The sequence below is a fragment of the Neomonachus schauinslandi genome, chromosome 5 (assembly GCF_002201575.2).
Source record: "Neomonachus schauinslandi chromosome 5, ASM220157v2, whole genome shotgun sequence".
Classification (NCBI taxonomy): Eukaryota; Metazoa; Chordata; class Mammalia; order Carnivora; family Phocidae; genus Neomonachus; species Neomonachus schauinslandi.
Genome location: NC_058407.1, coordinates 49,843,846 through 49,988,024, shown reverse-complemented (window position 1 = coordinate 49,988,024; position 144,179 = coordinate 49,843,846). Strand labels below are relative to the sequence as shown.

The window sequence follows — 144,179 nt, the reverse complement described above, 5'->3', positions numbered from 1 at the left end:
AAATATCCATGGTACAATATCTCTGGTTGTAGGGATGAAGATGGACTCAAAACAGAAGGATCTGTTGGAAGTCGGCACGTGAAATCATTAACTCTTCACCAGATCTCTCTGTCTGACTCCATGCAGTTGGTCAACTGCCTGTCTTGCACCCCAGCAGAAGACAGGGGGCTCAGTCTCTACAGACAGGGAAATGGAAAGTATTCAGACTGGGGGATACCAGGCTCAGCTGAAGACAAAGCTATCATGCTGAAAACATAATGATGAAGTGAGAAGTGGCATTCTTTATGTTGAGACCACTGAACCTTCTTCCCCATGGAGCTTCCAGAATCGTGATTGGAAGAGTCTTCCTCTAGGTCATGTGATTAGCCTAAGAGGAAGATCCTCAATCAAAATCCTCAATCAAACCCACCTGACCAGCTAACTCCAAGCCCCTCCCACAGGCACAAAGTCCCAGTCATCTTCTTCCAGCTCAAATATTAAATATGAGCAGACAATAAGGATCACCAAGCATCTGAAGAAATCTTATTTGAAAGAAAGGGGTCCAATCCAACAAAGAGCAAAAAACAATAGAGTAAATGACTCTGCTGCAGGAAAAAAAAAAAAAGTCAAAGATAGTTATTGATATCCCAAGAAAGATAAAGCATTCATGACACAAGAATAGGAATTTACTTTTTTAAAAAGAAGAACATAGAATATTCAGAGACTAAAAGATTTTGTGCATTAAAATATATAATAGCAGAAATAAATTCTAAATTGAAAGAATCAAATTATATTTTAAAAACTGTTTCAACATTATTAAGATCATATTAACTATTTGCCATGTCCGTTAGAATATGAAATACTTTGAAAATATTTATTAGTTGATTAGTAATTTTTAGATACTTGTTAGCAAGTAGGAGTGAATGGAAAAGCTCTAAATGTCAAATTACCACCAGTATGGAGGGCTTTAAGAAAACTTAAAAGTTCATTGAATTTTAGTACTTGGAAGCATGACTTCACATCACCAAATCTGTACCAAATACTTGCTAATTTGTAAACACCACTACTTCATAGCATCTGGCAGTTAATTGGAACACCTACTTGTGGCAGATTAGATTATTTTTCAGATTCCCTCTTCATCTCACTGATGTTGGGCTCGGGTATATGATTTGCCTCAGTCAGAGGAATGTGGTCTGAAGTGACAGGGCAACAATGCCTAGCAGAGGCCTTAAAAGTCATCGCTTGCATCCCCTGATCCCTCTGGGACCTTCTGACTTCTGCCATGGGAAGAACATGCCCCAGTTAGCTGCTGTTCCTCCTGCTTGGGTGCTAGAATAAGACATGAATTCCACCTACACCCTGGACAGCACATAGACCCATGCAAGAGTTACATGCTTATCACTGTCAGCTGCTGAAGTACTGTAGCTGGTTATTGCACAGTAGAATGATAGACTTACGGATTTTTTAAATACAGTGCTTCTCAATTCTATTAAGAAAAAACAAACCTAAAATTCCACACTGTTGAGAAGCTATAAACAGGAGAAGAATAAGGCTTCACAAACCCTTCTGCTACTGCAGATCACTTTTCATTTGTATTTAGCTTTCATTTTACAATCATTTTCTGAATTGAGCACATATTCATACCCATTTCAGAACCCCATTTCTTATAAACCAGAGCATTAGCAGTTCTCCAAACATAACAGGACTAAGTCTAAATGGCTTCCCACTGAAGAAAACTAAAAGAGCAGACGTATCTTCTTAAAATCATCAAAGAACTAATAAAGTAGAGAAGAATCGCTGGGCCAAAATCCAGGTGAAGACAAGACCCCCAGAGAGGTAAACCCAGGATTCAAAGCTGCTCTGCCCTTAGGGCATTTGCTGATGTGTAAGAAACAATCTTGAAACTTAGCTGTACTTTGAATGGGCTTCAAAGGAGCAAAAGGATGAAGGTAAAAGCCTAGAGTTTGCCAAAGGCAAAGACTCTGGTAAACTCCTTCTTAAGATCAGTAGAAGGATGAACTGAAAATAACCCAGTCTTCACATGGATTTACATCTCGCATCATCTGGCTTGTTCAGGAAACTTTAAGCCTTAAAAGGAGATTAAGATATTCCCAGATTGGTAGTGTTCCCAGGCTCCTGGTTGAAGCCAAATAATATGCTTTAGAAGAAGACAGGTTTTTAGGCCTCAGATTAGTCCTAAATGCAGTGTCCAACACACAGACAAAAATAATCAGGCACACAAGAAAGCAAGACACTTCAAGTGGCAACTGGAAGAAATAACAGATGGCGGACATGTAAACATCTGAGGGATTGAAATTATCAGATGAAGACTACGGAACAAATATATTTACATTTTACCAAGAAAAGTGAAGCCTGAAAATTTTATTGGAGGACTGGAAACTAGAAAAAGTGACAGAACAGACTGAAAGTGAAGCAAATAAAAATTTTACAAATTAGGAATACAATAGTAAAAGTAGACAAAATCAAGATATTAGACAAACCTAAGAAACTATGTGTATCAGATGTAGGACAGCTTATGGTACTACTTTTGCTCCAGATTAACAAACTTCTGCAGCAATAATTCTTGCAGTTAAGAGAATTCATCTAATTCTTCTAGCTATCACTAATAGTTGGTGCACAGCCAAGTCCATGAGAGAAGAATGGCCTACGTGCAAATATGGGGTGTATTCTGTTGAGTAGGAGCACTTTAGCTTACTTTAGTTTGCATTTCTCTTCCCCACCTCTCTCTCCCTCTCTCTCTCATTTAAAGACTGAATTATTTCTGTTGACTAGGGTAGAAAGCCAAGCCCACAACATTGATCTAACCTATGATTTGAGGTAGTGGCTGGCAAATGTAGAACCTCCAAATACATAGTCATTTTAAGAAGCAGGTCTATTGTAAGATGTTGGGCCAGAGTCCCCACTAATTATTTGTGTCTATAAGACATTTTATTTCAGAATGTAGCAGAAAGAGGTTCAGAAGAAAACTTAGAAAGAATAACAATGAAAACACCAGGGAAATCCAGTAATACATCTTTGTTTCTTTCTCTTTAAAATGACAGTAATAATCCTTTCCTTTCCCATGTTTTTGTGAAGGGAAGAATAAGCTCTCTCTTCAGAGGGCCTTGCAAAATAGCTCTTGCACATTGGCTTCTCAGTCTTTGGGGGAAACAGCTTCTCCCCCATGACACAAAGTCCTAAACCCGCATCGGGGGCATAAATAATCATGAAAAAAAAATTTTATTGAGCGTCTGTGTTTAGAATATAGTAGGCAGTCAGTAAATATTTATCAATGTGAATGATAATATTTCTATATTCGTTGTAACGTGTTTTCGTTTAGTCTTTGAAGTAGATAAGATTGTCTTAACTCAGAGAAGTTAAGAAACTTGCTGACAATCACACATTAGTACGTGTTGGAGCATCAACTCAAAACCAGATCTGATACGAAGACTAGAACTGTACAAACCGCACAATAATACTCTTTTGTTGAATGAACTGAATAAACTCCCAGACTTGCCAACATCACTAGCTCCGCTGTGAAGTAGAAAGCATCAGACTTAGCTTGTTTTAGCCATTTAGAAGCAATTAGGTATATTTGCTCTCAGTGCTCTCTCCCTTTGAAAGTCTGAAACATTCCTGTGGACACTAAAGCAATACTGCTCTTGTGATTACCTGTTTGCTGGAACAATGGCCCAGTCCCTTTTTGTGTGTTTCAGACAATTCCTTAATAGTCTTCATATTTACTTTTTATGGTTTGCCATTTGAAATATCTACTTGGAAGACTGAAAGTAAAACTGCTTTCCCCACAGACCAATCTCTGTTTCCATTTGGTAAACTCTAATGTTTTCTCTCCGCATGTTTCGAATTCAACTGAAGTCAACATGGCTTTGCTCTTGGCCTCCCTTTCACTATTTTCATCCTTGTGCATCAAGGTCAATGAGCTCATAAATGTACTTGCCTAGGGGAAGGGTGATATGAAGACCCTTAAAGCCAATTGCATTTTAATCTGCTCCCAAACGCCACAAGCATTTTTCCCCAATAGAGCAGCACTCCCGGGGACACGTAAGACTTTATGACCGCTAACATCAGGCCTTGGGCATGGGTGCCACTGACCAAGATTTCTTTCTTCCAGCGGTTCCTGTGCCCTCTTCTCCCACTCAACTTCCTGAGGGATTTCCTCAAACCAACTTGCAATCTAAATGATTGAAATTCCCACAGAAACCCAACACCAGCTCACCCTCTCTGGACATCCCCAAGATTCTAACTCCCCTTTGCTACTAGGTTACCTCAAGGAATAATTATTTTATTTTCTACAAGATATAATTCTGTGTCAAAGCTAGAAAATAAATAAACTAAGAATTAATGATAGAGGTCAATATTGGGATTAAAAAGAGATCAGTAAGTCTTTCAAATACTGCATACCAAAAAAAAAAAAAAAAAAAAAAAAGGAGTGCCGTTGAAAAGGGCAAAGAGGCATCCTTGAAGGCAGATCTTGCATCTTCAAATGGAATAAAATTATAACCAAACAATGTTCATCCCAGGAAGCTGACTTTGTATTCCTGCTTACAAGTGCTCGTCATCATGTGTGTACATTCTTCATCTGGAGTCTTGAATGTTCCCACAGTTTCTCCTTTTATATGTACCTCTGGGACTTTGGTGTCTTTCATCAACACCCTTCTGATAATTGTCCCCGACTTTGTTTCTATTCCAAATACACTTGTGGTGTAAGACTTAAGTCTTTCACCCTCCACTCTGCCTTATACTTTTTGCTTCGTCTCTACCAGGTCTTGTTTCACTGTTCACTCAGCAGGGAGAATGTTGGCAAAGAGATAGTTGAAGGTTTTGTTCAGACTTCCACCCAGGGCAATGGCTTGTTTAGTTAAGAGATAGCTTCTCTTCCACATGCTGTATCTACCCTGAATTCTTAGAGTCATTTCCTACTCTGAAATCTTCAGGTTTGGAAGTGGAGTGGAGTCTGAAATAAGGATGGCATCTTCTACAAACCATATCATTTATTTGTTAATCTTGATCAGGAGCTATTGTTTGTGTTACGCGTTTGTGTACATATCTCCAAATAGACGCATTCATTGGAATAAAGACATTTTTTTATGTTGTTCTTTAAAAACACACACACACAATGTGTTACACTGCATTTCTGCTTCTTCCGATAAGAATGAGTTTCTTTTACAGGGGTACTTAGATCATTAAAAATATTCTCCTGAGTTTTACTGGGCAATGGTATGACACATAACCACTAAACCTCATATTAGGAAAAAGTTAGCTTAAATAAGAAATTGAAAGATCAGCCTGCAAATAATACTGTAAAAGTTTACAGTCTATCTTAACCATCAAGGATACTTTCCATAACTTTAGGGTTTGATAGTAAAATATATACACACACATATGTATGCTTCTAATAACAAAGCACTAAAGTAAAATAAACCTGCTTATCCAAATACGGTTGCGTTTCAGTCAAAGTTTTGCTTAATATTTTGAGAAGAGCTTTGAGAAGATAAATGTTCTCAGCCTTGGATCTGATATCAGATGCTCATGGTGCCATCTACTGGCTGTTGGTTACATGACTCTTGATTGAGAGACTGGGATTCGGAAAGTTGTTTTCAGCACAAAGCAAACTCCATGTTACCATATAGCCACAGCTCCAGTGGTTGCCCAATTTTAAGATAATGTCACCTGTGTTGATTTTCTTTTTTATAAAAGGATATCCAAATTGTTGAGTGTTGTCAGAATTATAAGGCATCTCATTTTTGAACAGCAATGTGTCTGATAATAAAAAGCCTAAGCTACCTTGCGCAGTAGGAAACACAGACGGCCATCGAACTGCAGGGTGATGTCTTGCTCTGTCTAAGCATCAGAATGAGGACGGAGCACACCTTGCCAACTGTGCCTCTATGGAAATACCATCTTAGCAGCATAGAATGTTCCCAGGAGGGTGAAGCTGGGAAAGAAGGGAGGTATTGGGTCTTGGTGCTAAAGCGATCATTCCTCTGTAAAGACAGGAGTTGACAGACCTTGCCCCCCCACCCCCCAACTCCCCTGGAAGTCATGAGATTATGGCAGGCTGCAGGAGATGGCTTACCTTCACCAGCGACTTCCTGAGCAGGTTTTCTCTTGAAGGTCCATTCCTGGAGAGCAGATCCAATGTCTTCTTCCTTCGTTACCTCTCCATTGAATGCATGCTCTTTCTGTGGTATCTTTCGACTTCCATTTGCCTTTCAGAAGCTAAGCTTTTTCTCCTCTTTAATATTTTCTAGGTCTCAGGGCAAGAGGCCTTTATGGATGGTCTACACATCACTAATGAGCTCATTTATTCTCTTGTGAGACCTCCTGGGGAGATACTCTAAGTTTGGAGCTCCCATGGGCCTGGACGCTTTCAAATGTAAGCCCACATCAGCCACAGCAGGAGGCCTTCAGAGCCACCCCAGCTGTTGGTTAAGCCGGTTGACTGAACAGCCATGGTCCTCTTACACAAGAGGTCGTGCACAAATCAGGAAGTGGTCTGTAGGTCTCTGTGTGGAGACCACCTGATCAGACTTCTGAAATCTCCTTTTTATTAAAAAATCTACGAAGAAACTATTGACGAACCATGAGAGACGATGGACTCTGAAAAACAAACTGAGGGTTCTAGAGGGGAGGGGGGTGGGAGGATGGGTTAGCCTGGTGATGGGTATTAAAGAGGGCACGTTCTGCATGGAGCACTGGGTGTTATATGCAAACAATGAATCATGGAACCTACATCAAAAACTAATGATGTAATGTATGGGGATTAACATAAGAATAAAAAAAAAAAGAAAAAAATCTACGAAGAAACTATTTTCCAAGAATTAAATTAAATTCCAAACCTGATGTATATTTTGGGGCTAGAATCCAAGATTCTGAGAGGAGGGTAGGGTCCCTCCTGAACCAAATATCAATCTAGCCCCTTCAAAACACTATGATTATCTGAGGTCTCTAAGAAAAAATTAGGTGAAAAATTTCATAGAAATTAGGAATCAAAGACAATTCCTTCATCCCTTCATAGCAAACACAGGTCTATCTCCATGTCTTTAAAAATACTGGTATGACTTCTACAACAGTATTGGAGGCATATTGATGATTTTAGCAATTACCCTCTCCTCCTGAGAAATAAGAGTTGGAAACCTTGAAAGGATCTGAGTGTTTACAAGAGCAAACAGTATAAAGTCCCGGACCAACACAAATATTTTAAACAACATGTTTTATAAGCATGAGTGATTTTTAAAATAAAGGTTGTTCCTAAACATTGTTTTATTTTTAAAAAGCCTGTCTCAATTCAGTTGGCACAGAAAAGAGGCCTAGAAAAAAAATTGTTGTTTCCTGAAAGATCATGCAACTCTAAAGACATTGCTAAAATGCAACCGATGTCTGTCTGTCAATGAGGTTAATGGAGGATTCATTACAAGAAACAAAGCAGTTTTTCTACATAACATATCTGGGCTATATAAGAAGCCTTTTAGAAAATGATAAGTCCTTAATAATTTAAAAATGAAGGGATACAAAATAGATTTGTGAAGCACGGAGAAAGAATACAAGATAAAATATTGACATCACTGACTGCATCCACTCAGCTGATATAATTTATGAATTTTCCTTCTTTTTTTTAAGATTTTATTTATTTATTTGAGAGAGAGAGAGAGATCATGAGCAGGGGGAGTAGCAGAGGGAGACGGAGAAGCAACTCCCCACCGAGCAGGGAGCCTGATGTGTGGCTCGGTCCCAGGACTCTGGAATCAGGACCAGAGCTGAAGGCAGTCGCTCAACCAACTGAGCCACCCAGGCGCCCCTAATTTGTGAATTTTCAATCTGATATGCTAAAAGAGGTGTAAATTTCAATCTGGGTCTTTTGAGGATCATTCTTTTGTTTCAAGTTTTCTAAAGAAAACTACCAATTTGTAAGTACCATTTTTACTATAGGAAGGAACCCAGGTTATTCCAGAAAAGCACCAAAAATGCACAACTCCCAAGGAAAAAATGCTCCTGTTGAATTAAAACCTCAAACATATTTGCAATGACAATGATGAGATTATCAGCACAGAGAAACTAAGATAACATATATTTTTTTAAGATTTTATTTATTTATTTGAGAGAGAGAGAGCGAGATGAGGGGCAGAGGGAGAATCAGAATCCCTGCTCAGCAGGGAGCCCGATGTGGGATTGATCCCCGGGACTCTGGGATCAAGACCTGAGCCAAAGGCAGACACTTAACCGATTGAGCCACCCAGGTACCCAAAGATAACATATTTTTAGTGCCCAAACTTCTAACTATCCTAAGTGTACACTCCTCTTTTTTGAAAGAAATGTACCACCCATTCTGCATTTCCTTTGGTCAATCCTTCTGGTATTTTCCACTTGTATCTAAACAGTGCTGCAAAGGGAAAATAAGGTGGGTTGAAAGAAAGAAAAAGAAAAGTGTGAGGAAGAGCAAGAGAGAAGAGAATATTCAGAGAAAAGAGAGATACTAAAAAGAGAGAGGGAGGAGAGACCAAGAGACAAGAGGGGATGAGCAGGGACATAGCAAGAGAGTGAAAGGGGCAGAGAAAGGAAATCAAATGAGAGGGGAAGGAAAGAAGGGGTGGTGGGCAGGCAGGCACAAGAAAGCTGAGAAAGGGGGAAAAAACAGGAGAGAAAGAATAGAAGAAGAGAGAAAAAGGGAGACAAAATTACAAGGGGGATTAAAAAGCCAAAGAAGGGCTCTGGAGGGGATGGATTCCTGGAGAGGTTGAGCAAGAGAGGTAAGAAAGTAGTCACCCAGCCATGTAGAAACTCAGCCAGTCTGAGCTGGAGGGACTATTATGGAACATCTCCTCCAACCATCCAGAGTACAGATTCGGAAATAGAGGCCAGCAAGTTAAATAACTGGACATAAATCACAGAGCTAGATATCACTGTTGAAAATAAGTCACAGAAACAGGACAAAGGAGCGCTGGGCGTTTCTGCAACGAACTGTTTGCGCACAGCCTGGCGCCTTGGGCAGGTGGCGGGCGGGCTGGTCTGAGAAATGGGACCGGGCCCAGGACAGGGGGCGCAGGCGCGTCCAGAGAGGATTCGGTGTCGGCTGATGTCATTACTCAGCTCGAGGTGAATTCCCAGGGCAAGTGACAGCTCCACAGCCAAAGAGAAGTATCAAAAACAAAAGAGCAGTACTAACAAAACTCTAATCCCTCTGGTATTTAGAGGAGGATGCGAGCTTGAACCCCAGGGTCAGGCTGCCTCCGTGTGAATCCTCACCGAGCCACTGCCCCGTGACCTTGCAAAAGCATTTTCTTTACCTCGGTTTCCTAGTCTGTAACTTGAGATAAGAACAGTATTTACAGCCCAATACTGTGGTGCGAATGAAGTAAAATCTGTGTCCTGTGTGGACTGCAGTGCCCCGCACACCCAAGGAACACAAATGGTGTTTGGATTCCTTGTTGAGCCCTTCAACCGTCAGCGCCCCCCAGCTGTGTTTAAAGCATTGAACCGACTGCCTTTCATTTGGGTAAAATACTTGATTCTGAAATGCCTTTGGCATTTATTATGAATGAAGGAGGAAAGAGAGTACTAGGCTGTCTCTCAGAGGCAACCACTTGGTGAGGTGTTCCAAGCACTCCTGACCTATTTCCAAGGACCTAAATTTCCCATGTCCCCAGTCTTGGTTATGAAGGATAAACTTCATTTGGCATTTGACTTGATTGCCTGCAGACCTACTGAATGCTATTTGTTTTGAATGAAAACAGAAAATTTAAACTAAGGCAGGACGTATGAACGTGCAAGCATTAATGCTGATCTGTGGCTTTTCCTATTCAAAGAGCCTTCCTTGTATCCATCTCAGCCAAGGTGCTGAGCCCTCAGTGACTGCCTTGACGACTTTCTTGTCACTTCTGAGTGCTCTTTCATTACAGGAAGTGAAGTAAATCAGTGGGGAGGCTGATTAGAATCCCTGCTAGAGGCAAGTGGATAAAAATGAGATTAGGGAATGTGAGTGCATCTCTAAATCACTGCACTTGACCAAACCAATTACATGTAAGTATGCCTTCTCCTTCAATCCAGAGAAGTGAGCAGTGATGCAGGAAAAGAGAGACTCAGATTCAGAGAGCGGTAAGTGGTAGTCACTGGCTTGGCTTCTCTCTCTCTCTCTCTCTTTCACTCACAGACACACACACACGAGGGCATGCACAATTTTCCTCAGGTGAACTGGTATTTTCCTTTTCTAAAACTTCTCCAGATGTTCTTAAATCTGCTTTGCAATAACCACCCTTCTTATATATGGTGTGCATTCTAAGTACCTAGCACTGGGCTGGGAGTTTTCCGTAGGTAGCTTCACTTCATTTTCACAACAAATCTGGGATGTGGATAGCGTTGCCCTCTTAAAGATGAGGAAATGGAAGCTCAGAAAATAATAATATCCATCCTCATAGTTACATTTTTTAATACTTACACGTGCTAGATGGCTTTACATATGCTGCTTCATATCTTTTTAATAATTCTGTGAGATAGATTTTTGTCCCATTCCAGTTTTTAAAGGAGCGAAGAGTGTGGCTCATAATTATGTATAATTACCACCATGTACTACATACTAACTGTATACCAAACACTGTGTCACACCCCTTAATACAACCCATTATCTTCTGTAATTCTTACAACCTAGTAACCTAGTAACACAAATCTTATCATCTCCACTTTATGAATAAATAAATGAGGGCATGGCAAGGCCAGGAACTTGCCCAATATCATTCAACTAAGATGAGACTAGGCCAGGATTTTAACCAAGATTTTGGTGATTTCAAGCCTGACTCTTTAACCCATGCCATGCACCATTCCTACTTCATTTCTTTTCTAATTTTGCAGTTATTTTTTCCTCTATCTCTATTTAATGTAACATAAAGCATATAATGGAAGAAACTCCAGATCTAGAAGATATGGATTTGAAACCAATTTGAAGGGGCTCCCACTGTCCAAATCTGGGACAATTTGAGCATCAAAATAAATAATGACAGTAATAGATTTTAATCCACTTGGTAAGTAGTAATTCATGCACCTACACTGACAGCAGTGAGTGTATGAAAGAAAGAAGAAAGGGTGGAAGGAAGGAAATGAAGAGAAAGCTCTTCCTTAAAGCAGAAAGCAAGACAATAAATACAGAAAGAATGATGGAATTGGAAGATCACTATAGTGGCAATTACATAGTAATAATTAACTCTTGCAAGAAACATCAATGGATGCCAAAAGTAGTGGGTGAATGTGGAATAGGGAATGAGAGTTTGTAGTCTCAAAGTATCTCCCCACAAAACATTTGTTAATAACAAGGGAGAAAATAACTTTACAGTAGAGAGACAAAGGCAGACACCACAATCTTAATCAAGAGGTCAAAGTTAGTTAACACTACCAGTAACAGGACAGACACATGTCTCTCGATAAGATGCAACTAAAAAAGATCATGAAAAAGCATCAGGAAAAAACCACAAACTGAGGGACATTCTATAAATCACAGGTGTATAATCTTGACAAACGTCAAGGTCATGAAAAGACTGAGGATCTGTTCCAGGATAAAGAGACTGGAAATTCAACTGAGTGCAACATGTGTCCTTAGATTAGATTCTTTGCCGTAAAGGACATAACTGGGAGAATTGGCCAGTTTTAAATGGGGTGTCTGGGTGAAGAATATAGATTTCTTTGTGCAATTCTCGCAACTTTTCCTTAAGTCTGAAATTTATCAAATAAAGAATATTTTTGAAAGAATTCAGCCACTTTCTATGTGACCTTGGGCAAGTCATCAAATTTCCCTGAGTTTTTCCTGTAACAGTGGGGAAATAATTCAGTAGTTTTGATGGGACAATAAATGAGATGGTACATACAAAAACACTTGGCGTTTATTAGGGGTTCAGTAAATACTGGTTCCTTTTCCTGTTCAACCTGCTTACTAATACTTTGAACTTGATCTATGGGTGGGGAGAGGGGGTTGGAAGGAAAAACATGATTTATGCTTTGCTTCACAAGGTGAACATGTAACATCATAAGCAACATTTCATGGGCTCCAAGCTCACTGCTTTCCTTTGAGTGACCTTAACATCTGCTAAGAAATTACCATTCCATAGGGCTGTGATTCCAAAGTTGGGGTCCATAGATCTATTCTGGGAGGTCCAGAGAGTTTTCTGAAGCAAGTTTTGTGTGTTTTTATTTAAACTAAAAATTAGTATAATATTATCAGCATAATCATATTTTATTGAGTGACTTTAGTGTCCAAATTTGCAATTGTTTTTGCAATTTCAGAGCCCAAATTTACAAGGGTGTTTAAAATTGCCTAGAAACCAAATAGTTATACTTTTATTATCACGGGATAATGAGAAAAAGAAGTGGATCCTACAAGTAATTTATGAATTTGCACCAAGAGAAAGTTACTGCTAGCGAATACAGAACCCTTGTGTTAATACAAAAAAGATGTCCTGTCCTCAAGACATCTTACCTCCATCTGTCAGACAAATTATCCTACTATAAATAATAAGCATAACAAATTAATAAATGATATACTGTTAGAAGGTGATAAGTGTTTTGGAAAAAGAAAAAGTAGAGCACGTTAAGGGTAATCAGGAGTACTGAATCAGGATTGGGGAGAGGCATCAGGTTCAATATTAAATATATTGACCAGAGTTGGTTCCATGGAAAGGTAACATTTAAGCAAAGACTAAACGGAGGTAAGGGAGATGTCTGAGGTAGATGTCTGAGAAAAGCAGATATCTGGAGGAAGAGTATTTGAGAAAGAGAAAGCCAAGTCACTAAGGCAGGAGTATGCCTGGTGCTTTCAAGGAACAATAAGGAGGTCAGAATGGCTGGAGCAGAGTAAGTGAGGAAGGAATGATGGTAGGATATGAAATAAGGGTAGAGAACCGATGGTGTATTAGGTATTGCAGGGCATTGCAAGGATTTGGGGTTTTAGTTTGGGTGAAATGGGGTTTTGAGCAGAAGACTGACTTGATGTGAATTACATTTGGAAAGGATTATTCTGAATAAATTATAGGTGGCAAAAGTAGAAGCAGGGAGATGGGTCGGGAGGCTATCTTGGTAGTCCACGTGAGAAATGACTGGTTCAGACAGGATGGTCAGTGAGGGTGGTAAGAAATAAGATTCTGATTCCATTTTGAAGGTAGAAGCAATTGCATATGCCTAGAGATCAGATAACGGTGTGAGAGAAAGATCAGACTCAATGATGAATCCAAGGTTGTTGGGTTGGGTGACTGGGAGATGGATTGTCCAATCACTGAGAGAGAAGGCTGGAGGTAGAGCAGTGGGACATACATACTGAGTTTGAGATGTGTGTTAGGCATCCAAAAGAATATATTCTGGGCCTCAGAACTGGTGTAGATGGAACTGTGGATGTCCTCAGTATTTAAGGCCATGAGTCTACATTGTGATGAACAAGGGGATACAAGCAAAGAGAAAAGAATGCAGAAGAATGCGCCCTGGGAATCTCCAGTGTTGAATGCTTGGGAAGAAAAGGATCCACAAAAGAAACTTAGCAGGACTATCCAGAGGAGCAGGCAAAAAACCATGAGCACCATGTCTGGGAAGCCAGATGAAGATAGGACTCGTTGGTCCAGTTCTTCGCTTGCCTCTAATAGGACTATACATCCAAACCATCTGCATGTAACTCTGGAGCGCCCCCCCCCCCACTGTGGTGGGGATACTGTCCCACTTCCACTGTGCTTGGGCACATGAATAACTTTGGGGGGTGTGACTAGGGCAGAGGCTTGAAGTGGACTTGCATGGTTTGTCTGATCTCTTGCATTCCTGGTATTTTCCATGAGAAGAACATGTTCTGAGTCGCCGCTGGTTGAAGGCAAATGAAAGCCTCGTGGTGCACGCCTGAACCCAACCTGTAGCCTAAGCAGATCTGCCCCCTCTAACTCACAGCCCTGTGAGTGTAAGAAATAAAGGTATTGTTATGAGCCACTGAGCTTGTGATACATCATTGCGGCAATAGCCGACTATTATAATCACACAAAAGTCCCCACAAACATTTATACAACCCAAAGAGAAAGGGAGTCCCCCTTCCTTGGTCACAACTGCCTTCATCTGATCTGGATAAATGATGTGACGTTTCTTGCACCTGCATGATGTGGTGTAAATTCATTCCTGCCAGTGCGTTTGTGTGTGTGTGTGTGTGTGTGTGTGTGTGTGTGTGATATTTCTCAGCTGATGCCTATGACCAGCCTCAGAAACCACTAGACTAGATGACTTCTAAGGTTTCTTCCAAATATAAAACTTCACGATTCTACGTGTTCCAGCTCATTCCATTTTGTCACCACGTCACATGTAGCTCCTTCACTCTGGTAGCTTCTGCTTTAAGTCAAATGTTGGTCACTCTCCACTCCTGCTCTTTAGTACCGTTACTTCTGAGGTCCTTTGCAACCAGCAAATACACAGCCTGTAGATGAGGGAGGAGATGAGCGTGGAGATGGGGTAGGAGGCGGTGTGCTCCTGCATGGTGTGGAGGGGAGCCGTGCAGACGGTCAATCTCGAGAATACCAGCCTCCAGATCCCTGGACATCAAATGACTGCTTGCAATGGACTGGGAGGGGTCCTAGAAATAGGGCAAGATTCTTTTAATAGCACAAATGTGGAAATAAAAGTACCATACTAGAAATATTGGATCAATATTAACACTTAACAGATTCTTAGTAGATTTGCCATTTGAACAGAAAACCTAGGAGGAAAAATGAAACTATGTGGGATATTTGAAAGTCTCATCATCACAGGTGTTCCACTGATGTACTGGAAATTCCTAGAAAGGGCCTGACCTTAAATGTATGTGGATATTGGGGGGAAAAAACTGTTGTGTTTGCTCTCTCTCATTCTCTCTCTCTCTTTAAATAAGCTCCCCGTAACTTCTAGAGAGCATAAAAATTAATGGGAGATAAATTCCACCTTTTGGGGGAACTCTCAAGCACTTTTAAAGTTGTAATTCCTCTTAATAAGGTGTCAACATAGAAAGCAGACCAATATTTACATCAGCACCAAAAGAATTTTTTTCTATCCAAAGACATTGAAGTTTTACTGGATTAGAAAGGAATTTCCCTTTTTATCTTTAGAGATTTTAGAATTCCTTCTTTTGTTATTTCCTTCTCTTTCTTTTCTGGAGGGCTGATCTATTCCTACAGTTTTCTTACTGATCCATCTCCTCCTATCCCAAAGAAAGGGTTGAGGGTTAGACAGACCACAGACTACGTTTCATTGTTCAACTACTGTGAAAGAGGCTTAAGGATCCTACAGGCACTGAAAACTTTTCTTATACATCTTTAGTACTTTCTTCGGGAGTCTTTCATTCTACTTCCAGTGGTGTGTCTGGATGCGTGCATGTGTGTAAGCACACCTATTAGAAGTAATACTATATTTTTAAAATGCAAAAAAAACTTTCTTCGCAAATATACCTGCTGTTTTGTGACTCTGGGAGGCCATATGCTTATTGCAGTCTTGAGGCATTTGCTCCTCAAGAAGTTTTTAAAGGCTGACTACGCTAACAGGAGTATAGGCATTTGACAATATACGTTCCATTAGATTCATCAAACTGAATTAAATAAATCAGTTCAACTAAATAAAAATTATGGTGTGTACCTACAATGGGAAGTATTTCCCACTCTGCAGTTGTTAAAAATAATTATCTAGCTTACCTCCAGGATTCATTATTAAGTGGAAAAAAAAAAAAGATACAACAGTGGGCAGAGTGCTACATTTATAAAAGGGGAGGAAAGAATATATACATACGTGTGTCTAAAAGCTCAAAATATGTCTGAAAGAATACACAGGAAAAATTAACTGTGGTTGCCATGGTATTGGGAGGAGGCCAGAAGGACAGAGACTTCTTTGTGACTGTGTACTTGAATTTATCATGCATATATTTTACCTATTCAACAAAAAAACAAAATCACCGAAAGAAGTCGCCCTTGGTCCGATTTTTAGGAGTCATGTGTTAGACTGCTCTACTGACATGAGATTGGGCTTTGGGGTCAGACAGGTTAAGATCTGAATCCACCTGCTGACTGAGACTTCCTGCCAGTGGCTAAACTTGCCTGAAGTCCTTGTCTCTGCGAAATGGGGGAAATGGTAAGCACTGTAAAGGATTGCCTCTGGGATGAGCGAAAGCAATGAATGGAAGAACACAGTAGGCACTCAGAAACCTGGAGCCCCGATTTCCTCTCTGCGTGTAGGAAGGGGCCTGCTCTGGCTACACGATGTCCTTCTCAAGTCTTATTTTTTTAAAAAGATTTATTTATTTATTTATTTGAGACAGAGAGTGAGTGGGGAGGGGCAGAGAGAGAGAATCTTCAAGCAGACTCCCCATGGAGCCTGGAGCCCCAGGTGGGGGCTCGACCCCATGACCCATGGGATCACAACCTGAGCCAAAACCAAGAGTCGGTCACCCAACCAACTGAGCCACCCAGGCGACCCCTTCATAAGTTTTAAAGAGTTAATTGATTGCAGCCTGCTCTTTTCCATCTGTCACATCCAAAGGAACAAAACTTGAGTAAGGAGCGCCTGACTCTGCCACAGGGAGCAGTTCTCGGTGCCTCAAAACCAAGATCCCGTTGCCTTGAGGGGAAGGTGCGTTTGGAGGAAAAAGAGGGAAAGAAACTTTACTACTTGTCTTGGTACATGAAACTTCACCATTAAATGTCTCCCTTTTATATCTTGGTAGCTAGCAAATCCCTAGCAGCCTTAGTGTGGATGATATTTAAACTTCATCCGCTAACACTTTGCCGGGAATTAGTTTAAGCACTTAAAATCTTTCCCTTCTCCAAACATCACCACCCAAAGAAGAGGACCTGTGAAAGACGAGGCCCACCAGCCTCCAGTCTAGTCCAAACCAACTTGGCAAGATTTTAGAAGTAACCTTCTCCCCAAGACCTTTTACTGCCACCTGCTGGAGAACGGTAGGTACCAACTATACAGACAGCCCCGTGACTACGAGACCATGGCACCCCTTGGAGCTGTGCATCACAAAGCCTGCTCAACCAGGAACAATGTCCCCAAACAAGCTTCGCGGTTTTGCCAAGGGCTGGCCCTACCTGCTCCTGCAGCACAGACACCATTGATAAGCAGCTGTCACTTTCAGATGTGTGTCCGGCAGGAATTCTTGCCTGCAAGGACGCTCCTTGCCCATCCATGGTACTGAACTGCATTGCTCCTCCCTTTCCCCAGAACCTCTGGACTGGACTATCTGTAGGTCCCCTCCAGACCATTTCTAAAACCCTTTCGGGGGTCCATGACCTGCCCAGGTGAAAAAATTTTTAAGACGTGTGAATTCATCTTTCCATCATTGCTCGAGGCAGCACCATAAATTGTGGTAGCCAGGGGAGGTCGAATGGAGTGCAGCATCGCAGGCAGACTCTGCGGATGGGAAACAGATCTGACTAGGTGCCATCAAAACCAGGCAACTGGCCATTGGAAACTCTGCTGAGGTCTCGGGTGCTGGGGAGTGGGAGAGGGAGAAGATGGGGGGAGAAGTCCTGTGGGGCTCACACAGCCGGCCAGCTCCTCATCTCAAAGATACAAATGAGGTTTGGCTTCATGTCAGCCCACTGATTGCTTTATTTCAAATTACGCTAACTACTTAGCATGGTAAATTAAGTTGAAACCCCCAAAAGTTTGCAGAGGATGTCATCTAATCTGATTAAAAGGAATATTCCCGTCACAAGCGAGGAAGGAAATGGAAATTACTCTGAGCGCCCTGCTATTAAATAATTTGCATAGACTTGCATATGCTATACATCAGAAAAGCATATGCTGTTTAGATTTAATGAAATAATTTTCCCTCTCTAAAGACTGTTACAGTTTCTGTCCTTCCCTATCTGTCTTTTTCTTTTCCCATCTGTCTCTTTTTTAGTGTTAAAATTACTTCATAATAATGGGTACATAGCTATGCACAAATTACATGAAATATGCTAATAATCTTCCTGCTGGCAGGGCTGGGAGGTCCTGAAACTGCATGGCCAAACTTCCCATGTACCCTCCCCCACATCCCCTTCACATAATTGAAGGCCCCGTTTACAGCCCTTAAAAGGCCCAACTTGATTCATTTGGGGCTTCCATTGATGGGGGGGGGATGGGGCAGGGTGGTTAAAACCAATCCTTTGGCTCTACTTTCCAAGGGATGTTTTCCTAACCCTAAGGAATACCATCGAAATCAAAATGAAAATGAAAGGAAAAATCCCCATCAAGCTCATGTCATCCATATCTGTTGAGTCTTATGATGCTGCCCTTGTGGTTGCATGTGTACAATAATCATCCTTGAAAGATTTTTGTGCCTGCTCTGCTTCTCCATGTTCAAAACCCTTGACAAATGTTGGCCGCTGTTAAAGCAGCACCCCTGTTTTTATCAATGGAGACAAGGGAGCCCAGATAGATGAACATGATGCAGGGGGGTGGGGTAGGGGGTGAAATCTATCTATTTTTGTATTCTCTATGGATATTCACTAGTTTTTGGTAATATTTTAGCAGATCTCATGTTCAGTTGTAACGTAGCCAACAGAGGAATTCTAGTGAATTCCCCAACAAAATTACATTAGGATCAAATGTGATCGTTATAAACACTATCCAGATGTTGGGGATGGACTGGATATAACTCTTTAAGCCCCAAATTACAGTATAATAAATGCAAGCATGGGGATCTGCCAATACATCTGAACTTTGTGTCGGAAACCAGGTCTGACCCTAATTTAACTCTATAAGGAACTAAGAGTTTCCCCACTTGTATAGTTAGGGTGCATCCAAAGATCTCCAAGAGCTATACTGTCACAAGTTTTATCACTTACTTGAAGAATGACCATATCAGATTCTGGAGTCAAGCCAATCTTAATGCAAGCATTTTATTAACACATTTAGAAAGGAAACAGAATTGCAAATAGAAATAACTACTGAGGTTATGAAACAAACCTGTGAAATGAAATACAATATAATACTAAGATCACATTTGTCCTTGGTAAATCTCAGGGAATTAAGATACTATAATAAACATTAAAATATTTTACTACATAAACCAGGGATGCTAACTAAAACAGGCCCACAGACCAAGATAAAATTTAGCAAGGAAAAACTTCATCCTCTGCCCCTGAATTTTTTTTCCATTGGTAGGGCTGATACAAACTGATAACTTTGTATTACAGCTCAGGATCAGTACTGAATGTATCCTAATAAGAATGTCAGTGGTTATAAGGGAAGATGAATATTTCAAATATTCTAGTGTAAAATAAAAAGAAAAACAAGCTCTGAAAAGCTGGAATCAATAGACTAACCAATTTGTTAAGCAGTGCACTATCGCACGCCTACTAGCTGCATACTATTGTCTTGGATGTTGCTGGAAGAAACAAATTAAAAGGAAATGTTTTAAGGAGAGCCAAATATGCATCAAGTCATTTAAGAGATGTATGTTCTTTATCTGGATATGCCAAACTATAGAATGGTCTCCTCCCTGGAGAAACTTAAAACGTAGCGCCAAAGACATGAGATATACAACCCCCCAAATTCAGAAGTTAAATCACCAAACAAAATAATAAATGTCACAAGTATTAACTAAAGCACTGAGAGGCTCTGTGTATGTCCCACCACCAACTTTCTAAACAAACAAACAAACAAAAGCTATTTGTAGCAGTCAAAAAGATTGAAAAAAAAAAACCCACATAAAATCAGCTACCAAAAACATGAAACTTACAACATGATTATAATTGTTAACCACAAGCAATTTTTAAAATATTTTTTGTAAAAAGAAATAAAAATCTATCACTACTACATTTATGTAGTCTGTGAACTCTCCCTCTGCTCCTTCCTGATCTTCTTCCCCCATTATTTTCATCACTCAGTATATGACTTTGAGGCAAAGGCGTTCAGACAAAGGAGTTTCAAGAAGGGAAGTTTGTCTGAAAGTAGAGAACTTGGATCAGCCAGCACCATGTTGAGCCTCAAGATATTCTCAGTAGAATAACCCAAGTATCCACTGACGTTTTAAGGGGAAAAAAATATGTGGTATATCCATACAAGAGGATATTATTCAGCCATTAAAATGAATGAAATTCTGACACATGTCACACTATGGATGAACCTTGAAAACATTATGCCAAGTGAAAAAAGCCAGACACAGAAAGGCAAATATGGTATAATTCCCCTTGTATGAGGTATACTTAGAATAGGCAAATTCATAGAGACAAAACAGAATAATGGTTACTAGAGGCTGAAGGGAGAATGGAATGGGGAGTTATTGTTTAATGGGACAAAGTTTCTCTCTGAAATGGTGAAAATGTTCTGGAAACTGATAGTGGTGATGGTTGCACAACATTGTGAATGTACTTAATGCCACTGAATAGTACACTTAACAATGGCTAAAATGGTAAACTGTATGTTATGTATATTTTATCATAATAGAAAAAAAGGTTTTGGGGGGCGCCTGGGTGACTCAGTCGGCTCAGGTCATCATCCCAGGGACCAGGGATCGAGCCCCACGTCAGGCTCCCTGTTCAGAGGGAGTCTGCTTCTCCCTCTGCCCCTCACCCTGCTCGTGCTCTTGCTCTCTCTCTTGCTCGCTCTTCCCCTCTCCCAAATAAATAAATAAAAATTTTATTTAAAAAAATTAAAATTAAAATTAAAAAAAAATTTTAAATACATAGTCAGGAGAAAAGCCAGTGGAAACCAAGGGGCACTGACAGTGATAGGGCTGGAAGATTCAAGGGGAAGATTAGTGAGGATTAGCAGAGCAGGTTTGCTGCAGGTCGACTTCCTCCCAGGGTCAGTCAATTAACTGTGTAGAGAACAGTATGGAGTAAGGATTACTGTAAGAACTTAGAAGTGCCTGGGGGCACCTGGCTGGCTCAGTCCGTTAAGTGTCCCTCTCTTGGTTTCAGCTCAGGTCCTGATCTCACGGTCGTGAGACCAAGCCCTATATTGGGCTCCCCGCTCAGTGGGGAGTCTGCTTGGGATTCTCTCCCTCTCCCTCTGCACCTTCCCCCCTCTGCATGCTCTCTCACTTGCTTTTCCTCTCTCTCTAATAAATAAATAAAATCTTAAAAAAAAAAAAAACTTAGAGAAGTGACTCACCTAAAGGCAACAATTCAACTAAAAAAACAAGCAAACACTGAGCAAAGTATCTTTAGGGCAAGGGTACTAATTTTTCACTCTGGATATTAGACATCAATGTGATGTTAGACCTACAACAGATATTTGTTATAGGGCTTCTACTTCTAAGGACATCTTACCAGAAACCAGAGAGAGCACTTGAGGAGTGAAGGAGGGAGATAAGATACAACAAAAGAGCCACCGCATGTACAGTAAAACTGACTGTGTACTAGGTAAGCACTGGAAGTGTTTTACCTGTATTTTATTTAACCCACACAACCTCCTAGGAGGTAGGAACTATAATTATCCCCACGTGATAAATGCAGAAAAAGAGGCACAGAGAGGTTAAGTCTCTCCCAGGTGGATAAGTGGAAGAGCCAGCTGGTCATCTGGTTCCAGTCTAGAGTCCCAGCCCTCAAGACGTAAAAATGAAAGAGTAGACCAGTGATTCTCAAACTGGAAAACTCTTTCAAGCATGCAGTGTTAAAAGAGACATAATATTGAAAGCTGTGAACATAAATAAAGTTGGCTGGGGTAAGCATACACCAAAAGGAGATGATGAGGTCAGAAGCTCATCTTATATCCACATTTAAGTGGAAAATGAAGGAAGAGAATGCTTTGGAGACTGAGGATAGGTTAGAGATGGAGGAAAACACCAAGAGAATTAATGGCACCAAGACAAAAGAAAAGAGGGCTTCAAGAACCTCAGTGATACCAAATTTTACAGAGGAAGAAGGACCAAGCGTAGGCTCAGACCACCAGATTAGAGCGCAATCGCAAACAACCCCCACCCTCAGGCTTTAGAGAAGCCAAGTCTTAACTCTTGCTCAAGATACACGTCCATCACTGGTTGACTGGGGATTCCTCTCCACACTGATATTCTCTGTCCAGGAGCCGGGCTCACGGAGTGACCACCTCCAGAATTGCCCTTTGCCATGGGAGAGAGAATGGGAGGGCTGCTGTCTAAGGGCTAGCCCTTACGAGGTTTTGTCTGTATGTGCACTTGTCACTTCCATTCCTATTGTGTTGGCCAAAGTCAGTCACGTGGCCACATCTAAATTAAGGGGGGGCGGGGGAGAGTGAAATTCTACCATAAGCCTAAATGAAATCAGAAATATTTGGCGAACAGCACTAATGACTACCACATTACCCCCAAGAGTAGTCTCGATAACAATATACCCCTTAACATTTACAGATTAAAAACATTTCTTGCGTATATTATCTCATAGAAGCCCCACAAATCAAGGTCAGTTTTAATTATATCCATTTTAAAGCTGAGGAAAAGGACACGGAGAAATTAAGTTACTTGTCCAAGGTCACATACTATGAAGGGGCAGGGCTGGGGTCTGAACCCTAATTTCCTGACACGTTGTCCAGTCCAGGGCTGTTTCTTTGATGCCTCCAGGCAGACAGATGGGGGCACATGCCAGATCACAGTGGTTGAGAAATCAGTTGCAAGTGAAGAAATGGAAGAGTTTCACTAAGGAGTTTAGATTTGACCTTGCAGCCACGGGAAATTTCCTAGCTGGAGAGTGACATATTGAAAGGAATGTTTTAAAAGGCTTAATTTACAGCTCTTCACGTGTGTCTCAGACAGGTGGACACACACTCCTGGAAGAATTATTCATTGTTTCAGCCTGTTGGGAAAGTAGTTTGGCAATGTGGATTGGGAGTCTTATTAAGAAAATTCATCCTCAAAAAAAAAAAAAAAAGAAAAGTTTGTTTTCTTCTAGAACTCTCCTACAAGAATATAATCAGATAAGGATTAGTAAGACCATTAATATTACTGGGAAATATTTTTATCGAAAAAAAAATTTTTCTGAAAACCTTTAAGTACCCAAAAATAGGCAAACAAGAAAATTTACAGTTTACCCACAAGATAGACTATAAGGGAACTTTTCTTTCTTTTTTTTTAAAGATGATTTTTAATTTTTATTTATTTGACAGAGAGAGAGGGAACACAAGCAGGGGGAGCGGCAGAGGGAGAGGGAGAAGCAGGCTCCCCACAGAGCAGGGAGCCTGATGCAGGCTCAATCCCAGGACCCTGGGATCATGACCTGAGCCCAAGGCAGACGCTTAACAACAGAGCCACCCAGGCGCCCCTAAGGGAACTTCTCAAACAACACTTTTCAAGAATTTTCAGTGACATGGGAAAAGTCCTCCTGATATGAAGTTAAGAAAGCAGAATATAAAATTATACAGGGTTAGGACAATTATGAAAATATACACACATACATATATTCTCTGGGTGTTTGGATTACGAATGATTGTATTTCATTGAGACTTTCCTTGGTTTTCTAGTTTTCTACAACAGATACATGTTATTTTCATGTATATGAAAAAATTAATAAAAATTATAATAAACCATAGAAGTTATACAAAATAATAAAAGTCATAAAAAGAAAATAAAATTGACAACCACACAGGTTGAATTACAAGAGTAGAGACCAAAAAAAAAGATACAGCCTTTTCTGGGGGGCACCGGGGAAGAGGATGGTTTGTTGTTGTTCTGTTTCAACTAAAAGATGTGGCACCACGTGTGAGCAAAGAGACACGGCCACCAATGGGAAAGGCTTGGTTCTCAACCACAGCTGAAGTAGACCTGCAGAAAAGACCACCAGTCACACACCCTCACTTCATTTAGCGGCCCCTCTCTTTATTTTCTTATTTATTTGTCAGACAGAGAGAGAGCAAAAGCAGGGGGAGTGGCAGACAGAGGGGGAGGGAGAAGCAGACTCCCTGCTGAGGAAGGAGCCCAAAGTGGAGCTCGATCCTAGAACTCTGGGATCATGACCAGAACCGAAAGCAGACGCTTAACGACTGAGCCACCCAGTCAGTCGTGCCTTATTTATGTATGTATGTATGTATGTATGTATGTATGTATGTATGTATTTATTTTAGCGGCCCCTCTCTTTAGAGAAAGGAAAGGAACAGAATTAATCTTGACATTAGTCAGAATGTTACACTTGCACACTAGGTGTCACTGCATTATGGTTTAGAAAAAGCCTGGTCTGAGAATAAAGACTTGGGCTCCTGGACTCTGTGGTGAACTCCTAGTATCTTGGGAAAATCAGGACCTCAGTTTTCCTCATCTGTTGAAAAGCACAGGGTTAAAATAAATAAATTAAATAAATAAATAAATAAAATAATAAATAAATAAAACATTTTTCAACCTTAAATCCTATGGCTATTTTAATCTGAATTAATTTCACGTCAATGAAACCAACCTGTAAGTGTATTTGTGAACAAAATTCTCAAAGAGACCACCCACCAAATCAAACTAAAGTGGAATGCTTTTCTACGTGCCAGTAATCTAGGTGCCATGTTAAATTAAAACTGAGTCTTTTCTCTAGCATCTAACATTTCCAAAAACAGTTCGTAGACATAAAAGAAAAGTTAGCTGTTAGATTTTTTTTTTTTAATATTTACAATGGAAATTTTTTTCCCCGAAGACTAAAAAGAGTCCAGTCAGAGGTGGAAGGTAGGAAACACATCTCAACACTAACACACCACAAACAACAACCCTTTGGTGTTACCCACCTTGTTTGATAGTCAGGATGAGGTTTTCTTTATTTCTTTTGGATACCTTCAAGTAAGAAATTTAGGGGAACGTGCAATTATAAAAGGCGACTTAATTTCATTAAGTAGGGACGGGAGATCTAAAACTGATCCAAATCACCTGAATTTCCAAATAAAGAACAAAAATACAAAAATATTTTAACACAAAAATATTTTAAAGCAAGATTCAGCAAACTTCTTGAAAGGCTGGATAGTAAATATTTTAGGCTTTGCAGACCAGAAGAGGGTATCATTCATGACTACTCAACTCGGCCTCTGTAGCACAAATGTAATCATAGACAATATATGAACGAGTGAGTAGCTATGTTCCACTAAAACTTTATTTATAAAAACAAATGGCCAGCCCATTTGCCTGCCCCTTTTGTAAAGCGTATTTTCTAGTCACGCATCCAGTTAAGGTGAGGAGAGGAAGGTGAAAAGGAAGAGGAAAAGAACCATAAGGAGTAGAAAAACTGAGAGGAAAGGGGAGGAACCAAGCAGGGAGGGAGACAGAGGAGGCAAGAAGGGTGGTGATTTGAGCCTGAGGAGGAAATTAAATAATATCCACACAGAAGATTACAGTGGAGAAATAGGGGGGGAAAAAGGCGGGGGGGGGGGAACAGAGGAAGAGAGAAAGACAAAGTGATGGAGAAAAACAGCACAGAAGCAGGAAATCTATTTCTACTATGGTCACTGGGTCACAGAGAAAAACACCTGGCATCATTTATAAACAAGAAACACTTAAAACTAAACTTAGTAGAATTTTTCCCCCTAAGAGGTAAATAAAGAATGTTTGACTTACAGCTTTAAACTTTTGTTAAATAAAACAATTAAAAAAATAATTTGCAAGAAAAACAGACTGAAGGAGAAAGACTGAAAGCGAAGATATGCAAAGAAAAGGGAGGTGCCAAGGGAGTGTCAAGTGGGGGGAGGGGCAGGTGACAGCCAGCAGGGAAGAAAAAAGGTCAATTTTCCCTGACCTTAGTCTCCATTCTCTGGAATTCAAAGTGCCAAGTGAGATCTGAAACTCTGGTCTTGCTGGAGACTTCCTGGTAAAAAATATTCTGCTGGCACAGTGACATGGTAGCCGTAACGGCTCCCCAGGCCTCCCAACCCATCCCAAGCCCAGCAGTCTCAGCCTACCAACCACTTGTTTTTCCAGAAATCGCTCAGTGTCAAATTCCCCCCGGGGAACACTGTGAACTCAGTGTGTACACTGATCTTTAATGATAAGGGTGGAAAATTAACCATGGGTCCACTTCCTCATCCATTGGTCACACCTTAGCATTTCCTTCCAATTAAGAATTATACCAAAAGGACATCCAGACCTGGGGGTTCTCTGCCATTTTAGTTCTGACTGAAGTCTGTCTATTCTTCAGGTCTGACCTTCTCAGCCTCGTAACCTGAGATGTGAGTGTGAGAAAAGAGAATAAAGCCCTCATACCTATTGGGCAGAATTACATTTAAACCATCTTGATTAAGAAGGGGATCTCCTGCTCTTCGGCCCCCTTCCATTTCTTTCTCTAGCATGCTCTCTCTCCTCCAGGGACAATTCAACAGCCTCTTTTCGATCCATACTTGGCTTTAAATAACACTCACATTCAGGAAGTTCTTCTTTACATTTAACCCAAATCCCTTCTGCTACAGTTAAAACCCGTTCCGTCAGTGGAGATTTGGAACAGCTGGTTCCCATTCTCTTTATGGCAACTCTTCTTAAAGATTCATAGGCTTATGCAGGATGTCCCTACCAACTTCACCTAAGGCATATAGCTTCCTTTTCTTTAGCATTTTCCAAGAATATTTTCCTATAGTTACTGATAACCAGCTGCCTAGTTTGCGGAGAGCTGACTCATGGAGCAAATTTCTGTAGCTAAAGAAAGACAATAGCTCCTATCCAATTACTCAAGGGATTACCTGAATTATTAAATACCTCTGCTTTTGTGAAGACACTGTCAGTTTCAAGTTTGGGACAGAACAAAGACTAAAACTAGGGCAGAATGCTTTTGGCTGAGTAGGGAAGGAAGCATGTGGGAACGACCAATCTTTTGGCCAACTGCCTACAGCTCTGCTCAAGAATAGCGCCTCTTCATGTAAGGTGAGGCATTTTAGAATTTTGACAAATAGCACCCAACGTTGGTCTCTCGCTTAAATTTGTAACTCTGCCCCCCACCCCGCCATCACATATCTCAAACTATTTCTTCTCTATAGCATTAAAAAACAAAACAAACAAACAAACAAAAAAACCTTGGAGCAATACTAGAGATCTTCAGCGGGCTCTTAGGAGCAAACAACATATGTTCTTAAACATCTGTGCTTTTCCCAAGCTATTTTTTTCCATTATTGTCAAGAGAAAAGAAGTTTGGTGGAATGTTTCTCCACAGAGGCACAAGTCTATAATACTCCCTGTTGACTACATATAAAAGACACAAAATATTAGTTTATTAAAAGCAGCTTCAACCATTGCTGTACAAAGCAGTTCTCCGATGGAACAGATTTATGAAGTAACAGCTGAAAGGTATGCAGATCACAAGATACATGACAAATGTACTTTATTACACGGATCAGAAATACCATATGTACTAGCAGTTACTGTACAATGATACACAACACCCAACTAAGACTATTTAAAGGTTTTGCCGATATTGAAAACTATAAAGACACAACGTGAGAGTGAGAAAGTGTTTCATAAGATAGCATAATGCCAAGACAAGTCATCGCTTTAGGAAATTAAATACATTCTGTATGTTATAAACAATATATTATAAAACTATGCCATTCTTGAAATCGAAATGTGAAGAACTTTACCCCATTCATTGTTTAAAGCAGATGTTTATAAAAGTTTTTCCATACTTTAAAGTGTAACTTAGAGGAATAAATACCAGACTTAACAACATTAACAAATTTAAGATTTCAGATTTTGTTATTCCCACCAAAAAGATAGTTAAGTCTGTAATCGTGGAGCACCAATAGACTATAGAGTGAAATAAGCGCAACACACCTCAGACATGACAATTTCCTGCAAGGCATTTCTTAGCTAAAAGGACTTCCACAGCTTTCAACCCGATTTCCAAGTACCACGTTTGAATCCATTCTGCTACGTTCCAACCAAGTGGCTGTCCCCCATTAGTTTTGACAGTCTAGTGCCCGGAAGTTTGCCTGTTCCATTTTCAATTTCGGTTAGAAGGTTCTTCCTTAGATTGAATCAAAGTCTGTCTCTCTGAAGCCTCCCATCAGGGGCATTCATTCCACAGTCTAGGGCAGCCTTGCTCCCATCTTAATAGGTGCATAACTTTGGGCAGGTATACTTACCTCTTCAAAGCTGTTTCCTCTTCTGAAAATTGGGATAAGAGTATTGATCCCACAGCATCGTTTTAAGGATTAAATTAAATAATATAGGTAAATCGTTTAACACATTCCCTAAATGTTGGTTGTTATCATTACTATTATTCTGCCAAATGAGTCTAATTTGACATCACGTATTTTTCTCCTGCTCTAAAATAGGTGATGACCATTGGCATTCAACTACGTGAAATTTAGGGTTTTTGTAAGTAGACACAAATCTGGCCCTGGCTCTCCTGCTGCCTCACGGGGCCCCAGGAACAGCAGTGGCCTTTGACCTGGCATGAGTCCTTAACAGCTCTCCACGCACACCCCTCCCCACCCAACATTCCCTTGTAAGATTAGTATGTGTCTGCTGCAGTGGCATTTCAGGGAAAAAGGATCCTATCTTGTGGCTAGCACAAATTTCAATCACTCTGCCAGGTGGCATCAGAAGTTAGCTAGCAAGCTGCATCAACAGCCCAACATCTGCTTCTCGATTGCAGTATTTATAAACTTGCGAATTCCTTGCCATCTCTTTGGATTCCTCCCACTTATGTTGTGGCCACCGCTTCCCTGATCTAAACTATACACCCCAAACCCTCACAGTCACAAACAATCCATTTCAGGTATTTAAACCAAGGCATTTATAGCCAGTTATTTTGAATTCTCCAACTCCCAAAAATCGTATCCCAGATATAGAAATAGAGATTTTGAAAATACCCACATTTCCTAATGAGCAAATATGTTCCGCTGCATTTTTATTCTAGGCAGCATGTGACCTGGGGAGGAACAATCATATCTACATCAGTGTGACACTAGGGGGAAAAAAAAAAGAGGTGCTCAAAGCCGCTACTTAACTCTACCTGGAGCTTCGACTAAAGCTCACCTAACTCTGACTGGGGGCTCTGGCACCACTGACTCGGGCCACACCTTTAGAATTGGGTCAGCCCATTCTACAGGAGTACCCAGGGAGCCCCAGGGTGGGTTGGGCTGAGATTTGAGAAAAGGTCTCTAAATCCTGAGCCTGCACAATGGACTGAACCCAACACAGAATGTACTGCTAGGAGGACTAAGTGAGTTAACCCTTTGGGGAGTTTAGGATCAAATAATACAGACCAAGGCCTATTTAACAGGTAACAAATAAGTGAAAACCACTTTGAGTCCCCTACTTTTACATTTAATTTCTTAAAACACAAAAATGAAATGTTGTATTCAATTCCTACTGTGAGTTAGCCCACTCTTAATTCCAAAAATGATTTGGTGCTTAGCTTGAGCTCCCTCTGGTGGTTTTACAGCAATTCTCTGGAACAGATGAGCCACATAACTGACAAATTTTAAAAAGCTAAGCTAATCATGTAAAAGATGAAAGGACTTCGGTATACTTACTGTATGACTTTTAAGAATAAAGCAACAAAGAAGTGATTGTACCCCTTCACTCATTTTGGAATGTCAGTCCCAATTTCCTGCCAAGCTTTGGAGGTGGGAAGAATCTTGCTGGCCGTACAGTTCAGGGTGCTTTAGAGGCCCCAGTCACACCCTCGTGCAAGACAACTTCTCTTTCAGAGCCACCTTTTGAGAGGCCATAGGACATCTGAGCATGTTTCCCAAATAACTTTTTTAGCAGTGGTTTTGTTATTTTAGGTGAAATCCTGAATAGACACATTTCGTCACCAGACAAACTTCAGTGAACGTCCTCACATCAAGAGGCCCTGGATGAGAGCTCAAAGCTACCACTGGAGTCAAATTAGAAGTTATCAGCCACAGAACACATGAACATATCCCTGGCACTGGCCTCTGATCTCAACTTAAAGCAAACGCAGCTACAAAACACCAGACAACACTGCTAAATTTTAAGTAAACACCAAGTGTGTAACATCATTAATGCAGCCAATTCCTATGATGGCATAACAAGTAAATAACTTAGCTAGCATATTTAGGCTGATATTGCCAGTGGCTATAATGTTAGCAACTTTTTTATTTCATGATACACATGTATTTACTTTTTCCTCACAAAATATTTTTTGTTCGTAACTATACCAAAAGGCAAAAAAGGCCATGGATAACATTTATTTTTTCCAACCATTTTCTATTACCTTCTCTTGAGAAAATCTATTTTAAGTATTTAAAAATCATCCACCAACCTTTTGGTGAACTCATCACTGAGTAAATTGAGAAAAGTCTATTATATACAATAATTTTAAGGTTTTACTGGCATTAAATTTTATAGATTCAAATCTCCTCGAAGACTTAGGTCACGTCCTCCTATTTCTCTCTATATGGTGTCACAGCCTAGCGCATGCCTGGCATAAATCTGTGTCTTGATGACCAAGTGACTTTACTCTAATAGATTTCACTTTTTTTTTAATTTTATTATGTTATGTTAATCACCATACATCATTAGTTTTTGATGTAGCGTTCCATGATTCATTGTTTGCGTATAACACCCAGTGCTCCATGCAGAACGTGCCCTCTTTAATACCCATCACCAGGCTAACCCATCCCCCCACCCCCCTCCCCTCTAGAACCCTCAGTTTGTTTCTCAGAGTCCATTGTCTCTCACGGTTCGTCTCCCCCTCCGATATCCCCCCCTTCATTTTTCCCTTCCTGCTATCTTCTTCTTTTTTTTTAACATATAATGTATTATTTGTTTCAGAGGTACAGGTCTGTGATTCAACAGTCTTACACAACTCACAGCGTTCACCATAGCGCATGCCCTCCCCAGTGTCTATCACCCAGCCACCCCATCCCTCCCACCCCCAACCACTTCACTTTTAACTTGGTTTTCCTCTGAAGCTAACAGCCTCTTTTGAGTAGATGCTCACAAGGTCAAAACCTCCTCAGTCTCCTTCTTTGTGTCCCGAGCACCTGGAAAAGATCCTAGCACTTAGTAGGCACTCAATAAATGTTATTCCAGTGAACATATAAGGATGGTTAAAAGGACTACCGTGAAATTTCAGAGGGAATACAAAGTTTAAATTCCTTAACTAAAAATAAATTTAAACGAGAGTGAAATTAGTAAACTGTAGCAAGACAGACTTAACGAAAATCATCTCATTTACCAGCATTTCCGACAGTGTATTCTATTCTTCAGAACACTAGTTTGAAAGAGTTAAAGTTCAATAGTTTTCTTTACTGTTAGATCTCTAGAATACTATACTAATACTTTCTGTGCATCTTTCAAGTATGTAGCATTTCCCAAACTGATGTGACTATGAAATATATTTTTCACCATGCATTCAGAAAAACTGCTTCTGAGAAACATACTCTGCGGAATGCTTTGTTATATTAGGCTGCATAATATAAAAACCGAAGACCATTAAACTAGTTCCCAGGATGATCTATCTACTAAACAGATGGAGCATACTAATTTGTAGATGTTAATACTCTACCAAAAAAACTTAAGTTTTTTTTTAACAATTTAATTGAAGGTGGTCTTCTCTACTACTAGAAAACCTTAAGGATGTATTAAAGAAAAGCTCTTCAAGATCTTGACAAAATATCTTTTATTCTAAATTAAAATCAAAACTCCAAACAAGTAGTGCTTATAAGATCCACTGACATTCTATTTTAAATTATATAAAAGTTTTCTTTTAACCCGAATCACCTCAAATTTGTCAGTAGATCTTTTTTTTTTTTTTATCTTTACTAAGACCCAACAGTTACAACCACAGTAACTCTTGATAGAATTGCAATGTCTGAGAATCCCTGCACACTGGGAAGCATCCAATTAAAGTATCGGTGTAGCTTTCATTCATCAAAGATTTTATTCAAGCTCCCAAAACAAAGTTGAGGAGTTAAGTTGGGTTTGAATTGAAGAACAAGGCCAAGTGAAACCTGGAAACCAAGTTTTCATTTGGTGGAAGTTGAAATCCATGCACACATTCTAACCAAAGGCCTGTCCCATGTAGGAGTTTTCAAGTTTTTAAGAGTCTACCAGGCTAAACCCTTTGCTGCCTTTACTTTGCTTTTCCCCTTCCCTTTTTCTCGCTTTGCCTTCAGCCTTTTCCTCTGTCTCTGGTTCATCCATACGGGGTACTGTCCATGCTGGTCTAGAAGACTCTTCTTGTTTCTTTTAATTTCAGTCTCCATTTTCATGTCATCTGAATAAAAGACAGAAAACTATTCATGCTCAGAATGAAGAAACGATCTTGTGAAAAAGCATGTGAATGCAATAAGAACACGAGAACTGAAAGTGGTCTGAAACTGCAAAAGAAAAAAGTCCCTTTTTCTGTGGAATGCTCTTTGACTAACACTGAACACTCCTCACAGCACATTCAATGGACTCAGACATGCTCCCATGTATTCCTACAACCATGAAAGACATAAAAAGTATTTATAAGGAACTAGAGATGTCATTTAGTGACTAAGAAACTTTCTGAAGAATGTTGTCATGAGTGTCCATTTTTGGAACAGTAAAAGTTAAACAGGAAATATACATTTAGGATGTATGGGTTTGAGTCACTGCATGAAGGGTAAGTGTATGGCTGTGAGCATTTGTGAGTCAGAAGAACATTTCTCAGATTAAGTGTTTCTTGAGCTAAATAAGACAGCTGAGCCTACTAAGAGCAATGATGCTTTTAATGGACAGGCCTTAGAAGCAAATGAACTATTAGGAATGGCTGGCCACTTCCAAAGAAGTGTACTTGGAAGAAGTGGAGCAGTAAGCAACAAGCTTGTGATGACAGAGATGGGCAGATGACGAAGAAAAACCTGGATGGGGGGGCTTGGCTGGCTCAGTCTGAGGAGCATGCGACTCATCAGGATCCTGAGTTCAAGCCCCATGTTGAGTGTACAGATTACTTAAATAAAAACTTTAAGGAAAAAAAAAAAAAAAGAAAACCTGGATATAGGGGCGCCTGGCTGGCTCAGTCGGTAGAGCATGTGATTCTTCATCTTGGGGTCATGAGTCTGAGCCCCACATTGCGGGTAGAGTTTACTTAAAAATGAAACAAAACGAAATGAAAGAAAAGAAAAGAAGGGAAGGAAGGAAAGGAAAGAGAGGAAAGAAAGAAAAGAAAGGAAGGATATACACTGGGCTGCCACTCTTTCTTACCCAGGTGACACCCAGAGATCCAGCTCCACTCAACAGAAGACCTGGCAGGAAGTTCAGTGCAGCCATGCTGCGGTACATCTATCACCAACCTTATCTGCTGTGAATGTTTCCCGGAATGTCCCTCCCTGGGAACTTACCAGGGTATACGAGGTCTTCCATGATCTCTACTGCCTGACATTATATTAATTCATTTACCTGGTTTACTTTTAGTCTCCTCTGATATGTAAATCCCATCAGGATGGAGGCCATTTTGCCTATATTTATCATGTTTCCTCAGTGCCTAGAATAGTGCCTGCTATATATCAGCCATTCAATAACTAGTTGTTGAATGATTGTTAGGTACTGTTCTAGGTTCTGGGGATACAATGGTCCAAATGTGCTCCTTGCTGTCATGGAGCTTACGACGTTCTATTGAAGGGAGCATAACAAAGCAAACTGTAGCCTGTGTTAAGTGCATTTTTTAAAAAAAGCACCAGAACCAGATTAAGTAGGACCTGGTAAGCTCTGATGAGCACATGGAAAGACAATGAGATGTTTTAAGCAAGGGAATGCCATCACTTGCCTTACATTCCAAAAATATTATACTGGTTGATATGTCAAAAATGAATCGAAAGGGAGCGAGAGCTGAAGAGAGAAGTAAAAAAGCTATTATCTTCGTTCAGGCGAGGGATAATGGTCATCTTAAAGTGCAAACATGAAAGGAGGAGGAAAATGGACAGATTCCTGCTGTATTTTGGAGGTATTAAAGATGTGCTAATGGTTTAGAGGTGGGAGATAAAGGGAAAAGAGATCAAGGTAACTACTAGGTTTGTGGCTTACGAAACTCATTGAGAAAATGAAATAAGGGGAAACGCGAACCTGAGGGCAGAGATGAGCAACCATATTGAAAACAGGTGGATTACTAAATGGAGAGACTCCCTCACCCTTAGTTCAATCCCTATTGAAATAGTTCCTGAAAAACTCCAAGAAGGAGGGTAGCCAGACATGGACATGGGCAGGAAATGAGAGAATTCCTCTCTGAGGATGATGACAGAAGAGAAGAGATCTAGTTTCTGATATAGATCCTCCACAACAAAACCACCTAGGTTCAGTCCAATCATTCTGCAAGTCTAACAGCTGATAAGCCCTCCCCCACACCTTGTCCCCTCCCTGGAAGGCTTCCATTCATCATCTCAGTGCTTTACTTTTAAATATAAACAACCACTGATCACCAGATACTGGAGAAAGCCTCCAACATGAAAGAGAAAGACAAAAATAATGGAATGGAAGGTGGGCACTCGGGGAAGAACTCAAGAGAATAGACAATGCATAGAGTAGATCGAAATTTCTCAAACTTTTATAATTAATACCCTTAATGAGATCAGAGAAGATATATCCATTAAGAACCTCAGGCTATAACAAAGAAAGAAGAAAAAAATGAACTTTCAGAAATTAAAAATACCATAGCAAAACTAAACAAATCAATATAACAAATAGATAACAAAGCCATAAAAATCAGAAAGTGTAACAAGAGAAAACAGAAAGCAGGAGAGAAAACTAGAGAATAAATCTAAGACTCAAAAGTGAATAGGCATCTAGCATCCAGAATATATAAGGAACTCCCACTAGAACTCAACAAAAAGACAAACAATCCAATTTAAAAATGGGCAAAGGACTTGAAAAGATCTTTCTGCAAAGATGATATACAAATGGCCAACAAGCATACGAAAACATGTTCAACAGCATTAGTCACTGAGGAAATGCAAATCAAAACCACAAGTACTACTTCACACCCTGTAGGATGAGGCAATTACCCAAAAAAAGAAAGGAGAAACAAACAAACAAACAAACAAACAAGTATGGCGAGGATGTGAAGAACCCTCATTCACTGCTGGTGGGAATGTAAAATGGCATGCCTGATCTAAAAACCAGTGAACAGAATTATCAAATGACCTAGCCAATTCCATTCACAAGGACAAACCCAAAAGAACTGAAAACATGTCTTCAAACAAGAGTAAGTACACAAACGTCCCCAGCAGCACTACTGACAACAGCCAGAAGGTGGAAGCAACCCAAACAGCCATCCACCAAAGGATGGATAAACAAAATGTGGTGTGTACCTCAACTGGAGTATTACTCAGCCCTAGGAAGGAAGTACTGATACATGCTCCAACATGGATGGACCTCAAAAACATTACGGTAGATGAACGAAGTCAGACACAAAAGGCCACATGTTATGATTTCATTTATATGAAATATCCAGAATAGGTAAATCCATAGATACAGAAAACACATTAGTGGTTGGTTGCCAGAGACGGTGGGAAGGAAGGGAGAGAGAGACTGTTTTATGTGTAAGGTTTCCTTTTAAGGTGATGAAAATGTTTTGGAAACAGGTGATAGTCGGACAACATCATCAATGTACTAAAGACTACTAACTGTATACATTAAAATGATTAATTTTATGTTGTGACTTTTACCTCAATGACCAAAAAAAAGAGCAAATGGGCAGAGGCAGTGTACATATGAGGAAACAGAGACACAAGTGTTAAGAAGTTTCAAGGAGAGCTGAAATAAAGCAACAGACTGAGAAATGTGAGATCAAGGGAAGGATTTTTCTTTCTTTCTTTTTTTGAGAAGGGACATTCCGGAACACATTCATGCCGTTTGAATGACCCAGTGTGAAAAGAGATTGATAAGTAGGATGCATGAGTACAGCCCTTGAGAATGGAGAGAATTCAGAACACAAATGGAGAAACTGGCCTTTGAGAGAGTATCAGCCAAGAGGGAAAACTTCTCCGATTGGAAGGCTGAGGGTCGCTGCTCTCTTCCTTGGACCCCACATAAATATACTTCTATTTTAAGAGCCTGATTATTATGCGCACTTATTTCAGTTTGCTGCCAAACTGTTATAGGATGTGAAACCCAAGGAGCCTTTTCCCGTGCTGAAACTAGTACTACACACAGCCTCCAATTGCAGACTATGATTAAGACAGAGGTATCTAGAATCTGTCAAAATCGAATACAGGGAAACTCTGAATTTTCAGGAAAATAATGTAATGGCATATGAGGATTTTCTGAATGGGAACTAGATGTTGCAAAGGATAAAATGAAGAAAGATCTCCTATCTTGCCTAGTCCCTGACTGAATAGTGTATCCTTCCAATGAGGCTGCATCTACGTTTGTCTACTGCTGTTGTACTATGCACTTCTGAGACACTCAGGCTCTTGTATAAGCACCAAAGGCACACCCTGAATAATCCAAAACATGCCTACTCACGTGAACTGGCTTTAAAATAGTTTAGCATAGAATCACGTGCAGGAAAGATCGGAGGACAGTCAAAGAGGGAAAAAAGAGTCACAAAAGGAAACTGATAGAATTATTATTTTTAAAATGAAGCACATAAACTCACCTTTTTCATCTTGTACCACACATTGAGTTTTCTCTTGACAATGTCTGGGTACCACCACGGTTGCTATCTCTTGAACATCTTTCATTAAAACATCACTATCTACTTTAAGAATACTTTTAAGTCTGCTGAGTTCCTTCGGGGCATTCTTTTTTCTCTTTTCTGCACGCATCTTCCTTTTCCACTTACTCCGTAAGCTTTTAGCCATATTTTACCTGAAAAGCTAACAGAAATACATATACAAAGGCAAAAATTTACTATTAAAAAAAAAGGGCAAATCCTTGGAAAACCAGGTCAAAAGGTATCTCTACAAAACATGAACAAACGGAAAGTAAAACTCTTCACTCTGTTCATGATTTATGATGGCATAATGGACAAATTATGTGAGGGTCAACATGGCATATACAGCCATTAAATAACAAGAGCACCCAATCAAACTCCCTATGGTCGCTGGCAAACAATAAGTCAGGCCAATTCTGAAAGCTCCTGGAGTTTCCACACAAGATGCAGAAATTTAATTTCCCCCCAAATGCAAAGAGCATTACCACTTCATATTTATGCAACAACTTCAAATTACAAAATGGTTGGCTTTTGTTTTTTCATGGGGTTCTTTTTGTATTTTTTAAGTAGGCTCCACGTGGGCTTGAACTCAGGACCCTGAGATCAAGACCTGAGCTAAGATCAAGAGTCTGACTTAAATGAGTGAGCCACCCATGCCCCCCAAATGTTTTTACACTTGATTTCCTCGAAGCCTATAGGACATGCCACCTGTCTTCCTCATTATCCTCCCCTTAATTCAATGTAGCTATTTTAAACTTACCTATTTCCACTCCTGCTGTTCTTCACCCCTTAGCCTCAGCCCTGAATACTCCATATGGCAGTCAGTATGAGCTTTTAATTTTTTTTTTTTTAAGGGAGAGACTGAGAGTGCCAGCAGGGGGTGGGGGGAGAGGGAGAGAGAGAGAGAATCTTAACAGACTCCATGCTCACAACCCTGAGATCATGACCTGAGCTGAAATCAAGAGTTGGATGCTTAACCAACTGAGCCACCCAGGTGGCCGTAGTGTAAGCTTTTAAAAACTTAGAACTTTTCATCCTTTCATGGAATTCTTTAATGATATCCCACCTCATATTCATGATCTACAAGATTATTTGTGACCTAGCCCTGCCTCCTTCAACTGTCACACCTCATGCTCCAAGCTCCATCCCATCCCCAAGTACCAATTACATCTGAAAAAAGTTCAATCAGTGACAACCTAGGGACATTACGGGATGTGAGAAGGAATGGGAAGGAATTGCAGGTATTATAAAGGGTTGGGAGGAAGGCTCTTGGGAGTGATTTATGACACTATCTTGATCATGCTGATGGATGTTTGTATACAAATATCAAAAATTACATTACACACTTTAAACATGTGCAATTTATTATACACAATCAAGCAGTTAAATAAAACATTAAGACATGATTTTGGAAAAAAAGAAAGAAAAATTTTAAAGTCCAAACTACGGCCACTTTAGCACCTTTCCAATTTGCTGCTTCTATGCCTGGGAATGATCTTCCTAACGCTTGCTCCTTCGCTTAAGTACCTCAGAGAGGGCTTCTCTGACCCCCACCCCTATAGACTCCCCTCCTTTATTCTCCACCATATCATCCTTTTCTTTCCTTTTAAATAGGAATCTGAAGTTACTTACTTTATTTTCTGTCATCCCCGGTGGACTGTGGGCTCCACGAAGGCAGCGACTAACTAAATACACCTTGTTCACCGTTGGTTGCCCCAATGCAGTGTGCTTTTGTTGAATGGATAACTAGTGGAGTTAGTTTTTGGACGCCCATCACAACTCACTCTGTTCCCCTGTCTACAACAACCCAAAACTTCGAGGGGCAAGGATAGAAGGGCTGAGGTAAACAACAATCTTGAGGGCCCAGGTTAACCTGAGCGAGACTACCGAAGAAGGAGGGCTCCACCACGCACAGAGCACAGGGAAGCCCGGGGGCCACCACCAAGACCACGGGAGACCCTCGTCCCTGAAGCAGGTGTGCGTCTCCGCCGGGCTCAATCTTACCCAGAGAGCGACCAGGCTTGAGACAAGATTCTCTACGGACGGCGGGATCGAGCGCCAAGTTCCATTCCCCAGAAGACCGGGAATCAGAGAACTCACCGGGAAACTCAGACGCCGCACTCAGAACCACGCTGACCGGAAGCCTCCGCACTTCCGCCTTCCGGGCAGCCCCTTCCACAAACTCCTGGGAGTCCCGGGCGGGCGCACTGCACGCCGGGAGCCAAGATGCCCCGGAAAGCCTTGAGAGGCGGGGCCTTCTGGAGTCTGGCGCTGACGTACTTCCTTTGATGGCAGCGCGACTTTGGAGCTTGACTCCTCCCCTATGGGTTTCCAAGGGGGATTTGGACAATGAGGAAAATAGCGGGGGGGCGTTGTGCGTGAGCCGGTTAGCTCCGACGCTCTAACCCCAAGAGCGATCCTGGCCAGGTGACCCTGCCTGCCAAGTAGTGAGCTCAGAGTTGACCTTTACATCTCAGGTCCTGCATCACGGTTCACACGGTACTCATGGATTTCCTAAGACGGAATCATCCCAGATCCCGTGTTCCTGGAGAATCGGAACTGAAATCATCTTTACTTGAAGCCCTTAAATTTTCCTATCTGGGGTGATGATCTCATGAATGTACGCATTTGTCAAAACTGATGAGGAGGCGAAAGGCAGGCTGAGGACAAAGCATAAGCTGACACCCTGCAACCTCCCCCCACCCCCCACTCCTGGGTGGGACATGTGTGATATTCTTCCAGGAATCTCCTGGCTTAATGTTAATACCTTGCTAGAGGGGAAAAGAACCTTAACTTGACAATGGCAAGACCTCTGGTATCTTATAGGTATCTTGGAGGTCCATCCTCTTTAGCATATCAAAGTTCTTTTGAAACCTCCCTTTAAAAAAAAAAAAAAAAGAAACCTCCCTTTTCCTTACTAACCACAACTCCAGAGTATATAATCACCACTCCTCAAGACCCAGGTGCAGCAGCTCTTTCTGCCCACAGGTCCTGTCCCCATCCTTCAATAAAACCACCATTTTGCACCAAAGATGTCTCAAGAATTCTTTCTTGGTCTTTCTTGCACTCTGTGATAGGCTCTAATGTTGGGTATACAAAGATGACTGAAACTAAATTACCGGCTTCAGGAAACTTTAGCCCCTGATGGAGGGACCAGGCTTAAAAGTCACACGGAACATTGCTTCAGCTCCCTCACCGAACTGGAAGAAGCCCCTGGGACAGGAGGCACAGTGGGTAGCACTGAATACCTGACTAGAAGTGCACTGGTTCCCCACCTTAAAGGCATGCTACACAACAAGCACCAGCCAGTAGGGCCTCTGCAGTCAGGGCTCTCCCATGGAACGCCCAACCTGAATAATCAACGAGAACTACAAAGGCTTCTGGGATTCAGACGGTGACCCCATGTTGTCCAGGCTCTAGGTGGTGAGGACTTCAAGGCAAAGCTCTACAAAGATGAACAAGCAAAATTCCCAGCTAGTTCCAAGGCCCACAGCTGGCTGCTGCCACCACTAATTCCCCAAAGTGCATCAAGTGGATCAAAGCCTGGTGTGAGGAGGCCTGCAGAAAAAAAAAATGTACGCAGGCAGACAGAGCCCACTGCACCTTTCCCAAAATTACACTCCGTAAAAACAATTCTCAGATACTGCTCTTTCTCTGTTTTCCTCCTACCTCTGGCTATACTTTGTACCTTGCATATGGAGTTGCCGATCGCTCTGAGTCCTGCTAATTCCACTTCTTAATATATTTCTGGAGTCCGCATATTTTCACCTTTACTTGTTATAAGAAATTGAAGTTGTATGTACCCTTTTATCCAGCAATTCTGCTTCTAGGTATATTCCCCTATCTAGGCAAACTCCTATCTCTGCACACTGGGACACATACAGGGACAAACAGAGCAGCACTGATTTTGCCAGTAAAAAAGAAGGAACCATATAAAATTCTTCGACAGGAAAAGGTATGAATAATTATGGTTCATTGATAAAATATAATAGTCTGCATCAGTGGTTTTCAAACTTCTTGGTCTTGTGATCGCTTTACAATCTTAGAAATTACAACATTTGTCATATCAGAAATTAAAACAATTTTTAAAATTTTATTTAAGTCCTTTAAAAAAGATAAATGAATTACATGTCTACATTACTTTTATTAAAAAACTATTTTCCAAACCAAAAACTAATTTACTGAAAAGAATGGCATTGTTTTACATTTTTTAAATGTCACATCTGTTTTTGCTTATATCTTTAGTCACAATTCAGCGCCTTCTGCCTTTGGACTGCCAACAAGAATTAATAGTAGCTGACATTAACTAAGCACTTAGTTTAAATGACATATCCATCTCATTTAATCCTTATAATAGTCCAATAAGGTAGGTATTACGATTCCTATTATAAAGATGAGGCAAAAGACCTAAGAAAGGATAAATAACTTGCCAAAAGTCACATCATCAGTTGGTTGCACAGCAAGGATTCCAATTTAATGCTCTCACCCACTATACTATGTTAAACTTGAGTTGAGCATCATGCAACTAAGTATTCAACAATTAATTGATAAGGATGGAGTCAAATTTACATCTAAAACTCACCAAAGGCTAAATCTATATTATTAATTTATTTCAACTTAATAGCTAGGGAATGATGCTTAGTGGGTGTTATGGGCCGAGTTGTGCCCCCCGAGATTCATATGATGAAGTCTGTCTTAGTCTATTTGGGCTGCCATAACAAAATACTAGAGCCTGGGTAGTTATAAACAACAGAAATTTATTTCTCAGTTCTGGAGGTTAGGAAGTCCAAGATCAAGGTGCTGGCAGATTCAGTGTCTAAAGGCCCTTTTCCTCGTTTGAAGATTGTATCTTTTTACTGTTACCTCACGTGACAGAAAGGGTGAGGGATCTCTGTGGGGTCACTTTTGTAAGAGCACTAATCCCCTTCATGAAAGCTCCATCCTCATGACCTAAGCATGACCCAGAAGCCCCACCTCCTCATACCAGCACACTGGTCATTAAGTTTCAACATGTTTTGGGAATGGGGGTGGGAGACAACAAACATTCAGACTATTACAAGGTCCTAAGCCCTAGTATCTCAGAATGTGACCATATTTGGAGACAGGGTGTTTACAGAGGTAATTAGGGTAAAATGAGGTCATTAGGGTAGGCCCTAATCCAATATGACTTGTGTCCTTGTAAGAAGAGGAAATTTGGACACGGGACAAGTACAGAGAGAAAACCATGTAAAAACGGGGAGAAGATGACCATCTACCAGCCAAGAGAGCGATCTCAGAAGAAACCATACTATGATCTCAGACTTCTAGCCTCCAGAACTGTGAGGAAATAAATTTCTGTTTAAGCCACCCAGTCTGTGGTACTTTGTTATGGCACCCTAGCAAACTAATACAGTGAAGGCATTTGCAAAAGTTTGCTTGGCCACTGCTATAATTTTTATATGGAACCTGTACTTAAAAAAAACTAATAATGTCATGTTTTATGTCAAAATATCTGACTTTCAAGAAGACATCTCATTTTTAATTCATCATTGTATAATGAAATATTATTAACATTTTAATATAATGCTGAATAATTCGATGGAATTTACCTTTTACACTTTTTCCTTTCTAAATGATAAATAAGATCAAAATCTTCTAGTAGAAGGAAATTTATACTTTATAATGATAAGGACACAAGTACTTTAAAGGAAAAATTTAGATAAAATCACTAGTCACAGATAAACTGACCGTCTAATCTACTCATGAAATTATTTTTGAATTGCAGATGAACAATCTACACATGGCAAATTGAGGATTGAAAAAACTGAAAAACAGAATTTTGATAACTCCTGAGATTCTAAATCAAGGATTTAGAAATGAGATACCATAAAGAATAGTAAGATTTATATTATTAGTATATAATCTAGTTAATTATATCACATATTTAATATAATATATATTACATATAATCAGAATTATTATTATAATCACTTTTATACAATAGTAATACAGATATTACTAGTATACTATATAATAGCTCAGAAGTACATACCATACGAAGAAAGTCACAAAAGTATTTAATAGTTAATTATATCTCAAACTTTATTACTTAATCAATCAGTTTTCATATACTGCTTTCAATCACTTTTTATTAACTGCTTCCAAAAAGTGCAACAGGTGCAGGAATAGGTTGATGACATCCAAGTAGAGGCTGATGGCAGCTAATACATACTCTTCAGGTGACAGCTTATGCATCAATGAGTGTGTGTCATAGATGATGAATCCACAGAAAAGCAGGGCTCCCACAGCAGCCAAGATCAACTCCATTGTTTGACTATAGAAAAATAACTATAGGCAAGAAATTAATCAGTTTATATTTAAGAACTGTATTAAGCATACTTAAGTTACTTGCTCTTGAGTTATATATGCTATATACATATTTAATGCTTTACAACTTGGAATGCAAATGTTAAAATTAGAAAAAGGCAAGGCAGGACCATCCTCATTTCTGTTGGATGAAAGGATGAATGGATGAATCAATGGATATCCTCCTTTCTATTAAATTACCCACAACTTCGAACAGTAGCATTCCAAACATAAATTATTTTAAAAAAATATTTCTTTTTCAGAATTATATGTGCCACTGGGAGGTTAGCAGTTCCAAGTGAGGGCCTCTTTCTCTGTAATTTAAGTCATATGTTCATCTTCCTTTTAACCGATAATATTAACATAAGACCTTGATTTTTTTTAAGATAATTTTTTAATCATTCTATATACAAATGTTCCAGATAATTATAACTAAGTGTCCTATCATAAGAGTACCTCTTACAGCTTTTTGAGATTATTTATACTGACATGGCCAGAATTATATTTCAAGTTACTATTTTAAAAACAATTTACCTTCAGGATTCCTGACAAGCACAAAATCCACAAAACAGCAAACAGCCTATAAAAACAAAACATTAGTAATTTAGAATAGTGTTCCTTTACCAACTATGTAAGCTGATGCAACATTTTCTGAAGAAATAAATCCATCCTGATAATTGCCAAAGAATAAGTAAAATATAAGAGTTCATAAACATACAATGAATACTGTAGAATACTCAGAAATTGAAAAAACAGCCATCTACTCAACATTTGTTTTTATAGTGAACAAAACTAATTGGAAGTACCATCTTTAAAGTTTTCAACCAGAACACAAAGAAAATATTGATATAAGCAGAAATATCACTAGAAGCATTTTAAGACAGAGACCTGTAAGACTTTTAGAAAATATATACATGAACAAATGAAACATAACTGCAGTTTTAAACCAAATAACAGTATCAAATTAGTCTGTGAACATGCATATCTATTAAAGCTCCCAATGTACTCCCTATTTTATTCTAATGTATTATAGAAATTAATATATGCAAATAAGAAATTTGCCACTGCTATAATTTCATGAGTTACCATTCATACATATTATATATAATGTATAGTTATGTATTATAACATAAAGTATAAATATATGACAAAGGACATCTAAGCAGTCAGTCCTTTGTTATCAAATATGAGACTTACAAGCCTGAACACACATCTGTCGCTTCAGGCCACAAGGAAGTACTGGGGTCAAATTTACCCTCTCTCCTTAAATAAAAACCACACAAAACATATGACTGAAGAGCAAGCAGCACAGCACAGTAACTCCTGAGATAAGGGAAGCGAAGGAGGTAAGCTCTGTAACTGACCCAGCTTGAAAGTGTTTCCAGACCAAAGTGTGGCAACAAGAACCCATATGAAGCCCCCTGGCCTCCCTGAGTTGAAGTGGTAAGAATTCTGAGGTCAGAGGGGCCATGGTGGCTAGGATTTGTGGAGGAAAGTTCCAGAAAGGAGGGATCTATAAAGAGAGCTAGCTAGCTCTGGTGATACGCGGAGAATTCCCTTCCAGTCTTTAGCTGAGCACAGATCAATGCATACATATGAAGAAGTGACAAAGGCTGGGGGAAGAAACACCATGGAGAAGCAGGCAGAACAATCCTCAAAGCCCACACAGGGCCAGGAATAGTTCACATTCACCCCAGCCAAAGTGGAAAGACCTCCTAAGACATGGGGCTTTGAATAATTCTTAGAAAGGTACTATCTCAATAGTATGGCCAAATTAGCCCTAACCTAAATGCTGTTCTGGACCCACCTAACAAGGGCTTAAAAGCAAGCGTCAAAAAGTTCAGACAGTTTTGGGCGCCTGGGTGGCTCAGATGGTTAAGCGTCTGCCTTCGGCTCAGGTCATGATCCCAGAGTCCTGGGATCGAGCCCCGCATCCGGCTCCCTGCTCCGCGGGAAGCCTGCTTCTCCCTCTGCCTCTCTCTCTCTCTCTCTCTCTGTCTCTCATGAATAAATAAAAAAAAAAAAAAAAAAAAAGGTTCAGACAGTTTCCAAGGAACTTAACAGCTTGCTAGAAGAATAAAACCAAAATATTTAAAGGAAAACAAAAAAAATTCACCACCCAACAATTTAAAATTTACAATGACCAGCACTGAATAAAAAATTATAAAGGCATGCAAAAGAATCAGGAAATATGACCTATTACAATGAGAAAAATTAATCAACAGAAACAAATTCAGAAGTGACACAGTGATAGAATTAGTAAACAATGACATTAAAAAAATATATTCCGTATGTTCAAGAAGGTAGAGGAAAGCATCACTATGAAAAGAGAAATGGAAGACATATATTTTTAAAAGACACAAATTAAACTAATTTTCCACAAATGAAAAATATATTATGTCAAATGAAAAATACTCTGGTTGAGGGCGCCTGGGTGGCTCAGTTGGTTAAGCGACTGCCTTCGGCTCAGGTCATGATCCTGGAGTCCCTGGAGTCCCACATCAGGCTCCCTGCTCGGCAGGGAGTCTGCTTCTCCCTCTGACCCTCCCCCCTCTCATGTGCTCTCTCTCATTCTCTCTCTCTCAAATAAATAAATAAAATCTTTAAAAAAAGAAAAAAGAAAAATACTCTGGTTGAAATTAACAGCAGATTATAACACTGAAGAAGAAAAGATTATCAAACTGAAAATAGCAACAGAAACTAACCAAAATGAATCACTGAGAGAAAATTGGGGGGAAAAAAATAAACTGAGCATCCATGAAAGGTAGGACAACATCAAGAAGCCTAACATGTATGTTGAAGTCTCAAAAGAGAAGAGAAAGGGGATACATAAAAATGTTTGAAGAAACAATTCCTGAAAATGTTCCAAATGTGATGAAAACTTTTTCAAACTGATAAATCCAAGGAGCAGAAGAAATATGAAAAAACCACCAAGGAATATCACAATCAAATTACTAAAAATGTTAATCAATTACTGACAATTACTGAGAAAATATGAAAAGTAGCTGGAGGATAAAAGACATTATGTACAGAGAACAAAGATAAAGACAAAAGACTTCTTGTCAAAAATACATAAACCAGAATACTAAAATACTGAAAACAGAAAAAGAAAAAAAAAATCTAGAATCCTACACTCAGCAAAAATAACATTCAAAAACAAAGGTGAAATAAAGATTTTTTTCAGACATGCAAAAGCTGAGAATAAGACACCAGCACTATAAGAAATATTAAAAGGGGACACCTGGGTGGCTCAGTTGGTAAGCGTCTGACTCTTGGTTTTGGCTGACTTTGGTTTTCATCTCAGGGTCACGAGATTGAGCTTCTTGTCAGGGTCCTCACTAAGCAGATTCACTCTCTCCCTCTTCCTCTGCCCCTCCACCCCCGCTTGTGTGCACGTGCGCTCCACTCCCTCTCTCTCTCTCTAAATAAATAAAATCTTTTAAAAATAAAATAATAGTAAAAGGAAATCACTCAGGCGGAAGGGAAACATAAGATGGAAATTTGGATTGACACAAAGAAACGGAGAACAGAAATGACAAAGATGTGGGTGAACATAAGACTTCGTTTATTTTTAAATCTCTTTAAAGGATAATTCAATGTTTGGAACAAAAATAATAATATATTATGAGGTATATAACTTATGTGGAACTAAAAGTTTATAGCAACAACAGCATAAAGCTGGGGAAAGGAGATGTAACTATGCTCTACAGGAAATGGTTTATTATTTAGAGGTAGACTATGATGATTTAAAGATGTATACTGTAAGGGCACCTGGCTGGCTCAGTCCTTGGAGCATGCAACTCTTGATCTCAGGGTCATAGGCTCGAGCCCCATGTTGTAGAGATTATTTAAATAAATAATTAAACTTAAAAAAAATCTGGAGTAAGAAGAAGGAAGGAAGGAAGGGCAGTATACTGTAAAACCTAGTGTAACCCCTATTTAAAAGAGCTATAGCTAATAACTAATAAAGGAGATAAATCAAGTCAAATAATCCAAAGGGAGGAAAAGAGGTACAAAGAACAGATGAGATAAACAGAAAGAAAACAAATGGCAACATAGTAGGCTTAAACCCAACCAGATCAATAATCACATTAAATGTCAATGATCTAAAAACTCTAATTAAAGCAGAGATGGTCAGATTGGATTCAAAAAAAAAAAGCAAGAGCCACCATATGTTTCCTATAAGAAAACTGTTTTAACTATAAAGCCACAAAGAAGCTAAAAATAAAAGGATGGAAAATGATATACCATGTTACCACAATCAAAAGAAAGCTGGGGTAGCTAGATTAATAAAGTAGGTTTTAAGGCAAAAATATTACCAGAGATAACTACTAACATAGAATGCACAAACATTCTAGTGCACAAAGAACATTTACTAAGTATCATAAAATGAATCTCACTAAATACTATGGGACTGAAATCATGCAAAATATGTTATTTAACAACAAAAAAATAAAATCAGAAATTAAGTATACATAGTATTATAATCCAGTGTGGTAAACTGAGGGCATGGTGACATTCCAGCTCTCAGTTCTCATGCTAGAATGGCCACAAAATTTCTCTGGATACATTTGGAATACCTAAATTAGAATGCAGTATCATGCCACCACATAGTATAGATCCTTCAGGATTAAAATGGACTCAGGACTTTCTCATACTTAAACCTTAGGAAAACTCCAAAGCTTTTGCACCAAGGAGTGTGGGAAGGTGGTATTAAGAACTGTAACTCAACTGAGGTTTTACCCTACTCACAGGCTAATAAGTTAGCCTGGCATAGTTTCATGGAGACATGAAGACATGAGACCCCTAAGTCTGAGATGAGGAAGTTTATCACAGCAACAGGAGTTGTTAAAGAACCAGCATAACAGATTGGTGTTGTGGGTGCAAAGAAATGAGAGAGCGAGTAGAAGGCTTAAGAAAGAAAGTCGGGGGGCGCCTGGGTGGCTCAGTCGTTAAGCGTCTGCCTTCCGCTCAGGTCATGGTCCCAGGGTCCTGGGATTGAGCCCCACATCGGGCTCCCTGCTCAGCAGGAAGCCTGCTTCTCCCTCTCCCACTCCCCCTGCTTGTGTCCCCTCTCTGGCTGTGTCTCTCTCTGTCAAATATATAAATAAAATTTAAAAAAAAAAAAAGAAAAGTCGGACATTGGCATTTAAGATTTCTTCAGTGGAACAATCTCTAGTGGCAACAAGGTCCACAGTGTAGCCATGGCAGGGAAATGAAAAGTTGCTGAAGAAGAGGTCCAGACACATTGAGAAGCTAAGGTGAGATGGGCCTAACATGTGGTTCGATGCTAAAGTCTTTATAGAATGAGGAAGGTTGGGGGCACCCAGCTGGCTCAGTCAGTAGAGCATGCAACTCTTGATCTTGGGTTGTGAGTTTGAGCCCCACACTGGGTGCAGAGGTTACTTAAAATTCAAAAAAAAAAAAAATTGAGGGAAGCTTGAACAAAGGGAATCAGTGGCAGTAATGAGGAAGACTGGGAAATGTATACCCAGATATTCAAATGTTACAACATAAACCTTACAGCAATGAATTTCCAGCACTCTTAGGAAATAATGAAAGTAGCACCAGGGGTTTTCAATACTAATCCAGCAGTTTCAATACTAATCCCCCACCCGAAACTATATGGGGTATGGGAGAATGAGCAGCTGGAAAACAGTGTTCTCAAGGAGGAATCAAGTTTCAGCTGAAAGAAGAAGAAAAAATATATTAGGAAGAGGCTGAAATATAGGTAAGATTGTTTACCAGAATGGGATTTCTAGAGACTATACTAGAATGGATAGGAAAGAGGGGTGCAGTTGGAGACTGGGATGGAAAGAAAACAGCAAATCTTTCATCATATATACCACACGAATGTGTATCGCCTCCAAAACACAAAAAGTAGGAAGCAAAAAAAAAAAAGTTGCCTCTCTCTCAAAATCACACTCCATTCTAATGCAACCAGTTAAGCATCTTGCACCACTGTCAGTGTTGGCTGACCAATTATATTTTATCCCAATAGAGATTTCTGGTAATCTGGATTGTGGGGTGGGGAAGGGGATGAAAGAATGTTTTGCAAGAGGTTTTGTAAATTTTTAGTGTTGTAACAGGAAAAAGAACAGAAGATGTTAATGATATGTCAACAGGAAGCCATTGTGAGCTTAGACGAGATATACATTCTTACCAGGTGAGGGAAACACTGTACCATTATCCTAATATAAAAAGTATCATTCCATATATTTATTAGTTTGAAGAAGGATACAGGTTAATCAAGATAGGTCAAAAAGTTTTTAAAGTTTATGCAGATATCACCAACACCTGGGTCATTTACCTTGTTTTTGCCACAAAGAAGTGGATGTTCTTGGTAACATTTATGTTAAGACAAAGACCTAAATAATGTAGGTAAGTTCCATAGCATTCATAGAGCATACAAGCCTAGCCTCTCTAGAAAACTGGGGGGGGGGGGGGGGGGCGGGCATTCCCTTCGCTTTCAATATAGAGCAGAAGCAAATGACTCAAAGATACTTTCCATCTCCTTGTATGTTCTGGAAGTGTAGAGCCTGGCTTTAGTTAGTACTCAGAGAAACGTCCTCTCATCAACCTCCATTTTATTTTTATTTATTTTTTTAAAAGATTTACTTATTTATTTGAAAGAGTGCACACAAGAGCGAAAGAGAGCATGCAAGAGGGGGGAGGGGCAGAGGGAGAGAGAGAATCCCAAGCGGACTCCCCACTGAGCACAGAGCCCTACTCGGGGATCCATCTCATGACCCATGAGATCATGACCTGAGCCAAAATCACGAGTTGGGCGCTTAACCGACTAAGCCACTCAGGTGCCCCTCATCACCCTCCATTTTAAAAGACAATATCCAAAGTTAAAGGTATAGCACTTCTCTTAAGATGACCTATAATGTTAAAGATATTTATCTATCATAGCCATGAATATATAACTTACCCTGCTCCAAATTTACTGAAATCTCTCTTAGACTGTAGAGTATATACAGTCAAACCAAGAAATACAGCAGTAGTCAGTATAAATGCTTGGAGAATAATATACACATCATAGAAAGTAACTGTAAAATTAAAAAACACTGATTAAAATGCATTTAAACATACTCTATATAAAACAGCTTTTTTTTCCTGGCATTTAACAGAAATGCTATTTTTCCCCTGTACTACTTGCCAATAAAAATAATTATGAAAAGATTCTTTATTTAGCCTTTAATACTGGTACAGTAAAACCATACCCATACTGCAATAAACAGTCATTCATAAAAAATAAGGTGGTCACATCATTATGAAGCTAAAGAAATGATTGGAGAGCCTAGCGGGTTTGGAGTTTGAGGGATATGGTAGAATGACTCTCACCTATCTCTGTCCCAGCTTAGTTCTATCACCATCTGTGGTGATTGTTCTTTATGACTTAAATATCAATAGGGATGACTCTGGGTCCTGTGGCTGGCTGGGAATTTCTGGGCAGTAGCAGCAATTTTAGCAATCACCTGGTTAATTGCATACCCAGTTCACCAGTCCAATCAAAGAAACTAGACAAGAAAAATATTGGGACCGTCTGGGGTTGTCTGCCATTCACCAACCCTGCAGAGAACAGGAACCAACCACTAATTGCTTTACACCCAAAAATGCATACAATGAATACATAATTGGGGGTTTTCTGAATACATACCAAATTCCCTTCTGAACTTTTAGAATGAACTTCTAGATTGACTGTGTCTATTGTAATTGTAATACAACTGCTTAGCATTTTAACAAAATGCTAAATCTAACCCCTTTAAAGGAAGTTAAGTATTTTGAACCCAAAACCATTTAAGTAATTTTTAATTCTTCAAGGATTAATTTCTATTCCTAAATGCTACATTACCGGAATTTCTCTATCACTACAGGATTAGGAAAGTGAATGCAGAAATGAAAAAACATGAGATTATTTTGCTTGTCAACAATTTCAGTGTAACATTAGGTAGAAAGAATATTATAATTAATGAGGAAAATAATGTTCCACCTATGTATTTCTACCCCCAATTCCAATAACCCTGAAAGAGATCTCTCTCCTACATCTGTTACAAATGGTGGGAGCCAAGGAGGACAGAGATGGACTTGATGATAACATTAATAGACAGTAACAATAATAAGTAAATATTAATACTTCCTTTCTATGTTGAGAAATTTCAATTTTATTTATTTTAATAGCTATTATTACTTATATTATGATTCCTTTACAAAAGGAAGAAGTGAATTACCAAACAATATACAGATTCAATAAAACTGGGATAGAAAGGTTAAAAGCAGTAATGACAAAAGACAAATATATTAACCATAATAATTAACAATTTACGGTTGACAGTAATAGTTCATTCTAGCCTTTTTTGTACCCCAGGTTAATCATTTTGAGACAATCTGAATTTTTATTGTCAATAAATCATGAAATTTTTTACTTGAGGCATTACATGCATCAAATAATTATAACAGACACTTCCTTTCAAAGACATATTTAACATCTAAGATAAAGCAGAAATTACCACGTTTCTTGTGGGGCCATTTGATGAAATATGGGGTTATAATAATAAAGCACAGCTCAGTGCAGCAATTTGAGAGGCTTGGCTCATGTGATAATGATAATACATTGCTCAAAATATATTTTATCAGTTCCTCTAAGATCTCTCTAAATTAGGGGGGAAAAGATTAGCTACAGTTGTCTTGTTTTTATAAATGGATAAACATATATGAATATTATTCTCATTCCCATTGTTTTCCTAACTCTTTTCCACTTCCTCTAAGCTTAGTTGAACTATATAAAGTATAAACATTTAATTTGGCTTATATTTTACAAATTCTTCATCCTATACTATATATTTGAAATATGACATCCCATGATGTTAAGCTTTAGTCCCAAACACCTTTTAACTCAAAAGATTTATCTACATTAACACGTGACTTTAACATATAGAAGCACAATTATGACTTACCAACAAAGGCCACAGTCAGAGCTTCGAATAGTGTCTAAAAAAAGAAACTAAAATTACATAAATGCACATAAAATTGACACTATGTCATGTACATGTTCTAATTTCTAAGAATCCCATGTGATTCCATATACATGATCTCTTTTTAGCTTCAGAGCAGCCTTGTGAATTACATGGGACACATGATAAGCCTACCATAATGAAAATGAGACCTCAGTGTATTGAGTGAGAAGACTTAGATTCTCATAGTGATCCTATCACTCTTTAAACCCTAACTAGATTTTGTATATTTGTAACAGGAAGATACAGAAATAGTATGGGAAATTCCATTTTTCTCACTCTCTGTAAGTAAAAATGAAATTGCAAATGATATGCACATTCATAAAACTTCAATATCACACACAAACACAGGAAGAATAAAATATTTACGTAGCACTTTAGTGTGGCAGTCCTGAAACTGTTTCCCAGTATTCATTCTCTCTTTCTTCCCTATTAACGAACTTTTACCCGGACATATAGCTAGCTGTTCAGATTAAACAATACATTTCTTAGCCTCCCTTGTACCTAGATCTGGTCATAGGACTTTATTCTAGCCAAAAGAATGTGAGTGGAGAGGTGTACAAACACTAAAAGCAAAGGGGCTTGCTCTCCCTTTTCTCCTCTCACTTTTTTAAATAACTGGATGGAATGTGGATATGGTGGTGAGCTTTCTTATGCCATACGATACTTTAGGAGTACTTGAACCATAGCAGGTGCCTGGGCCCCTGAGAACTTCACTACACAGTCACACAGATTTTTACATGAAAGAGAAGCAAACCATCTTGTTTCACCCATGTCACATGAAGCTGAACTCATACCCCAAATAAAAGATTTAGGGGTATTGAGTTTTATCCTCTAGCTTCTCTTTCTCCTTAACTACATACCTTTATTTTGTTTTATTTTGTTTATTTATTTTTTTTCTCGCTTAGCAATTTTATTGGTCCTGGAGAAAGGAAGGAAGTTTGCCCCCGCTTCCCACGGGGGTTGCCACAAGCTCTCACTGTTTCCGGTTGCCATTGATGGGGCAGTTCACGTGCTCAGGGGGAGGCCAAGAAGGCCTTGAGCTTGGGCCGGGCGCTGAGGCGCGACACATAGGCTGAGAGCAGGGGCAAGGAGTCCAGGCAGCTGGGGTCCAGGACCTGGTCAATCAGCAGCAGATCCAGCAGGTTGTAGTCGGCGAAGGAGATCTGGTTGCCCACGATGAAGGCCCTGGCCCCCTTGTTCTGGGACAACAGCATCTCAAAAGGCTTCAGGTACCCTGGTATTGCCTTCAAGTACTCCTCCTTCCCTGCCTCGTAGTTAGTGTAGAGGAGCATGACATATTTGCAGCGAAGGTCCTCCACACCATCGTTCACCATATCCAGCAGGGCTGCCTCCCGATGGTCCTTCCCGGACAGCCCAAGGGAGCGGCCCAGGTGTCGCAGGATGGCATTGGACTGGTACAGGGTGAGGTCTCTGTCCTGGAGCTTGGGGAGCTGCCCATACAGACAGGAGGCCTTGAGCGGGCCCTGCAGCCAGCTCTCCTTGGTCACCACCTCCTCCTTCCAGCTCTGGTCCTGGTCAGCCAGCAGCATGCGCATGGCTTCGCAGCGCCCTCGAACTGGAGAGTAGACAATGGTGTAGGGCGGCACAGCTGCAACGCGGGTGGCGACAGCGGTGGCAACGGAGGTTGGCGGCACAGCTCCTCCTTTATTTTGTTTTAAATGCTTACTTGAGGGGCACCTGGGTGGCCCAGTCAGTTAAACGTCCGACTCTTGATTTCAGCTCAGGTCGTGATCTCAGGGTCCGAGATGGAGCCCCACTTCGGGCTCTACCCTGAGCCTGGAGTCTGAGATTCTCTCTCTCTCTCCCTCTCCTTCTGCCCCTCTCCCCACTCACTCTCGGGCTCTCTCTCAAATGAGTAAATAAATCTTTAAATAAATAAATAAATAAATGCTTACTCTTGTTAGATTTTACCAACTATCTGATAGACCATATCACAAAGGCAAAGCCAGAAGTAACATCAGTGGCTATATACTCATATTCTTGGTAGAAGCACTCCCTGTAGCTCTCCCCACCTGAAATCAAGAAACCTACCAGAACTAGAGCAAAAATGGCATTAGCAATTGTACACAGATGTGGAGGCAATGAAGGCGCTGCCACATTTTGTCATAATGTTGCTGGCAGTGTCAGAGAAGTGGTAGCCAAAGATGACGGAAATATTTTTTTCTGGAAAAATATGATTAAACCTCACTCTTGATATTTGTGACATGATTTTAGGTAAGAAATCCTACCCCATACTCAAGTATCCAAAGGAAACAGGAGAGTATGAACAGGAGAAAAGATAACACTAGGAAAATGTAACACCACCCTAAAACAGTACTCAGGAAACAAAAGAACCTAAGATTTAAATGAAGAACCTTTCCTGTAATTGAAATTTCCGAAGTCATGACTTTTCTTTCATCATATTAACATAAACTTGTTACCAGAATTCACAAACTTTCTTTAGTTTAAAGCAACTGAATCTGGTAAATAGCATTTTCACTCTTATTTAACTATAAATATTATTAATATTAGTTTGAAATGTTCTGAAGTAAATTTTTGGTTAGAACCCAAAGTCATATTGGATAAGAGAGCAAGAAAAATAATTTAAGAAACATATGACTTGAGCCTTACCAACTTATTCTGGTCATATTATAGGACTGGGTTTTTATAGGTAGTAGTTTGGGTTTTCATTTTTAGAAACATCTAAACAAACATGAGCTAAAGTTCCCCACTTATGATATTAAAAGGTATTACTAGAGCACATCAATTGAGCAAAGTGGTCCTTTAAAAGAACAAAGTACTAAGATAAAAAATAACAATGAGGAGTTAATCATAAAGATTTTAACTTAAGGTCTATGAAATTAAGGCTATAATTTTTTCCCAAGAAAATCAGAGATCAGGGGTCCAAAGTATCACAGAGATAATCCACTTCAATGTGTTCATTTTACATATGAGCAGACTTAGGTACAGAAAGGCTAAATACCCTGCCAAATGTCACATAACCAGAAAGTGGCAAAGCCAGGTCATGAGATTCCACTTCAAGATTTTTTCCACTATACCATAATAGTCACAGGGAAAAAAAAATCTGAAACTGACAAATGTTAAAAATTCTAAAATTAGGGGCGCCTGGGTGGCTCAGTTGGTTAGGCGACTGCCTTCGGCTCAGGTCATGATCCTGGAGTCCCAGGATCAAGTCCCGCATCGGGCTCCCTGCTCTGCGGGGAGTCTGCTCCTCCCTCTGACCCTCCCCCCTCTCATGTGCTCTCTCTCTCATTCTCTCTCTCTCAAATAAATAAGTAAAATCTTTAAAAAAAAAAATTCTAAAATTATTTGTAATTTATTAAACTTATAAACTTATGAAACTTAATAAACTTGAACTTATTAAAGTTCAACTTTATTGAACTTATTAAAAACATTAACTTCATTCTGCTATTATATACATATTTGCATTCAATTAAATAATAAAGTTAACACATAGGAATAAATGTTAAAGTAACAGATATTGTCAAAATACTCACAAATCCAAAAAGCAGGTACAGGTTAAGGGGATGCTTATGTCTGTTTACAGTCAATGCTAAAACCAAACCCAAAGATCCAAGGGCAAACATCAAAATTAAGGCAGGACTGAAAGACAAAATTAAAAGCATTTTTAAGTTTAGAAACAGTATAAATAGTATTAACCCATTTAATAAAATTTGTCTATTTTCTTTGTTTGTGAAAGTAAGAAAAGGAAATCTGGAAGGAACCACACCAAACTGTCAAAACAAATGATTTTTCTATTCAGGGAATTTGAGGAGTGTGAGCTGGGGAGGAGCAGCAAGACAAAGAAAAGAGCCCACAATGAATGAGGAAGACTTTTCCTTTTTACTTCATGAACTTCGAGCATATCTGAATCATTTTTGCAATTAGCATACTGTTTTTAACAGAAATACAATAAAGAATAGCTATTAAACAATAAGCAAATTTTATATACATTAACTATATAGCTGTAATCTAAATTAACGAACTCTACCCCAAATAGCAAACTCGTTTTTTCTGTAGGGGGAGGGATGATAAAATTGTCTACTTCCAAGAAAATATTCATTCCTTATTTTTCCTTTAATATACAAAACCTATATAACTTTTAGCCATGGAAATAATTATTTTGGAGGTCATATCTTAAACAAATTAGGGATGAACCATATGAAGCTCCTTTTTCAAGCACTGTCTTAGGCTTTGGAGACTAGGCATAGATATAATAAAAGCAAAAAAAAAAAAAAAACTTTAAAAAGCTGCATACAGTAAAAATTCTTATATCTGAGGAGATGAAGGTTTAACCCTACAAAACTATAAGCTAAAAAGTTCAGAGGTAAATAGCATATTGCAGAACATTTTTCTTATCAAAACAAAACTAGTCTTATTTATGAGTTAATAATGAACCTTTTTTACATTCTAACCTCAGAAGTTAATAGAAAAAAAAAAAAGAACTTTGCTTATAATATGGCCTTTTGATCATAAGCAGCAGCTGAAAATGTTTCAGAATCATCACCTTACCTTTCATGGACAAATGTCCGTATAGACTCAAAGTATAAAAAAAAAGAAGCTGTCACTGTAGTTAAGAGAACTTGCAGAGAAAGGATGCTGTAGACTTTTCTTAGAAAGGCTGAAAAAAGAAAAATAATTACACATGACTATTTTCTTAAGCATTTATCATAGAACAGCAAGATCAAAATCTGTTCTTAGGAACATTAAATTTTTATATATAATCTTTAAATCTTAATCCAAATAATGTGGTCTGTAACTTAAACTAAACAACAACAACAACAACAAAAACACTTCCAAAGAAATCACAAATTTTAAATGGTAACCATCCCTCAAGAAGCATGAGTTTAAAAAAAAATTAATAGCCCATAATGAAAGTGTTTTCAGCAATGGTGCGCCTGGCTTGCTCAGTCAGTAGAGCATATGACTCTTGATCTTGGGGTTGTTGAGTTCAAACCCCACATTGGACATAGAGCTTACTTTAAAAAAAAAAAAGAAAGAAAAGAAAATGCTTTCATCAAAATAAAAAGAAAGTATGAAACACATATTTGTACACAGCAGCATACAACAAAGAAGAGGATTAAAAATAGAACATTCCTAAACAACAAATCTATCTTGAGACTGAAAACCAGGAAGAGAAAACATATGGTTAGATATAAATCCTTAAAAAGGAATCTTAATTTCCAAGCAGTACAAATGCTTTCTCAAAATGAAAACTTATCCCTAAAAGGCAAATAATATATAAACTTACTTTCACTCACCTGCTTTTATTTCTCACTTATAGTACTTCTGCCTCTAGTTTCTATACAATAAGAAATTCTTACTTTCACCATATTTTATTATTAGCATCCATAAATCAACTCCAAAGCCTAATGATTAAAAAACTTAGTAAAGTCGTCTGACATACAGATGATATAGATACAGTGAACACCCAACTCACCACCAGTTTCAGAAAAGAAAAAAAAACATTGTTTCCACCTCCTCTATGTACACATACCGATAATAACATCCCTTCTCCCCTCACCTCCCTAGCTGCTAATCATCTTTCAAGACACAGCCTTTCTCATTTCCCCAGTCTGAATTAAACGCTCCTTCTGTTCCCAAGGGGCCCTAAACATACTTCTAATCACTTCATTTTATAATAAGTCTACTGGCCCTTCACTCCCATTAAACTATAAAGACTAAAAATCTCCCTAATAATAGGGAACATGTCTCACTCATTTTTATACCCAACATCCAGCCAAGTGGATGGCACACAATACTCAGTACATTTTATTTGTTTTTATTTATTTATTTATTAAAGATTTTATTTATTTATTTATTTGACAGAGAGAGACAGCAAGAGAGGGAACACAAGCAGGGGGAGTGGGAGAGGGAGAAGCAGGCTCCCCGCTGAGCAGAGAGCCCAATGCGGCGCTCGATCCCAGGACCCTGGGATCATGACCTGAGCCGAAGGCAGACACTTAACGACTGAGCCACCCAGGCACCTCTTTATTTGCTTTTAAATAATTTATATTGAATTTATGAAAGGTGAATTTTGCCACTCAACTGTATTACTCTAAAACAATAGCAGAGCCACGGAACTTTCGTAGAGCACTGACTGTGCTTAGGCAGGCAGTAAAAACATTGTTGAATGACTTTCACCCAATAAACAAGATGAAACATCGTCTCTTGCTTCTCATGGCAATGCTCATACAATAAATGTTCTCTTTGAAAAGAATTCCTACTAAAAACCTGGCTTCCCAAATGAGAATGAAGTACTTTGGTGGCATGTCAGCCAAATAACAAGTAATAAATATTCTATAAGAATAAAGGAATTTTCATAAATACCAAAGATTTAATCCTTAAAATGACCCCAAATCGTATCTTATATGTTTCCCTCTGTTACCTTTTCCAAAATATACAGTGAGTTTTTCCTGATGTCTTAAATAGGTTTTACTGAACATATAATTTAACCAATGACTCACAGTAACACTGATTACCAGTTGCACTTTGGCCCACATGTAGGTATATATCTTGAACGGAAAGGAGATAAACAGTGCTAATCTCCACAACAGATCTATAACTTACTTTCTTAAAAAGGCCCTGATGTCTGCATGCTGTGGAAGGTCATTTCCACCTTTTTCACAAAAGCAGAGGAAAGCACATATTACTGTCACAGACAATGTTATTTGGGCTATCTTTCTGCAAATTTAATTACTAAACTAAAGGCCAAACTACTATTCCCTCAAGGGATTTTCCAGACTGCAAAAAAATCATATTAATTTTGATACCCTATTATATGTACCTCACATAACTCAAACCCATTTCATATATTTTCTCAATTAAGCGGTGAATGTTAATGTTAATTTTTACTTTTTGGAACTGTTCCACAGTTCAAAATAGTGTATTTAATATTTATTTGTATATGTGTGTATGCACAAGTGTATGCACGACTATAATAAAAGACTGGAAGAATATACACTAAGGTATTAATAATGGTTTTCTCTGAGCAACATGACTAAAGATGATCTGCATTGTTCAGTTCCTTGCTAATCTGTGTTTTTTATTTATCACCAGTAAATATTTGAAATAGAAAAAGATTTTAAAGAAACCTGTGCTAAACTGGGGCAACCGGCTGGCTCGGTCAGTAGAGAATGCAACTCTTTTTTTTTTTTTTAAGATTTTATTTATTTATTTGACAGAGAGAGAGCGGCAGGCAGAGGGAGAGTGAGAAGCAGGCTCCCCACTGAGCAGAGAGCCCGACGTAGGGCTCTATCCCAGGACCCTGGGATCATGACCTGAGCGGAAGGCAGATGCTTAACCAACTGAGCCACCCAGGCGCCCAGAGAATGCAACTCTTGATCTCGGGGTTGTAAGTTCGAGCCCCACACCGGGTGTAGAGATTACTTAAATATAAAATCTTTTTTTAAAAAAAATAAAGAAACCTGTGTTAAGCCAATAAATTCGTCATAAAAATAATCCTTATGCCGATATTCTAGACTACAACTTTTCTAGACCCTTTTTAAAAAGGACCTTAGGGGCGCCTGGGTGGCTCAGTCGGTTAAAATTCTGACTCTTGATTTCCGCTCAGGTCATGATCTCAGGGTCATGGGATGGAGCCCTGCATCTGGCTCTGCACTCAGCAGGGGGTCTGTTTGAGTTTCTCCCTCTGCCCCTCCCCCCACTTGTGCGTGGGCATACTCTCTTTCTAAAATAAATCTCTAAAAAATAAATAAATAATAAGGGCGCCTGGGTGGCTCAGATGGTTAAGCGTCTGCCTTCGGCTCAGGTCATGATCCTGGAGTCCCGGGATCGAGTCCCGCATCGGGCTCCCTGCTTGGCGGGGAGTCTGCTTCTCCTCCCTCTGACCCTCCTCCCTCTCCTGCTCTCTGTCTCTCGTTCTCTCTCTCTCAAATAAATAAATAAAATCTTTAAAATAAATAAATAAATAAATAATAAAAAGGATCTTAAATCAAATCCAAAGAAAAAGCAACATTTGACACTTATTTTGAATAATTAATATAAAACACAGCAAAGGCTATATATACCAAGCTCACAGAGAAAAAAAAAGAGCCAATAGGAAAAGAATATAAGTCAAACAGCAATTATCTTTCAATTTTTTCTGAATCCTGATTTCTCCCCCTTCTACTTTTATTTACCCCCTTTCTACTCAAACTTAACATGGTCAAAACAGCAACTCTTCATTTCTATCCAGATCTGTCCTTCTCCCAGTCTCCTCATCAGTAAGCAGCACCAACATTCCCCACACCAAAAATGTGGGCATCATCTCTGATTTGCCTCCCTTCTCCCAATCCATCCACACCTACGGGAGCTCCCGCTCACAAATTACAACACATCCACCTCTTTGGTCTCCTCTGATATCTTTCTAGTTACAAGCTGTAGGATCTCTCATCTACTACTAAAGTGCTCTTCTTACTGGTCTCCATGCTTCCACTCCTGTCCCACCTATTGTCCCAAACCATCCTCCACGCAGCAGTCAGGGTGAACTTTTTATAAAATGAACCATGTCACGTGACTCCCTGCTTAAACATTTAGAATAAAATTAAAAGCTTCTATGGGGCCTACAAGGCCCTACCCGATACACAACTTTTGCAACCTCAGCTCACACCACTCTTCCTTTCCTCACTAGCTTTACCCACACTACCTACCTCTCTGTTCCCCAAGCATGCCAACTCCTTCTTTGTCTGGGCTTTGCCCTTGCTGTTTCCCCTGCCTGGAATGCCTTTACCCTTCTTTACATGGAATGGTGGTTTAAAACATCCACACTTTTTGACACTCCCTTCAAGGAACTCACTTCCAATAAAAAGAATAAGGCCAAGCGACAATGTGTGTTATTTCTAATACTAAGTCATAAGAGGCAATTTTTTATACCTCAGTTTAAAAAAAAAAAGTAATTAGGGGCACCTGGGTGGCTCAGTCGGTTAAGCGTCTGCTTTTGGCTCAGGTCCTGGGATCAAGCCCCGCATCAGGCTCCCTGCTCGGACGGGAGCCTCCTTCTTCCTCTCCCTCTGCACCCCCTGCTTGTGATCTCTCTCTCTCTCTCTCTGTCAAATAAATAAATAAAATCTTCTAAAAAAATAAAATAAATCAACCAAAGTATTTCTTTAAAAAAAAAAAAGTAATACAGTTACCTACTTGTTCTTTCTTAGAGGACTCACTCTAAGGCATTGTTTCTCCACCTTTTTTCATTGTGCGCCTAAGGAGCCTTCTGGATATTATTTTCCTAATAGTCCTCCAATAAAATTTTAATGCCACAAACAAACTACATTTGTTTATGTATCATGGCTCTTTGGAAGGCTACAAACCTGTGTAAAATCTGAGATTTTTTTGCCCTCCACCTCAAGAACCAGTTTTCACCCTCTTGGAGGCCATTATTGGCCCCACAGAGAATGAATGCTACAGGAGAAGCCAGCTGCCCATGTTGTAAGGAAACTCAAGCAGTTCTATGGAAAGATCCATGTAGTGAGAAAGTGAGGTCTCTTGCCAACTGCCAGTGAGAAAAAGGTCTTTTGCTAATAGTGATGTGAGTGAGCCTTCTTGGAAGTACGTCCTTCAGTTGACTTCAGCCCCAGCCAACATTTTGACTAGATCCTATGACAAATCCTGCTCTAGAATCAGTAAGATGCCTTGCTCTTAAAAACTGATAAAAAAAATATTTATTCAGGCCACTACATTTTGTGGTAATTTGTTACACAGCAATAGAAAGCTCGTTTAGATTTTGGTACCTCAAAGTGGGGTCCTGCCAAACCAAAAACCTAAAATATGGAAGAGGCTTTGGAATCAGGCATGGGTGGAAGACAGCAGGTCTTTAAGGTAAAAACTCAAAAAACCTTGAAGAAACTGTTTATAGGAGGATGATACCTTTGAGGAGGCTGTGGGTCACAGCTTAAAGGGAAGTGAGGAAAACCTTATTGGAAACTGGAGGAAAGGGGCGCCTGGGTGGCTCAGTCGTTAAATGTCTGCCTTTGGCTCAGGTCATGATCCCAGGGTCCTGGGATCAAGCCCCCCCCGCATCGGGCTCCCTGCTCGGCAGAAGCCTGCTTCTCCCTCTCCCACTCCCCCTGCTTGTGTTCCCTCTCTCGCTGTGTCTCTGTCAAATAAATAAATAAAATCTTTAAAAAAAAAAAAAGGAAACTGGAGGAAAGTAAGAAAATCCTTGTTTTGTAGTGGCAAAAAAAAATTAGCAACACTGCCACCTGTGGGAACATGGAAAGTAGAAAATGTACCTAACAAAGTAATAGCATCAAACTAAGATTTCCAAAGTATTGAAGGTACTTGCTGGCCTCTTACTGCTTATACTAAAATGCAAGAGGAGAGACAGAGGATGTGATCATAAAATCCTTTGTTAAAACCTCACAAATTTCCAATTTTGCATCTCAGAAAAACCATTCAAACAATAGGGCTTCTGAGAAGCTTGAGGAAATTGTCACTCCTCTAAGCTCACTCTAAGACATTTCTGGGTGTGGCTTATATCTAATGGAATGAACCATTAAGAATCACAGGAAACCCACAAAGTTTTTTGAAGAATTTTACTGGAAAAAATACTACCACATTATGCCTGTCTTACCACTGGGTATGTGGGTACAGACTGTCTCTTTAGTTCCAAAGCCTTCAAGAGGAAATATACTCAGAGGATATTAAGGAACTACATCCAAGAGGCCTCATCCACATCTGAAATTGATTTAGATAACGAAATTCTAGATTTTGCACTGATGCTATACTGGAATAAGACTTCTAGAAGGTATTAGCTTGCAAGTGGAAAACAGAAAAACTCGTGACCAGAGGAAAGGCTGTGGTAGTTTAAAACATGCCTACCAATTATTTGACACGGACCTTCAAAAGGTGGAGCCTAAATCCCCTCCCCTGGAGTGTGGACTGGGCTGAGTGTCTTGCTTCGAATGAATACAATAAGTGAGATGTGATGGTGTGTGATAACCATGACTAGTTCATTAAAGACACTATGGCTTCCTAATTGCTCTCCAATGGATCACTTGCTCTGTGGGAAGCCAGGTTCCATGCCATGAGGACACACAGCAGCCTATGAAGAAAGTCATGTGGCAAAGAACTGAGAGGCCTTCTGTCAACATCCACATGAATAAGATTTCCAGGAAGCAGACCCTCCAGCCCACTCATGCCTTCAGCTGACGGCGGCCACAGCCCCCACCTTGAGTAGAATCTCATGAGACACCTTGAGCCAGAACCAAGCCAAACCTCTTCCAGATTCCTGACTCTCAGAAACTGTGTGAGATAACTATGTGTTGTTCTAAGCTACTAAGTTTGAGGGTAATTTTTTTAATAAAGCAATAAATAATTAATAAATGTAGCTAGCTGCTTCTCATAGATCACCACTGCCATCTCCTTCAAGAGCTCTTTCCCTGACCATTCCTTAACTAAAACTGCTGCCACTTGAAACCGTAGCGCCTGTTCCAGCACTCTCTTTTCTTCAGAGAACTTATCAAAGTTAGTAATCTATTGATTTGCTTATTTCTTTAAGGTCTGTCTCCCCAGCTCTCCCATCCAAATTACAATTCATAAAGACTGAAATGTTGTCTGGTCACTGCTATATCCTTAATATCAGTACAAGGCCCAATAGTTTTGTAAATAAAGGAAAATGCAAAATTAAAACAAGGCAATATTTTTTACCAACCAGGAGAGTCCGCAAACTAAGGCTCATGGGCTAACTCCAGCCCACCACCTGATTTTATAAGTAAAGTTTTATTGGGCACAACTACGTGCTCCTATGTATGTATCATCTACAGCTGCTTTTGCATTACGCAGGCAGAGTTCAGTAGTTGCAACAGAGGCCTCAAGGCCCCACAAAGCTGAAAATATTCACGGTTTGGCTATTTGTAGAAAATGTCTGCCAACCCCTGCTCCAACAGACTGCCAAATATTAAAGAGTTTGATGATACTCTGTGTTGGTGAGGGTGCAAAAAAGGTACCCTCATATATTGTTTGTTGAGAGTCAACAGGTACAATCTCTTTGGAGGGTAGTTGATGACATCAGTCACATCTAAAATGCACATATTCTTCTGACCCTATAATTTCACTTCTGAAAATTTATCCTAGAGCAGTATTTGGAGAAATTCACAAAGATATGGAAGGATTTTCCCTACAGCACTATTTGAAGAAATAAAAAAGTAACAGCCTAAATATATCAAATATAAATATCAAGAGGAGATGATTAAATAAATTATGGTACATACATACTATGAAAGCCCACTGTAGTTAAAAAGAATATAATAAAGCTATATGTACTGCTATTTTTTAAATAAAAAAAAATTATAAATGAAAATACAAAGTTGCAGTAATGTATAATATAATCCCATAGATTATTATGTTCTGCTTCTGAGTCTATAAAATAGTATGTTTTAGTTGTTTCACAAATATACATATAGCTAAAATAGAGTAGCTTAATATTATATGCTATTATATGTTACATATTATATGTTACATATATACACATATATAATATACATATATATTAAACTAGCTTAATATTATATGCTATTATATGTTACATATATATTAGATAACATATATAATATATATACACACATATATATGATATATAATACATATATATTATATGACTATTTTATGTTACATATATATTACAATTACTTAAACTAGGTTAATTGGTACCGTAAAGAGTTCAAGATAGAGACTTTACTCAGAAATTCATTCTCACATAATTTGTCTGTAGCTTCATGATTTGTGTTTTCCCCCAATGAGCCATGAAATTTTAGATATAATATTCCAAAAGTATCTCCCAGAAAACATACACATTACATTTTTAAAGGAACCTCTTTTTACTGCATCTAAAGGCAGTGAGGAAGTAAAAGTTTTGAAGTCACAGTTATTCTCCTTAAGGCATCAGGTTAGCTAACTTAACCTGCTTAAAAAAAAAAAAAAAAAGCTTAATTTGCTTTAAAAGTGGGGGTGAGGGTGCATTTTTGTTTTACCATTTATTTAGTAAAGAACCAGAGACAGATGAGAACCGGTTTTTTTAATACGGATATAGTCAGCTTAATTACCAACCCAATTATTAGAGCTCCTAAGTAAAATGCTCCTGCATTATTTAAATATTCATGAATTATTGAGTTTCTGGTATTTTGGTCAGCATTGTTATAGCGATGTGAGACATAGGAAGGTAAATCAAGTATAAGGCAAATTATTTCTTTTAAAAACAGTCTACATATGCAGACAGGTGGAAAGAGCATTTACCTAGGGATTATGAAACCTGGTTTCTAGCCCCCAACCTTACTGCAAAGAACTATGCTATTTTAGACAAGTGTCTTGAAACTTAGTTTTCTGTACAACATATGTGTATATTATGTTAGGGACTGTAATTCCAGAGAAAATAACAATATTGTTATTACAAAAATTTTTTAGCATTTATATATCCAAACCCAGCCCTCCATTGGGATTCTATTTCCTCCTTGAAGCTTTCCTATATTATTCTGGTTCACACACTCTCACTTCCTTCCCTAAATTCCCTCCAGACCTGGCAGTTTAGAATTTCATTAAGTTGCTATCACAGATTAGTTTGACCACTGGCCAACCCAACTAATGCCTTAAGGGCAGCAACTGAGACTTCCAAAACTTTTATTTCCTCACTACCTTTACCCGCAATAAAAAGGGATTGCTTTTTTAAAAATGTAGGTTTTTTTAAGATTTTATTTATTTATTTGTTAGAGAGAGAAAGATATGAGCAAGCACAAGCAAGAGGAGTGGCAGGCAGAGGAAGAAACAGGCTCCCCACTGAGCAAGGAGCCCCGATGCAGGGCTCAATCCTAGGACCCCAAGATCATGACCCGAGCTGAAGGCAAATGCTTAACCGACTGAGCCACCCAGGTGTCCCTTTAAAAATGTAGTTTAAAGAAATGTAGTTTATCTATTAAATGTATATTAATGATTCAAATTTTTCCTTAATGACAGTATCCTAATTCAATAAAATTTCTCTAATAAATGCCTTCTATTCACACATCTGATACCACATCCACAGAAATGTAATTTGCTGCACTAGCTGCCATTTTCTATCCCTGTCCTTCCCTCAAGTAACTGATTCTCTTTCTTGATCACCTTTGGGATCAGCAGAGACTCTCATTCTGCCTCTGTTATCTATGTGGTAGCCAGGAGTTCTAATCCACTCTCTGTTCTTGCAGTAACAGTTCTTAATTACTCTAATGTACCACACTGGTCACTGTCCACTTTACAGATGAATGCAATCTGAGAGTGCCTTATTGGTTTAAACAAACATATAGTAAAAAGCTGAGTTTGAAAACCAACCCTCCACAAACTATCCCAAAAAGCTGAAGAGGAGAGAATACTTCCAAATTCATTCTGTAAACTAGCTTTACCCCAATATCAAAGCCAAAGACACTACAGTAAAAGAAAACTATGGACCAATATCCTTGATGAATATTGATGCAAAACTCCTCAACAAAATACTAGCAAGCAGAATTCAATAGCAGATTAAAAGGATCATACACCATGACCAAGTGGGTTTTATTCCTAGAATGCAAGGATGGTTCATCATACAAAAATCAATCAATATAATACACCATATTAACAGAATGATGGGGCAAAAACAGATGACATCTCAATTGATACAGAATAAGCATTTGCCATTATTCAACAACCATTTATGATAAAAAGACTCAATGAACTAGGAATAGAAGGAAACTACCTGAACATAATAAAGGCTTATTTATGACAAGCCCACAACTAACATCATACTCAACAGTGAAAAACTGAAAACTTTTCCTCTAAGATCAGGAACAAGTCAAGGATGTAGGCTTTTGCCACTTCTATTCAACATAGTACTGGAAGTCCTAGCCAGAGCAAATGGGCAAGAAAAAGAAATAAAAGGCATCCAAATTGGAAAGGGAAAAAAAAGTGAAATTATCTGTCTTGACAAAGTGAATGATCTTACATGTAGAAGACCCTAAAGATTCCACAAGCTGTTAGAACTAACAAATGAATTCAACAAAGTTGCAAGATACAAAATCAACATGCAAAAATCAGTTGCATTTTTATACACCAATAATGAGCAAGCCAAAAAGGAAAAGCAAATTAAGAAAAAAAATTCTACTTAAAATAGCATCAAAAAGAATGAAATACTTAGAAATAAATCTAATCAGGAAGGAAAAGGCTTGTACTCTGAAAACTACAAAACAATGCTGAAAGACACAAATAAATGACATCCAATGTTCACATAACAATATTAGATTAGAAGAATATTGTTAAAATGTCCATACCATACACAAAAGAGCTACAGATCTAATGTAATCCCTGATGAGGGATAAAAACAGAAAAATGTTCACCTTTGGCCCAGAAAGCTGACCTATAGCCTGCATAGTTTTGATAAGGATCAAATAAGTGCTGGTTGCTACATTATTAGAGGGTCTCATGACTGCTTGTACATCTCACTGATAGTTAATATTGAGCTGAGTGATAATCACAGGAGAAATCTTGAGAAAGCAGTTTTATGAGTAGAAATTCAAATAAGACATTTATGAGCTAATACTCCCTGCATGTACCCTCCCCCTTGAACAGTACACATATAACCACCAGCTTCGTACGGCAAAAGCGCCACTCTTTCTGCCCACGGGTCCTGTCCCTGTACTATAATAAAAGCACCTCCTTGTACCGAAAAAAAAAAAAAAATCTCAAGAATTCTTTCTTGACCATTTGCTCCCAATCCCACATCAATCCCTATCAAAATCCCAATGGCCTTTTTTGCAGAAATAGAAAAATGCATCCTAAAATTCATTTGGAATTTCAAGGGACCCTGAACAGCCAAAATAATAGTGAAAAAGAACCAAGTTTGAAGTCTCACACTTCCTGATTTCAAAACTTATTATAAAGCTAGAGTAATCAAAATAGTGTGGTACTGACATAAAGACAGACGTACGGAACAATGGAATAGAATAAAAGACCAGAAGTAAACCTTCACATATACGGTCAAGTGATTTTCAACAAGGATGCCAACACCATTCAATGAAGGAAAGGTGTCACTGTCTCTTCAATAAACAGTGCTAGGAAAACTAGATATCCACATGTGAAAGAATTAAGGTGAACCCTTACCTTACATCATACACAAAAACGAACTCAAAATAATTTCAAGGCCTAAAACATTAGACCTAACACTATAAAAACCCCTAGAAAAAAACACAGGGGAAAAAGCTTCATGACATTGGGTCTGGCAATGATTTATTGAATATGACACCAAAAGCACAGGCAACAAAAGTAAAAATAGATAAACTGTCGTGCATCAAAGGGCACAATCAACACAGTGAAAAGACAACTACAGAATGGGAGAAAATTTGTAAATCATATATATAAGAGGTTAATACCTAGAATATATAAGGAATTCTTACAATTCAATAACAAAAAAATAACCCAATTAAAATATGAGCAAAATCAAGAGAATGAGAAGCCACAGACTAACAGAAAATATTTGCAAAGATGTATCCGACAAAAGGACTGTTATCCAAAATACACAAAGAACTCTTCAAACTCAACAATAAGAAAATGAACGACTCACTTAAAAAGCAGGCAAAAGACCTGAACAGACACCTCACTGAATGAAATATACAGATAGCTAATATCATACGAAAAGATGCTCAGCATCATATGTCATCAGGGAAATGCAAATTAAAACAATGAGATACCACTACACACCTATTAGAATGGCCAAAATCCAAAACCTGACACCACCAAATGCTGACAAGAACATCAGGCGACAGGAACTCTTCATTCATCGCTGGTGGAATGCAAAATGGTATAGCTACTTTGGAAGACAGTTTAACAGTTTCTTACAAATCTAAACACACTCTCACCATACAATCCAGCAATTGTACTCCTTCGCATTTATCCAAATGAGTTGAAAACTTATGACTACACAAAAATCTACACACGGATGTTTACGTAGTAACTTTAACCGTAACTGCCAAAACTTGGAAACAACCAAGATGTCCTTTAGTAGGTGAAGGAGTAAACTGAAGTACATGCAGACCATGGAATATTATTCAGTGTTAAAAAGAAATAAGCTATCAAGCCATGAAAAGATATGGAGAAATCTTAAACTCACATTACTAAGTAAAAGAAATCAATCTGAAAAGGCTATATACTGTATGATTCCAACGATCTGACATTCCGGAAAAGGTAAAACCATGGAGACAGTAAAAAGATCAGTGGTTACCACGGGCTGGTGGGAGGGAAGGATGAATAGGCAGAGCACAGAGAGGTTTTTAGGCAATGAAACTGTTCCATATAATACTATAATGGTGGATCTATGTCATTACATATTTGTCAAAACCCATTGGATGTACAACACCAAGAGTGAACTCTAATATAAACTATGGACTTTGGGTGATAATGATGTGTCAACTTAGGCTCATGGATTATAACAAAGTGGGAAAGGTTATGTATGGGTAGGGACAGAGTATGTAGGAACTCTCTACTTCCCACTCATTTTGCTGTGAACTTAAAATTGCTTAAAAAAAATAAAGTCCATTTTTAAAAAGGGCAAAGAACTTAAATAACATTTCTACAAAGAAGATACAAATGGCCCATAAGTATATGAAAAGATGCTGAACATCACTGATTATTAGGGAAATGCAAAGCAAAACCACAATGAGATGTCACCTCACACCCATTCGGATGGCTACTTTCAGAGAAACAGGGAAACGAACAAGTGTCAGTGAGAATGCAGAGAAATTAGAACACTTGTGCAATGTTGGTTAGAATATAAAATGGTGCTGTCGCTATGTAAAACAGTATGGTGATTCCCAAAACACTAAAAATACAATTACCATATTGTGAGATGATAGAAAACATATATTGGTCTCTGCCCCAGGTTCCTGGCACAGAGCTCTTGAAACCCTTGTAGTTTCCTAACTGATAAGAGCACTAAGAGCATCTTTCGTTCTAATATTTGGTCTTTCACCCCAGTTCCTGACACAGGGTTCCTGAAACCCTTATAATTTCCTGGGTGATAGGTGTGTCTTTTGTTCTACTGAGGTGACGCTACGTGAGCTCTTGGATGAGGGCTGGTCACCAGAAAGAACAAGGCATAAGCAAGTTTGGAATTTTCAGCCCTGCTGAAGCGGGAGGAAGGAAAAAGGTTGAAAATGGAGTTAACAATTGATCATGCCTAAGTGAGGAAGCCTCCATAAAACATTATCAGTAGGTGTTTGGAGAGCTTCCAGGTTGGTGAACACATCCACATACTGGAAGGGTAACGCACCTAAACTTTATGGGGACAGAAGCTCCTGTGCTTGGTACCCCCCCCAGACCTCCCACTACATCTCTCTTCATCTGGCTGTTTATCTGTATCTTTTAATAAACTGATAAATATAAATGTTTCCTTGAGTTCTGTGAGCTGCTCTGGTAAATTTAATCAAACCCAACATGCGAACCTTCGATTTATAGCCAAGTCTGACAAGTTATGGGGTGGGGGGGACCTGGGGACCTATTACTTACAACTGCATCTGAAGTGGGGTGTGAGCAGTCTTATGGGACTGAGACCTTAACCTGTGGGATCTGATACTATCCACTGGGAGGTAGCGTCAGAATTGAGTTCAATTGTAGGACACAGAGCTGGTGTCATGGAGAACTGTTTGATGTGGAAAAAAATCCCACACTTTTGGTGACCACAAGTATCAAAACTGAAGTGTTCTGTGTGAGCAGTAAAGGAGAAACAAAGGAGGAAGCACTAGGTTCTTTCCCTATTCAGGAGGGAAAAAGAGGTTTTTCACTAAAACACATATGATCCAGCAATTCCACTTCTGGGTATACAGACAAAACAAAACTGAAAGCAGGATCCCAAGGGGTTATTGTACACACAGGTTTATAGCAGCATGATTCACAGTGAGGTGAAAGCTATCCAGGTGTCTACAAGTAGATAAACAGATCAACAAAATGTGGTTTTGTCACACAATGGAAAATTATTCAGCCTTAAAAAGGAAAGTCTGACACATGCTACAAAATGGATACACTCTGGGGCGCCTGGATGGCTCAGTCTGTTAAGTGTCAGACTCTTGATTTTGACTAGGCTCATGATCTCAGGGTTGTGAAATCCAGCCCCAAGAAGAGCTCAGTGCTGGGCATGGAGTCTGGTTAAGGTTCTCTCCCCCCCTCTCCCTCTGCCCCTCCCCTGCCTCCCTCTCTAAAAAAAAAATGGATACAACCTAAAAACATGCTAATTGAAATAAACCAGTCACAAAAAGCCACATACTGTATAATTCCACTTATGAGGTATCTAGTGAAGCCAAATTCATAAAGCAGAAAGTAAAATGGTCATTGCCAGGCACTGGGAGAGGGGAAAACAGGGAGTTCTTTGATGGTACAGAATTTGAGGTTTACAAGATTAAAAAGTCCTGGAGACTGGTTGCACAACAACTTGATTATCTTAACACTACTGAACTGTACACTTAAATATGGTTAAGATGGTACATTTTTAATGAAATGTGTGTTTCACCACAATTAAAAATTTAATTTAAAAAACTATGTTCATTTGCCAAAATCACTCCAAAATTCAATTCCAGAAATATAGATGTTAGGGATCAAGATTCTTAGTGCATCAGATCTTCATAATTCCTTTTCTAGAACAAGTTCCAGCCACAAGGATAGGATGAAAATATGGGACAACTTCTGTATCAATTGGCTGAACTAGAACGGACAATGAATTCCACTTACATGAAACTAAGCTTTTTATATTTTCTAAGCATTTTAAATTCAGTAAATACTGCATAACTTAAAACTTAATATTGCATTTTGATTGACCTCTAAAGCTTCCATTTCCAGCAACTGCCTCAATTAATACTCAAACTTATGTTGAGTTCCTGGTCTTGCGAGACACTAAATAGTGAACAAGAACAGATATGGTCCCTGTCCTCACAGATCCTACAATCCAGCAAAGGGGACAGACAAGTAAACAGAAACCTGAAACGCGACCACACCCCCTAAACCAAAAACATGCAAGCAAATAACTGCATTCAGGTGTACATCACAATAATCACATAATAAACTTCTTTTCAACTTAAAAAGTAACCCTTGATTTCTTTTAATACAAAGATGGCAAATTAAGGCTGCCGAGGTTTCCATGTCCCTTCCTACGCGGAGTAGGCAGGATGAAAGTGGGAGGAGCTCCAGTTCAGGTTCCCGAACAGAGCGCACAGCTATGGGGCCACCACGCCTCCCCAGAGCCGCGCTCTCCCTGAGAGCCTCCGCGGAGCTGAGGGAGCTCTTCCTCCCCACTCCCGGGGGAGGGCACTCTTCCGCGAAGCCCGGGGCGCGGGGCTGGGGAGCGGGAAGCAGGGCTTTCCCCTGAACCCCTGGGGACCCGCGCTCCGCCTGCGAGCCGGGCCCGGGAGGAGCTGCCGGAGGAAGCCGAAAGCCACCCCCAGAGGCCGACAGCGCAGCAGGCTCGGCGCCGGGCGGCCCGCAGGGACGGGGAGTGGGAACGTACCCAGTCGGATGTGCACACTGGCGGAGGCCACGCAGCTGCCATAGTTGAAATCGTCCTCGATGGAGGAGCAGGGGTAGCGGGAGTCGGGGTCGGCCATGTCGGCAGCAGCACCCCAGCGACCTCGCCGAGCTAGGGAAACGACACGGGCTCAACGGCCTTCAACCCACTTCCGGGGTGAAGCGATCCAGCCCCAACTAGCCGAGCGCAGCCCGCGCTCATCGATGCGCTCACCCCAACGCTTCAGTTAGGCTGAGAGGAAGGAGGTTGCTGCAGGTTGGGGCGGGAGAGGAAATGGATTACGTTCTCTGCGTCATCTAAAGTGAAACTTTTCTCAGATTTTTCCTCAACAAGCTTTTTAAATCCTCTGACCTGGAGAGTTGCTGAAAGTGATAGAAGCGAAGTCCCATCCATCCGTCCTTTCAACAAATACCCATCTCGTTCACATAATCTTTCAATAATCACACGGGAGATACACTTTAATTATTTTTAATATTAATAATATTCCCTAAATTTCTCGAGCACTTTCTATAAACCAGGCTTTCGGAAGAAGATAATGCCCCATGAGCACAGAAGACAAGCGCCAACCAGAGAAGACTGGAGTGATGCAGGTAGGTTCAGAGGGGGGCAAAGCTCAGTTAAGGTAAGATAGAGATGACAAAGAATGAGACTGGATAGATAAACAAAGGTAGGTCACTGTGTGCCAGATGTAGAATACACTGGAGAGTGGCATGACCAAAGGCAGGGAAGAGGGAATATCGTTTTAATCTAAAAGAAACGATGATGGCAAATACAATGGATCAGAGTGAATACTCACAGTTTTGCTGTCAATACAAATATGAGGTGTAGATATGCCCAGAGTAATATCATCCTAGGATTCCTTGGAATTTTTTGATGAGTTTACTTTGACCCACCCACATATGCCTAGTCCCCACCTTAACCATAACACTCGAAAGACTTAGAAAGTGGAGCTCAGAATAGCTGTGGAACTGTCTATTATGAAACTAAATCCTTAAACTTGATGTTGTTGGAAGCTTTGGTCAAAAGAACTAAACTCACTTCCATAAAGATGAGCAGAAAAACCTTACCTTTTATGATTTTCATTTTATAAGCATATTACTCATTTTAATATAAAATCATAAAGGGAGTTGTTAAATAGGACAAACTGGAGTTGAGCTGCAAATCCATGTTTTTATTGACCAAAAACAGCATTAGGAAAGTTTGATCCCCTACCTCTTACCAATTACATAAAATAAATTCCAGACGGACTGTGGATCTAAATGTGAAAGACAAAGCAATAAAACTTTAAGAAGATAATAGTAGAATATCTTTATGATTTGGAGAAAAGCAAAGATTTCTGAAACCAGATACAAACTAGCAGTTAACTTCAAAGGAAAATATTGACAAATTAAACTATATTAAAAATTTGAACTAGTAATCAGATATTTATAAGAGTGAAAACCAAGTCATAGAATGGGTGAAGGCATTATGTAATCTACATAATACTCCTTCCCAGAATATAAAAACAATTGTTACAAATCAAGAAGAAAAAGAAGAGAAATAGACAGCCAATAGAAAAAAGGGCAAAAGGCTCAAACAAGAACACCACACACACACACACACACACACACGCCAAATGGCTTAAAAAACTTAAAAAGGTGCTTACCCTCGTTAATGATCAGAGAAATGCAAATAAATGCCACAATGAGGTATCTCTACACAGATGGCTAAAATTAAGAGGTTGACAATTCCAAATATTGAAAAGGCTGTGGATTAACTGGGACTCAAACTAGAGCTGGCTTCATTGACATGTAACCTGGGAAATTGCACAGGGCCTTGCTCTCAAAAGGAACTTGCACTTGGTTTAATGCTCAGTTGTCACCATTTTGAAATGTTTAATAATTTTGCCTTTCAACTTGTGTTTTATGAGTGAAAGCACAATGGAGCATGACCATGAGCAGAAGAGGTTTACACAATATGTGAGTGTCCATTCTTCTTTGTCAACCACTTGCATTTAGCATTCAAGATGCCCCATGTGCACAGGATTCTATTGGACCTACAATGCACAGGAGTTAGAGTAGACTCAAAACCAGTACAAGGTAAGAGTGTTACACCTACAACTTAGTAAAGGAAAGGGGTGGGAGGGCATAGACAGTGCCAAGGGCCATTTTACCAATCTTTCTTTACCAATCAGAACTTACTGTGAATGCAAAAATAAGGCAGTGGTGTTCTAAGAAGCATGAATGTCCAAGGAATCCTATCATATCCTTTTTAACTTCTGTCAGTTCCCAATATTAGCCAATCACTAACACTAAAAATGAAGCAATTGAAGGAAAGGGAAAGAGGGGCAACCATAGTTTCTTTTCCTGTTCATCCTTATCAGTAAGCTAAAGGTAGAGAGTGTTAGTAGAATGTGCACATCTCAAGAAGTGAAATAAAAATATTTTGAGTTAGTTGCATATGCAGCTGTTCCACAGTTCTAGTAAGAATGAAATGTATATGTATATACAGGCTATGAAATACAAACTGTAATTTTGGTGATCCACATATGAGTTCATTTAAAACTGGTATTGCATGATATAAAGATCAATGATAAAATTTGTACCAGTAATTTTAAATGACATTTTTCCTTTACTTAAAGGGCATTAAATAGCAAGTAAAAAATCATGGCAAGAGACTACAAAAGAAATGAGAGCTTTGGGAAGATTATAAATGGCTTCACAGAGTGTTTTAGTTTGCTAGGACTGCTGTAATAAATTAGCACAAACTGGTGACTTAAAACAACAGAAATTTCTTCATTTACAGTTCTGGAGGCCACAAGTCTGAAATGAAGTTGTCAGAGGGGTTAGTTCCTTATAGAGGTTCTCAGGAATAATCTGTCCCATGCCTCTCTAAATGGCTTCTGGTGTTGGCAATCCTTGGATTTCCCTGGCCTATGACTACATCACTCCAGTCTCTGCCATCATCATCACCAGGCCTTCTTTCCTCTGTATTTTTGTGTCCAAGTTTCCCTCTTCTTATAAGGACACCAGTCCTATTCTAGTATGGCCTCATCTTAACTTGATTACCTCTGCAAAGACTTTACAGACATACCTCATATTATTGTACTTCACTTACTACACTTTGAAGATACTGTGTTTTTTACAAATGGAAGGTTTATGGCAGCCCTGCATTGAGCAAGTCTATTGGCATCATTTTTCCAGTAGCATTTTCTCACTTCTCATGTGTCTGTCACATTTGATAATTTTCACAATATTTCAAACTTTTTCACTATTATAATGTTTTTTATGGTGATCTGCACAGTGAGTACTACCTGTGAAAGCTCAGATGATGGTTAGTTTTTTTTAGCAATATATTTTTTTTGTAATCATTATAATGATAATTTATTCAGACAAGAATGAATCATCCATGACTACTAAAATGATTGGGTAAAAAATTGCTGAGGACAGGGGCCCCTGGGTGGCTCAGTCGGTTAAGCGGCTGCCTTCGGCTCAGGTCATGATCCCAGGGTCCTGGGATCGAGCCCCGCATCGGGCTCCCTGCTCAGCGGGAAGCCTGCTTCTCCCTCTCCCACTCCCCCTACTTGTGTTCCCTCTCTCGCTGTCTCTCTCTGTCAAATAAATAAAATCTTTAAAAAAAAAAAATTGCTGAGGACAAAGATATTTAAATAGGTAAACAAGTGGCAGTAAGGGATATACTGTTTTTCTAGACATGATGTTATTGCACACTTAATACACTACAGTATAGTGTAATACAGTATAAACTTTTATATGCTTTGGAAACCAAAAAATTTATTTGACTCACTTTATTGCGATATTCGCTTTATTGCAGTGGTCTGGAACTGAATCTGCAATATGTTCCATGTATGCCTATATTTCCAATTGAGGTCACATTCAAAGGCATCAGTGGTTAAGACTTAAATGTATATCGTGGGAGCCCACAAGTCAACCTACATCACAGAGGTGGTGAATTTTCAATAGGATCTTGAAAGATAATTAGGGGTTCATCAGGTAGGAGATGCTGAAAAAATCCAAACATGAAATAACTAGTTCAGACAAATTGGAAAAGGCCCAGACACTCATGAGAGACATTACAGAAGAGTAACAGTTGGTGACTAATCAAAAATAAGCACCACCCAGCATAATATCTGACATAGCAGGTGCTCAGTAAATCCTTCTGACTATATCAATCGATCAGTCAGTCAATCAAAATTACTAAGAGTTCTTTTGGCTCCTGCAACCAGACACAAAGAAGCTGATTTTCTAGGAAGTGATCAGTTCAGGGCATGCTGAATTGAGATGAAAGAAAGAAATTGAGATGAAATTGTTCAGTAAACGCTGGAGGCGGGAGTGAGGGACTCTGTGGGGCAGGTGAGGGCTGAGGACACAAATATGAGAGTGGTCCACATAGAGATAATAGATGAAAAATGAGATTATATGAAATCTTCAAGACCTGGAATAAAAAGATCAACAGAATTCAGCCTGTGGGCGCACAGTAAAAGCCAAAGGAAGAGTCAGTTGGGAAAACAGAAGAAACAATCAGTAATGTAAGTAGAAAACACTGAGTATCGTCATAAGAGACCAAAAAAAAAAGGCAAAAATTCACAAAAGATGGTGTGATGAGGGACTAATGGTATGAAACTGTCAGAATAAGCCCTGAGGAGGCGCCTGGGTGGCTCAGTCATTAAGCATCTGCATTTGGCTCAGGTCATGATCCCAGGGTCCTGGGATCGAGCCCCGCATCGGGCTCCCTGCTCCGCTGGGAGCCTGCTTCTCCCTCTTCCACTCCCCCTGCTTGGGTTCCCTCTCTCGCTGTATCTCTCTCTTACCAAATAAATAAATAAAATCTTTAAAAAAAAAAAAAGAATAAGCCCTGAGGAAAGGCCATTTTATCAGAAGTTACTGATATTTTTCATCCAAATATGCCGGATATTTTCATACCCGGACTTATTGCCTTCATTATCAAGGCACCAGATTAGATATCCAAGCTTTTATTTTTCTTTCAAAACTTCGGAACAATGAAACAAATCCAGTACAGAACAAGAGGAACTATGACCACTATGAAAGGCCAGAAGATATGGATAACTAATTATCAAGTGTTGTTAGAATGTGTACTCTGAAACCCAATGATGTGACATTATTTCTTGAACTTCTGTGCAGAGGGTTTGTTATGGACTGAATGTGTGCCCCCATTTATATGTTGAAGCCCTAACGCCCATTGTGGCTGAATCTGAAGAAGGGGCTTGTAAGGAGTTCATTAAGGTTAAATCAGGTCATAAGGGTAGGGCCCTGATCAGATAGGATCAGTGTCCTTATAAGAAGAGACACCAGAATGCTGGTGTGCTCTCTCTCTCTCTCTCTCACTCATTCTGTCTTTGAATGTGTGTGCACGCACCCAGGAAAGGCCATCTACAAGCCAGAAGAGAGCTTTTACCAGAAACTGAACCTTGTGGATACCTTGATCTTGGGATTTGTAGCCTCCAGCGCTGTGAAAAAATAAATTTTTCTCATTGAAACCATGCAGTCTGTGGTATTTTTAATGCCAGCCTGAATAGACTCATACAGGATTTATTTCAGGGATTTACTAAATAACAAGGAAAAGAGAGCCAAATCCTTGAGAGGGAAAATGCACAGGATTTGTGCTTATAATTTGACAAGGAAATTTGGAAATCTTGAATGAGATTTTTTTGCGTGTATTTCTCCAACAAACATTGCATCCAGAGTTCACATAGCCAGCAGCAGTTTTGCCATCTGTAAAATGCAGTAGTTGGATTAGGATCTATAAGCCATTTTCCATTATCAAATTGCAAACAGTCTGAGTAGAGTCTTGACTGCAAAAGAAAAAATTGTGCCATAATCTCAGATTTATTTCACATGTTTGGGGTGCTTCTAGAGATAAATAAATGCTTCAAAATGGAGCTTTAGCTAATATTGAAATTATCGTGAAAAGCCCTTGACTAAAAACTATTCAATTATAAAACTCAGATTTTAGAAGTCAGTGGTGACTAGGCAAAAGTTATTATAGCAACACACTCCAGAGTGAAAAATACTGTGAAAATGATTTTATTTATTTATTTTTAATTTTCTTTTAAAGATTTTTTTATTTATTTGAGAGCAGGCGAGAGAGTCAGTGAGAGAGAGAGAGAGAATGAACAGGGGGGAGGGGCAAAGGGAGAGGGAGAAGCAGGCTCCCGGATGAGCAGGGATCCCAGGACACTGGGATCATGACCCGAGTTGAAGGCAGATGCTTAACCCACTGAGCCACCCAGGCGCCCCTGTGAAAATGATTTTAAAAGAAAATGGTGAAATAAGACAAAGCATGAAAATGTTGAAAGAAATATAGTTGAGGGTTTTCTAATAGAGACAATACATGTTAACTTTAGAAAGTGTGGAAAACACAAAGAAAATAAAATCACCAGTAACCCGTCCATCAACCCTGAAAGGATAATTGTTAAAATCTTAGTATAGATCATGTTGTAAAATAATAGGTTTTTAGAACAATGTTTTTGATATCTTCAATGGGGAAAGGTTGAGTTACAAGACAATGCAAGCCTAGTTCTTTACAAATACACACATATCAGGGGTGCCTGGGTGGTTCAGTTGGTTAAGCATCTGACTCTTGGTTTCAGCTCAGGTCATATCTCATGGGTCATGATCTCATAGGTCCTGGGATTGAGCCTGGTGTCGGGCTCCGTGCTCAGCTGGGAGTCTGCTTGAGATTCTCTCCCTCTGCCCCTCCCCACCTCTCTCAAATAAATCTTTAAAAATACACACACATTGAACTGGAGGAATAATTATTGCATGTTATGATTATTAGGTCAGTTTTTTCTTTTTAAAAAAATTCTTATTTCAATTCAATTTAATTAACATATACTGTATTATTAGTTTCAGAGGTAGAATTTAGTGATTCGTCAGTTGCATACAACACCCAGTGCTCATTACTTTAAGTGCCCTCCTTAATGCCCATCACCCAGTTACCCCATCCCCCCACCCACCACCCCTCCAGCAACCCTCAGTTTGTTTCCTATGGTTAAGAGTCTCTTATGGTTTGCCTCCCTCTCTGTTTTTGTTTTATTTTTCTTCCCTTCCCCTATGTCCATCTGTTTTGTTTCTTAAATTCCACATATGAGTGAAATCATATGGTATTTGTCTTTCTCTGACTGACTTATTTTGCTTAGCAAAATACCTTCTAGTTCCATCCACATCATTGTAAATGGCAAGATTTCATTCTTTTTGATGGCCGAGTAGTATTCCATTAGTAGTTCTTTCCATATTTTGGCTATTGTGGACATTGCTGCTATAAACATTGGGGTGCATATGCCCCTTTGAATCACTATGTTTGTATCATTTGGATAAATACCCAGTAGTGCAATTGCTATGTCGTAAGGTAGTTCTATTTTTAACTTTTTGAGGAATCGCCATACTGTTTTCCAGAGTGGCTGTACCAGCTTGCATTCCCACCAATAGTAATATTAGGTCATTTTAATGAAAGCCTAAAACCATCCACTTTTACTTCTTAAAATTACCAAGTAATATGCACCACAAATGTTCTTACCCCATTACTGACCTTTACCTCCCCCCTGAACCCCCAATGCACCAAGAACCTTCTAAGGCCCAGGGATAGGATAAGGTTCAAAGATGGGATAGGTTAGTGATCTTTGTTTTGGAAATTATTTCCCAAACCAGAAAATCTATATCCCACGCTGGTTGTCCTTTGAGCATCCATCCTTAGGGATGTGGGATAAATAGCTGTCACCGAGATAGTTTTTCCTATATGCAAAGAGCTGTTACCTAACTCACCTGATTTTTTATTTCTTAGGCTTTTGATGCCTGTGACTTTGTCACTGATAATACTCTATCTGTGCCGCAGCCTCCAGCGTTCCCTCGGCATCTCCATTTGTGGTTCTTTGCAGTTCATTACTCACTCTCTTGCCTCCAGCTGGAATGGAAACTCTTTTTCTAGGATCTGAAATTTGGGGCAGGGGTGGGAGGGGAGTGGAGTTAGTGTCCCATGGCAAAAAACATAGTGAAAGAGTGTGAGGGTTAACCACAGCCATGTCTTTGCCAGAAGCATGTATGCTGGGAGTGGGTGCATGGGGTGCAGTGCAGGTCTGGGTCTGTGGACTTTTAGTGCAATCTCATGCGCATCTAGAAGTTCATTCTGCTTCCAACCATGCTGCCAGCACCATTCTCTACTAACACTTATTTTCTCCCAGGACCCAGCTGTCTCTCTCTACAGTGCAGTTTCCATGCCCATCTGACATTCCAGAGATACAGCTGTATAGAATTGAACTCCAGTTTTGGACAGAGGTTAGTTTCCTTCCCATAGTTTTATAGGCCATCAACAAACCAGGAACTATCACCAAATATCTGTTTGGTGTACCCATTAGGATGCATTTGGCTGCAAATTACAAGATTCCTAGTTTAAAAACTGACTTAGGAATTTGTGTGATATAATTCTAAGTCCACAAACAGGACATTCTCCAGGTATAGAACAAAAGAGCTGCTTAATGCCATTATGAAGGATCTGGTGTTCTCTCTCACGAGACATCCCCAAGGCTCATTTCATTCTAGTATTTATATCCATGTGGTTGCAAAATTGTTCTAGAGATGACCAGAGCTGCTGCACGTTCCTATTTAGATTCAGAGAGAAGGAGAAATTTGAATGAGATTTGGTCCCCAAGCCATATATTATTGCCAGTTCCAGTCACGTGCCAGCCTGAGTCTGAGTGCATGGACCACTGCAATTTTAAATATGGAGGTCAGGGTAGACTGTAGCAAGATGGGAAGAGTATACCAGGCAACGGAATAGCAAGTGCAAAGGCTTTAATGTGGGACTCTGCCTGGTGTGTTCAAGGACCAGCGAGGAGGCAGTGTGGTTATGCAGAATGAACAAGGAAACAAGATCAGAGGGTAACAGCAGAGTGGGAGGGGGAGAGCAAATGCAGATCGTACAAAGAGTTTGACTTTTACTCTGACTGAAATTAGAAGCCATTGTTGGCTTCTAAACAAATGAAAGACATAATCAGATTTGATTTAAAAGGATGAATCTGGCTGCAGTGTTGAGGAAAGTCTATAGGAAGCAACAGTGGAAGCTACTTTAGTTAGAAGACAACTGTAGTAAACCAGGCAAGATATGATGATGGCTCAAACCGGGGTGGCAGTAGTGGAGGAGGAGAAAAGTATGATTCTAAATATATTTTGAATAGAGTCGACAGGGTTTGCTGGTGGGTTGAACATGGGCTGTGAAGAAATGGAAGAGTCAGGCTTGACTCTATAGTTTTTGGTTCAAGCAACTGGAAGGATAGAGTGAGCTGGATGGGGAAGAATGTCTAAGGGCAGGTTCAGCATCAAGGGTTCAATTTTGGACATGAGTCTGAAGTTCAAGGGAAAGGTCTGGGCTAACCATATACATTTGGCAGTCCTTGGTAGGTGGATGGTATTTAAAGCCTCGAAACTGGTTGAGATCACCAAGGGAATGGGTGTACGTAGAACTATGAACTGAACCCAACATTAAGGGAGAAGAGAAGGGACAGCAAGGGAGGCTGAAGAGTGACCAGTGAAGTAAGCTAAAATGTAAGAGAATTTGGAAGGCAAAGAAAGTGTCCAAGAAGGAGGGGGGCGGTGATCACCTGTATCAAAAACTACTGATGAGTCAAATAAGATGAGACCTGAAAATTGACTGTTATATTCAGCAATGATGAGGACATAGATGACTCTGAGAGCTGTTTCAAGTGGAGTAAGGTAGGAGGGATGGCTCTAGAGTTGGTTTAAGAGAAGATAACAGGAGAAAAGTTGGGAGACAGTGAGAATATTCAACTCTACTATGAAAAGGAGCAAAGAAATGGGGGTAATTATGGCATCAAAGGGGCGGATAGCATCAAATTGTTTCTTGGTTCATTTTAAGGTAGAAAAAATAACATCGTATTTGTATGCCAATGGAATTGATATGGTAAAGAGTGAGAAATTGATGATGTAGCTGAGAGTGAAAACAACTGCCCTTGATGTCTTTGAGTAGGAGGCAGGAAGGAGATCAGATCTAGTGCCCAGGTGAAGGGAGCAGATTTAGATAGGAGCCTACACAATTGACCTATGGAAAAGGAGGGAGGGCAGGTATGTCTGTTAAGATGCTGGTAGGTAGATAGATGGTGATGCTGAGATTCTGTGGAAGTTTTGTTTTGTTTTGTTTTTTTCTGATACATCAGTACTCTTAATAAATATTCTCAAGATCATTAGCTGAGCACAAGGATGGAGGAGAGGGTAATGGGAGTTGAGAAAAGAGAAGGCATAAAACAGTTGTAAAGGGGACCAGCAGAGTAAATGGGATAAAGGCCCACAGTGTGACAGCCTGGCAGTATAAAGGACCCATTTGAAAGTCATGATTTTGATTTTAAATTGAGTCCAATCAACAGGTTTTTATTCTCCACCCTACCCCCAGCTACATTCTGATACACGGGTACGGAGCCGAAAATTAGAAAATTGCATCTAATCAGGATGGTAGATTTGTTAAGAGAGCTCAACAAAGCCAGAGAGGAGCAAGAGAATGGAAAGTATATGCAAGAGAGGGATTGTAAAAATTGAGCGTGGACTTTATGGATAAAGAGAAAAGTAAGGACATCAAGAGGGTGGGGCCAGAGAAGAGGTGGCAAGATTTTCGATTTGGTATCCTGGTGAGGGGGAAGGATTGTTGGGATCAGAGTACTAGAGGGAATGCCCTAGAAGGACAGGAGGTGTGGTTAGAGTGGATTCATGAAATAGAAATTACAGAAGGCGTGGTTATTGATAATGACAAGTTCTAGGGAATGATCATGGGAGTGACTGGCTTAAGTAGGGTGGAAAATAAGATTACTGGAGGAGAGGATGAGTCAAAGAACTGGGAGGACAGGGTATTGGAAAGATCATCATTTGCTCAACAAATATTTCAAATCACCAAAGATTAAGATAGGATTAGTATTGGAGAAAATTGCAGTGAGCAGGAGCTATATAGTCTAAAACCGAGAGGGAAGAATTAAGATGGGGGAGAGCAGTGGATGACAGCGACAGTGAAGAGCAGTGAGTGATATAACCGGATGGTTTAAAATTCAAAAGTCAAAGGCAGTTTTAAGGAATAGGGAGGGAGCACGGTCTGATACTAACTGCCAACGTTGAAAATACATTTCACATAATCCATATAGATTTCACATAATCTGGCTTTCACGTACAATTCTTGCTTCTCTGTAAATCAGAAGATCTGGAAGAGCAGGCCATGTTGACTGTTTGACTCAGCGACAGTGATTCCTGGTTCCTCTACGTAGGAGAGTTGAAGTTTGGATCCCCTGTTCTACCAATTCACCAACTCAATAGCTGTCAAATACTTGTATCCTGCCTCTGTTGCTCAGTATATTCAGGTAGTCCCTTTGAGAGGTATAGGGCTTCTTAAGTGTGTTCAGATCGACAATAAAATTTTAGCTATTTGAACAAAGGGATATAGAAACCTTTGCCCAAAAAGTATTGTCTTTATTAATTTTCAAGTGTATTTTGTAGTATACTTTAGCTGAGAACAACCTGGAAATTCAGGTAGGGGTAGGGGTGCAAAATGATAGTGTATCATCAAATGTTGGTCTCTAAGGGGCACCCTTGCCAAAGAGTACAAATCTGAAAGGTTTCAAATAGGGTTGCTATTCTTCGGTTGGTGGCAATTGTCCACACTCTACAGTCATTAAGGTTGGGTTTTTCTCAGCACTTTCAAAGCATCTCCTTTTTTTATCAGTAGCATTTGTATCATGCCTATGATGGGATATGACAGCATATACAATAGAATATTTCAAAAACAATAATCAATTTTATTTAAACTCCATGTTGAAAGCAAACGATTCTGTCAAACACTTTGAAGAAGGAAAAAGTAGTGGAACGGTGTTTTATCAAGAAAGCCCAGGGAGAAAAGAATGTAGTAAAACTAAGTAGCAATATGGAGAATGGGCAGCCTCATGAAGAAAATGAGCACAACTTTCTTTTGCTTTGTTCTCTCTTTTGTTTTCCTGTTGTTGGTATTTTTTTGTTGTTGTTTTTGTCTTTCCCAACAATCACTTCATATATGCACATTTATCTGTTCAACTTCAGGAAAAGTTGCAAGATGTGCCAAACCTCTTGAATGGTTGTCTTCAGCTGAGTGATTATTTTCTTCTTTCAGTTTTTCCGGGTTTTCCAACTGTTCCTCAATAAACATTGCTTTCTGGCAGGGTAAAGCAAAATGCATTTTAAAAGAAGTAATGGCAGGTGTGCTGTCCGTCCAGGCCAGGAGACAGCCCATGCCAGGGCAGGCAGAAGGGGTAGTCGACTCCCCTCGGTTAGTTCTGCCCTCCTCGTCTTTGCCCAGCTCTCGCTCCCTGCTTTGTCTCTCCAGTCGCGTCGCAGACCCAGAGCAACGAAAAGAACTGTTCAAAACGTAAAGCCTGTGAGAGGGGCCGCGCAGAGGCAGGGAGACCCCGCGGCCAGGCCGGGCGTCCGCCGGGGCATCGCTGCCGAGCAGCGCTTTGCGTCATGTGGGGCCCGCCCCTTGTGGGGCTCGGCAAGTTCTGCTGCCTTGGCCGCCGTCGTGGAAGCAGGATTTCCGCGGTTGTGTAATCGCACCTCACGGGCGCGGCGAGGCCCGGGCTCCGCATCCCTCCGACTGGTCGGTCCCTGGTCTCCGGCGGCCGAGCCATGGCCTGGACGGCGGCGGCGCGGAGCTGCGGGGCCCGCGGCGCGCTCACGGCGCACACACTCCTGTTCGACATGCCGCCCGCGCTGCTGGGCGAGCTCTGCGCGGTCCTGGACAGCTGCGACGGCGAGCTGGGCTGGCGCGGCCTCGGTGAGTGCGGCCCTCGGAGGCGGCGGCGGCGGCGGCGGGGGGAGGGCGGCGGGGCCGCGGCACGCATGCTCAGTCCGACCTGCAGCTCTCGCTACCGGGCAACTGTAGGTCTGGGAGCGAGGGGACAGCGCGGCTTCCCGGGGGCTTCCGACCGGGAAGCTGTGCATTCCTCGCCCTGGGAGGAACCCAAATACTCCCTGAGACCCGAAGATGAGCTCCCCCTTCTCTTTCAAAGACACTTTGGGTACCTGTGCAAGATTAAGCGAGCGGAGGCTTGGGAAAAGCAGCTACCCTCGTGAAACTAACGTTTATCAACTGTACCTGCCTTACTTGGTTCAGAATATTTTAAATCAGAACGCCTATGTGATGTCTTCTTATAGCAAAATCACCCTAGAATATAATTTTCATATTAAAACACATTTATGCCTTTAATTTTATCCTCTGGTGTTTTCAGTACACTTCCAAGTGCCCATCTTAGTTAAATTTCAGGTGAAAAGTAAAATACTATCTGTCATTAATGTGGCTCCCAATTTTCTTAATTAAATATTTCTTGCTTACTTACCCAGTTTGTGGCATGAAGGTTTATGCTAGATGATGTCTTTTTATTTCGATCTAGAAAGTTGGCTTTAAAACCATTTTAAGCAGTCATTGGGAAGTTGAGCAACTGCCTTTTGGAAGTCTTGAGTGTGACCGCCGGAAATAATTCAGGAAAAAATATCTTTGTTTTTTGTTTCTTTTTTTAAAGATTTTATTTATTTATTTGAGACAGAATGAGAGAGAGAGAGAGCTCATGAGAGGGGGGAGGGTCAGAGGGAGAAGCAGGTTCCCCGCCGAGCAGGGAGCCCGATGCGGGGCTCGATCCCGGGACTCCAGGATCATGACCTGAGCCGAAGGCAGTCGCTTAACCGACTGAGCCACCCAGGCGCCCCAAAAATGTCTTTGTTTTGTTAAGTACAGGCACTTTTGTTCGATTTGATCTTCCATGATGACACATTTAATGTTAGTTGAAAATAAACACAATCATGTCAAAACAACTTAGCCTTAATTCTCTGAAATCACCTTTTTTTTAAAGCAAGAATAGCAGAAGACCTATGAGAAAAAAAGTTTTGTTGTTGACGAACAATATGGTCATACTTTGTGGAATGTGGCATCGGGCTTCTAGGTAAAAGAGAGGATCATAGGGAAAGAGAGGAAAAAATAAAATAAGATGAAATCAGAGAGGGAGACAAACCAAAGAGACTCTTAATAATAGGAAACAAACTGAGGGTTGCTGGAGGGGAGGGAGGTGGTGGTATGGGGTAAGTGGGTGATGGACATTAAGGAGGGAATGTGATGTAATGAGCACTGGGTATTATATAAGACTGATGAGTCACTGACCTATACCTCAGAAGCCAATAATACATTCTATGTTAATTAATTGAATTTAAATTAAAAAATGAAAATGGTTTCTATATTATAAGCTCTGTACTTTTAAAGTATGACCCTTATGTAAAAATGTCAGAAAAGAATACTTGACTCTTTGACTTCTAGAGTATGCATTTGAGGGATAAGATCCTTCCTACACCAGATCTTTTCGAAATGGATGATGACATGGGCAGTTTCAGCACCCATTGGTTTCCTAGAATTACTATGTTCATGGGAGAATAATCTTTTTATTCCAGTCCACAGGTAGTCAATGGGGCCAGGTAACTATCATAAATGTGTCAAACGGAGTGAAGACTGAAAATGGAAGAGCGTATGTCCCATCTAAGAGGGACAGTTAGTCCTCAGTCCCATGTCACTGCTGCTTTTCAGGAAGTCCAGCCCAGTATTGCTGCTCTCTCTCTCTCTCTCTCTCTCTCTCTCTCTCCCTCTCTAGGCATTGAAATCCAGACATTCACGCTTTACATGGGTTGTCTCATATAGCACTTAACAGTTGCCCTGTGAGGCAGGTGCTGTTATCATCACCAATGTGTTAACAGATGAGGAAATTGTAGTACACATTAAGTTACACTTGCCCAAATTGACACGGCTAAGGAGTAGCAGAGCCAGGATTTGAACCATGGCAGTTTGGATCCACTGCCTGTGGCCGTACCCACAGCCACGCTACTCTTCCAGACCGTGACCTCCTCAAGTTCACGAGTGCTGACTGCTCTGCTCTTTCTGCTACATCTCAGAGCCTCTCTAAAGTACATTCGTTGCAGCCATGAAAGAACAATTCAGTGAGCCATTTCAAACATGCAGCCCCATTTGTTTCTAGTTGTGGAAATTAATGAAAACCAGCCAAATGAGAACAAACAAAGGCTATTTATTCAAAGCAGGGGAGCCAGCCACCATCACTTGCATTTGACGGAGGCCCAAAGGCAAGCGGGGAGTGGAAAAGCTTGATAGTGGAAAAAAGAGAAGGCTTCAGGTCCGCCATTACTGGAGGCAGTTGGCATAGAGAAGCTACGGACAGGCTAACTAGCAGGGGAGCATTCCATGTAATTGTTGAGGGTGCATACTTGGCTTTTTCCAGATGGTCCTGAATTGGAAGCAGGGGCAAAAATCAGGGAAGTGGCAGTTGTTAATTAAGTCCTAACTATTTGGGACTGATTGCTGCAGGGATTCTTGTTTGGCTTCCTGGATTAGCTGCTACAGATGCTAATATGACTTCCTGGACTAGTTACTGTATATAGTAGATCAGCATCCTGAACTGGCTGATGCGCGTTGTGGGTCACATTTCTGTTTTTATGTAGAGTCTGGCCATTGTTCCTTTATATGTTCTTTCATAGGGGAAGAATCTAAAATGTCTGTTCCTTGATTCTCCAACTATAATTTACTGTGCACATAGCTAGACTACATGGCTCTGAAAGGAGACCTAGAACAGAGCAGCTGCTTCATGAATTATTGGCTCAGCCAGAAGGGAAGCCCGACTCAGTTCAGGGCGGTTGAGGGCAACTGCCCATGTTAAATATGCTGAGTTTCCCTATTGGCACAGTGAAAGCAGAAAGACAGGAAGAAGTGCAGGGAGGGAAAACTTGACCTTAGAGGGTGAAGGGGAGAGTACTGGAGGACTGAAGCAGGGAGACAGCCCCTTTTATGCTCAGGACAGCGGAGAGCCTAAAGATACAGAGTGTCCACAATTCCATGTAGAAAGCAATGCAAGAGTAATAGGTAAGACTGTCTCAAGCTGATCATGATTCTTGATGATGGTGAATATCAGACTGTATTTACAAAGGCAGCTCCGACAAAGGTAGATCATATGGCAGCTTCGTCCTTCACAAACCGGAATGATCTGTGCAAACTTTTAAAGATACAAATGCCAGGATGCCTGAGTAGCTCAGTCGGTTTAAGTGTCTGCCTTTGGCTCAGGTCATGACCTGGGATGAAGCCCCACGTCAGGCTTTCTGCTCAGCATGGAGCCTGCTTCTCCCTCTCCCTCTGCTCCTCACCACCCACCCCCCACCACTCATGTTCTCTCTCTCTCTCTCTCAAATAAATAAATAAATAATCTTTAAAAAAAATAAAGATACAAATGCCTAGGCCCCACCCCCAGAGCTGTTGATTCAGCAGGTCTACTTTAAGGATCCAGCATCTTTCTGTGTTTTGCAGTGGTGAGTCTGATGCACAGCCTGGTTTGGGAGCCATTGCTTAGACCAAATTCTCTTCTTTAGTAGCATCCTAATATACCAGTTATTTTACCACACTCTTTCACTTCTCCACTTAATTGTTTTTTATCTTTAAACATATTCTACATATTGGGGTGCCTGGGTGGCTCAGTCGTTAAGCGTCTGCCCTCGGCTCAGGTCATGGTCCCAGGGACCTGGGATCGAGCCCCGCATCGGGCTCCCTGCTCGGCGGGAAGCCTGCTTCTCCCTCTCCCACTCCCCCTGCTTGTGTTCCTGCTCTCGCTATCTCTCTGTCAAATAAATAAACAAAATCTTAAAAAAAAACCACACACACACACTTTTTTCATGACATGTTTCAACGCTTATGATATGCTGAGAAAGAAACGCTTTTACAGGTAGTCTGTAATGGGTTGTATTCAATTTTCTTCCTCTCAAAAAAGGAAATAAAATTATCCTAGGAATTATTATTAATCACCTAAAGCAAATTAAATATAAAGTCACATTAAGTGTGTCTTTGAATATTCAGTAAAGAATCAAAATAAGAGTAATAATAATAATAATAGCTGCCATCTATGGAGTGCTTACTATTTGCCAGACACTGTGTGCTAAGCACTTCACATGGATTATGTCATTTATCACAAAACTTCTGTGAAGTAGATACTTTCTGTATTTCCACTTTATAGATAGGGAAACTGACTCTCAGAGAATTTAAATAACTCAAGTCACAGTCTAGTAAAGTGCAGACTAGGATTCTAATCAGGTGGTCAGACTCCAGAGCCTATGTTCTTTTTAAAAAAAAAATGTTTAGATAGACTTTATTGTTTAGAACAATTTTATTTTATTTTTTTTATTTTTATTTTTATTTTTTTTTACGATTTTATTTATTTATTTGAGAGAGAGAGAATGAGAGAGAGCACATGAGAGGGGGGAGGGTCAGAGGGAGAAGCAGACTCCCTGCCGAGCAGGGAGCCCGATGCGGGACTCGATCCAGGGACTCCAGGATCATGACCTGAGCCGAAGGCAGTCGCTTAACCAACTGAGCCACCCAGGCACCCAAGTTTAGAACAATTTTAAATTTACAGAAAACTTCAGAAGATTGTACAAAAAAATCCTCATCTTTTATATCTTTTGCATATAGTCTGCACTCAGTTCCCCTGTTATTAGCATCTTATATTAGTATGGTACATTTGTTACAATAGCGATATATTATTATTAAAGTCCATATTTTATCCAGATTTCCCTCATTTTTTCCTAACCCCCCTTCTCTTTCCCAGGATCCCATCCGGGATTACATTTAGTCATCATGTATCCTTAGGCTCCTCTTTGCTGTGATAGTTTCTCAGACTCTTCTAGTTTTTGATGACCTTGGCAGTTTTGAGGAGTACTGGTCAATATTGGTCAGTACTGGTCCACCATTTTGTAGAATATCTCTTGACCGAGATTTGACTGATGTTTTACTCATGATTAGACTGAGGTTACGGATTTTTGAGAGGCAGACTGCAGAGGTAAAGTGCCATTTTCATGACATCATATCGGGGTACCCACTATTTACATAACTTAGCACTGTTGATGTTAACCAGAGCTGAGGTCATATCTGTCGGTTTTCTACACTGATACTCTTTCTCTTCCCCTCTTTGCATAGTCTTTGGAAGAAGGTCACTATGTGCAGCCCACACTTAAGGAATGAAGAGTGATGCTTCCCCTCCCTGAGAGTGGAGTAGAGCCTGTGTTCTTTTGACGACCATGGAATTTCTCCCATCTTACTTAAGATAAAATTCTGTAAAAGGGCTATTTATATTCCAGGCCCTCCATTCTCTCTGGAACCTGCTCCAATCAGGCTTTCATCCCCCACTGCTCCATTAAAATACCTCTCATCCAAGGTCACAGTGGCTAAATCCAAAGGTCAGTTCTCAGTTCCCTCTTATTTGATACAGTTGATCACTCCTTCCTCCTCAAAGCACTTTCTTAACTTCTATAACGTACACTCTATTTTCTTCTCTTCTTGCAGGTTCCTCTTTATCTCTCTGACCTCCCCGAGTACCCCTGGGATTAGTCGCAGACCTCTTCTATTTATCTTCTATACCCACTATCTTGTCAATTCCATCTATATGCTAATAACTGCCACGTTTCTAGCCTGGGTCTCTCTCTCCAACATCAGCACCATCTCTTATATTTGCCTACTTGACAGATGTCTCCAACTTAACAGCCCAGAAATGCTTCCCTCCACCGAAGTTTTTCCCCATCTTGGCTAATGGCAACCCCATCCTGCATTTGTTCAGGCTGAAAATATTAGCCTTCTGTGACTTCTTGCTTTCTCTCACAAACCACATCCTGTCTCTCAGTCTGTATTGTGGGCTCTGCTTTCAGGCTCTATCTAATAATCTGACTGCTTCTTATCACGGCCACCACCACCATCCTGGCCCAAACCACTATCAGATCCCACTGGATAATTTCAGCAGCCTCCTAACTGGGCTCCCTGCTACTGCCCTTGCCCTCCTCGAGTCACTTTTTAGCACAGTGGCCAGTGAGCTAAAGTCTATATGCAAAGGATATTATATCTTTGTCCTATTCAGAACCCTTCAGTAGCTTCCCGTCTCACAGTAAACCCCAGAGTCCTACATGGCTTCTCTCACTTCCTTCTTGTTTGCTCCTCGCTAGCCACATTGGCCTCTCCTGGGACACGCAAGGAACATTTTTCCTGCAGGTAACCCTGAGGCTTATTTCCTCACTTCCTTTGTGTTTTTAACTATTAGCCACTATGACCACTTTTTAAAAACTGACAACCCCCCCCCCCCCGCATGCTCCTTATGCTCCTTTCCTGCTTTATTTTTCCCCACATCACTTATCATCCCTCACACACTTTATATAACTTTGTTTGTTTTTTGCCTATCTAGAAATAAGCTTCAAGGGGGCAGGAGATTTTTTTGTTTGCCTTGTTTCCTGCTTACTCCTTTAGCATCTAAAATTGTACCTAGTACAGAGTAGGCATTCAGTAAATATCTGTGATTGAATAACGAACAGATGTCTGTTAAACATCCAAAACCTCTTGGGAAAGAATATCAAACAAAGCATTGTACTAGATTCAAGTTGTGGTCCTTACAAGGGATTTTCTAATTTGATTTTGCCAATTTGTATAGGCTACAGGCCTAAACAAATTCTATAAAGAAATTTAACAAAGGAAGAAAGCATGGGGAAATAGTACTGATCGTTACCTGGGTATGGAATCACACAGCTTCTGAGCTGTGGACTGAAATGCTGGTGTTGAGGGTGAACTGTTCTTAAATTTTTTTCACAGAGGTAGTTAATATTAGGTGCTTACCTGAATCTGGGATTGAGGGAGTGGGGCACATGGAAGGATACCCGAAAAATCATGCACAGCCCTGCCATGGAATATAAGTCCTGCTCAAGTATGGGTAAAAATAAACTTAAGTATGGCAAATAATTACTTCTGGTAAAATTTATTAGCTAGTGGGTGTTAATACTATAGTCTGGTAAGAGGAGTTGAGCCAACTTACATGTTTGACTTTTGTTTGACTTCTATTGGAATTAAAAATATCTTCAGTTAAATGTTCTTTTAAAAGAAGGTGGGTGGCTCAGTTGTTAAGCGACTGCCTTCGGCTCAGGTCATGATCCTGGGATTGGGATTGAGTCCTGCATCGGGCTCCCTGCTCAGCAGGGAGTCTGCTTCTCCCTCTGACCCTCCCCCCACCATGTGCTCTCTCTCTCTCTCTCTCAAATAAATAAAAAAAATAAAATAAAATCTTTAAAATAAATAAATAAATAAAAGAAGGCCTGGGGCACCTGGGTGGCTCAGTCGGTTACGCGGTTTGCCTTCGGCTCAGGTCACGATCTCAGGGTCCTGGGATTGAGCCCTGCATCGGATAGGATCGAGCCTCGAGTGGGGCTCCTTGCTCGGTGGGGTGTCTGATTTTCCCTCTCCCTTTGCCCCTCCCCCTGCTTGTGCTCTGTCTTTCTCTCTTTCTCTCAAATAAATAAAATCTTTTTTAAAAATTAAATAAATAAATAAAAGGCCTAATTGTGTTGTGTGCTTTGTAGGAAGAAAGAACAGAGGTATCTTTTCCTTTTCCCATCATGTTATCACAAAACAAAAGAAGGCAGTCTTAATTTACTAGGGGCTTTGGCATGTGGTTATATGCAAATACAGATTCCAAACAAGGGTGTGTTGCGTTATTCTAAAAAACCCCTTCAGAGACATATTTGCATATGGAGAGTGATTTCTGCAGTTGAATTCCCCCATGGTTAGCACTACCTAGATAGTTCTGCCCTCTCAAAACAAAGCCTAAAAGGAACTTTGAACATTAAATGATTATTAAGCAATCAGTGTCTTCAGATAACCTGAACTTTTCAGGTGGACTTTTTGGCTTCTATTATGCCAAGATGCCTTTCAAACAAAAGATCTGCCTTCCAAAAAACAATGCTTGCCTACAGCATATTTTTCTTAATTTATCTTTTTCTTTAGAGTGCTCTCAAGTTTAACAACACAATTAGTCACTGAGAAGTTTACTCTTCATTTAGTACTGTGAAGAAACAAAGTTCTATGTTCTGGAAAAAAATGAAGGATTAGAGAAAACTATGAATATTGAAGGATATAACTAACATGTCAAGAGTCTGTGTTCCTGTCCCATCACATTGAAGCTCTTGTTTTCTAGAATCTGTTCCTATATGGATGCTAATAATACTGCTTAGTGGTGTTCTGTGCAGAATGTGTCATCATTGAAGAAAAGCTATTAAGGTTGCACTGTGAATCACCAGTTAGAGAAAGAGAAAATATATTTCATTTCTCATCCTGGAAGCAACCCATGCATGCAGTATCCATTTCAGCTGAGCCTGGGTCAGTTTTACTCGGTGAACTATTACTATTAGAAAAAATGCCTTTGCTTTATATAGACCCAGTGCAAACTCAGAACCCTCTGACCCTGGTCAGTGTTAGGAAACTCAAACCTCAGCTCTTTTGGCATCTCTTGTGCCTCAAGTCACAGGATGAGAGGGCACAGAATCATGGCCTGTTGCCCTTTTAAAAGGGAAATTCAGAAAGTTAAAAATGGAGAATAGAATTATGTGGGAAATCTGACTTGAAAAGTTAACTCCAGCTCTCCTTAGCAGCTATAAACTATTCCTTTTCTACTGTGAGAACTGTGAGCCATAAAGTGTTTTTACCTTTCTGTGTGCATGTATTGTTTGTGAGACTGTTGCCACCAGATGGATCCTCCCAAAACTAAAGCTTCCACCTTGGCATCACCTTCTCAGAAGTCTTCCATTGGCCTTGTTTGCTTTCAGAATAGAGTTTCAGATTGTATGCTAACACTCAGGGCCTCTGTCTGTCACTCAGCAAATATTCCCCATCAGCAAAAATTCCCCATCAGCAGAAATTCCCCATCTGACAGACTCTTTTCTCATCTTTCAGCCCTTAAACCTTGCCCCAGCCCACCCCCGTTGTAAAGTGAGCTGATGTTGTAACCAAACCAACAGGAGTCCCTGTCTTGGTGAGTCAGGCACAGGCACAAAGTTGTCCCACAAAGAACACTTTCATTTGCAGCAATTAAGGAGATCATGGGGAATGGCTTTCAAAGCCATGACTCCCACAGAGAGGGTGAATGGGTTCCTCTTATTTAGGGGTAGGCTGAATATTTAGCTAGGGAAGTCTTGTCATCCTATGTAGAGGCAGGCAAGAGGTCACATGCCTCTATGGATCTTGTGTGCTATGTAAATGAGGCTGAGGCTCCTCCTTGGGCAGAGATTTTTGAATTGTAATGAGGTAAAGGTAACTGTAGGTCATTCCAGAGGTCACTCCATGGTCTCTCTGCACATGCTCAAGTCAGGGTTAGCTCAAATGGTCTGCGTGGTCTGGGCCAGTAGGAAGTCTTGTGAGGGCAGAAGCCATCACCTGGAAGGGTGGTTTTGGGGTTTCACTTCTCTGAGTTAAGGGGAAACCCAGAAAGAAGAGCTTAGGGGAAAATATAAGACAAAGTGTACAAGCATGTGGGCAGCGAAGTCCAGGTCTCAGGGTCCAACTGGTGACAATGTCCCACCCTCATGCTCCTCCCTGACTGTGAGAGCCCACAGGCTGTCCTCTCTCTTCATGTCTTACCCCAAAGTCATGTCATGTCTTATCCCAAAGATTCGAAGTGGAGAGGGAACTGGGTTTTTTTTTTTAAGTTTATTATTATTATTTTTTTTTTTTAGTGATCTCTACACGCAATGTGGGGCTCAAACTCACAATCCTGAGATCAAGGGTTGCATGCTCTTCTGACCAAGCCAGCCAGGTGCCCCGAGAGGGAGCTGTTTTATTTTATTTTATTTTTTAAAAGCCTATTGTATGTTGTATAAATGTTATTAACTGATATAGTTCATCATATCTACATTATGCCTAATACTCTATAAATGCTAGCCAGTTAATTTATTAATAGAAAAAGTAGAAACCGAAACTTTCACTTTGCTGAAATTTGATATTTAGTGTTCCCCTGTTGGAATGTTAATTTGGAGACTGGGAAGTGTTCTAAAGACTGGAGGTATTTTAAGGTCAGTGCGCCTATAAACAGCACATCAGAGAGGGGCCACCAAACTTAGTGTCTGTTTTGGGAGGGATTTCAAATGGACTTCAAAGGATATTTATTAATGAGAAGTTTGGAACTGCTCAGTGACTTGCCTAGAGTTGCACCATAGGTCAGTGGCAGAGCCACCCCTAAACCCACATTTTCATGCATATATCCAAGGGGCCACAAGGGTCCTCTGTCTTGACTGGTGACTTTTCTCTTTTGAAAACAATAGAGCCTCAGAGTTCATTCTTTTATCTTGTTTTCCAACTGAAATTCCAGTGATTTTCTTTTTCCTCCCCAGTATAGTATATTCCATCCAATAATTCCTTAAGCAGTGGCCTCTCTTTAGAAATACTTACAGTTTTAAACTTGGCTCAGGCTCCAGAAACCACTCCTCTAGGAAGCCTTCCATGATGCCCTCATCTTTTTTTTTTTCAAGATTTTATAAGATTTTATTTTTAAGTAATCTACATCCAACATGCGGCTTGAACCCACAACCCTGAGATCAAGAGTCCCAAGCTCCACTGACTGAGCCAGCCAGGTGCCCCCACGATGCCCTCATCTTTAGTTAGGGAACCCTCTTCTTGCTCCACACATGCTTTTTTTTTTTTTTTTTTTTAAGATTTACTTATTTGAGAGAGAGAGAGAGAGAGAGAGAGAGAGTGCACAAGCATGGGAAGGGGCAGAGGGAGAGGGAGAGAAAGAATCCCAAGCAGACTCCACACTGAGCATGGAGCCCAACACAGGGAATGATCTCATGAACCTGAAATCATGACCTGAGCTGAAATCAAGAGCCAGGCACTCAACTGACTGGGCCACCCAGGTGCCCCTCCATTTACACTTGATGTATGCAATTACTGTACTGCTAGCACATTAAACAAATGTTTGAATTTGTTAAAAAAAAAATGAAATTCAACCAAGTAAATCTGAAGATCTAATTGGCTTTATTTAATGACTCATGAATCGGTCCATATCCCATGTGGCAAATAGAGGGGAGTTCAGGGAGTTGTACAAAATGGAAGGTTTTTATAGGAAAGATGGTGGGGCAAGAAAGTTATTGGCAAAAGAAAAGGATTGTTCCTGGCAAGATCACTTTCCCTTAGGGAGAAGAGCAAGGTTCTTATCATGCAGATGACCTCATCTTCCTTTGGGGATAGAGAGGGCCCATGTAACAGATTACTTCATTGGCCCTGATCAGAAAATTCCTGACTGACTGGTTAAGATTTATATTTCTGGGGGAGGTTGAAACTACAGTTAGATTAGGTATTAAGCCCTGTTTGGTGACTTGGCCTAAGTGACGCCGTTTGGGGCCTGTGGTTTTCTTTTTAACAAACTATACTGATTTGCACTATTTCCCCTAAGAGCTTCTAGAAATAGTTAAATAAAGTGTTTATGAAAGTTGTGCCTCAACCAAATAGGCAGATTACATCATCAAAGAAATACATTAAAATAGAGTTACTAGGTCTTGCCAAGTATTTTTGCTTTGAAGGTCCCCTTCTATTTTTTTTTTAGTGATAAGCTGTCTAAAATATATATTGACATTTGGATAGTCCTTGTCTCTTCATGAGACATCATGTCTTCAAAGAAAGAAATAATAAAAATATTCTTGCCAGAACTTAAAATATGGAGGAAAGGCAAAGACATTCCGACTTAATGATGTCAGATACTCTAGTGTAGCTGTTTTTCCCTCTACAGCCTAAGCATGCATTCATATAGAATGTCTCAACTTTATCATCCTTTGAAATGTAGTCACAAGAGCTGCGACTTCCTTTCACTCTTTTCTGATGCAAGATATGACTGAAGTAACAGAACACCCAAGATAAAACTTGGTGTGTATTAATCAGGATAGACCCAAGTCAGCCTGCAATAACAAGCACCACCAAAATCACTGTCTGTGGTTAACATAACAGAAGTTTACCTTTGCTTGTGGGAAGAGCACTGAGGGCCCAGGACAGCTGACCTCCATGTGGTGGCCCAGCAATCCAGGCTGCTTAGATCTTGAGGCACCCCCAAATTGACACGTGCTTCTACCATTGCTGGGGGGGGAATGGGAGCCTGGTGCGTTGTGCCCTGGCTCTTCCGTGTTTCTGGCTGAAAGAGACACATAGGCATAACTAACCCAAGGCAGGAAGACCTAATCCTCGCTCTCTGATGGGGTAGAGGACAGGAAATATTGGTAGGCACTGGTAATAACTACCAAGTCAATTGTTCGTTCACAGAAAGAGGGGCAGTTAGGATTTCATATTGTGATCTCTATCAACTTTCAGGATTTACTTATACTCTCAGCAAAAACATAAAGTTAGAGGAAATTGAATAGCCCGGGAAACCCTTGAAGGACTGAAAATGTGGGGAGAAGGGATGCCATATTAGATCAGAAGATGTTTGCCTTTCTGATGTCTTGATTGAAATACTATAACTGGTGTAGTAGTTTCCTAAGAAATTTTTTAAAACTTTAGAGTCTGAAATAGACTGAACACAGATAGTTCCATAGGGGGCTTATTGCACTTCTCCAATCTGAGCCCCTGTTTGTCCTTTAAAAGGACATCGATCTTTGGAGAATATCATTGGTGAATAGGTGAGTCCTTCAGTGAGGTTACCTTGGTTACTGCTGGAGAGGAGCTTCCAAATTTATGTGCGGCAGAGGAAGAGAAGACTGATTTCCATAACCAGTTATGGTGATGTGTCGAGGGTCCCCATGACCACACTCAGATGATAACTGGATTTTATCTATTGATGTGCATCTGGCTTCCTAATTTCTTTAGACTTTCCAGAGGACAAAGGTATGAGAGGATGCTGCCATCATCATCACTGATTCCAAACCACGTTGCTAATTTTAGTGCTCAAGATGACTGGGCTAATCTGGGAGTATTATCCCAGGGGCAAAAAAGACACCCATTTGATCTGTCATTTGGTTCTTTCTCCTTCCTTTGCCTTAAAATACACTTCAAGGGGCGCCTGGGTGGCTCAGTCGTTAAGGGTCTGCCTTCGGCTCAGGTCATGATCCCAGGGTCCTGGGATCAAGCCCCACATTGGGCTCCCTGCTTGGCAGAAGGCCTACTTCTCCCTCTCTCACTCCCCCTGCTTGTGTTCCTCCTCTTGCTTTCTCTCTCTGTCAAATAAATAAATAAAATGTTTTAAAAAATTAAAAACAAATAAAATACACTTCAAAATCTGGAAGTTGTGCACAAAGACAGTATAATTTTTTATCTGAAGAGTCCCACTAACTCAGGGTGTCATAAAAATTCATATACTTTCAGTAAGTACAGCTTTAAGATACTTATACAAGACCTTAAATAAGTCATATACGCTGTTTTTGAACAATTAAAATCCTAGTATCCCAGTAGAACATTTCCCCGATCCTACCCAGAGATTAGCTTTTAATTGCTCAAAAATGTTCAGCAGCAAGAGAGTATTGAACAAAAATTTAAAACAGCATTCCATTAAAACTGCAACAAATGACCCTAACTATTGCAAATGAGTAACCACACTGATGGGAGTGAGGAAGAAAAGAACTAACCTAGTAACTTTGGAAAATAGGCTCTTACCTGAATACTCTTACACTGAAGGCAAAAAGACTTGTACGTAAATGCTGTATTTTGGTTAAAGGGTTTCTCACAGGGGTATAGGTTAGCAGTTCTGAATGTAGTAGTATTGAACAAATAAGTAAAGACATTGTAAATAATGAGAGCGAAGTTTCTTGCTGTTTGGGAATAAAGTTACAAATGAGGAAGAGCTCAAATACACCATGTGGTGTTGACTTAGAATCACAGGTATCTGTATAAAATCATGGTTTTCAGTATGTGTACAGACAGAGAAATACAGGTGTGTGGGTTAATGCATATACACATATTTTCCTAGCTCTGTCTGCTTGGAAGCAATGGAGCCCTGGCACTCATGAGAGCATCCAGCACTGAACATCTTGCCTTCTAAACACATTATCTAATAAAAGGAACGAGGACTCCTGGGAAAAGTAATTAATACCAGGGCTGGGACGGGGGAAATGCAAAATGAGCCTGGAGCATCTTGTAGGGTCAGAAAATAAGGAAGTGTTCCAAAAATTATGGGGCTTGTCATAACACTGGACCCAACCTGGATGGACAGAGCTGGAATAATTGTAGCACCAAAGTAAATAATAATAATAATAATACTGGATTTTAAGCTATAGAATAAGATAAACACTTGTAAGTCCATACTGATATAAATAAGTTAGTTAAATGGGGGAGAATAGATAGCACTTTCCTAAAGAAGAATTATAGTTAATGAACTTAGGTGGAGGAAGGGAAAATAGAAGATCACCATTAAGCAAAGACCACGATAATTATTATGATAGAAAAGATCCACTGGTGGATGCAAATGTTTATGGGTAAAATCTGAGGAGAAGCAGGGTATTTCCATAGTCTCAAAGTATCTCCCCCAACATAGTTATTAATTTTACAAGGAAAGGTAATTTCATAGTAAAGGAACTTACTAAGGTGGCAGATACCACCTTAACTAAGCAATCAAGATCAAGATCACTAGTGATAGGACACCGACATCATGAACCTCTTGATACTATGCACTGAGAAGGACACAATAGTATTTTACTGTCCTTAAAGACAAGGAAAGACTGAAGACCATGAGAACAGAGATTAGGAAGAAGTGAAAACAAATTGCACTGTGGGAAATTGGGTGGGATCATAGAACAGGAAAAGGGCATTTGTAGAAAAACTGGTGAAAGTAGAATAAAGCCTGCAATTGAGTTATCACTGGTTCTGATCATTGTACTAGGTAATGTAAGATGTTAACATTGGGAGAGGTTGGGTGGGAAGTAGATGCTAAAATTAGTTCAAAATAAAAATTATAAATAATATGAAATAAAACATATAAAGTGCCCCCAAACAAGTATTCCAATAAAAGTAAATTATTTTTTGGTTCTTCCTTTTGCAATTTCCACAGCGGAGCGACTTTCAAGCACCTGGCTGGATGTTCGTCACATTGAAAAATATGTAGACCAAGGTAAAAGTGGAACAAGAGAATTACTTTGGTCCTGGGCACAGAAAAACAAGACCATCGGGGACCTTTTACAGATTCTCCAGGAGATGGGGCATCATCGAGCTATCCATTTAATTGTGAACTATGGTAAACATTTATGATTCTTTTCATGTGGCTCTCAGTCCATTTTATAGGAAATGTAATTTGTAAATGGAAATACTGCATTTTATTCAAGACATTGACTGGTCATGCTGTGTCACTGATTCCTTACCTGAGGCTTTATCTGAAGGCTTTTATTACTTTTTTTTTTCTTTTGGTGAAATTTTCTTTCCTTGTTGCCTAAGTTATACAACACATTCCTCTCTACCACTTGTTAAGTTTTTAAAAAATTTTTCCTTAGAAACTACACTTTTTAAAATGTTTTATTCTTAGCTAGGAGAATGAGCTCTCCATCCAAAACTCTGAAACTATTTGAATCATAAACAGAATCACAATATTTGAGTAAAATATACTTTTATAATTAGTTTTATCATATGATTAGAAGTCAAAATATAATTGGATTCTCCTCCCTGTATTTTGTTTTCTTAAAAGATTTATTTATTTATTTGAGAGAGAGAGAGAGAAAGTGCACGTGCACACACATGCCTGAGTGGGGACAGGGGCAGAGAGAGAGGGAGAGAGAGAATCCTTGAGCAGACTCCCCAGGAGCAGGACTCAGGGCTTCATTCCAGGACCCTGAGACCATGACCTGAGCCAAAACCAAGAGTCAGCAGCTTAATCCACCGAGCCACCTGGGCACACCCCACTCTACTCCCACCCCCAACCCCCTGCCCTGTATTTTAGTGCAAATGATACCTGCAGAATAACCCTGGGATGTATCTTTTATCTTTACTGCTGTTTTTATGTCATGGCCTCTAACTTTACCTTACTTGTCTGCTATCCATTTCACAGTGGCCTAATACTTCCCTCTATTTGTCTTGTCTGTTTCTGATGCTGCGTCTTGCCTTCCATTTAGAGCAACCTGATAAGTAAAGCTCATGAAGCTTTTTCCATTCATCTTTGTCAATAAAATAATTTTCTAATGTCACCTGTTCTGTTTATTCCACTTTAGATTTATTCACTTCAACAAGAATGATTTTGAGTGATCTTGGGTCTTATATTACAGACTCAGGGCTCTTAGGCTGGAAATTCTTTTGAATCAGCATCCTTATTCTTTTGGCTTTTTCATCCAGACATATTTTTAGTCCTTGGTCTCATAGAATGATTTGCGAGTTGTTACTTCCTCTTCTTTTTTGGAAGAATTTGTAAAGACCTGATATTAATTCTTTTTTCTTTTTTTTGAAGATTTTATTTATTTATTTGACAGAGAGAGACACAGCGAGAGAGGGAACACAAGCAGGGGGAGCGGGAGAGGGAGAAGCAGGCTTCCTGCAGAGCAGGGAGCCCGACACGGGGCTGGATCCCAGGACCCTGGGATCATGACCTGAGCCAAAGGCAGACGTTTAACAACTGAGCCACCCAGGCGCCCCAAGACCTGATGTTAATTCTTGTTTAAATGTGTGGTAGGGCTTTTGTTTGTGGGAAATCTTAGATTATTAATTCAGTCTCTTTCCTTGCAATACATCCATTCAGATTGTTTATTTCTTCTTGAGTTAGTTTTGGCAGTTTGTGTCTTTCTAGGAATCTGTCTATGTCATTCCAGTTATCTAATTTTTTACATACAGATGTTCATCATATTCTCTTATAATTCTTTTTATTTCTATGAGGTTGGTAGTTGTGTCTCCTCTTTTGTTTTTGGTTTTAGCAATTTGAGTCTCCTCTCTTTCTTTCTTGGTTAGTCTAGCTAAAGGATTGTCAATTTTGTGATAATTCCAAAGAACCCACTTTGGTTGCATTGGTTTTCTCTTTTGTTTTTATGTTATCTATTTCATTTATTTCCACTATAATCTTAATTCTTTCCTTCTGCTTCCTTCGGTCTAGTTTACTCTTTCTTTTCTAGTTCCTTAAGGTAAAAATTCAGGTAATTGATTTAAGATTTTTCTTCCTTTTTAAGGTAGACATTTAAAGCTATAAATTTCCTTTTAAGCACTGTTTTTGCTGCATCCCATAAGTTTTGGTATGTTGTGTTTTCATTTTCATTCATCTCAAAGTATTTTCTAATTTCCCTTGTGATTTCTTCTTGAACTCATTGGTTACTTATGGATTTGTTGTTTAATTTTCATGTATTTGTGAATTTCCCAAATTTCCTTCTGTTATAGATTTCTATTTTAGTTCCATTGTGGTCAGAGAATATGCTCTGAATTATTTCAGTCCTTCCAAATTTATTGAGGCTCATTTTTTTGCACAAGATATGGTCTATCCTGGAGCCTGTTCAATGTACACTTGTGAAATATGTGTATATTCTTCCGTTTTTGGATGGAATGTTCTATAGAATGTCTGCTAGGTCTAATTGGTTTGTAGTTTGTTCAAGAAGGTCTGTTATTAATTGATTACATTTTGTTGCCGGTCTTCTAAGCAAAATAATTTTTAAAATAGAATACAATCTAAGAAAACTAGAAGATGAATTAAATTTTTTCTGAAGTCTGAATGAAAGTGTCCAATGTGACAGCAAAATATTTCAGGGTTTTCGTCTTTTGTAGGAAACTACATAGACTACCTCAATTCAAATAGAACAGATGGAAGTTACAGTGTGCATTCAGGAAGGGGTGGTAGGTGTTTGTGGTTGACCATGCATGTGCACACATACACACACACACACACACACACACCTCTAACACCTTATGGCGTAAGATAGGATAAAAAATAAAGTAACCTAGGGAGATATGATCCCATGATTGTAAAACTTTAAAGTATATGGGCAAAAAGCTGATACAATGTTGCTTTTTCCTTTCAGTTTTCTGCTTTATCCTTTAATATTTTTATTGATATCTAACAATAACCTAAGGCAGGTATTTATGTGTTAACTGAACAAAAGCATGTTTGCATAATATTTGATCCTTAGAAAGCTATTCACGTATGCAAATTTGTAACCATTCAAAGAGAATGAAACTGAGCTTTAGAAATTAACATTACTAGCAAGGTGTTTATTTTCAGTCTAAGAAAGGAAAAAAAAACATGCTTATTAGAGACATAAAATTTTTCTGTATCTAGCTTCCCTTATTTCTCTTTCAGGAGCAGTCTTGAATCCTTCAGAGCAGAGTCATCAGGGAGATGGATTTCCAAACATGTTACCCAAGGTAGAGTGTATGTGCATAGATAATGAACCTTGAATCCTGTTGCATATATAATGGAGCATGGGGAATGAAATTGTCAGACAGAAAAATGCTGGATTTGCAGGTACTTTTCTCAAACCAGAAAAGCCTCAGCTCTCTCATTACTCTTTGTTTAGTTGGGGATTGAGGAAATTAGAGATTTGTGAGTGTTTTAAGAGTGAAGAGCTTTCTCCTCACAGTGATCTATCACAGATGAGGCTTAGAACTGTTAAGAGCTCTGTGAGCTGTGCATTTGTCTTAATTCAGTTTTTAATTTTCCTGTTCTAGTTGGCGTTCTGCATGTTGCTGTTGGTTTTATTGGAACAAATAAATTGGCAGTGATCGTTTTTATAGCATTAGAAATCATTTAAAATTGACTATAACCATGACATTGAGTTTTTGCAGTGGTATGAAAGACTTAACTGTATATAGCAATGAATACTATTGAATTAAATAAAGTAACTTTGCTTTCTATTAGCTTTTTTCTAAATTAGATTCTACTCTATTGCACTGTATAGTCCAGGGGGAGCTTTGGATTTCTGTTAAGGTTCTGTTCTTTCTAGACTTATGAAAGGGAATTACTTCAGTCTGTATTTCCTCTCTTAGGAAACAGCTAATGTCACAGTGGATAATGTTTTTATTCCTGAACGTAATGAAAAAGGTAAAAAAAAATTTTTTTTTTTACTTTCAATCATGTTGTGCTTTAAATTAACTTACACAGAGAAATAGCCAATAAACCTATTAACTATTCATTAATATGCAGGTTTAGGGTAAAATTTTCATGGATATCAAAATACTTGCAGTTTTGACTGACACGGAGCTCTGATGGATGATATATTATGGTGATATTTTAAAAATCCATTGGCCAATAGAGAATATAATAGTGGCCTCTTCCCTTAGGGGGGTTTCATATTTTCCATTAGTGAAATTTGCATTTTTATGTGCCATCAGAAAACATTTAAAAATTACATTGGGTTTTATATAGTTTTAGAAATTTCCATAGCCCTTGCAGAGATCTTTAGAGATGTCTGTAGAGCAATGCTGAAGGTCACTATGAAAATCCCATTATTTTCCATATCAACTTTATTACTTTATTAGCAGGGAGAATAATTTAGTTCTACCTGGGAATCATTCTGATAAACTTTAATGGCTAGTAAGGCTGCTTTGCCTCTTCTTTACCACTAGATCTGCATATTCTTTGGTTCAAAAGAGAATTAGAAAAGTTGGATAAAGTTGGATAAGGTTTTGGTCCTTTAAGATTTAACAATAAGTTCTAAATCAAACATAAAATGCAGAAATAGAGCCAAAATTGGGCTCCGAAGGATTTAGCTAAGCTTTTCCCTTTGGATATGTATTCGATTACCTTTTAAATGTTTTCTCCCAATCTCTGCTTTAGATGATTTTTTGAAAAGCTAAAGCATCTTCCTAATTTACTCTGAGGAAGTAAGTTAGGAATAGAGAGGATTTGGCTCATGAAAAATGTTTCTATCAGTCATGCTTGGAGAATATTGTTTAGTCATAACAAAATTTCCACTTCTATAGTTTCTGGGTTTTTTTTTTTTTTTTAATGGTTTTAGGTTCATAGTGAGTCAAAAGCAACCCATTGATCTAATGACAAAGAAATCGAATCTTGGAAAAGTTTCCCCAACTAAGTTCTTTGGCTGAGCTCTTTGGAAGGGTGATAGAATCACAGTGCTATTGTTCAGATATCTAAAAAGCCATTTGCTCTCTGGAATGGTGGGTGCCAGACCCGAGTAAATGGGCAGAGAGCACATGGTGGGCTTCAGTTTGGGTTCCTGGGCCCTGCTGGTTTTCTGCTGGGCTCTAATATATTTCTAATATGGAAGTCCTGGGTCTTTATAATGGTGGCATTAATTCTTAAGGAGAGAAAAAGTAACTTATCTTCTCCCTACTTTCCTTCCTAAGGAATATTGTTTAAATCCTCCATGAGCTTTCAAAACATCAGAGATGGAACCAAAAATTTCCACAAAGACTTCCTAATTGGAGAAGGGGAGATTTTTGAGGTATACAGAGCGGAGATCCAAAACCAAACATATGCCATTAAATTATTTAAACAGGTATGGAAAGAATTACTATCACAGGAGATCAGTTCCATTTATTTGCTCATATTTCATACTAGAATATGTCATTTTTCATCAACATTGAAAGGAGGTATATTTGAAAACAAAGTTTCATAAATGGAAATAAGATATATGAGCTCAGGTGACTGGAGAAAAGACTGTGAAATGAATGCCTGTCTCGCAGGAATGTGGAAGTGAAATTCTTCCCATCCCCAGATGTGTCGAAGGAGGAGGACTTTTCTGAGAAGCCTTGCAGGACCATTGGCACTTTGCTTGTTCTGGACTGCTCCAGTTTTCTTTTTCTTTGTGGGATGGACAGTGTCTGTTCCAAGTAGCTTCACAGGCTAAGCCACAGGTTGATATTTATAAATTGTCATGTATCACAGTTCAGGAGGGCTGGAAGGAGGAGGCTTCAGGTAAGAGGAGCAAGGCAGTGATCAGAGTAGGAGCTCAGGAGAAAGCTGAGTGGCCACAGCCAGGAAAGCAGAAAGGGTATTGGGGAGTCAAACTCAGGAGTCAGGAGACAGGGGCGCACACAGACACCCCAAAGAGCTGCTCTTCATGTTCCTCATTGTTAGTCAACGGTCAATAAACGTTTATTAAACTCTTGCTGGGCTGGGTGCTGAGCAAGAATGAATGAGGCATAATTACGTCCTCAGGGAGATCAGTCTTTTTTTTTTCCTTTTTTTTTTTATTATGTTCAGTTAGCCACTGTATAGTTTTTGATGTAGTGTTCAGTGATTCATTAGTTGCGTATAACACCCAGTGCTCATCACAACACGTGCCCTCCCCAATACCCATCACCCGGCTACCCCCTTCCCCCACCCCCTCCTCTCTGAAACCCTCAGTTTGTTTCCCAGAGTCCAGAGTCTCTCATGGTTCGTCTCCCCCTCTGACTTTGGGGAACTCAGTCTTACGGGGCAAACAAACGGTCAGGTAAAGAAAAGATGAACCTGCAGGGTGAGAAGTAGTTGAGCAGAGATTTGTATAAAACGTCATGGGAGCCCGGGAGAGACAGCCAGAGCTCTGACGTGCAGCCACAGCCTCATAGCGTTATCTCCCAATACCGACTTCATCACCCACCTCTCCCAATGGGCTTGATGGTTTTCTTTAAAGAGTCTTACTGATCTTTGTATCCGAGAGCATTATTACAGGGCCTGTCCCATGGAAGTTGCTTAATAAATGCTCATTAGGTGAATTGAATGAAGCATGTATGTCCTTTTCATGAATTTAGCTGCTAATCTCTAGGAGTAAAAAGACAGGAGTTAACGAAGTTACCAGAGACTTAGAGACTGTACAAAGTCCTACACACACATCAGGAAAGATGGGATAATTTAACAAAGAGCCACAGAGCATTTGTTTTTAAAGAAATGTGGTTTTCTAAAATTGGGACATTAACTTCAGTACCTCAGTAACCTGTCTTCAAGGGACGGAAGTGGGGAAATGTACAAGATGCGTTAGGTGCGTACAGATCACTTGGAGATCTTACAATGCGGATTCTGATTCAGCACACCTGGGTAGGGACCTGAGATTCAGCATTGCTCACCAGCTCCCAGGGAAGCCTGTGTTCCTCGTGCACAGACCAAACTTTGAGCATTAAGAGTGCTAGGTTAGCATGAACACAAAAACTAACCCCTTCATTTTTCAGATTAAGAAAACAACGACTTCAGGGATGTTAAGTGACAAAAAGTCACAAATATTGAGTATTAGAAATAGGACTGAGACCCAATCCACCTGGCTCCCGGGACAACGGCTTTTTAAAATGTAAATTCTCATAAAGGGGTTCTTGAAAATGGTTTGTTAGCCGAGCTTATTGTTTCTGACTTCCTGGATTAATTTTTGGAAAATAGCTTCCAGAATTCCTGTTGGATTTCTCTCCCTTTCTTCCTGAGAACAGAGCTCTAAAAACCCTGCCCTGTCTCGCAATTTACAAATAATAGAAACTTACAGCTGATGGAGCCTAAGAATATTTAACTCTTGCATGGTAGAAGTTAGGAACTGGAGATGCGGAGACATGCAGTCACATAAGGTGTATAAAGCCATCAAGAACAATACCAGCTACCGAGTAGGTGCTCGTACAATATTATTGAATTCATTAATATATTCAATAAATATTCATGTGTCAGGCATTGGGCTAGCTTCTGAAACGCCTTTGAAATAAGGAGTTATATTTCTCAATGTCTTAGGAAGCCCATTTTTTCAAAATTAATACAAAGGTGGACTTGAGTCATCATCTCCAAATGACCCAAATCAGAAATGCCAAATTAGTGAAATCACTCCTAACCAGAATACAGCGACAACAAACTGGATTCTTTCTGAGACCAAGTGGGGAATTTCTGTCATGGGATTTTCCTTAAATACATATATAAAATTTTTGAATTTATGTAAATGTGTACAAAATATGGTAAAAGGGTTTGAATATAAAATACAGCAATAGGACACATTGCATGAAAAACTTCTACCTCAAGAGCAGTGGTTCTCAATCTGTTTGGGAGGTAATGGGTTTTTGAAAGTCTGATGAAAGCTAAGGATCCTCTCCCCAGACAAAATGCTTATATGCATTTACATCAAAAAGGGCAGCTAAGTTGCAGGAAGACTATAGACCCTGGGTTAAGAATCCCAGAAATAGAGATCCTTTCCTTAATTTTTTTCCTCATTTTTCTATATGATATTTAGGAGAAAAAAATGCAGCATAAGAAACACTGGAAGAGGTTTTTATCTGAACTTGAAGTTTTACTGCTGTGAGTATATTTTGTCTGGAATTTCTCCCTCTGCCTGGTTTTCAGCTTTGTGCATCTTTGATGCTTAGAGGTAATAAATGTGGGTTGGCTGTGAGAACACTGGGTACATTTTTGACATCTGTTCCTTAGAATACATTTTAAAATACACCATCCACATAATTCACTTGAACATATTTTAACAAGAAACTGTCACAAGGAGGTGGGTTAAATCATGTGTGCTTAACATGGCTCAATGTCAAATAACTCCTGGAACATTAGAATTGTATGTATTTGACCATTTCCTCCTTCCTAAGAGACATTTTAGTCAAGAAACTGTTTCATCAGTATAACCCTCTTCAGGAAGAGAGTTTAGACAAAGAAATCAAGTGCTATTTTCTGGGAATTCATTCATGAGCCCGGGAGTCCTTGGAGACAAACTAAAATGACTTCATGTTCATATATATTCATATCTGCAGCCGTCCAGCCTGCTCATCAAAGGCCCTTAACCCTGTAGAGCTCACTCATCACCCTTTATGAAAAGAAAATATTCTTTTCAGATATTTTCTAAAGCAATAAGTGAAATGGGTGGTGGTGGAGGAGGCATTGTACTAAATCCTTCTTTTATCCCCGGGACCAGAAATCAAAACATTAGAAGTCTAATCATAAAAACTTAACACATATCATTTAGTCAACCAAAAACTAAAACCCAAATTGTAATAGTAGAGGGTCTCTATTTTTAAGCTTTATTTATTTGCTAATGAATGAGTAATAAGTTGGAAAATTTCAAAATTCCAAAAGTGCCAAAGCATAAACCAAGAACAGATTCCCCCCCCCCATTATCTTCAGCCACCCAGCTGATTTCCCCAAGGGTAACAGTTATCAGTTTTCTGTATATCTTCCCAGAGATACTTTATGCATAAGCATGTGTGTATTTTGTTTTCTTATTTTCACACCACGGGTAGCATAAATATATTGTTCACTTTGCTTATGTTAGTATTTCATTGTGTGCTGTACTGTAATTTAATTAACAATTCTCATATCAATGGATTTTTTAGTTTTTTTCTAATCTTTTAATATTAGAAAGTAATGATGCTGCAACAAGAAAAGCTTGTATATATGTTATTTTGTACCTGTTTGAGTATATCTGAGTTCCCATAAATATAATTACAGGGTCGAATGGTTATATGCATTGCATAATACCAAATTGTCCTCCAAAAGAAATACCACTTTACACTTAAAGCAGGCATATATAAGAACGCCTGGCTCCCCATATTTTTGTCAACATAGCGTTTATTCTTAACTTTTAATTTTTGCCAGTGTGCTAGGTGAAAATGACTTCTCAGTGTGGTTTAAATTTCTTTTTCTATTATGAGTGAATCTTTTCACATATTAAGAGACCTATTTTCTTTTCTGTGAAATATCTAATACTATTCTTTGCCCATTTTTTTAAAAAAAGAGGCTGTTGGTATTTTTCTTAATGATTTGTAGGAGCATTTAATATATTAGAGAAAATTAGCCTTATTCTTGTTGTGAGATACAAATTTTTTTTTTTTTTTTTTTTACCAAACTGACATTTGTCTTTGCCTATTCTAGTTTTTGCTATGTGGAAATGGTTTTAATGTAGTGAATTTTTTTAAATTTAAATTCAATTAATTAACATATAATGTATTACTGGTTTCAGAGTAATGTAGTGAATTTAATCTATATTTTCTTTTATGGATTCTGGATTTTATTTTATTTATTTATTTTTATATATTTCTTTTTTTTTTTTTAAGACTCCACCCATTTATTTGACAGAGAGAGAGAGAGAGAGAGAGTGCGCACAAGCAGGGAAAGCAGGAGACAGAGGGAGAAGCAGGCTCCCCACTGAGCAGGGAGCCTGATGTGGGGCTTGATCCCAGGACCCCGAGATCATGACATGAGCCAAAGGCCGACACTTAACCAACTGAGCCACCCAGGCGCCCCAGATTCTGAATTTTATATCACAGTTTCAAAGACCTTCCCCAGCGAAAGGTTATAAAATAATTCTACCATGGTTTTTTCAAGTACCTTTATGGTTTCATTTTTTTTCATGTATACATCTGATCCATTTGGATTTGTTCTGGTGAGGTATTTATGTATGAGTAGAGAGAATTAACAACTCTATGATGGTGAATATTCTTGGTGTGCTATTATTATTTTTTTTTTAAGATTTTTATTTATTTATTTGACAGAGAGACAGAGAGAGAGGGAACACAAGCAGGGGGAGTGGGAGAGGGAGAAGCAGGCTTCCCGCTAAGCAGGGAGCCCGATGCGGGGCTCGATCCCAGGACCCTGGGATCATGACCTAAGCCAAAGGCAGACGCTTAACGACTGAGCACCCAGGCACCCCACTATTATTATTATTTATATTGCTAATACTTATTTAGTTTTAGGCTTTATACCAAGTACATCACATGTATTAATTCTTTAATCCTCACAACAATCCTGTGAAGTAAATACTGCCCTCATCCCTTTTTTGGAGATGGGGAAATTGAGGTAGATCCTACCTTTTTGAGAAAATCCAACTCATTTCCTAAATCTTCTTCAGTCTCCTCAGATATTTATTAATGAATAAATCAGATGTAGCCTTCTCCTCTCAGAACATGCTTCCTGGAGTGGGGTTAGGAGAGAAGTACACAAGTAAACAGCAATTTCAGTAAACGAAGTGGTAAGATGGAGACATATAGAGCACTGAAGGAGGGGAACATGGTAACCTGGGGGCTGGGCAGCAGAATAGGCTTCTCAGAAAAAGTCACACCTAAGCCGACACCTGAAGATGAGTTTTTTTAGTTCAATATTAAGAGAATTACTTAACCCCTGTCCCTTAAACAGAATTGTAAACTCCTTAGGGTGTGGCTTCTGATTCCTTTCTTTCCCTTCTTTCCCAAGGGGAGGGGAAGGAGGTAATAATTTTTGAGAACCTGGCATTTGGCTACATATTTAACTTTTCATTTAATTTTCATAAGAAACTTGGTAAGTGGTGTCTTAATTATTGTTTACAGTTGAAGAATATTCATCTTCTAGGGCTGCCATCACAAAAGGAACAGGGGACTTGAACAAAATTTATTTTCTCTCAGTTCTGGAGCCTGAAAAGTCCAAGATCAAGGCAGATTAGGTTCTTGGTGAGGGTGCTCTTCCTGGCTTGTAGACGACTGCCTTCTAATTCTGTCCTGACATGGTGGAGAGAGAGGGAGGAGATTCTCCAGTTTTTCTTCTTATAAGGGCAGTAATTCCATCGTGAGGGTTCCAGTCCTAACCGTGACTAGCTCCCAAAGGCCTCTCCAAACACCTTTACATTGAAGGTTAGGGCTTTAACATAGGAGATGGGTTGGGGGAGGGGGATGCGTGTGGGGGAGAGACACAGTTCAGACCCCAGCAAAGATACAGGCTCACAGAGATTAAATCCTTGCCCAAGTCCACAGAACTGATGAAAAGAAGACCAAAGAGTCACACCCAGGTCTGTCTGTCGTTCAGGTCTGTCTGCTCTCCCACACCGTGGTGCCCTGTATTGTGTTTTATCTGTAGGAGGCACTCACAAGTACTTGTCGAATTGATTTTAAAGCTATCGTATCTGCAGACCTTAAGATCTACATAATCTGAGATCCCACCGACTTAAAAATTTGCAGTGAAGGATGGGTGAGAAGGGTCCGTAGATGCAAAGCCAGTCGTCTTTCTCGATGGCTGCTTCACGTTCCATACCTCACTAACTGGTACAGTGTCCGTTTTTCTGCTGGATTGGTAATACCTAAAAATAAGCAAATGGTCATTTCTGTTCTGTGAGCAGGAAAGCAGAGCACCAGGCCATGGCTATGTCTATAGGAGGACTGCTATCTTCTTTCTAAAAAGATTTCTATCCTTTTGAATTATTTTAAGGTGCAGGACTCGCAGGCAGTGGTATAGATCAGCTGTTTAGGCAGCCAAATATGCCAGCTCAACTGCTTTTCAGTCCTTTGCTTTTCATTATGTAATGATGGTCTGATTATAATAGGTGTAGGGATCTTGTGTCACAGGCATTTTTGACATATCTAAAAGTAAAATATGTCTGTGTTTGTGTAGGTACATATACACACATACTCACACACTTCCTTCCTTAAGGAAGGAGGCCTACGAGAAATCTGAAGATGTGTGTGGGCATTTTAGAGGAAAGTTTTGCTATTGAAGAAACTAATAAAAAGTCTTTATAAATAGAGTCTTTAAAAAAAGCTTTATTTTGGGGCGCCTGGGTGGCTCAGTCGTTAAGCGTCTGCCTTCGGCTCAGGTCATGGTCCCAGGGTCCTGGGATCGAGCCCCTCATCGGGCTCCCTGCTCGGTGGGAAGCCTGCTTCTCCCTCTCCCATTCCCCCTGCTTGTGTTCCCGCTCTCGCTGTATCTATCTCTGTCAAATGAATAAATAAAATCCTTAAAAAAAAAAAAAAAAGACATAAGCATACATGTTCAAAATCATTAGCCATTAGGGAAATGCAAATTAAAAAGAGATGAAATATCTCTACATACCTATCATAATGGCTAAAATAAAAAATACTAGGGCGCCTAGGTGGCTCAGTCATTAGGCGTCTGCCTTCAGCTCAGGTCATGATCCCAGGGTCCTGGGATCGAGCCCCGCATCGGGCTCCCTGCTCGGCGGGAAGCCTGCTTCTCCCTCTCCCACTCCCCCTGCTTGTGTTCCCTCTCTTGCTGTCTCTGTCAAATAAATAAATAAAATCTTTTTAAATAAAAATAAAAAAAGCTTTATTTTAATATCCCCAAGTATGTCTAGAACATAGTAGGCATTCAATAAATAATTAATTTGAACTGAGTTCATGGTACAGGTGAATTTCACATTTTATATTTTATAGTTGTTACCTGGGTTCCACTGGTTTTCACAGTGATGATACAGGCATTCAAGAAATAGAGTTTTGGGGCACGTGGGTGGCTCAGTCAGTTGAGCACCTGCCTTCGGCTCAGGTCATGATCCTGGGGTCCTGGGATCGAGCCCCGCATCAGGATCCTTGCTCAGCAGGGAGTCTGCTTCTCCCTCTCCCTCTGATCCTCCTCCCCATTTGTGCTCTCTCTCTGTCTGTCTCAAAAAAATAAATAAAATCTTAAAAAAAAAAAAATAGAGCTTCAGGGCACCTGGATGGCTCAGTTAAGCAACCAACTCTTGGTCTCAGAGTTGTGAGATCGAGCCCCACATCAGACTCCATGCTCAGTGAGGAGTCTGCTTGAGATTCTCTCTCTCCCTCTGCCCCTTCCCCTGCTTGCATGCTCTCTCTCTGTCTCTATCGCTCTCTCTCAAATAAATAAATATATCTTTAAAAAAAAAAAAGAAATAGAGTTTTAAAGGAAAGGAACCTGAAAATGTATTCTACACTGACATAGAACTCTGGCATTTCAAAATCAGTGATATGTTCTTCAACATCAGACTTTACTAATCAAATGAATTTTATTTTTATTTTTTATTTTTAAAGATTTTATTTATTTATTTGACAGAGAGAGACACAGCGAGAGAGGGAACACAAGCAGGGGGAGTGGGAGAGGGAGAAGCAGGCTTCCCGCCGAGCAGGGAGCCGGATGCGGGGCTCGATCCCAGGACCCTGGGATCATGACCTGAGCCGAAGGCAGACGCTTAATGACTAAGCCACCCAGGCGCCCCAATCACATGAATTTTAGATAACAGTACAGCTTTATGAAGACACTGGATGTCTCCTTTAGCTTTGTGACTGATGCCTAGCACAGTATCTGACGTAGTAATGCTTAAATGGATGAATGAAAACAGTCTTCTGTACTCTTTTTTGGTGACTTATACAGTATACTTAAAGCAATGAAAGAGTTTCAGTTGTATTATCTTTATTAATAAGTTACATTGGGTTTCGTATTGATAAACATAATTTAATATCAGGTAGTGTCATCTATTTATTGTCAAGTTCCCAAGACTCCCAAATCTTAAGAAATCGTCGCTTTCTTAAATTTTCTGTCTTATATTTGGATATTTTATTTATATTTGTATGATCACAATCAATCAAAAAATGGCTAGTATTTGATAGAGCTCTTTAGACCAATTTGGGAAACAAATCTGTCATGTGTCCAATGAGATAACTTCTCCCTTGGCCAAATGTATATTCTGCTTTAGACCTATTCCCCATCTCACCTTATCACCCCCAAACCACAGTGCTATTCATTTCCTATTTGAATAAACAATCTGATGGATTTAAAAATCTTTTCTTTCAAGGTTTCATCATCCAAACATACTGGAGTTGGCTGCCTATTTTACAGAGAGTGAGAAGTTCTGCCTGGTTTATCCATATATGAGAAATGGATCCCTTTTTGACAGATTACAGTGTGTAGTAAGTCACACCTATGACTCTCCCTGATGCTCTGACCCCCTGAAGCCCTGAAGAAGCTGCTGAAACGTCCTGTGGGATCCAGGGGGCCAACATGTATTCACAGAAAGAGATAGCCAACAATGGGTTTCCCAAGGAAGTAGAGGACTTTTCCATGAATTAATATCTTACTCTAAAAAAAGACTGCACAAATACCTGAGTTATTGTATGTTCTGCAGCATGGTGGCCAAAAGATTTGTGGGGTCCTTAGTCCTTATTGATTCCATATCTCAAATGAGTTTACGTTAACTACTCTTCTTAGATAATTTCTATTTGCATAACTTCACACAAAGTACCATTGAATACGAAGGACAGACATAAAGGTGATACAGACTCCTTAAAGAGAAAGAGGTGGAATAAATGTCTTGATTTCTTATGTTTTTGAAAGATAAGTTTAAAAATTCATTCTGAATAGATTAAGTCTTGGTTAAGGTAAGAATAAAAACATATTATTCTCAATTACCCACACTATTATGTCACAAATAATTTTTAAGTCTTATTTAATGAACTTTTTTTTAAGTAGGCTCCACACTGGGTGCAGAGCCTGATGTGGGGCTTGAACTCATGAACCTGATGAGATCAAGAGTCAGATGCTTAACCGACTGAGCCACGTAGGTGCCCCTAATTAGTGAACTTTTAAACAGAGTTACCTTACTGGCCATATTTTGATTAAGCTAATGTTAAAATTATTGGGTATTTCCATTGGCTATAAAAAGGCCTAGGACCATTGGCAGCAGAGGAAAATGTATCTTGAATTACAAATAGGTTGTGGGAAACCAAAATGTTCATACCGTCGCCTCACCCCACCTCACCATCTGCTTTTCTCCTGGCATACTCCTATGTAATGAGTATACACATTTCATTACCAAACCAACTACTGTTGTCTTTTTAGGGTAACACGGCCCCACTCTCTTGGCACATTCGAATCAGTGTTTTAATAGGAACCTCCAAAGCCATTCAGTACTTGCACAACACGGAGCCATGCTCGGTCATCAGCGGCAGTGTATCAAGGTAAATTATCCCAGAGCCTTAGGTTGTACCTGAAAGCCCCTTTCATCATCACAGGTGAGTCAGACTTCACACTATTTTCTACCTGTAGTTTCTGTGGTATGTGTGTGTGTTTAAGGATTAAGAATTCTCATCAAAGAGGGGTGTCTGGGTGGTTCAGTCAGTTAAGCGTCTGGTCTGACTCTTGGTTTTGGCTTGGGTCATGGTCTCCGGGTGATGGTCTCGGGGTCGTGGGATCAGCCCGTGTCGGGCTCCGTGCTCAGTGTGGAATCTGCTTGGGATTCTCTTTCTCCCTCTCCCTCTGCCCCTCCCCACCCACCTCCGTGCGTATGTGCGCTCACTCTCTCTCTCTCTCTCAAGATAAATAAAATCTTAAAAAAAAGAATTCTCATCTAAGTATGTAAAATCTTACTTTTTTTAGTGAAGTATAATTGACATACAATATCCAGTTAGTTTCAGGTGTACCTTACAGTGATTTTATTTTTTTTTATTAATGAAAATTTTATCTACCCAATTTAAAAAGCTACATTTACATGGCCAAAGGGAGAGTTTATATTATATTTGGGAATTATTAATGAACAACGTAGGATAGACAGTTTTGTGTATTTTACTAATTATACCTGACACTAAACTTTGAAATGAACCTGTATTAATCTCCCTTTTTTCTTTTTGAGTTTTAAGGAAAGGTTAAGTGACTTATACAGAGATTCCCAGCAAGGTAACAGCAGTAGACAGTAGACAGTAATTAAAATTCTTTGTCCCTGAGTCTTTTGCTGATTCCACTGAGCCTGCAGCCTCTTAGCTTTACGTATTCACCTGTGACAAGCCAAGCAGCAACTCCCGGTGTGCATTTCTGAGACATCAGAACATTAGAAGCAACATCTTCCATCTTTCTTTTTTCTTTTTTTTTTTTAGTAGACCTAAAGAATCATTCAGACAGAGAGTAGATACTCTGTAGCAAAATCCCCCTGGTGAATTTTTCCTGTGTGCCCTTCATCTCGAATCTGTCCAAAAGTAGGTAAATATACCTTTGCTGAATAGCAGGGATGACTGAATTTAAAAGGCTTCTGCCTCTTCTGAACCATCTCCTGGTATCTTGAAAAAGCTTTTAGTGTGCTTTTGAGTTGAGCAAAAGAGGGACTGATTACTTACTTCTTTGTTTTTCTGGTGGAATGAACTCCATATAAAAAGACTCTAGGGGGCGCCTGGGTAGCTCAGTCGTTAAGCGTCTGCCTTCCGCTCAGGTCTTGATCCCAGCATCCTGGGATCGAGCCCCGCATCGGGCTCCCTGCTCCGTGGGAAGCCTGCTTCTCCCTCTCCCACTCCTCCTGCTTGTGTTCCTGCTCTCTCTCTCTCTCTCTGTCAAATAAATAAATAAAATCTTAAAAAAAAAAAAAAAAAGACTCTAGGTTTTTCCTGAGCCCTGGGCATGTGCGGAAACAGCCCATAGGTGTCTGCTCCTGTGGCATTGTGGTTAAGTCATCAACTCTGCTGGCCCCGTTGAATCAGCACAGAGTGGGTGCTCCCTCAGGGGACCTGGGTCAAAGATGCACAGCAACAGAGTCAAGTCTATTCCGAAGGGCTGAGGTGGTCACCCCCAACCAGATACAATCCACCTACCTCGCCACCAGTTCAGCACAGTAGGTTCTTAAATATATTTTATCTGAGTAAATAAATATCTGGAGTTTTTCTGTACATATATTCTTCTTCTGGTTTAAACTTAAAGTAAGTCTAGCTTCTTTTCCATCCCAAGCAGTAACACATTAATGTTATTAATTTTTCTTTTGTGAGACTGAGTTCATCACATCCTTTCCTGAACGCAGAGATTGATGGGAGAGAGGGGTGAGAAGCAAGAGTGTCAAGGTTCTGGTCCTTGACGGGCCTGGGGGACAGGGAAGGCCACCAGCTGGAACAAAGGGAGTGTCAGGGTGGAGGGCTACAGATCCAGCCTCTGCCCACGTCCAGGGTTTTCCGCAGCTGTGGACATGCCCCCCAGCATCTCTCTCCAGGGATCAGGTGAGAGCTCGGGCTGTGGCCTTGACACCCGCTTTCTCATTATGGATAGGTGTCTTCAGGCAGGTTCCCAGGAAATAGGCTCAGAGGAGAGGCTTGCCCGCAGGAGGTTTTTTAGAGGGCTCTCAGGAACAACAGGAGTAAGGGAGGGAAGGAGGAAGGTGGAATTGGGCAATTGGAGAAGCTGAGCTGGGATATGGTAGTAGAGGCCTCGGTCACTGCCATGGGGAGCACTGGTGCTGGGATGGCCCTTTGAAGATACCCTGAAGTGCGGCAGGGTGCTCGGGTCTCTGCACCCCTGCGTCTGACCAGCCCTGTGTGGGGCTGTGACTTGCACTCTGACTTGGACGAGGCAGCTCCCTTCGACCAAGGGCAGGTTCCAGGTACGGGTTTAGCTGTGCGCCATCAACAGCCCCCTCTCCCTGGCTGGGGAACTGTTATCTCCCTGGGTCCTGGAGGAGGGATCTGGGCCACATCGCTGCAGCCACTGCCGTCACGGGGAGAGATATGACTGCCTGATGCTCTGCAAAATGGAACCACGTGATTTTTCTTTTTCATCGACTTTCCTCCCCACCTTCTTCCCATCCTTTCCTCTTTTTTTTTTTTTAAAGATTTTATTTATTTATTTGAGAGAGAGAGAATGAGAGAGAACACATGAGAGGGGGGAGGGTCAGAGGGAGAAGCAGACACCCTGCTGAGCAGGGAGCCCGATGCGGGACTCGATCCAGGGACTCCAGGATCATGACCTGAGCCGAAGGCAGTCGCTTAACCGACTGAGCCACCCAGGCGCCCTCATCCTTTCCTCTTAGCTTACTATCCCCTAATGTTTCAGAGACATCTAATTTAAGAAACTAACTTTCCATTTAATGTGATTCTGAGCAAACTGCTTAATTTCTGTAAGCATCAGTGTTTCCCTCTGCAAGATGCTCATAAAAGAATAATAGCATCTATCTTTTAGAATTAAATGCCATAAAGTACATACGATGCTTGGCAAAGAGAATGCACTCATCAAATGGTAGCTTCTCTTATAATTAGTGAAGATGTGGTAGGAATCTGATGGCAAAGGCTAAGAGATATGATGGCCAATCTGTCTTTTTTTACTTATTACCACTCTTAACCAAAGGGTAAGTATCCCAGGTGCTATAACCAAAATATTAGAAGGTGGGTGACTTATAAACAACACACTTTTATTTCTCACCGTTCTGAAGGCTGGAAGTCCAAGACCATGGCACCAGCTGATTCTGTGTCTAGTGAGGATCCACTTTCCGACTCATAGATGGCCATCTTTTCTCTGTGTCCTCGCAGGGTGGAAGGGGCAAGGGATCTCTCTGGGCCTTCTTTTATAGGGGCACTAATCCCAGTCGTGAGGGCTCTGCCCTCTTGACCTAATCACCTCCCAAAGGTCTCACCTCCACATACATCCCATTGGGGGTTAGGATTTCAGTATATGAATTTGGAGGGGGGACACAAACATTCTATACATGGCACTTACCTCCATCATCAACTTACTGTGTTTGAAAAGTAGGTCCCACAAACTAAGCTCTGTTTTAAGAAAAATCACTTCTGTGTCAACATATATTTATTGAACATTTTGAAAATCATGTTTATGTTAGTTTACAAATATATGTGGAACATCTGTTGTATGCAGAGCATTGTATTAGACCACGTGAGGTAGATGCTGGTGATCATCGTCTTATCCTTGAAGTTTCAACCTGGTGATCAGAGAGATAACACAAACACAGAAACTATATGGTGAAACACCTAAGATGCTCAATGCCTGCCTGGTCTAAGAAGGTTCATTCTAATTGCAGAGTTCCAGGCCCAGCCTTTGAGGAGATGGGTCATGACAGTGGATTGGTTAAAAGAACAGGAAAGAATATTCCTAGCAGAGGCAATCATTTGTTCAAGGGAAGGAGTCAACTAAAGAGTTGCCAAGTGTATAATGAAAGCGAGAAAAATGGCTTGACTGGAAAGGAAGGGACAAGACTGGAGAAGGAAAGGGCTCCTGGCAGGGATGAGGAATGTGGAGGGCAGGGGTGTAGTGGGTGTGCATGCTAACCAGGCTGAGGACCTGGGTAGGATAAGCTAAGCCCTTACGAGGGACTCTGAGGCATTTCTGGGACTAGAGGTGGGAACAGAAAGGTCTGGAGTCTCTTACGATGTCTCACGCTTAGGAGGAGGCTGTTTCTTCCAGGCCAGTATCTCAGGTACTTGTCTGGATGTGGCCAACTATAAAATAATTTCAGTAACACTGCTAGACAGAGTGCCCAACAGTATTACAGATACGGAGCACCAAAAGATATCTGGTCAGATACAGAGAATTTCATGGAAGAGGCAGGGTTTAAACTGGATATGTGCTAACCAGCGTATTCTATTTTGTTAGTTGGTGAAGGGGCTGCTGAGGAGTGTTGCCTTTCTGGGTTTCCCAAATGAGGACTCAAACGTAACTATCTATGGACTATGCCCGCCTGGGCACGTGTCAGGGTATGGAGTTCCAGGGCTGTGGGCATTTCTTTGAGATTGTGGTTTCACATGGCTCATCAGTGTGTCCCTGGGATCAGTGATTCCAGAGCGAATCAGCCCTTTCTACTGCCAATGAACTCTCGACCCTTCTGCTGAGCCTGCCAGCAAGGATGTTAATTAGTGCCAACTATAACAATACATCCCACCCCCCCTTTCTTTGTGTGCACCTGTTCTCTGGGAACTGGAATGGGACCAACCCATTTCATTCAGGGCACTGAACATCTGATGGTGATGACATTCAGCTTCCAGCAGTCTTGACCAAATGTGAATTGGCTGACCCAGATTACCCTCCCGATTCTTTTAAATGAACTCTTCACTTTGCTCTAAACTTGGGCCTCCCTGATTCTTGGTCCCTGTTTGTACAGCCTAGTGCTTTGAGGACAGTCTGAGATTCCTATTCTTTTGTTCGTGTCATATACATTTTCTCACTCTTTGGAAGGAAAGGCAGCTTCTAGGAGAGATGTCATTTTATTGCACGGCCCTGATAATTGGCTCGAAAAAGGACATCTCGAAATGTGTTCAACAGTGACCTTTTCTGGGACTAAGTCAGGGCTCTGTTTTTGATGGAGTAAGAAATGGAAGATATTGTTACCTTTATTTTCTTTTCTGCATTTGGACCTCAGACGGATGAATCACAGGAGGGTTTGTCATACATCACTTGACATTACTAAATAATGTTTTTTTTGTTTGTTTTTAATAGTATGAAATAACATGGAACAATGCGCATAAAGTAAGACTAAGTGAAAAAAGCCAAATTGAACTAGTATACAGTATACAGTTATAACTTTGTAGAACTACAAATTCATGAATTTTTCAAAAAGATTAAGGGGCGCCTGGGTGGCTCAGCCGGTTAAGCCACTGGCTCTTGCTCTCAGTTCAGGTCTTGATCTCGGGGCCATGAGTTCAAGCCCTGTGTTGGGCTCTGCACTGGGCACGGCGCCTACTTTAAAAAAAAAAAAGATTAAAACATACCAAAATATGAATAAGGTTTTATGTAGATGGAGAGACTATGGCTTTTTGATTAATGGTTTATGTTTTACTTTTCTATCATGTTTTTAAAATTTTTATTTAAGGGTTATGTTCTACTGTTATAATAAAATAAAACTCCTTGTCCGGAAAAGGGCAGGTGACGCCTGCACCCTCCTCCCAGAGTTGTGGGGATGCAGTGAGGTAATGAGTGTAAAGCCCAGGGCCAGGCTTGGCAGTAAGCTGTCGTTCCTGCCACGTCATGGAGACTGTCTCTAAGTGTCTCATCCAGCCTGTCCTTGGACCCTTGCACGGTGTGTTGTTAGTGCTCCATTTGGGTGCAGCTCTAACAATTGGAACTTCGTTTCTTTTGAGCTAAAATCTGTCTTCCTGTGACTCACCCATCAACTGTTCTTTTGCCTCGACGGTTATCTGTATATACCTGAAGGAAAGAAGAGAGAAATTTCATTTTACGTTTGCTCGGTAATCAACAGTTTCTTATCTTTTATGAGTAGCTGAACAAAAAGATGTTTCTTTCGGTTAACTGTAGTAAATTGAAAGAGTAGCAAACGGAAAAAGGAGGGTTAGGCTTTAGTCCCGGCTCTGCCATTAACAAGCTATTTTGCAAAAAACAAGTCATTTCGACCATGTGCGCTCATTTACCGCATCTGAAAAGGAAGTGATGATCCTAGAGCAGCGAAGACAAATCTGTTTCATCCCACATTCCGTCGTTGGTGGATTGGTAATGACTTCCCACCTGCAGTGTTGAAAGGGAACCTGGGGTGGGGGCATTCTGAACTCAATTAGTGATGTCTGCCAAGGAACCAGGAAGATGCTTTGGCAGCATTTGGGCCATCTATTTGCCATATGCCGAGTGGTCTAGGTCCACTTATGGTTTCAAATTCTCTTCAGTCACTAAGTGATTATATCAACGATTGCTTGCTCGGTATCTGCTATAGACTCAACATTATGCTTAGGTAAACAACATAAGCTGGCTTCTGAGTAAGTGCCAGATGGTATAGTGCAGGAGGCACAATGAGAACTTGGGGGAAGGAGAAGCACTGGAATTCAGGGTAGCAGAGTGAAAACTTCAGGGAGGAAGTGAATCTTGGGCTGCAAAGAGGATTTGAATGAAAATAAGGGAGGGAGGAGTACTTTTCGGGTGAGGGGAACAGTATAAAGAAAGTCCCCGAACAGTACTAAGCACTGTCTAGCCAGACCATTGGGAAGTGCTAATGCATTTAGGGGAGCTGATAGGCTGCAGACAGATTAGGGAACTCGGTGAAGGCCAGCCTGACTTTAGACCTGACATAAAAGCTGACTGAATAACTTACTCCTCCCAACAACCCTGAGTTTGGATATCATGGGTCTCATCTCAGTATGACAGAGGAGAAAGCTGATTTACAGAGGTTTGTAATCTGCCTCTATCCCATGTCTGCAGATGGGGAAGGAGGTGGGGTTCTATGTTTGTGTGGGTCCGAATCATGGTCTTTATAGGCAATTAAGTGTTCCTAGCCGGGATTCCTGCGAGCATGTTGGTTTCATGGGCAGAGACAGGGAAATCGGGCAGGAGATGAGACCATCACGAGTGCAAATTTGGAAATGTTGACATTGGACTCTTAGTGAAAATGGCAGTAGGCAGCAGACTTTGAGGGGAGATTAAGCCTGGAGGTCAGCATTGGGAATCTTTGTCTTGTTCAAGCAGTGAGAATACATAGTCTTCTAAGGCAACACCGTCAAGGACGCAGCTGCGGAACACCCAAGGAGGAAGCCGAGCCCACATTTCAAAGGTATTTTCAAGAAGTCTAGTGGTTTGGTTAGCCCAAAAACGTCTTAGTAATTTCAACTCTTCAAAGGGAATGTTATAAAAACAAAAATCAAGTCCAGATGGTGGAATTTAAGGAGGAAAAGGATTTAAAGTAAAGAATCATAAAGAGTTGAAGTCTCTGTTCTTGGCAAAGTCTCTGTTATTTGGGAAACGAAGATGTTTTTGAATTACAGGATCACATAAAAGCATCTGAAAGCAGTAAACCTTGTTATTTCCATCCTATCCCTTAGCCAGCTTAATTGTTTTCACATTTATGAACGATTTTAAATTGAAATGCATTTTATCCTTGGCATTTTTCATCCCAGGCATTCATTCCTGTTAATGTTTCCAAAGCCGAGATAATCTCGGTGAACATTTCTAATGTTTCCTATAAGATCATGTTCTCAGTCCGTATTGCCATGTGTCTCCTGCCAAGTGAAACAGCCTTTCATACGAGGGACATGGTCTAGGAAAGAAAGGAAGGGAAAAGCCATATGCTTAAAAATGAATTCTTAAAAAAGAGAGATTGATCTGAGATGTACGGCGGTAGTGAATGCGTGGAGAATTTCCTTTGTGAGGGACTAGAAACACTGAGTGGCTGGGAGGGAGGCTAGGAAATCACAGATTGGCCCCTTCCTACAACCGTGACACCCTTGCCTGAGGACCCAAGCTCCGCCTGCATTTACCCCCCAGACCTGATGTGTGTGTCAAGGACCCCACTCAGCTCAGTGTTTAGTAGGGATGCAAAACCTACAGGGAATGCAAAGTATGTTTGTTTGATGGGTTGATTGTTTAATTAATGAATCTCCTCCCTCTCCTCTCCCACCTCCCTCCTCCCCCCCCCCAAAAATGTACTTTTGTTTTTCAGAAACATTTTAGATATAAACAATTCTTTTTCCTCCAATTTTTCTATTTTCCCCTAGTGTCTCCCTTCTTCGAAAATTTTCAGATAAGTCTATTTTTTCTAAGGGATGCCAGCACAATTAAATAGTACATAAATTTAAATTGTCCTTGTTAATTTTGTTTGCCATCACTGTCTCTAAACCCCAACATCCATTTATTTATACACGTGTGTACATACATACATGCATGCACACATATATGCCAAACGATTCTTCTTTTCTCTCCATGATCTTAGAGTATCTGGAAATGTTACATTAGTCAGGTTCTTCCAGAACTTCTCTGGAACTATTTTGAAACTCAGCAGACACCCTGAAACTAATTAACCCAAGGATCCCCAGATCTCCAGGGTCATCGTGCAACCCCCTGTACCTTTGTTATTTCAGACTGGTGCCTTGAACTTCTAGAGATCCCCAACCAAGTTTCTTGGGATTTTAAGGTGGATGTAGGATGGACAAAGGCCAGCCTACATCCTTCAGAGTATATTCCAGGGCCCTCCCTGTGTAGCAGGCACTCTGAATACATTTTCTCATTTAATCCTTGTAAAAACCCTGAGAGGTAAGCCTCCTCCGATCTTTTTACCATGAGGAAACTCAGTCTTAGGGAAGTTGCGCTAGTTTGGTTAGAGACGAAATTTCACATTTAATGCAGGAATATGCCTAATTGGCTGGGCCTTTACACAGAGTCTAGGACTCATAAATCATCAATAAAGCAGTAACAACCTTTAATACTGTCTCTGAGTCCTGCCTGGGTTCAATGGAAAAGAAAGAAGGTCGTACAATCGAAGGGGGAAGAAAGGGCTTCAGCTGCATCAGATGCTGGGCATGCTGAAGTGGGGGGGGAGGGGGTGTGTATGCCCTTTTCCAGTAACCTGTAGCTTCCCTGAGAAGTTGGATCTTGCCTCATCTGGTGAGGGGTGTCTCGGTGTTGTAACAGCAAGATGTCCTGTTGCCTCAGGCTGTCACCAAGAGGCCGGTGGATCCTCTTTATCTCTAGGACCAATTTGTTGGAGTCCAGACTTTTCCGGAGAATTGCCAGGCACTCAGGGACTGGGCTACTTTGTACCAATAACTCCCCCCTCAAATCCTTTACAAATATGTCTTTTTAAAAACCAGTCATGTGCTTACATGTCAAGTGTGTATTTGCACTTCCATTCAAATTCTGCATTATAATCTAGATGCATCATCATGCTTTGTATTTATATTTTAGGCCCAAGGGCTTCAACTAAATCAGGAGAAAAACTGACATGCAAAGAAGGCAATTATTGTAGCCTTTGGGAGGTTCAAGTTCCTCAAAAAGAATTGTCGTGGAGACCCCCGGCAATAGAAAGATGAAGTATGTTACTCCCCAGAGTCAGGACACAAACTGACCACCTTGTGTAGGATTTGCCCCTTCTCCTCAGTGTACTACCACTGATCCTGTACTAGAAGAATCATCTAGAGAGGCGATGGTCTGTGTTACAGTAAGGAGCATTGTGGGAAAGAATAGCAGAAATAGGTTGTGGAGACACTAAATTGAATTGAATGGGCCATTACATGTGTCTTGTCTATCTCTTTGGTAAGCATGATAGCTAGCAAGCCGCCCCTTTTGTTCAATTATACTGTTATGTGATTGCAGTTAGTTTATATTGTCTTTATTTCATTAATCTGTTCTTAGCCCCATAGGATAAACATATTCCATTGACCTGCGTGATAGTTGAAGGCACGGCATGAATGTTCTATTTAAGGCTGCAGTAAGGGAAAGAGTTAGGGTAGACCTCATTGTTGAAGGGGTTTTGCAGTTCCTACTTTCTTAAAACAGAACATTCTTCTTCCTCAGCTCCTGTTGACTTTTCTTTAGAACGGAGTAAATCACTGCACTCAAAATTCGTGTTATGCACTAAAAAGTCTGCTGGTCTTTTCACCAAATATCACCATTAAAAGTGTAAATGCAGCTCCCTAGAGCGGTTTCACATTCTGACTGCCAGCCCCTCACTGGCCCGAAGCCCTCTGTGCGTGTTACTGTGTCACACATTGTGGTTACCCGCTCCCCCTAAGTCTGTCAAGAGCATGAGTCAACAGTTGCTGAAAGCTTCCCACTACCTTTGCTGAGGGGCAAATAAAGGGATTAGATAATGATTTTGGTTTTGAGGCTTTTTTTTTTTTCTTTTGTGCTTAGAAAAGACCTATTCTTCAGGAATTCTAAGTGTTTTACAAATTCGGCTTTTGCATCCTCATGGGTCTAGCATTTTACGTTATGATTTTATACCTTCTTTAGAGCCGGAGTCGAGGAAGAAGAAGGCAAGATGTTTGACACTGAGACTCTGGCATTCAGAGTCTTTCTGTCCCTCTATGCTGAAATCCAGTGTGTGCGTGCAGGGGGAGGGGGTGTGTGCAGAAGAGAGCTAGGCTGTCAGTGCGGCAGAAGCCGGAGGGGCAGAAGGTGGGGTCCTGCTAATGGGAGTTAATGAAACTCTCTACCCATCTCACCTCCCCGCACACGTGGCAAACTCCTGCATTAAAAACCCCGGCACTCCGAAATGATCCTGGGATCTCCAGAAGGCTCCTCCTTGACCAGAGCCCTTGAGGTGTACACATACCTATGGAAGAAGTAATTTTGAACTAAAATGCCTGTTCTTATTTGGAGCTGGAGAGAAGGTAGGATCCGGCTCTAGTGGACTCCACATCTTCAGAGGTTTTTCAGGATAGTCAACGCTGTTTTCCAAATGAGATGGATGATGAGTGCCCTAGATGTGCGGGGCCCAGGCTGGCCTTAGGAGCTGCCAGGTCTGAAATATACGGAGAAAAGACAAGGCCAGGAGAAAAATGAGGACTGTGATTATTGATACAAGTCTGGAGGGCTGGGCCCTCTCTGAGGTTCTCATAAATGCAAGGATCACACAACAGGTAAGAGCCTTGGGACTGATACATGAGGTGGGCTCTTTGGATTTTGCAATTCTCCTGCCACCTTAAAGACAGAGAGTGACATCAAGTTTAGAATGTGTTCTGGATCCTTAAAGGGTCCTGAGAAATGTCTTCATGCCGTCTGTTGTTAACTCGGTTCTAGACAAACTCCGGGCTAGAATTCTTTTTTCTTCTTCTTCTTCTTTTTTTCTTTTTTTTTAAAGATTTAAAGATTTCTCTCTGAGAGAGAGAGAGAGAGAACGAGCAGTGGGGAGGGGCAGAGGGAGAGAGAGAGAAAGAAGCAGACTCCCCACTGAGCAGAGAGCCTGACATGGGACTCAATCCCAGGACCTGGAAACCATGACCTGAGCAGAGGGCAGACGCCCAACCAACTAAGCCACCTAGGCAACCCCGGGCTAGAATTCTTAAAGGTCTCAGCTTTGAATCCTCAAGACAGAAGTAGGACTCTGAGTACTCTGGATTATTAGGACACCTGCAATTCAGACCTCTGAAACTAGGTTCTGCCTGTCAGCCTACCTGTACAAGGTGAGCAAGGGACTTCTGGAACTTTTGTAAGAACCAGTATTTGTTCAGGATTAAGAATTTCTTGTCCTTATCCCATAGCTATTACCACTTTTTTTTTTTTTAAGATTGATTGATTGATTTTAGAGAGATCGAGAGAGATGAGCAGGAGGGGCAGAGGGAGAGGGAGAGAGAATCTCAAGCAGACTCTGCACTGAACACGGAGCCCATGGAGGGGCGCGATCCCATGACCTTGAGGCCACAACTTGAGCTGCAATCAAGAGTCGGATGCTTCGCTGACTGTGCAACCCAGGCGCCCCGCTGTTACCACTTTTAATAACAACGTGTAGCGCTACAAATATACCACTTGCGTTTTGGATGGGCAGGCCTAGTATTAGAAGCTTTGGTTTCAGGGAACAAAAAGTAAGCTCTGAAGAGCCCCCAAGCAGAAGTGAGAAACAGATTACTTTCTCTTGGTCCACCCACCTGTTTTGTCAATATCCATCTGCTCTCTTATGAACCGTTACTGATTTTCATCTTCCCTACCATTTATTGGGCATTATTGTATGCCAGGTAGTAGGCTGTTTGTGTTCAGTTCTGTGAGTTCTGTTGTTTGCCTCATTTCACTTGTGAGGAAAATGACACTGAGGCGTATGGGGTGAAGTTAGCCACCTGCGGTCACGGAGCCAGGGTAAGACAGAGCCGGGACTCACTCCAGTGGGGGCCGTGTGAAATGCATGGGCTTAGCCTTTCACATCCCTGCTGTGGCAGCCCTTTGAAGGTAAAAGTAAGCTGATGCTTAGCTGTCAGCCAAGATGTTAAGTGATTATTAAGGCTTTTAATTAGCTAAAACTGACTTTAGGCACTTAGCCTTTACCTCTGCAGATATTTATATTTTAAATAAGTCCCAAAGACATTTTTGCCTTGACTCCATAGAAAGTCCATAGAGATGGGACAGTGGACTAGGTTTATCCTTAAGGCAGAGCTACCAAAGGTTCCTCACCTCATTGCAGGTTAGTGGCTCTCTGCTGATAGGCTGGACATTCCACAGCACAGCTCTGGGCACGTAACAGGTATTTGATTATTAGCTGATTAAAACCCACTTCATGTTCTCATTATGTATCAGAAGAGCACAAGGAAAGCTACTTTGCTTAACTTTAGTTTCTCCTATTGGCAAAGGATCAGCTTTATCCACCAACTCCCTACATGTATCTATAAATTTGAAAAGCCCACTGTTCTTAGGTCAGGTTTTCACTTTATTTTTTTAGAGAGTTATTTATTTGAAAGTGAGAGTGTGAGAGACAGCATGCGCATGAATGGGGGGAGGGGCGGAGGGAGAGAGAGAATCCCAAGCAGACTCCCTGCTGAGCACAGAGCCCGACAGCGCTCGATCCCAGGACCCTGAGATCACCATCTGAGCTGAACTCAAGAGTTGGTCACTCAACTGATTGAGCCACTCAGGCGCCCCAGGTTTTCATTTTAGAGTTTTATATAATACTTGTATTTATACTTTAAGAAATATGAGAAGATGCCCTCTAATTCATGGAAAATTATGTATGGCTTTGTGTTGTCAGCGTTTGGAATTAACCAGATATGAAGGTGAGTTTGTCATTTTGTTTTTCACCGGAATGCCTTTGTTTTTGTCTTGTTTGTCCTTGATTACAATTTTAGTGCAAACATACTCTTGGATGATCAATTCCACCCCAAACTAACTGATTTTGGCATGGCACACTTCCGACCCCACCCGGAACATCAGAGCTCTACCATAAGCATGACCAGCAGCAGCAGTAAACATCTGTGGTATATGCCCGAAGAGTACATCAGACAGGGCAAACTTTCCATTAAAACGGACGTCTATAGCTTTGGAATTGTGAGTACCAAGTACCAGTCAACAAAGGAGGAAAGCTTACCACCAGGAATGCTCTAAATTCTAAGAATTTTTTTAAGGGCTTTCACTTTTAGACCTATTGATTTCCTGTTACTCATTGTCTTATACATTAATTTTATGTAATCAGTCAAATAGTAAAATATAGTCATTAATTAGAACGAACATTACCTATTGTCAAGGTTAATCGCTGCAACTAATTCTATGTATATATTTAACATATGTAGCTGACTTTCTATATATTCCCTATAGGTAATAATGGAAGTTCTGACAGGTTGTAAAGTGGTGTTAGATGATCCAAAGCATATCCAGCTGGTGAGAATTGTCTTCATCTCTGTTCCTATCTCTCGGTCATTTTTGGGGTAGAGTTCTGAAAGATAAAGTTGTCTTCTTCTCTTCCTAGAGGGATCTCCTTATGGAATTGATGGAGAAGAGAGGCCTCGATTCATGTCTTTCATTTCTAGATAAGAAAGTGCATCCCTGTCCTCGGAATTTCTCTGCCAAGCTCTTCTCATTGGCAGGCCAGTGTGCTACCACACGGGCAAAGTTAAGACCATCAATGGATGAGGTGCGTACACATGGTTTTATTCAAAACCAAGCCCACAGAACCATGGAAAATCTAAATTGGATAAATTATGTCTGAGTGAATTCTTTATCAATGAGGCAAATCCAGCCCCTAACACAGAATTCTAACCTCATAGTTTTTCCAAGTCACAAGTCACATTATTTGGTACTCTGGTAGAGAGGTCATTGTTGGATGGGACTTAAATGAGTAATTTTAATGAAAAGACTTAAGTGAGTAGTTTGGAGAGAATTTATTCAACACTCATTTAGAGATCTGGTCTATTAAAAATGCATTACATATTTCTTCTATTGATTTTTTAAATTTACTCATCAATTTAATCATCCATGCATTGATTTGCTTATTTGTTCAACAGATACTTAGCTAGTGCTTACTTTGCATGTGCCAGACTTGGTCCTGGTGCTGAGGGTACACCAGTAATCAAGATATAGTTGCTGCCCTCAAACTCACAGTCCAAAGGTGAGAGTCAGATTAGGTAACGTGGCATTTCAGTACGGAGAGATAAGCGTAACGATAGGTGGAAGCCCAGGTCAAATGGGAACGTAGAGTCAGAACACATACCAGCCAAGTCAAGGAAGCTTCTCGATGGAGGTGATGGCTGAGCTATAGTCTAAAGAACAGGGTGAATTTAGGCAGCAGTAAGGATAGAGGACATTTTAGTCGAGAGAATCTATACCTGCAAACCTCAGAGGTGATGGATTTTATGACACTAATACAGCAGGCAGTTCATGGAAGTGGAATATGGTGAGGGAAAAGCTGGAGTGCTTAAAATAATAGAAGGTTCCAGGTGATAGAGGGACATGAATTCCATTCTGGGATTTGGGGTTTTATCCTGAGTCTATTGTAGAGCCACGAAAGGGTTTTAAACAAGAGGTCAGCATAATCAGAATGTAAGGAGCACTGGCCTGGGAGTCAGGAGAGCTATATTTTAGGCGTGGCACCACCAGTAAGAGCTATGTGACCTGGAATCTTGGGGCCAAAAAGAGCTTTGAGATACATAGTGGAAGAAACATGGAACTGGGAGCCAGATCTGAGGTCAAGCAACACATCTGCTCCTTACTGGCTCTTGATATTTATTCCCTTTATCTGAGCCTCAGCTTTATTATCTGTAACATGGGAATAATAGTGTTTGTGCAGATTACATGAGATAATGTGTGTGAAAGCACTTTGTAAATAGTAAAGCTCTCTAAATGTATTTTTAAAAATTGCATGTGTGTGTGAAGGGATGTTACATGTTCTTTTAAATCTGGTCAAAAGTTCTCACTTTGGGCTGCACATCCAAATCAAGTGAGAAGCTTTTTAAATATAGATTCCTGGGCCCCTATCTTCGTGATCTATAGGTTGGGGCCAAGGGAATCTGTATTTTAAGAAGGCTCCTGTAGGTAATTCTGACATTTGAGAACTACAGATTGGGTCCCCTGTACCCTGACCCTTTCTGGTACTCCGCATATTAAGGTTGAAGTAAAAAATGTGCAGAGACTCACCCCAGGTCGCACAGTAGTTGGTGGCAAATCTAAGCCTCAACTCAGGTCTCTTGATATTTACTTTAGTGCGGTTTCTTTTATACTTGGCTTCAAGTCTTTTAATTTACTCATGAAACTGAAAGGGTTTTGCTAATCTTTAATAATACCTTCCCATTCAGAACTCTATAGTTGAACTTACTTCATGAAAATAAGAGAATATTCCTTAATAGGTAGATAGAAAAAAGGTGAAAGGAGAGGTTATGGAAGCTTAATGCAAATGTTTCTTTGCTTCTTGGTTAACTAGGTCCTAACCACTCTTGAAAGTACTCAAGCCAGGTTATATTTTGCTGAGGATCCTCCCACCTCTCTAAAGTCCTTCAGGTGTCCTTCTCCTCTGTTCTTGGAGAACGTACCAAGTATTCCAGTGGAAGATGATGAAAACCAGAATAATTGTTCGCCACCTCATGATAAAGGTTCGAGGAAAGATGGAGTGACTCAGAAAGTTCCATTTGAATGTAGCCAGTCTGAGGTTACGTTTCTGGGCTTTGACAGAAAGACAGGCAGTGAGAGAAATGAGGATGCCTGCAACAGGCCCAGTTCTTCTTGTCAAGAAAATTGGCCTCCAAAGCATTCAGCTCTATCCCAGGACCCAAGGGCCTATGGTGCATTTATGGACCCTTCTGCAGAAGCTCCAGGCCATTCTTACAGGAGCAGGCCAGTGGAGACCAGCTGTTCCTGCGAATTCTCCTGGAACGAATGTGAACCGCACAAAAGGGAATCGATTTCACCAGAAGATAAAGAAGAAAGCAAGTATTGCCAAGGCACCTGAGTACAGGTACCATCTTGGGAAAACATTGTCACCGTAAGTCATGCTATGAGGACTATCAATGGTGAGTTTGGGGGATGCAGATCAATAATCTGGACAATGCTATTCCTTCCTTGCCAATTCCTAGGCTTACACTTTGGCTAAATTAGAGCCGGTCAAAATTACTGAAGATCATGAGCTCTGACCTCAGACAAACAAAACCTACCAAAAAAGGGACTGGATTCTCCTGTCTTCTTCATCAGCAGCAGCATGAGCCCTCAGAGCCTCCAGTCTGCTAAGTAGGTTCCGTTCAGTTAAATCCCATTGTTCTGTTTAGCTTGCTCACGAAGGTCATAGGAACTGTCTAATTTGTAAATGTTAACAGATGCCTTTTTCAAGAATTACCTTTTTGTTTATTTTAATTAACACTTAGTATTTTTTCTGCGCATCCCTGTCGAGGCTGCCTGCCTGAAGATGAGCCGGATTCACTCTTGACTGTGACACGTTCTCTGTAGAGAGGGGATTCTTGCCCAAGATCTGGATTTCTGTATTTAAACTGTTAGGATAGTTTATCACATATCATATAGTTGTTAGCTATTATTACAATTTTTTTTTTACAAACTCAGGAATGAATTTGACATTCATAATCCTGAGTAGAATTTATGAAATTTTAATCAAGTAAATTTTGTTTCTGAGAAAATGGCTGGTCACAAGGGCCTATGTCAGCTCTTTGTTTGATCCTATACCTGCCGACTCTGTGCCTTTACTCCTCCTGTTTACTGGGTCTCCCCCTGTTGAAATCCTACCCAGCCAGTCAAGGCCAGCAGAACTGCGTCTTCCAGGAAGCTTCCCCCAGCCGGAAGTACTCGCCTCATCAGCATTTCCATAGCATTGTTCTTGTGTTTCTGTTGTATACTTGTCACTTTCTGAATTGTACCGAAGTTATCTATGTCATCTTTTCTCTCTTACTAGGTTGTAAACTACCTGTATTAATGTCCTACTGTTGCTATAATAAATTATGACAAGCTTAGTGGGTTAAAACAATATAAGTTGGGGTGCCTGACTGGCTCATTCGGTAGAGCATCCGCTCCTGATCTCAGGGTCGTGAGTTCGAGCCCCACGTTGGGTATAGAGATTACTTTAAAAAAAAATATATATATATATATATGTTAATTATTTTACAATTCTGGAGGTCAGAAGTCCTTGGCATTCTTTCTGGAGGCTCTAGGGGAGAATTCATTCCCTTGCCTTTTCTAGCTTCTAGAGACTACCTGCATTCTTTGCCTTGTGGCCTCTTCCTCCATCCTCAAATCCAGCAATGTGGCATCTTTGAATCTAGATTTCTCTTTCTTTTTCTCTTTGACCTTTTCTTCATCACCTCTTTCTCTTACTTTGGCCCTCCTGCCTCTAGTAAGGATCCTTGTGATTGCATTGGGACAACTCAGATAATCCATGGAAATCTCTGCATCTCAAGACCCTTAACTTAATCACATCTGCAATGTCTCTTTTCTCCTGTAAAGTAATTCACAAGTTTCTGTGATTAGGACATGAATATCTTGCAAGGAGGTGGGGGAGTAGGGGGTAGGGGTGGTGCGGGGGGGCGGGGCGGCGGGGGGAGGAGACATTACTCTATCAGACTCTGAGTATGTAGGGGCCATCTCTTCAAGGCCTAGCATGTTAGCCTGTACAGAGCTGTTGTTTGCTTACAAGTGAAGTTGAATTAAATTATCTCTAAGAACCCACATAATAAAAAATTCAGCTAGTAAACATTGCTGAATAAAGTGGGGATAAGGACTGTCTTTATGATGATGGATGGAAACATTCCAAGAAAACCATTTCCACGGGGTTAATGGAATTTCCCTCTCTAGAACATTTATAATAAAAGGGTAGATCTCTAGTCTCTGTGCATCAAAGGAATAGGCTCACGCACTTTTCTTCCTTCCTTTTCTTTCCTTCTTTGTGAATTAGTAGGGTTGGGTTAATCATAGTCAGATTGGAGTCCAGATTTAAGAACAGATGATTAAAGAAGGAAGTCATCAGGAATCAGGGTCAGGTTAACAGACCAAGGTCAGAAACATGAAGCTATAATTCTGGGAAAAAGGGCCTCATGGTGAGGTTGAAAGCCTTAGTTTGATTGGCAGGCCACATAAAGGCTCAGAAGCAGTTGGGAGAGGTCATGCTCAGGCTGGTCCTCAGGGGCCCTGACTGCCCCTTGCGGTCTTCCCCATATGTTCATGGCATGTGTTGACAATGCTCCCAAATTGCCCATGTGCCAAAACTAGTAGAGGCAAAGGGTTGGACTAGACTTTGTATGATTTCAATTCTTGTGACCTGTCCTAGTTTGGAAACTCTTGATTATACATGTTAATGAAAGGAAGCATAAAAGTCTTTGATGTTTGGCTTTATATACTGTAAGCCATTATGAAGCTGATTTAGCTTATCTTAGAAATATAGTCTGAAAGTATTTTGGCTGAATTGGGGAAATTGGCCTGGGATTGTGTGAAGTTGCCACTAATAACTCAAAAGAGGTAATCAAGACAATCAAGAATTGACTTTATGTTAAACTGTTTTTCACTTTGAATCTGGACCTCCCACTACCTTCAATGAGAGGTCATAAAAGAAGCTGTGATTAACACAAGCCCCCAACCATGGCTCAGCACATTTGTAGTCTGTTGGAATTATGTTGATTTGAATGTGCTTATTTGACTTAAAGCAGTGTTTCTCAAATTTTAGTGTGCATCAAAATGATGTGGAAGTCTTGTTAAAAACACAAATTGCTGGACCCCACCCAGTTTCTGATGCAGTGGTTCTGGGGTTAGGAATTTGGCTTTCTGACAAGTTCCCACTGCTGCTCATGCTGCTGCTTGTGTAGACCTCTCTTCGAGAACCACTGCTTTAAAGTGTTCTCCAATGGTTATCGATCAGTAGATTCTACCTTGCCATCTAGGTGTATGTTTTTTGAGAGAGTAATCGTTTTTAAAAAGTCTTTTATATTTACCCTATTACTTAGGATTTTGCTTAATTGGAGTAGGAGCTCTAGAAATATTGTTTTTATTTATTTATTTATTTATTTATTTGACAGACACAACAAGAGAGGGAACACAAGCAGGGGGAGTGGGAGAGGGAGAAGCAGGCTTCCCGCTGAGCAGGAAGCCCGATGTGGGGCTCGATCTCAGGACCCTGGGATCGTGACCTGAGCCGAAGGCAGACGCGACTGAGCCACCCAGGCGCCCCTAGAAATATTGTTAATCAATAATCTTTTTTGATGAGGTCATCTTGCTAGGGTATGACTACTTTGGACATCTTATAGAGCAAGTCAGATTAGCTGGCAATAACCTGATCAATGATATGGCAAGCAGATGTCAGTGTGGCTGGAAATGAGAAGAATTTGTGTGATCCAGTCCTCCTTGATTTGCCTTCTGGTGGGTGTGTTAATGAGTGTTAATTGATAGGAATTTAATCTTGCATCCCGCTATGGGCAATGGGAGGACACCTCCGTGGCTTCATGAGGTGCAGACTCGGGTACACGAAGAAACCAAGAATGAGCCTCCAAGTGTTCCCTTTGATCAGCAAACATGAATTAGTAAAGAATTTCGCTCATTTTCATCCTTATAATGCACCGTGGGCAAGCCCCAAGGCCGACCCTATTTACTTGTTAGGTTTTTGTCCCATTTTATAAGGCCCCAAAGCATAGAGAAAATATTTTGTTGTTTTTGAAAATAGGTATGGGATTTCTGGCATTATCACTTTTATTGACTTCTTGAGAATTGTTATAATGATCTGCGACTCACGGCATAATGGTGTAGTTTCATGGGGTGGTACGTTAGTCTGTGTAAAACAGCTTTTATGACCTGAGGTGTGGTGAGTATAGGAAGTGAGGGTTACCATGAGTAGCATCTACTAAGCATCTGCCAGAATCCAGGCACTGTATTGGCTCCTAGGATACAGAGGAAAGAGGAGAAGGCAACTAGCCCACTCAACAGTTTGGTGACATCTGTTATTTGAACCCCAAACCAATGGAACTGAAAGTAAAAGGGTGAGGAGGTTACTGTGCACTTTCGAGAGGGGAAGGAAGGCTTTTTGGGGAAGTTTGCTGGAGAGAGAAAGGGAGGAGAAGAAATAGAAAAGGGGGTCCAGGATGGACATCCAGGGATTGGGGACCCAGCACTCTCCCAGAGTTCTGCACAACACCAGCTCTGGGGCCGGAAGGATGGGTAAGAGCAAAGGGAGCTGGGCCCAGAGCTTTCCGTGTTTTTTCCTCTTTATCCTTCGCAGCCACCCCGAAGGTCCAAATCCCATTTTAGGGATGAGAAGACTGACTTAGAGAGGTTAAGGAATGTGCCTGAGGTACTCCCAGATCTGGAAGAGTACCAGATCTGAATGCACATCTGTCTGATTTCAAGGCCCACGCTCTTTCTCGTACTCCACACTGTACAAAGAAGCCCCCGTAGATTCAAGCTCTGATGTGAAAAGTCATTCGTTGATTCCACAAGTGTGCAGTAAGCACACAAGCCTTGCCAGGTCTTCTGCCTTTTTTCACTATCCTGATCCTCTGTTAACAGTTACCCTACAGTCCTTAGATGTGAGTTAAATATATTCGCTGATCCAACCATTCATTCACTGAATGAATATTTATCAACAGCTTCCTTTGTGTCAGGCACTGTTCTGGGAGCTGGGGACACAGTGAAGATGACACCCAACAAAGATCCCTGCCCTCATGGAGCTTATGTTCGAGTGAATAAATGAATGCATGGGTGAAAGGAAACTACCATGGGAGAATTTTTATCTTGATTCTAGTGCTCACTGGTGGCACTCAGAGACCAGCCTCACGGAGCTATCTCAGGGTGTTATCTGGACTTAGACTCTGGCTTCTTCGCCAGCTCTTTCTAGGGATTTGCAGAGGTTTCTCCTTACCCTGTTGTACAGCTGATGTCTCCAGGGTAGCTTGCTGCTTTTCTGTTAGTGTGCATGAGGCGGTATGGTGTGTCTTGTAGCAGTCATAACAGACCCTATTCTTCCACTGACCTGGGATTTCTTCAGGACATTTATCTGGCTACTGACGGCATCTTCAGCTGGCTTCTTTTTTTTTTTAAAGATTTTATTTATTTATTTGACAGAGAGAGGCACAGCGAGAGAGGGAACACAAGCAGGGGGAGTGGGAGAGGGAGAAGCAGGCTTCCCACAGAGCAGGGAGCCCGATGCGGGGCTCGATCCCAGGACCCTGAGATCATGACCTGAGCCGAAGGCAGACGCTTAACGACTGAGCCACCCAGGCGCCCCTTCAGCTGGCTTCTTTTAAGGACTCTGAGCACCTACACTTACCTCGCCTTCCTATCACCCCATCATAGAATTGTTGACTTCTCTCTTCTCCACAAAACTGAAACTTCCTTGAAGGCAGGGGCTATATCCTGCTCCTTTTTGTATGTCTAACAACTAGCAGGGTACCTGGCACGTAATACAGCCCAATAAGTATTTGTAAAGTGTGTGAACCAAATAGTCCTTTAAAACATCTTCAAATCTTTGATATCAAGGTATCAAGACTGTCATCTACCTTGCACCCAAAGTGAATCTTTCTATTATCCATACTACCAGCACTCATTAGCTTAGATGTTTCCAGCCTGCTATTTGTGGATAAAAAGTTATTAATGTCAAATATTAATATCTGAGATACCTTTGGAAAGAGGAATTAGACATTGTGTACATTGCTTATAAATTTGCTTCATGGTGGAAAATATTCCCAAACCATTTCTAAGCAATAGTAAACCAACATTTTGATAGGGGATAAACTGATATTTGTGATATTTTGTTTCCATCTTTCTGTCAAATTATTTATATATACTTGATGGTCTATTGAACTTGACATGCAAGTATTTTCTTGGGAAACACTTTTGCTCCAAAGATCTACATTGCCTACCAAATCTTCACTTCAGAGCCTTCTTCTTGATGTTATCTGTCTCATTGAAAACTTTGTGGTTATCTCTATAAATAGCAAGGGAATATTTCCAAAGTCTTTTATGGACTCCTTAATTTTAATATTTCCTATAGAGCAACATTGATTGCAATGGAGGGTAAGCAGGTAGAAAGAGCTTAGTTGTGGGAGGGAGATTGAGATTCAGTTAACATTGAGGTGTCTAGGGACTCCTGGGTGGCTCAGTCGGTTAAGCGGCTGCCTTTGGCCTGGGTCGTGATCCCAGGGTCCTGGGATCGAGTCCCACATCGGGCTCCTTGCTCAGGGGGGAGCCTGCTTCTCCCTCTGTCTCCCTCTGCTTGTGCTCTCTCTGTCAAATAAATAAAATCTTTAAAAAAAAAATTGAGATGTCTAATAGTGTGGTAGATGCATTCATCATGTATGCTTTGAATGCCTACTGAGCTGGGTTCTGTTACTATAAGATCATCAAAAATGATATTAAAAAAAATGACTCTTGTCCGGAGTCACGCCAATATTGGAATGGGGATGCAAACCGAAGACTCTCTGTTCAAATCCAGGAAAATATCTGCTCTGAAAAGGGGTAACTTAAAAATTAAAGGTATCCCCTATTTGAAAATATAAATGGTAATAAATATGTGTTTATTATTTTATTTGCATTAATTATATCCTCCCAGGTTGGCAAATATTAAAGTAATTTATAAGAATATGAGCAAAGGGGCATTCTTGTTCATTCTTGACAGGAGTGAAAATTGGTACAACTTTCTAGAAGACAGTATGTATCAAATTTGGCAATATGTATCAAAAATTTAAATGATAGGGCGCCTGGGTGGCTCAGTTGGTTAAGCGACTGCCTTCGGCTCAGGTCATGATCCTGGAGTCCCGGGATCGAGTCCCGCATCGGGCTCCCAGCTCAGCAGGGAGTCTGCTTCTCCCTCTGACCCTCCTCCCTCTCATGCTCTCTGTCTCTCATTCTCTCTCTCTCAAATAAATAAATAAAATCTTTAAAAAAAAAAAAAAAAAAAGAAAAAAAATTTAAATGATATACTTTTACCCAGCAATTTGTTTAGATTTTATCCTAATGAATAAAAATTACACAAGTATGTAAACATGAGGGTAAAGAAGTACTTTATGATGTTTATGATTTTAAAACTTTGGCGGAGACGCCTGGGTCGCACAGTCGGTTAAGCATCTCACTCTTGATTTCAGCTCAGGTCATGATCTCAGGGCTGTGAGATCAAGCCCTCTGTCGAGCTCCATGCTCAGTGCGGAGTCTGCTTGAGATTCTCTCTCTCTCTCCCTCTGCCCCTCCTGCTTGTTTTCTCTCTCTCTCTCTCAAATAAATAAATCTTGAAACAACAACAATAACAAACTTTGGAAACAGCCTAAATATCCTTTAATAGAAAATGGGTTAAATAAATTCTAGCACATATATACCATTGAGTCATATATGACTATCGTTAAAAATTATTTAGGTCTTGTTTATTGCTATGGAAATTTGTACCTTGAAATATTAGCAAATGAAAAAGCAGGCTATGGGGCGCCTGGGTGGCTCAGATGGTTGAGCGTCTGCCTTCAGCTCAGGTCATGATCCCAGGGTCCTGGGATCGAGTCCCGCATCAGGCTCCCTGCTCAGCGGGGAGCCTGCTTCTCCCTCTGCCTCTCTCTCTGTCTCTTACGAATAAATAAATAACATCTTTAAAAAAAAAAAAAAAAAGAAAAAGCAGGCTATAGAATAATATGTTCAATATGGGCCCATTTATAATACTGTATATTTTAAAATAGTATGTGTTTCATATAGAGATCTTTGCCAAAAATGATGTCTTTTTCCAGACTATGGTATTTGGGTGATTTTTGTGTATTTGAAATTTTTATAATGAGCATGTATCATTTTTGTTACCAGAAAATAATAAAGCTATTTTTATGTTGGAAAATATATTCTATACATTTCTACATTTGCCTGGCTCTTTGCTTCATTGCGCCCCCGGTAACAACCGGCAACTACCAATAATCTTCCATTCCATTGCCCTTTATTATTTCTGTCTTCCAACCTTCGCGGCTGAAGCTCCCACATAGATCTGTCTGGTATCCCCTGAATAACAAGTTTTGAGAGGACTTACAGAAAAGCAATCCAAGATGTAAAAACCAGACAAGCTGAAATGCAAAAGAGTAGAGAACAGATCACAGTGCACAGCTGAGAATGCTTTATAATTAAATATTAGCTGATTTTGGTAAAATCTTAAAAAATTATCCTTCAGCTCTATACTTACAAATCAGTACCTCAAGGAGTAGCCTACAGTTAAATTAAAAAAAAAAAAAAAAGATCTTTGGAGAGAGATATTTTTTTTTTAAGATTTTATTTATTTGTTTGACAGAGACACAGCGAGAGAGGGAACACAAGCTGGGGGAGTGGGAGAGGGAGAAGCAGGCTTCCCACTGAGCAGGGAGCCCGATGCAGGGCTCAATCCCAGGACCCTGGGATCATGACCTGAGTCAAAGGCAGATGCTTAACTGACTGAGCCACCCAGGTGCCCCTGGAGAGATAGATTTTTAATCATCAAGTATTCATTCCTCAGACTTGTGTCCCACTATCCCTTTTTAGCCTACATAAAATTTTTAACTTGCTGAACTTAGTGGACTCGGGGCTGTAGTTACCAGTTGAAAATAAAACTTAGTGCAGAGAACATGTGACTAAATACAGTGTTTTTCTCCAGCTGGTAGAGTTGGAGCCTATGTAACAATGCTAATGGGGCCCCCGATACATTAATTATAAAGGGAAATAGCAAAGTGGACTCCAGGGTAAAATACCAATTCTAATGAGTTCTATTTGGAGGGACGGTTTTGTGGGCATAAGTTACAGAGGGTGTAAATATGATAAAAACACTTCCCAGGCAAATCCAGCTAAAAGATAAATTAGTGCTGGCTTCTTAAGAGCATAACACTGCCACAAATTTTGTTCTCTTGATACCAAATGAATGTGTTGCTGCTATTTTTGTGTTCCCCGGAAGAGAAATTCCAGGTAATACCACTGTACCATCACTGCAAAGATGTCGGCAAAAGAGAGGTTAAGGAGGGGCGCCTGGGTGGTTCAGGCAGTTAAGCGTCTGACTCTTGATTTTGGTTCAGGTCTTGATGTCAGGGTGGTGGTGAGATGGGGCCCTGCATCAGGCTCTGTGCTGGGCCTGGAGCCTGCTTGAGATTTTCTCTCTCCCTCTCTCTTTGCCCCTCCCCCCTTCTCATGCACCTGCACTCTCTCTCTCTCTCTCTCTCTAAAAAAAAAAAAGAGAGATGTTAAGGAATCTAATACATAAATATAGTGTAAAATGAAGTCATTCCCACAGCACATTTGGGAGAAGCATGCATAACTTCTGGTACTCTTCTTCTTAATCCCATTATTCACTAAAGATAATTTCATGTCATCCTGAAAGTGTATCGGCTAATTATAGTGCACTTGCTGGACCATTAAACATTGGATCTTGTGATATTTCTTTTTATTTTATGTTTGTAGCACGGGTTTTTTTTTTTTTAAAGAGCGGCAGTGACTTCAGCCAAAGGCAAATATTAATCTGTGACCTTTATTATTTCTAATTTATGCACCTGGAGGAAAATGTAAGATTCCAGTATGCTTACAAAGCCAAGTGTGCATGTTCATATTAAGTCACTGCCCGCAGCTCTAAGGCTATTGCTTGAGACAGAAGGCAGAGCAATCTGTGACATTTTCATTACGCATTTGTCCAGCAGTTTGAAGAGGGGGAAATAATTCATGTGATTACTGGTAGCCTGTCTTGGCTATGAAAAGGTATTTCTCTAGGGGTGCCTGGGGGGGCTCCTTCAGTTAAGCCTCCAGCTCTTGATCAGGTCATGATCTCAGGGTCCTGGGATCGGGCCCATGTCTGGCTCCGTGCTCAGCAAGGGGCCTGCTTGAGGATTTCTCTCCCTCTCTCTCTCTGCCCCTCCCTCCACTCACACTCTCTCTCTCTGAAATAAACAAATAAATAAATAAAAGGTATTTCTCTAATAAAAAAATTATTACCATATTTTATAAGACATGGTCTGGCATGTCCTCATCTCTCTCCCTATCTCATATCCCAGCATCATTGGTCTTTGTGTCAATGGCCATTTGAGTGAACCAAGTAGCGTCCCTGCATCACAGTTAAATGATCTCATCAATCCCACTGAAACGACACCTCCACTCTTCTTCAGCCACTATTTCCAAGGCACACTCTGGACCCCATTCTTACCTGCAGCTGCTACACCTCAGAAATCGTAGGATGTTGTCCTGCACTTGATAAAGACATCTTATTATCTGATCTCTCCAGTTTTTCCTGGCCTGTCAATGGACCATCCTTTTCCTCCCCATCTATTCCATGTTTCTCTTTGCATAGGTTGAGCCATGGGTTCATCTGTATCAGTGTCTGTCCTTATGGAGAAATAGAACCCCTACTAGTTATTTCGAACAGATGGAATTTTTATTGGGAATTGCTTATCAAAAGGTTGGAAAGGCTAGAAGAGAAAAAAAGGAAAATGTGAAATTATCCAGAGACTAATAACTACAGGAAGCCATTCTAACGGTTCTGGATGGAGGAGAAAAAAGAGACAAGGTGTAACTAAGAGCCCATGACCACTGTTCTGCTGAGGCTGCAGAGAGCTTGCTGCTGATGCTTCTGGAACGGTGCTGCCACGGAGGAAAGCAGGACCGTGGACCGGACCACCACCTGTGCAGCCCCTACGTTGCTGCCAGGGGCCCAACAAGTAGCAGAGAAAGAAAAGGCTTTTCCCGTTCTTCTACATTCCATAGTGAGGAGCCAGCTGTCAGGGGCATCCAGGAGATGCAGTTTTCTCTAAACTACAAAGGAAAGCACAGAAGGGCAAGAACAGACAAATCCTGCCCTTTGGCTATTCAGCATTTATTCTCACCTTTCCACCTTACGTTCACACTTCCAGTAACAATAACGATATCGCACAAATATTCCTTAACTAATTGAAGATGCTGTCACTCTTTCAAAAAAGGAGGCACAGGATCTCATCACTCATGATCTCTGTCTCCAGGTGATTTTAATCTATCTTCTGCCTAAAATTTCTAAGAATAAAGGCAACCATCACCAACACTTCTTATATACTATAGGAAGAGAGAGAGGGAAAATCAGTAATTGGTGAATATACACAAATACACACAAAACAAAAGAAACCTACACGGCTGCTCTAGTCTTTGTTTCTGTAATTTGTCACAGGCTGCAATGTCACTCTCCTTCCACGTTCCCCGTGGCCTCGGCCAGCTAACATTGGTTGTGTAGGGTCCCCTCCCTGACGGTGTGCACCAAATCTTCATCCCTAAACGGTGTGAGACGTCAGCGGTCTTTATGAGCGCTATGACTGCACGCTAGCTTTCATCACTGGCTATGGAACTGTTAGTAGGTAGAGTTCCCTGGATTCCAGTCATAAGCCTTCCTGTCCTCCCTGTGCTCACCAGTCTAATTTCCCCGCTTGAGAGCTACAATCAATAGCCAGAACCGGGATAATAACCTACGTCTTTCTTCTTGGCTCAGTGGCATGCAGAGCCCAAAATAGCAGTCTCAACCTCCCGGTTGATAAAACCACTGTGTCCAGATGGGATCATTTCTCACTTCAGAACTAAGAGTTTTTTTAAATGAGCAGAGCTCATGGGGCAGCTGGCTGGCTCAGTTGGTGGAGCATACAACTCTTGATCTCAGGGTTGTGAGTTCGAGTCCCACGTTGGGTGTAGAGTAAGTACATACATACATACATAAATACATGAATAAGCAGAGCTCAGAACAGACGAGATGAGAAGCCGAAAAAAGATATATGAGTGGGTATTTTTATTTTTCTCAGCATCTTTGTCATCGAATAATGGGAAACATTTTAAATCATCAATAGCTCTCTTAAAATTTATCATACCAAATCAAATGTTATACTTTAAATATTGTATGTAAAATGAATATTAGTTTATTCTGTTATTTAATTTGGGTATACTTCTGTTACTTTAGTCTAAGTTGGTGCTAAGTGTGCGTCCGTGTGTCTGTTAAAGCCATCACTTCATATGAGCTCTCACAGAGCTTGTGGATCTACCAAGGCCTTGAGATCTTTTTCACGTAAACTGCTGATAGCATATATCTCCTTCATCGTTTCCTTGTGTAATTGATTTTCACAAAATAAAACCCAGAACTT

General features: G+C 40.3%; 4 protein-coding genes across 7 annotated transcripts; 1 reads left to right on the top strand and 3 right to left on the bottom strand.

The window, feature by feature from the left end:
- Window positions 1-31,448: 31,448 nt before the first annotated feature.
- On the bottom strand, window positions 31,449-38,659 carry LLPH (LLP homolog, long-term synaptic facilitation factor). Of its 3 annotated transcripts, XM_021678622.1 has the most exons (4): window positions 38,568-38,659; window positions 38,100-38,195; window positions 36,411-36,630; window positions 31,449-32,069 (listed from the first exon to the last, which is right to left on the bottom strand). In XM_021678622.1, exons 3-4 carry the CDS (start codon window positions 36,613-36,615, stop codon window positions 31,900-31,902), a joined length of 375 nt encoding a protein of 124 aa, XP_021534297.1. In that variant the 5' UTR covers window positions 36,616-36,630; window positions 38,100-38,195; window positions 38,568-38,659; the 3' UTR covers window positions 31,449-31,899. The 3 variants fall into 3 exon arrangements, with proteins under 3 accessions (XP_021534297.1, XP_021534296.1, XP_021534298.1); XM_021678621.1 differs by lacking the exon at window positions 38,100-38,195; XM_021678623.1 differs by lacking the exons at window positions 38,100-38,195; window positions 38,568-38,659 and adding an exon at window positions 38,472-38,560.
- Window positions 38,660-40,603: 1,944 nt separating this feature from the next.
- On the bottom strand, window positions 40,604-72,520 carry TMBIM4 (transmembrane BAX inhibitor motif containing 4). The gene is made up of 7 exons (XM_021678681.1): window positions 72,336-72,520; window positions 56,366-56,474; window positions 55,351-55,456; window positions 51,773-51,806; window positions 49,747-49,864; window positions 43,347-43,392; window positions 40,604-42,794 (listed from the first exon to the last, which is right to left on the bottom strand). The coding sequence occupies exons 1-7, from the start codon at window positions 72,430-72,432 to the stop codon at window positions 42,588-42,590; spliced, it is 717 nt and encodes a 238-aa protein (XP_021534356.1). The 5' UTR covers window positions 72,433-72,520; the 3' UTR covers window positions 40,604-42,587.
- LOC110570615 (glutathione S-transferase P-like) lies at window positions 52,739-53,486 on the bottom strand. The gene has a single exon (XM_021678682.1). It carries the CDS (start codon window positions 53,386-53,388, stop codon window positions 52,846-52,848), a length of 543 nt encoding a protein of 180 aa, XP_021534357.1. The 5' UTR covers window positions 53,389-53,486; the 3' UTR covers window positions 52,739-52,845.
- A 12,464-nt stretch (window positions 72,521-84,984) lies between the features above and the next one.
- IRAK3 (interleukin 1 receptor associated kinase 3) lies at window positions 84,985-132,341 on the top strand. 2 transcript variants are annotated; one of them, XM_044914766.1, is made up of 12 exons: window positions 84,985-85,160; window positions 100,243-100,425; window positions 103,450-103,514; window positions 104,136-104,190; window positions 105,456-105,607; window positions 108,287-108,351; window positions 114,560-114,674; window positions 115,603-115,721; window positions 129,003-129,201; window positions 129,469-129,531; window positions 129,620-129,784; window positions 131,567-132,341. In XM_044914766.1, the coding sequence occupies exons 1-12, from the start codon at window positions 85,013-85,015 to the stop codon at window positions 132,089-132,091; spliced, it is 1,854 nt and encodes a 617-aa protein (XP_044770701.1). In that variant the 5' UTR covers window positions 84,985-85,012; the 3' UTR covers window positions 132,092-132,341. The 2 variants fall into 2 exon arrangements, with proteins under 2 accessions (XP_044770701.1, XP_021534295.1); XM_021678620.1 differs by lacking the exon at window positions 100,243-100,425.
- The last annotated feature ends 11,838 nt before the right edge of the window (window positions 132,342-144,179 follow it).

Bases quoted from the DNA above. Each gene is read 5' to 3' on its own strand.
- LLPH (XM_021678622.1), bottom strand. From the start codon at position 36,615: ATGGCTAAAAGCTTACGGAGTAAGTGGAAAAGGAAGATGCGTGCAGAA. The intron at 32,070-36,410 runs GTGAGTTTATGT...TCTTTTATTCAG, and splicing joins TGTGGTACAAGATGAAAAAG to ATGACATGAAAATGGAGACT.
- LOC110570615 (XM_021678682.1), bottom strand. From the start codon at position 53,388: ATGCGCATGCTGCTGGCTGACCAGGACCAGAGCTGGAAGGAGGAGGTG.
- TMBIM4 (XM_021678681.1), bottom strand. From the start codon at position 72,432: ATGGCCGACCCCGACTCCCGCTACCCCTGCTCCTCCATCGAGGACGAT. The intron at 51,807-55,350 runs GTGAGTATTTTG...TTCTTTTTTTAG, and splicing joins TGTACCTGCTTTTTGGATTT to ACACTATTCGAAGCTCTGAC. The intron at 42,795-43,346 runs GTAAATTGTTTT...TCTTGCCTATAG, and splicing joins GCTTGTCAGGAATCCTGAAG to TTATTTTTCTATAGTCAAAC.
- IRAK3 (XM_044914766.1), top strand. From the start codon at position 85,013: ATGGCCTGGACGGCGGCGGCGCGGAGCTGCGGGGCCCGCGGCGCGCTC. The intron at 129,202-129,468 runs GTGAGTACCAAG...TATTCCCTATAG, and splicing joins ACGTCTATAGCTTTGGAATT to GTAATAATGGAAGTTCTGAC. The intron at 129,785-131,566 runs GTGCGTACACAT...TTGGTTAACTAG, and splicing joins TAAGACCATCAATGGATGAG to GTCCTAACCACTCTTGAAAG.